Source organism: Antedon mediterranea, chromosome 7 (assembly GCF_964355755.1).
Source record: "Antedon mediterranea chromosome 7, ecAntMedi1.1, whole genome shotgun sequence".
NCBI lineage: Eukaryota > Metazoa > Echinodermata > Crinoidea > Comatulida > Antedonidae > Antedon > Antedon mediterranea.
In genome coordinates, this window is record NC_092676.1 from 4,339,358 (window position 1) to 4,472,739 (window position 133,382).

Genomic DNA, 133,382 nt, shown 5'->3' on the forward strand with positions numbered 1-133,382 from the left:
TAAATCCGTATCTAGTCATTGTCATTGTCATCTGGGGGTCACGATTAATAGTGAACTTACTGGGGATGACCATGTAAACTTAATTATTTCTCGTTCAAATCGAATGTTGGGTTTTATTACTAGTATTGCAGGAGGATCATCCCCTTCAGCTATTTTCTCACTCTATAAAGCTCTCATTGTCCCCATCCTTGAATATGGTGTCCCTGCGTGGTTGGGTGTCACGAAACCTAAAACCACGAAAGCTAAGACCCCCTAAGACCTAAGATCACGAAAGCTAAGACCCAAGACCTAAGATTACAAATATTTATCTTTCGCACCTGCCTTGTATTTTAACTCCCAACATTTATTCTGAATACCACACCTTAGAATTGGCACTTTTATGAAAAAGAATCACATAAAAAGTAACAAATACATTTTTAAATTGATGATTTTACAGACGTTTTTCTCGCACACAAACTGTTTGCGAATTTCGCATGACTAGCCTACAGTACAGTAGCAGTAGGCCTTCCACCATGTTCAATGTTTTTGTTTCTATGGAACGTCAAAAGAGCAAAAATTATATAGAGGGCTGAAAACTCTGTGGAGTCCATCTACAGTGTGGATGGAACAATGTAATATTAAAATTGTAATGATAATAATATAATCATGCAAGTACGAAGAAATAAATACTGGCAAATAAATTTTAATTTAAAAATCATGATTTGTTTTGTTTTTCTTTCTGTTTTTATACTTGTACTATTATTGTAGCTCTTTTGGCGCTCCATAGAAACAAAAACATTGAGCATGGGGGGAGCTCGAGGAGTTACAGTATACAAAGAAACATGTCTGTAAAATCATCAATTTAAAGGATTTATTATTTTTTTTTTATGTGTTTCTCCGTCTGAAAGTACTTATAAATCCTAATTTTAAAGTGTGGTATTCAGGATAAAGTTCGTCAACAAATTTGGAGTCAAAATACAAGAAAGGCAGGTGCGTAAGAAAAACATCCTCTGAACCAACACAATGGAGTAAATATATACCAACAAACAACCCGTCAAGTTTGTTTGTTGTAAAGAAAAAAATATACATTTACTCAACGGGCGAAAATAATGTGAGTTTATCTATGTTTTGCGGTAGTATTTAATTATATTTATGGTAATAAATGAAACCTACTGTGTTTAAAATTATGTATGGATAAACAAGTATTGTTTTTAAGCTGTAGTATATCTTAGAATTTGTAATCTTAGGTCTTGGGTCTTAGCTTTCGTGATCTTAGGTCTTAGGGGTCTTAGCTTTCGTGGTCTTAGGTTTTGTGACACCCCTGCGTGGTTGCCTCGAACCAAAAAACTTACGGAACGTATCGAGGCAGTCCAGCGAAGGGCTACTAGGCTTGTCCTTAAACAAACAAGAGGTGAAATGGAATACGAGGAACGTCTCACTAAGCTAAATTGACCAACAGTACTCTCTAATCGAAGAAATTATCTTCTGTTATCCTTTGTTTGTAAATCACTTATGGAACGGTTGATTGTAGTAGGCTAGTATTCGTCAATCTGTAGTTGTTAATGGCCGTCATCTTGATACACTTAAGTTCATTCATCACTATGCTCGAACCAATTGTCTTCATCATTCCGCTATTAACATATTCCCTAGGTTATGGGAAGAAATTCTTTAATTTTAGACAGTTTTCCAACATTTTTAAATTCACTTAAATCCCATGTTTTATATTGACTTTGTTGAATCGACTATAAAGTATTTTATCCTTTTATTTTATATTGACACTGTTGATTCGTCTATTTGTTATATAAATATTTTTATATAGTTTTTTATATATCATTGTTGTTACATTTGGGAGTAGGTACGGAACCTGAACTCTTATTATAGTGATTAGGTTCACTTTTAGGTTCCTGCCTACTCCCTTAGTTTCTGTGTTTTTGTATGTTTGTAACTGGTTTTTGGCAATAAATAATAATAATAATAATAATAATATTTCTTAATACATGGTCTGCTACTTGCTTAATACTACATTGTTTTACCTTGAAGGTGGTTGAGAGATTTCAAGATAAGTACATTGCCAGCAAATGCATTTTTTGGTTTAACTGCATTGACATTACTGTGAGTATTTTTTCATGTTATATACTTTATAATTATAATTGAATTACTTCATAACATTTTAATTTATGTTATAAGTAAATTTAATATAGTGCTGTAACAAATAATGTATAACATCTAATTCCTTGATATAAAGACTATTTTAACGTAACAAAGATTTCTGTATTTAAAAAATTGTATTTTATACAAACAAAATGTTTTCCTGTCCTCTTATGGAAATATTTGAGATGATTTAAGATGGTACCAGTACAGGGAAAGTAATTTCAATCTTCCCTAATGGTACATACCAATGCACTATATTGAATAAAAAGGACGCACAGACTTTTACGTGAGTATCCGTTATGAGGTGTCAATTTACAGGTGGTGTCCACAGAACGTTTTAACTGTATTATGGACCATATCTGAATAAGGCATAGGAAAAGTAAAGCGGACACAATTTCTTGGATATTTTAATTTCTTTTTGACTGCGTATTCTTTATTGTAGGAGGTTGGACAATAACCAAATAAGGAAATTGCCAGCAAATGTATTTAATGGTTTGACAGCGTTAACAGAACTGTGAGTATAATATCTTAACCAATTTATCCCAAATCACTACATTGTACAATAAACATGCATGTAGTTTATCATTTTATAATGTGATCTTGTAACAAAGTGTAATTGAATTTTAATGAGAGATGATGAACCTGGAACCACTGGTCAACTTGCCTGAAATCACACTTTTTACTATAAAAGGGTTAATATTCTCTAGCATAAAGGCTAACATTTACATGGTGGGCAAGTAAAGCTTAAAACTACTTAGCGTAGTGGTTTTGGTTGCCAACAAAGCTGTAAATGGAAATTGAACTTATAAAAACTTTAACCTGAACCAAAAATAAAAGGGGTAAATGCAGTGTTTATATTAAATAATTAGATAATTTGCAACTAACTTAATTAACTGCTCAAGCCCAAACTAGCAATACCATACTGTGCATTATTTATCATTTAAGGTGGATGGACGGTAACCAAATAAGTACATTGGAAGCCTATGCATTTGCCGGTTTGGAATCGTTGACGGAACTGTGAGTATTTTTCAATACATTCTAATTTCAAAAGAAATTGATTGTGGTTGTAGAAGCATTTTAATTATTCCAATTAATATTGAATGTCATATGGACTGCCCTAACAAACATTGAGTAAACACCAGTGTCAGTCAATGGAATTACAATGAACAACATGAATTATGTTGTGATCATTTTGATTCCAAGATATTTTTTGTCACAAAAAAAAGAATGAGATCTTACCATATACTGAATCAAACAAATTATATAAAAAAATTCTTTTAATTGTCACATAAATATTTAAATTCAATTTGACCAAAATATATATATATATATATATATATATATATATATATTAAGCAAAAAAAAATTTGTCTTTTTATAAAGTGAAAACATTATTTTTTTTCACTTTTTTTTCCTACAGAAGTGAATAACTTTATTAAAATTACAAAATGGCCTATTCAAAGACTGATATAGGGGACAATTACATCTTTAAACAAAACATATTTTTCAATAAACAAATATATAATTAATTGTCTATTTATTCATCTTTTAACAGGAACTTAGAGAACAACGCTATAACTATCATAGATGCTGAGGCATTCTCTTCTTTTGCTTCATCACTTTTAATTTTGTAAGTTAACATTATGTAATATATAATTTGCATGTTATTGCCTTCCTGAATGTCCACAACACATAATTACGATGACTTGGTTTGTATCAGGATCAGGGGGACATTCCCCTTTGACTGCCTCAGTTGAATTATTTTTAACAATATTGGTGCGTGTGATTTACCACTAAATTAAAAAATGTTCCCCATTCCATATATCATACAGTAGATGCACACCTGAGAACACATGACTCCGCTACATGCTTATATAATCAGAGCAATGTGTAACTATTAAGCAATAGTAGAATTATAGAAGAAAGGATAATTGTAAAGCTTGGCACTCTTGCCCCTACCGGCATAAATGTACAATTTAGATCTTTTAAACATTAATTTTGCCAGAGACATTCACATATTAACAAAATTCACACTTGAAGTTTTTGTCTTTGTTTAAATGTCCTGCTTTATAAGCAACCATTTCTGCTTTGTACCCCAAAGCTTTTGGAGGCGTGCATTTATAACTATGCCTTTTGTTTTGTTAACATCTTTGATTGGCTGATTTGTTTTATTATGTAATTTTGTGAGTTATATATGTTATCCTTTGTTACAATTCTCTTCGCTATGCCCGAAACATGTCGTAAAAATAAACTTATATTGAGGCAGTTTTAGCTTACTTGATCTTGATTTTTTTTCTATATCCTGCCTATATACAGCTCTTTGATTTATATTAAGCAATAGTGTTAGTTATCTTTACATGGTCATGTGACAAAACACCTTTCAAACTACTGAAGCTACCAAAAACTAAAACTCTGTCTACACTATCAAACTAGTTCAAGAACAAAATGTGTCATGTGCCCAAATATGGTAGTAATATGACATAATCGTGTCCACATGGGCACATCAAATTGTTTTCACATAAAGTTTGATAGTTTAGCTTTAACCTATTTTGTGTTGTTCACCCACACAAATCTAAATTATTATTCGCTCTGAATAGTATTATAATATTAATATGTACATCATATATTAAGTAATGAAGGAATTAAAAAGTGTGAAAACAAACTTATTGAGTTTGAATTTATTGGTTTTTTTTTAGAAACTTAAAAGGTAACAAGTTACAGGTTTACAGGGACAGGACCTTTCAACAATTGATAAGCTTAAACGAATTGTAAGTAATGATTTATTAAAATTTGGGCAACCCAAGTAACTCCCTTGTAAAAATAAATTAATTTATAAAAAAAAAATATTTTACTAATCCCAAAACCATCTGTGAAAGACGGTTACCACACTCACTAGTTATACAATCAACATGATGATTGTGGAAACTTACGATGATAAAGATCTGTCTTGTTTTTCAAAATTTAATTTTGCATGTTTTTTAAATTCACAAATGCGCCACTAAATTTGTGCTTAAGTCACATGAGCATTCTGTTAATCTAGTCGCAGTGCAGGACTGGAAAAGAAAAGGGAGATACATAAACTTGAATTAGTTGCGTGTGGGTATTTCAAGAATGCAGGTGGTTGACTAAAAAATGTGCACAAATTTCAAACCTTGAGAATGTTGGTTCTTGAGTATTTAAAAATTTCCCAAAATATAATAACATTTTCTTTTAAGATACAACAAAATAATAACTTGGCACTTATTATGTTGCTATATTTGATTCTTTTAGGTACTCGGAATACTCTAGTCTCTGTTGCCTCGTTGGCGCCATCGATGTCTGCGAGCCTTCAGATGCATTTGCATCGTGTGAAGACTTGCTAAAAAATGAACTTCTCCGTGTGTTGATGATGATTATCGGGTTATCTTCGGTTATTGGGAATGTTGTTGTTATCGTTTCACGAAAGTTTAAAAAAGATAATGATATTAACAATGTTAACAAAGTCCAAACTACACTTATCACCAACCTCGCCGTGTCTGACCTGCTGATGGCAGTCTACCTGATCATCATTGCCAGTGTGGATATACATTACAGAGGAAGATACGGAAAGGTTTCCAGAGTTTGGAGAAATAGTGTCCTTTGCAGTTTTGCAGGGGCTATTTCTACACTCTCTGGGCAATGTTCAGTGTTTACACTGATGCTGCTTAGTGTGGATCGAGCTATTAACATTGTTAATCCATTTAGTACGAAACGCCTCAATCGTACAAAATGTCGAATCATTATCAGCTTCGGATGGCTATTCTGGATTGTGCTGAGTTTTCTTCCAGTGACAGCCAATGAATTAAGCTTATCGTATTTTGGTGACAATTATTATGGAAAGGAAAGTGTGTGCCTTGCACTACCTTTAACCAGAAGTCGGTGGCCAGGTTGGGAGTATGCTGTTGCCATTTTTGTTGCCTTTAATGGCGTCGGCTTTTTTGTAATTGTACTTAGTTATCTGACAATTTTCTTGTCAGTGAAGAGATCGGGGGCCACTGTCAACAGAAGACAGCAGAGAAAAGAACAGTTAAAAATGGCGAGAAAACTAGGCCTGATAGTTTTCACTGATTTCTGTTGCTGGGCCCCGATTATAGTAATGGCAATTGGTTCCGAGACGGGTTGGATGACGATTCCTGATGAAATATATGTTTGGGCAGCGACATTCATCATACCCATCAACTCCTCAGTCAATCCGTATCTTTACACAATTGCTTATATGTTTAAGTGCAAAGTGCGTCAACCGGCACCTGTACAGATTCCACTTAATACATTGTAATTTGGCTATTTATTGAATTCAATCTTTGATCAGAGAGTTTCAATTAATTAACTCTCTGCTTTGATCTTGTTTTATTCACATTTTTATCTACTGTAGACCTGTAAACTTTTTACTAATATCATTTAAAATCATTTTCTTGTACAATTCATATTTTTGTTTGCGCTAAAAAAGAATTTATTTATGTCAAGATTGTAGAAAGTTAATGAATTCATCAATGTAGTTTGATAATTTTAATAAGATTTCAGTATATTTATATGCCCATTTAAATTATTCATCAATGTATTTTGGTAATTTTTTTTATAATTGTCAAGATTTTAGTATATAATTCATTCAATTTATTTTTAAGTTTTGCCATGATTATATTATATATTATTTGTAATTTCATTATTGATATGTGGATGTTTCATAGATTCAAACTAATTTATTCATTAATAGTTGTAAATTATTGTTAATTGGTAACTAGTTTGGTGAATAACGCGAGTTTTATCTAAACCATCTATGGTAATTTGGTTTTTATAAATATTTTTTGTCTGAAAAACTTTTAGTATCTTCTAAATACATAAGTCAATCTAGTCAAGTTTTAGTTTAAACAATGTTAGGAGTTAAGTACTCCATTAAACATGGTTAAAGTTGTCTAACATTGTTTGAAACATGAAAAGAAATCTGATTTTATCAATAAAGTAAAATTAAATAATATTTGTTGAATCCCAGTATTTCATTTTTGTTTGGGAATTTATAAATGCGACAGCCAATTCGTAAACTTCCATTGGTGACAATATGACCAACTTTTACTTTCAAAACTTTAAAATATTAATACTGGAAATGAATGTTTCATGAGGACTACTTCTAAAAGCAAAATTTATATGGCTACGACCTATGACAGACAATTTTGAAAGACTTGATTTGGTGTTTTATACAGATAAGAAAATGGCAGCCATTTTGAAGTATATTTTAACCCATCTTGGATTTTAAAAAGTTGATCAATTTATTTTTTAAACATCTCCAGTGATTTTCTTGCAAAATATATGTTTTAATGACTATAGTTGAACAAGCATTTGCCAAAATCGGATGCTTTAATACTGATATTTGGGTAAAATTGAGAGAAAACGGCTATATTAGTTATCTGCAAATTAGCAATTTTTCTTCCTTTTCTCCTTGATATATGGTTCAGATGGGTCTTACTGTTAGGAGCACAACAAAAATAAATTCTGTTCTAATTTTGTCTAGGTCAAACCGTAGTTTGACCGGACTAATGAAAGGTCTTTCACACCTTCTCCAGTCTGGTGTGGCAAATTAAACCATGTCTCAATGTTTCATTTTCACGACGAAAACGCGATCAGTGCGTAGTCGCATGTCTCGTGTAAACGAATCATGCATGGAAAGCAGCCAGCAGAACATGATGAAAAGGAATTACAATATTACATTATTATACTAACATTTTAAAATGAAAATTGTGTTTAAATAGAAAAATTAAGAATTAGTCACAAAGGTTAACAATTGAGGCTTAAACATTGTATACATATGCCAGTCCTCAGTTGCTGTTAAATCTATTGAGTTGATTGTTTTATACATATTAATTGCTGGTTTATTCCAACCCAGCACTGCCCACTGCATTCTCTGGCAACCTTTCTCTAAACCAATCTGAAAAAATAAGAATGTTGTTATATGAGTTAGAAATTATTTATATTATTATTTATTTATATTTTGCAGTCTGGCTTGCTCTATGTGTGTGTGTGTCAGACTGAGAATGAAACACAATAGATGATATAATGATTTGGATAAATATTTATTCTGAAAAGTCCCGTGAGCACGGATCACGGCAAAATAGAAAATATACCTATTGGGATAAGTGATTAAGTAGAAAATACTGGGATGCTACAAAAGCCAATGGATGCCACTGAAATGGCATCCAGCTGCCCAGCAAGTGAGGCGTGGTATCGGGACTTTTCAGAACAAAAAATGTGTTGAGCTATAATGCGCACAATAATGATTATAATGCGCCTACAAGTGTAGAGCGCGTAATTGCACTGGTGGTCTATTTGGTATAAAATACTTTAGAAAATAAAAGCTACGATGCAACTATAAGTGTAGAGCGCGCAATGACACTGGTGGTGTCTGTTATAAAATAATTCGGACAATAACACTATAATTCGCCTACAAACATAGAAGGCGTAATGACACTGGTGGGCTATTTGATATAAACTAGGTCAAGATAAAGTCATTAACAATATGAGAAAGCTGCTGTTGTGCTGACGCATAAAGATCTCCTGTGGCCTGACCCATGTCATTTGATTCTACGTCTACTATAATGAATGTGTGGTTTATTTATTACTCGCTTAAACAGTATGGGTAGGTCAGAAATGTGTATACCCTGTTTGCCTACAATAACCACATCAGTGTTAGGCTAGTCAATCTAGCAAAAAAAAAACAGCCCAAAGTGAAACAAATTGCAAACAGAGATTTTTCTTTTTTAAATGGTCATATATGATGAGGAGATCAAAATTTGAGCATCACACCTCTGTCACTCATTCCGATGATATGCAAATTAGCTTAAATATGCAAATTAGGGTGAAATTACAGGGTTACCATATCTCAAAAACTACTAGTCCGAGAGAGTTGATTTTTTCACTGATCTATTCACAATGTATATATTTATATTTACTCTAATGAAACATTTTACGAAAAAATGACCGGAAGTACAACATTTGACCTTCGACCCCATTTCTCAATGTTTGCATATACAATGTGACTAAAATGTCTGTAGAGACTTTATTTTGCCCTCAAATGACCCAGACATGGGTTCCTAATAGCCAGCATAGGATCTCTTTGTAATTCCCAAAATCACACCTTTGTCACACACCTCGAAAGTATGCAAATTAGTAGTACAATTTAAATAAAATATGCAAATAAGGGGAAAAAATTACAGTTGTCCTATATCTCGAAAACCACTAAATGCTAGAGAGCTGATTTTTTCACAGCAGTATTCAGAATGAACATATTTCTATTTGCTCCAATGAAACATTTTACAAAACATTGACCGGAAGTATGACATTTGACCCTCGACCCCATTTCTCAATATTGCATATAAATGAAACTAAAATGTCTGTAGAGACTTTGTTTTTCCCTCAAATGACTCCGATACAGGTTTCTAATAGCCAACATAGGACTGTTTAGTAGATCTCAAAATCACACCTGTATCACTCACCTCCAAAGTATGCAAATTATTAGTACAAGTTACATGAAATATGCAAATTAGAGGGTGAAATTAAAGGTTCCTATATATCGAAAACCACTAAGGCTAGAGAGTTGATTTTTTTCAATAACTTGTTCAGAATGTACATATTTATATTTACTCTAATGAAACATTTTACGAAAAAATGACCGGAAATACAACAATTGACCCTCGACCCCATTTATCAATGTTTGCATACATAATGCGACTAAAATTTCTGTAGAGACTTTGTTTTGGACTCAAATAACTCGGATACATGTTTCCTATAGTCAGCATTCGTGAGGTTAATTTCCCGATTGATCGAAATCAAAACGGTACTGGGTATGGTCTACTAGTTTTTCTGCTCCCAACCAGTACATCCATTCATAGAAGCTTTGATGAAGTAAGCCTACCTGGTGGTAACCATAGAACGGTTCCGAGATAACGACTATACTTCGGCTTTAGTCGACAGAAGTTTGAAAAAATTGTTAGAGATAGAGTATACGATGTTTGATTACGTACGTGTAGATGTGTGATTTGTTCTTTTTATTCAAATGATGTTATGTATTTAATAATATTCGTGAGGTTAATTTCCCGATTGATCGAAATCAAAACGGTACTGGGTATGGTCTACTAGTTTTTCTGTTCCCAACCAGTACATCCATTCATAGAAGCTTTGATGAAGTAAGCCTACCTGGTGGTAACCATAGAACGGTTCCGCGATAACGACTATACTTCGGCTTTAGTCGACAGAAGTTTGAAAAAATTGTTAGAGATAGAGTATACGATGTTTGATTACGTACGTGTAGATGTGTGATTTGTTCTTTTTATTCAAATGATGTTATGTATTACTTTTTTAAAGCAAAAATGTATAATTTTGGCAAAAAAATCAGCAAAATCTGTGATATGCAATATTTATTATGTTAATTAAGACAAGAAGCCATAATTATTTTTTTTTTACCCAATATATACTAGAAATAATGTGTAAACTACATGTGCTTGTGAAAAGGCAAACATAAGTTATTAACGATTACGTTTGGGTACTTGTAGCAGGGATTTAATAATGTTTAGTAAAATTGTGAAGTTGAGGGCGCTATTTATGTAAGATACAGGTACTCTATTTTCGGTTGTAACTCATTAAATACATAACCGTTTATGATGAAAATTGATTTATTTTATAGATAATTAAACCTTCTTTCTTATTAATTATTTAAAAGTTATGTTAGATAATAAATACCTATGAAAAATGTGCAAAAATCAACAAAAAAATTGAGCCTCATTTCTAAAGAACAATATCATACTCAAACTCAGAACATGGTGTAGTTGGGGAGCCAGAAAGGGGTTACCTGCAACCTCTAGCAAACTATGCCAACAATTTTTTTTGCTTCCTTATATCAAAACAATTTTTTGCTATTGGCCGAAAAAAATTGGGATGCTTGGTCAGTACAGGGGCCAAAATGTCAATATGGTCAAAGTTAAGACTGTGCGTAACTTGGTAAGTACTGGGTGTATTGGAATATTACGGGTCTGTGAGATCCAAGGAGGTGTCTCATGCTCGCCCCTAGCCCATGTTTGAGGGTAAATGAGTCCGCCAAACCGCTGAACTATGGCCTATAATTTCTTATTTTTGGCGGCAATGTTTCTGCCTTAGGCGTAGCCATAATGGTGGTCAATCAGTCAGAATATAATGTATGAATATATATTTCTGTAAATCAATTTTTAAGATACTTTATTAGCCTACTTATACCATGAACATTAAGTGTTAAAGTAAAATTTGTGACGAAAAACTATTGTCGGGTATAATTTAAAAAGTGAAAAAAGAATTAAACTTTAAGAACCTGAGCACAAGCGTGCGTTGCGACTGGCAATGATTTAGAAAAGGGTGTTATATTGTTTATTTATATTAATTATTCACGTTTTTCAGTTATTTTTTGACATAATTACCTCAGCAACCCTTCTCATCAAAATTCTTCCGTAACCTCTTTCTATAAAATTTAAGCAAAGAATAACATTGATATTTTCTTTTTTGGTGACATGCTATTGACTTTTTATTGAAATTTGGCTTATATTACCAGAAAGCATTTTTAAAATATTAAAACCATTTTTTTGGTTTTGGTTGGATTTCAACTAAGAATGTTCAGTTTCCGCAGAAAAAAATAATAATAACATAGTTAGAAATACACATCACTTTAATTTTAACTGATTGCAACCAATCAAAATCTTGGGATGCATTCACATACATTAAAGGTCAGTTAGAAGTAGGTCATAGGTCAGTTAGTAGGTCATTTACCTCTGAACTCTTTCATGATATATAGGTCTTCCATATAAACCACCTTTCCCTTCCAAGTACTGTATGTATAGAAGAAAACACTGTAACCAATTACTTCAAATATCTCTACTTCTGGTCTTTTATATTCCGCTACTATGCAAGACACAATGCTTCCTGGCTCAAATATATCCTTCTGTAGACCTGAAAAAAAACAAGAGTTTTAACAAGTTCAATAAACATCTCACAGGAAAGCTACATTTCAGAAAACAAGTGTGCAAGTGGGCGCTTATAGATAGATAGATAGATAAATCTGCGCCGTTGATACTAAATTGGATCTTCCTATGTTTACATTACAGCAGGGTCATACTATAAGTTGGTTCCAGTCCGTGCGTAAGACCCAGTAGTCATATGTAACCCGAGTTTCTAGCAAGAAACTAAAATTTCCAAGAAGTATTAAATAATCAAATCAAGGAAAACGCCTTATAAATTAAAATGTAGATTTATTCCTTTGACATCAACTTGTCAGAATTTACATAACCAATATTATTTATTCACAAGATAAAACATTAAAGTGTCCACAAAACTAAAAGTTTATATTAAAATTGAGTCTTCAGTTGAAACAATTCCGACTTGAAAGGTTCCACAGTAGAGTAAATGTTATCAACGAAATGTTCCGACCAATGGTGTAATAATTGCAATAATGATTCGTAAATTTCAAAAGTAGTGTTTTCTCATCTAAGAAAAGAGAAAATATATACATATACTATATAACTATAAAACAATTTAAATCAAATATCATTTGGTACATAATTAAAATACCACAATGTTTGCAAAATAACCTAGGCTATGATAGACAATTAAACAAAATAAAACATAATCCGTCAATACCGCCAGGTTCGATTAACACTGATTGGTATATGATTATTCACACTACTCATTAAAACATTAGTTACATTATATAGTTAGAGGTACTTCGTTTGGTAAGTATGCTAATACTTGATACCAATATAACTACATTGCAACTCAATGGATAATAGCAATAGCTATTCAAACGTGTGTCTATCAACATATTAACCTGACTATTATAAACTCAGGATGGTTAATGCAGCGCATCCATTCAATAAACTAAATTATAAACTAAAAGGTAATTAAAGGTATAAAAATAAATGTCGCATAAAGCGGAAATCAAAAATAAGTGTATAATACAATAGTCTCAATTCTACAATCACACTCCAATTGTCTCTAGGTCAATCAATACCAAGAGTGTACTGCCATCTAGTAAATGACCCACATTTACCAGAATCGTCCTGATACACTCATACAATTAAAAGTATTAGCAAAAGCAAGTTAATCACTTCAAGACCCTTTAACTTAAAACGGGAGAGAACAATGTGTGATTGCAGAACCTTACTTTACAGTAACATAAATTACCAAGCGCAATTGCAAATGGTATCACAAAAGTTATAAAATATAATCAAAAAGTTAAGTATCACATAACTAATCTAAAGCATTGAGCCAATGCAAACATAATGCATAAACCTAATCTTCATAAGCTTAAATCTCAAATTAAGTTATATTAACAAATTTGTTAAACATAAAATAATACAATTGATAGTTCTTACCTAAGAAAAGAGCCAAAATATGAAAAAGTGACTTCCTTTAAAGTTGTTAAAAATGTATAGATGTTTCTTGTGAGCAGGCACAAGTGGAAGTGAGGTATAATCATCAGAAATGAAGATAATCACCTTAGTTGCCTAGCAACTTGGCAAAACACATTCCTTACTTCCCAAACATTTGTCACTATGACCCACTTGGGGTAACCTTTGTTGCAATTAAGCTGCATTCTTTTCTACTGACCTATAAACTATATTTATATACAGTACATTGTAAAAACAGATACATTCAAATGAAAAAAATCAAACAGAAAGATATAAGAAAGATATAAATGGTAAAAATATATTCATAAAAATCATAGGGTTACAACCTCCCCTCTTGAACTCTGCGTTGTCCCTAACGCACTTAGAGAATTTGCCAGACCATAGAGACTGGTGGCTACTCTGCTATACCAGGTTGGATTTCCAAGATGATCATAGTTGAGTCTTCGAGGCACTTGACGGTTTCTGACTGGCCTGCTGTATTCCTCCGTTTCTACAGTGATGTCGTCACCTTGTTCTGTAACACTTTCTGGTTCATTGGTTGTTTGATCACCATCATCAGACTCGGACCTCGTTGTTGTGTTAGTATCACCACTAGCTGTGTCTGCAGTTTCTACAGGCACTTCAGTATTGTTTTCACACTGAACTTGCTCCTCTTGTCCACTACTAAAATCTGTGATTCTCTTTATAAGTGTTCTAGGCGTGTATTCAGAGGCATCCGTATTTGGAAATGTAGAAGATACTATTATAGGCCTACTTGGAGTTTCTTGTAGATACGGTGGTGTAAGTGAACCAGCTATGCTGCTATCCTCTATTTCAGAATTATCATTTTGTACAGGAGTAGCATTGAGAACATCAATGTGCTCAGTTTCACTGGCCTGATCATTTGCATTATCTACAGGAACTGATATAGTTACATCTACAACAGATTCATCATCTTCATCACTGGAACAAGAATTTTCATTCTCGGTTGTATTCTTTGTTTGTGATCGGGTTTTTGGTCTTCTAGCCTTTTCTGGAACTGGACTGGGTAGTCTCACTTCTGTGATGTAACCAACAGGAAGAATATGATCCCGATGCAAAGTTTTAGCTTGTTCATTACCTTTTTCTGGTTTAAGTCTGTAAACTGGAAGGTCTGCAAATTTCTCTATAATAATAAATGGTTCAGGTTTCCAACGGTCTGCAAGCTTATTCTTTCCTTTAAGTCCTAAGTTTCTGACTAGAACTCAGTCTCCTGGTTGCAGAACTGCATTAGCTATACGGACTTTCTTATCGTACCTCCTTTTGTTAGCATGCCCAGCCTTTTCTGACTCATTTCGTGCCATATCATAAGCTTTCTCAAGACCTTGACGAAGATCTTCCACATATTTGCTATGACTACGATTTTGGTTTCCATCAGGGTGCAAGTCGAAACAAATATCAACGGGCAAGCGAGCTTCCCTTCCAAACATAAGAAAGTAGGGTGAAAATCCGGTACTGTCATGCTTCGTGCAATTATATGCATGCACTAACGAGCTGACATGCTTACTCCAATTTACTTTCTTTTCATTTTCTAATGTTCCCAGCATGTTTAATAGTGTTCGGTTAAATCTCTCAGGTTGTGGATCTCCTTGTGGGTGATAAGGAGTGGTATGTGATTTGTGAATTCCTAATAGACCAGTGAGTTCTTTGATCACTTTACTTTCAAATTCTGGTCCTTGATCAGAGTGGAGCCTTTTTGGTAGCCCATAGTGTTGAAAGTATTGTTGCCATAATACCTTCGCAACTGTAAGTGCTGTTTGGTCCTTTGTCGGAAAAGCTTGGGCATACCTGGTGAAATGATCGGTCACTACCAGTATCGACTTCTTACCACTGCTATCTGGCTCAAGAGACAGAAAGTCCATACAGACCAACTCCATAGGTCCATTTGTTTTAATATTGTGTAGCGGTGCACTTTTTGAAGGCAAAGATTTACGTGCTAGGCAACGACCACAATGCTTGACCCACTCTACCACCTCTGTTGACATCTTCGGCCAATAGAATCTCTCTCTAACTAACGCTACTGTGCGTTCAGTGCCATGATGTCCTAAGTCATTATGGAGCATTGTCAAAGCCTTCACTCGGTAAGCCTTTGGTAAAAGGAGTTGTTCAATTTTACTACCGTCTTGAGGTCTGGTAATAGCGAGCTTTCGTTTTAGTACGGTAAACGTGCAGTACGGCCGGTTTAACCAACCGTGACCGTACTCATTTACTAGGTTCCCGTCATGTCTGTTTCTGTTTCGTTTTGTTCACGGGCGCGACGGGAACATGTGCGCGATGTATCAGGTACCATCATCAGTTGACTCGACTTTCAGCATCTTACAACATGGCGAACCTACATAGGGTACGAGATGCTCTTGTTGCTGCCTATATATCAGATGTTCTGGACGAGGAAGAATTCATTATGTTGTATAGTATGAATTCCCCAAGTAATCCTGATTTTCAGTATAAAAGTGATGAATATCAATTCAACTTGGATAAATTCAACGATGATGAATGCAACAGCTATTTCAGGTAAGCCGACCATCAGGCTAAATCAGGGTAGCACTTTATTTATCAATTTATAATCTACTACTAGGTAGGGCTAGATAACGTTAAGGCATTATAAAGCTTAAATACATTTAACATTGGTTACTAACAATTATACTTCCATATACCTTGAAGGTATTGCTTTCTTTTATGTATAGCCCTAGTAGGCTACTATACTATCTACAGAAGCTACTATTTAGTAATAAATGTTGATTAAATATTAAATTAATATATGATGCCCATAACATGTCCAGTATCATGTATGTTATCCATTATGAGATTTAAAATATACTGTGTATTATTATTTCCCTTAGATTCCAGAAAAATGATATCTACCGGCTGAAACATGCTTTGGGGGTGCCACCAACTGTAATTCTGGAGAATAAGTCGAAAATTGATGGAGATCTTATCAAGGACTATGGACGTTCAGTACCACAGCTTTACTTGGCGTTTAAGTGGATGACCAACTACATCTTCGACATCCATAGACATCGGATCTCATCCTTAGATCAGCCATGGTTATCCCCACAACATTTACAGGAATTTGCTGAGGCAACACACACAAAGGGTGCTGCTTTGAGGAACTGTTGGGGGTTCGTTGATGGAACCGTAAGGCCAATATGCCGACCAAATCAGCATCAACAAGTTATGTATAATGGTCACAAAAGAATCCATGCCATGAAATTCCAGTCAGTGACAGCTCCCAATGGCCTCATAGCTCACCTATATGGACCTGTGGAAGGGAGGAGACATGATGCATTTCTCCTTCGTGAATCGGGTCTGTTGACAGAGCTTGAGGCCAGATCACATGATCCACAGGGAAATGTATTGTGCGTGTATGGTGATCCTGCGTACCCATTGCGCCCACAATTGCAAGCACCTTTCCCGACGGTACGGATAACACCAGAACAAGTGGCCTTCAACGCGGCAATGTCCAAAGTCAGAATTAGCGTTGAATGGCTATTTGGTGACATTGTAAATATATTTAAATTTACAGACTATAAGAAGTCTCAGAAAGTGCAATTGAGTGCATGTGGCAAAATGTACATTGTTTCTGGAATACTTACAAATGCACATACATGTGTGTATAAGAACAATACATCTGCCTATTTTGAACTTGAACCGCCATCGCTGGAAGAATATTTTCAATGAATGTATTTTTTTTCTAAATTATTGTAAATAATTGTGATAGAAGTGATATTGAATTTATTAAAAATTGTATAAATTAAAAAGTAAATAACTGTTTCCATTTAAATTTAAGAAGTTATTCATATAAATATTTTTATTGTAACCATATACATTCATAAACATCTAACTGTAATACAAGAGAACCTTTAATAGATTAAAAGAAATAAAATGGTTCCAGTTTAAATAAAAATCCTGGAAAACTCTTAAACACTTAACTGTATATAACATACCAACACTAAAGATACACCTGCAATAGAACAAATATTTAGTGTATTTTTAAAATGTAAATTATTGTAATTGTGACTAAAGTGATAGCTGAATTACCGGTATTATGTTAAAACGTCGTAAGGTAAATAAATGTTTCTATTTATTGATATTGAAAAGCATGTATTAATTATATTTTGTTAATGCTCATTCATATAGAAACAAAACTTCTTTGATTTAAACTACATATTCTTTGGCATCAATGGTATTCAAAACATTCAAGATAATAATTAATAGATTGAAAGAAACAATGGTATAAGTATATATAAATAAAGGCATGCATTAATAAACACATAAATATATATAAAAACAACTATAGTAGAAAGTATATTGCAGAGATTAGCACAATAAAAAAATATATCAAGGATCTAGTTTTTCTTTTCCATGGACTTAAGAAATGCCATCATCAGTGTTTGCGTTTGCTGGTTTTGATGTTGCAAGAGTTGCTGTTGTTGAAGTATTTGCTGCTGCATTTGTTGTTGTTGTTGCAGTTGTTGCTGTTGGAAGGCCTCAAATCGTCTTTCCCTTCCTCTTTCTTCTGCCCTCCTTCTTCTGCCCTCCTTCGTTCTTCTTCCTCTTTTTTTTCTCTCCATCTCCTCCCTTCGAAGTTGCTGATCTATCTCCATTTTTTTTTGAATGATACCGATTGTGTCATTCCCACTATTCCTTCTTTTTGGTGTGTTACTTTCAACATCAAGCCTAAAAATAAATTTACAAAAATAAGAACTAAACTAAGGAAGAGGGGGATAAAAAACACTTTAATCTGCCTCTACATTTTACATAAATTTGGTATTACCTTTTCCGCGTTTCTCCAAATGTTTCACATGCACGTTTTCTCATTTCTGCACCATCAGCCTTTTTCTTCTCTTCATCTCCTCTTTCCTTTGGTAACATTTCTATATCCTCCTCTTCTTGGATGAATTCTTCAATACTTTCCCTTATTCGTAAGTACCTTGACAAAACATCAACTGAACGTCTTGTTCATGCTTTTGTTTCATCTCGTCTGGACTGTAATAACTCGCTTCTGTACGGCCTACCAACTTCTTATCTGTCTCCTCTTCAACGAATCCAAAATTCCGCCGCAAGACTTATCACTGGCACTAAACGACATGAACATATTTCTCCCGTTTTACGTGACTTACACTGGTTGCCTGTTGATCAGCGCATTCGTTTTAAAATCCTGTTGCTGACATATAAGGCCATCAACGGATGTGCTCCAGCCTACATATGTGACATCATTACTCCGTCAACCAACTCTTCGCTTCGTTCATCCAGCAGACTTCTTCTAAAACCTGGACCCCGTTCCAGAACTCGGTTTTACGGTGATCGTGCTTTCGCTGTCGCAGCCCCAAAACTCTGGAACACTCTACCACTCGAAATACGCTCATCAAAATCTGTTATCACATTTAAAACTAAACTCAAAACTCATCTCTTCAGAGAAGCATAATCGCACGCTACTACTTGCACTGATCTTGGAAAACACAGCGCTTTGAAACCTTTGTCTCTTGCGCTTTATAAATGTTATTTATTATTATTATTATTATTTGCTTTTCCTCATCTGTCTCCTCCACTGCAATTCCACTGGCTGCCTTTTCTTTGTTATTTTTTCCTTTCACCTTATCCATCAAATTAGATATGCGATCTCGCACTGCCCGCCTGTCAACTTTGTATTCACGGGCCTTCATTGCATCAGCAACAGCCTGCCATGCCTTTCCCCGCTCAGTTGTGCCCTTCTTGGACTGAAAAGGTCTAGCCAAGATTACTTCTCCTATTAGGATTTGATCCTTTTGGTTGTCCCAGATCATGCTGAAATAAATAATAAAATCACATAATTTATGATAGTGTTTTTTAATGTAATATTTTTCTCATCAATTCAGTGTAGGAGTTTTTAATCTAATGAAGTAATAAATGAAAATAAATAATATAGCTTGAATGAACTATCCACTTTATACAATTAATCATGCTAATATTGATTGACATTGATAACACATTTATTTCAGACTGAAAAAAGCATACTATTATATAATATTATATGTTTTATGCATACAAAAAAAAAGTTTACAATAATAATAATATATTAAAATAAATGTAAAAAAGTGAGCACTATTGAATTATCTAACTAACCGGTTTGTACTCTTTTTTGTCTTAATTTCTTCTGCCTGTTTTGAAAAAAAAAATTAATAAAAAATCAAGATAAAAATAATAAAATGTACACAAGCTTATCTACATATATCTTATATTGTATGACAATAAGATAAATACTTTAAGCTACATTGGCAGGGAGTTGTTATAAATCTAATAAAGTAAACAACTCCTTTGTTTTAAGCAAAGCAGGATTGAATTGAAGATAATTTGATTAGCTAGTTTTTATCAATATTATTGAACTTGTCATTTTCTGTCATCTTTTGAGTAGGGGGTCCTACGTATCTAGACCTCCTATTTGTGCAAGTTGTGTTTATTTGTAGGACCGTGTAGGGATAGCCTAAATGCCAGCAGCTAGGGTATCGCAGCTAGGCCCTAGGCTAGTTAGTTCGATTAGGCCACTGGTTTGCCCTCTATTATACTACTACTAGCCTAGGCTAGCTAGGGCTAGGCTAGGCTAGGCCCTAGGCCGAATCTCTAAGCCAATTTTTTTATTTTATATTTGGCATCACTGATCTAGAGCACTACATTAATGAACATTCATTTAATATGCTATAGCCTAGTCTATGTTTGATTACATAAAGCTAAAATAACGACTGATTAAACTGCTTTACCTTTGACGATACTGCTTCCATCGTGTCCTTCGTATTAAAATACACAGCTGAATGTTCGTTTCAGACAGGACGCTATTTCTTCTCACTACCGTTCTGAAATTTAGCGCTACGGCGAGTCTTAAATTTCTGCGCATGCGTAGATCACATTTCGGTTCAAATTACCGTACTGAACTACTTCCGTACTAAAACGAAAGCTCGCTAATAATACGGTACAGTACATTATCTTTCAATGTTAATTTGGCATATTCTCTGCAATAACGAGTAAGTTCCTTCGACGCGTTGTTTGTTATCTTTGGCTTCTGACCTGATTTTACCATTTCTTTCAGTTCCTTTAACACATAATCAGCATCCTGTGCTTCATTCCAGTTAATAACATCAGTGAGGGATGTTTCATTACTATACATCTCTGGAATACACTGACTACTACCACCAAGACAATATGCATAAGGTAGTGTGTCACTTGAATTGGTAACAGCTGAACGTATCCCATATACCGCATTTATGACTTCTTTAGGTGAGATTTCACTCACTCGCGTTTGTAGATTCTCTTTAATTCTCATCTGATCAACTTCATCTGCCGCATTAGCATCAGAAGCGAGAGGTCTGCGGGACAATGCATCCGCATCTTGATTAGTTCTACCAGGTTTATATTGAATGGAGAAGTCAAAGTTAGCTAACGCGGCCAACCATCGGTGACCTGTAGCATCCAATTTAGCTGAAGTAAGAACATATGTTAATGGATTACTGTCAGTCATTACCTTGGTACCTTTTGCATGGTACAAAAGATCCTTAAATTTATCAGTTACGGCCCATTTTAATGCCAGGAATTCAAGTTTATGTGCTGGGTAATTTCTCTCACTCTGGCTCACTGTCCGACTAGCATATGCTACAGGTTTAAATTTGTTGTCAACTTCCTGTAATAAAACTGCTCCAAGACCATCACGGCATGCATCGACATGAAGTTGGAATGGCTTGGTGAGATCAGCATATGCTAAAACAGGTGCAGATGATAATCTAGTCTTAAGTTGGTTAAAAGCCTGGTTACATAGATCAGTCCATTGATTTGAGAATGGTTCAGAAGACTTCTGTAACCCGTCATGACGTACTTTCTTTGACGTTCGACCACGCTTAGGTGAGAAGGCATATTTACTGGCTAATGAGTGAAGCGGAGCTGCAATTTTCGAGTATCCTTCAACAAATCGTCTATAATAACCTGTTAGGCCAAGGAAACTTCGTAAGTCCTTAGCATTCTTTGGTGTAGGCCACTCTTTAACGCTTGAAACCTTTTCAGGATCAGTCTGAATTCCCTCTTCGCTTACTATATGCCCAAGGTATGTTACAGATTTGCAAAAGAACTTGCACTTCTCTGGAGAAACCTTGAGGCCAAACTCTTTTAAGCGATCAAATACTTTGGTGAGACGATTTTCCATCTCCTCTACTGTCTTAGAAAATACGATAATGTCATCCATGTATACCAATGCTTCAATAAAATTCATGCCGGACATACAAGATTCCATTAATCTTTGAAAAGTAGACGGTGCACCTTTAATACCTTGAGGCATCCTTTCGAATTCATAAAAACCAATTGGGCAAGTGAAGGCGGTTTTCTCCTTGTCACTCTCGCGCATAGGAATTTGATAGAAACCGGACTTAAGATCAATTACAGAGAACCATTTGGAACCACTGAGACAGTCGACAGCATCTTGTATCAGGGGTACTACATACTGGTCTGGCACAGTCCTTGCATTCAACTTTCTGTAATCGACGCACATTCGTAAGGAGCCATTTTTCTTTCTGACCAAAACAATTGGTGAGGCATATCTGCTCTTTGATGGTTTGATAATTCCATTACTTAAAAGTTCGTGAATATGTGTTTGTAAGTCAACTAAGTCGCCTGGGGATACCCTTCGTGTCCTCTCTCGAAAAGGAGTAGTGTCGTTCAAGTTGACTTCATGCTCAGCATTAGAGGTCAATCCAAGGTCCCATTCATGTTTGGCAAAAACATCAGCCTTTTCCTGGAACCTGCTAAGCATTCGGCTTTTAACATCTACGGGCACTTCAGATCCCCATTCAAACGGTAACTTACTGATGTCATTTAATTGCTCTGGGATTTGAGAAGAATTAGTTGAACAAGGGTTAGTAATGCTGCTAGGGATAGTGGCTTCTGCTAGTATATTATTTTTATGTACATAAATATCTTTTGAACTGCTGTTTTTAACATCTATATTTACAGTGACACGTTTTCCTCTGGGTAATTTCTTAAGGCAAATGGTTGAATTTAAATGTGCATTGACTTTGTTATTTGTATCAATCAATACTGTGACTTCATTGGTTGGCTTTCTGACTACCGCTTTAACGCTCTTGGTGGTACCAGCAGCAATAAGCTCACTACCAGCTGACCGTATAATCATGGTTTTCTCTTGGTTATCAGCATTGCGATATATAGCTGCACAACGTGTATTAATGAAGAGTCTTCTCAGGTATTGGGAACCAGCCCTTTTCTTACATTCCTGACGGAGTTGATTGAACAATCCTGTGTTGGTACCAATAATTACTTCATGTGAATTTTCAGTGTCTGGAACGACTAAAACTAGAACTTCAAAATTCTTATTGGTGCCAGCAAAAGTTTGAGGGAAAGCAATTCTAACCTTGGTCCATCCGAGATATGGTATTTTGCCACCACCACCATGCCATAAGACTAAATCTGACAAAAGATGCAATGTCTTTGTAAGCTTCATAAAGACTGAATTATTAATTGTAGTGACTTGTGAACCACTATCCAAAAGGCAATTATGTTTTAACCCATCAATGAAACATTCTTCAGTCACACTCTCCCCCACCAGTCCATTGGGAATATCGGTAAAATTTGGAGCTAATCGTTCTTCTTTGACATCTGACTGCCCCCCTTCAAATGTCCGTTGGAGTTTCCCTGGTTGTGCAGATGGCTAATCAATTTCTCGTTAACTAATGCAGCATTTACTTCTTTGGCACAATTACGTTTAATATGGCCATTTTCGCCGCAGTTGTAGCAGAATTTAGGGAAGTCAGATGGTTGTCGTCGTCCCCTACCTTGCCATTGGGTCTTTTGTTGATGTGGTTTTGATTCTGGTTGAGATTGTTGACTTTGTTGCTGGGTATGAGTACTGCCTAGAGTCGATTGTTTTAACATTTTCTCAATTCTGCTCATTCGCTCAATCAAATCGTTATTTTGGACTGAATGAGATGCAGCCACTGCGTTGCGGCTTTGCCCTTTAGCCTTCATCTGTCTATTTGATGTTTCTTCCTCCCATCGTCTCACTTTTCCTAGTAGGGTAAGATATGTTGGTGGTGCTTCTTGTAATTCTCTTAAACGCAAGTCCACTAACAGCAATGGTTCGAAGATGTTGCCCCTTATGAACTGCTTCAGAATTGCGGCATTCATCCTGTCTTCTGATATACCTCCCTTTTGCAGAACATGTCGTAAAGAATCCTGCAGTCGTGTGAGGTAATGTGATGGCGTTTCCCCTGTCTTTTGCTCAATCGAAAAGAATTGGTGGAACAATTCTTCACCTGTAAGCGTTGAGCCATACACTACCTCCATAGCTTGGAGATAATCTTTTGCTGAAGCTGATGGGTTTTCTCGCCGGAGGTCATCAATAACATCCAACGCTGGAGAACGGAGTGCTTCACGTAGTCGCCTTTTCTTTTAAGCTTGTGAAACCTCTGTCTCCGATTCTTCAATAAGGGCCTTTGCCTGTGTCCTCCATACATGATATGGGTCTTCGTCTTTCCCTTTGTCAGTTCGGCCAGAGAATACTCTAAGTTTTCGGTAGTTTACTGACAGTCTAGCCACATTTAGCAATTCACTGTGATGAGTTGAATGACTTGGTTCGGGTGACGTGGAGGGAAGTAATGATGAAAACTCTTCTACCCGTTTGACTATAATCGTAAAATTAATCGTGTCATCTTCTTCAGAGATTTCAAATTCTTCTGGAATGTTCATATCTGCTGTTTTCAATGACAGTCTAGCTAATATGAAAGTTTTCTTGAAGTCATGTTTGTCGATTTCATCTCTTCGTTTTATCTCTTCGACTGGCAGAGCACCACACAACTTTCTATATAGCCTGTGAGTAGCCACTGTTGTTCTAGGCGCAGACAGTAAAATTGGGTAACCTACAAGATTAGCCCATTCTAAGGCATACTCTATTAATTTCGACATCTTGGCTCTTTTTAACTACTTAGAAATAAATAAAACCTACTTATCAGAATACTGTAATTACAAGACGTAAATAATGGTGATTAACCACACACACAATAGTAATAAAATATATATTACGTTTCCCGGACGAGCCCCCAATTTGTAACCCGAGTTTCTAGCAAGAAACTAAAATTTCCAAGAAGTATTAAATAATCAAATCAAGGAAAACGCCTTATAAATTAAAATGTAGATTTATTCCTTTGACATCAACTTGTCAGAATTTACATAACCAATATTATTTATTCACAAGATAAAACATTAAAGTGTCCACAAAACTAAAAGTTTATATTAAAATTGAGTCTTCAGTTGAAACAATTCCGACTTGAAAGGTTCCACAGTAGAGTAAATGTTATCAACGAAATGTTCCGACCAATGGTGTAATAATTGCAATAATGATTCGTAAATTTCAAAAGTAGTGTTTTCTCATCTAAGAAAAGAGAAAATATATACATATACTATATAACTATAAAACAATTTAAATCAAATATCATTTGGTACATAATTAAAATACCACAATGTTTGCAAAATAACCTAGGCTATGATAGACAATTAAACAAAATAAAACATAATCCGTCAATACCGCCAGGTTCGATTAACACTGATTGGTATATGATTATTCACACTACTCATTAAAACATTAGTTACATTATATAGTTAGAGGTACTTCGTTTGGTAAGTATGCTAATACTTGATACCAATATAACTACATTGCAACTCAATGGATAATAGCAATAGCTATTCAAACGTGTGTCTATCAACATATTAACCTGACTATTATAAACTCAGGATGGTTAATGCAGCGCATCCATTCAATAAACTAAATTATAAACTAAAAGGTAATTAAAGGTATAAAAATAAATGTCGCATAAAGCGGAAATCAAAAATAAGTGTATAATACAATAGTCTCAATTCTACAATCACACTCCAATTGTCTCTAGGTCAATCAATACCAAGAGTGTACTGCCATCTAGTAAATGACCCACATTTACCAGAATCGTCCTGATACACTCATACAATTAAAAGTATTAGCAAAAGCAAGTTAATCACTTCAAGACCCTTTAACTTAAAACGGGAGAGAACAATGTGTGATTGCAGAACCTTACTTTACAGTAACATAAATTACCAAGCGCAATTGCAAATGGTATCACAAAAGTTATAAAATATAATCAAAAAGTTAAGTATCACATAACTAATCTAAAGCATTGAGCCAATGCAAACATAATGCATAAACCTAATCTTCATAAGCTTAAATCTCAAATTAAGTTATATTAACAAATTTGTTAAACATAAAATAATACAATTGATAGTTCTTACCTAAGAAAAGAGCCAAAATATGAAAAAGTGACTTCCTTTAAAGTTGTTAAAAATGTATAGATGTTTCTTGTGAGCAGGCACAAGTGGAAGTGAGGTATAATCATCAGAAATGAAGATAATCACCTTAGTTGCCTAGCAACTTGGCAAAACACATTCCTTACTTCCCAAACATTTGTCACTATGACCCACTTGGGGTAACCTTTGTTGCAATTAAGCTGCATTCTTTTCTACTGACCTATAAACTATATTTATATACAGTACATTGTAAAAACAGATACATTCAAATGAAAAAAATCAAACAGAAAGATATAAGAAAGATATAAATGGTAAAAATATATTCATAAAAATCATAGGGTTACACATATAATGGTAGTTCATCCAGTGATCAAATTACAAGTTACTAGATGGTACGCGTACCATCTAGTTCGTGCCGCGCCCACAGAGATGGTTCTCGAATACATAGTAATTTCAGCGTAAAAAGACTGGCGATTTCAAATGTACGTACGGCAGGACTATAATACATTGTCGTTTACAGAAACAAATAAATAGACACAATGATTTATGTAGTCAACCAAAATTAGCACCTAGAAACTTGTCACAAAATGAGTCGAAATTGGTTATTTGGACTCATTTAAACAAACCCAATTTTGTTAAATTATTCTTTATATTTCTTTATTATCCAATCAGTAACGAAATATTTTTTTTATATAAGCCTATAAATAATATACCACTAAATAGAGTAAAACATTTCCGATTTAATACTTTATTAAAACTGTCACTGCCTCATGGTCGATTGAAATAGTAAAGTACATTTAAAGACCATTTTTGTAATTATTAATTAATACAAACGTTGAGAAACAACTGACAGTAATACAGTATATATTATTATGTGTTTATAGTCTAAAAGTAGGGGCTACCCACACTCACAGTGATGACGTTTATTAGTATATTTGTTTATATTATATCTAACAGTACCAACACACGTGTTGTTTTGATTCAAATGGCGATCAAAAGTGGTTAATACCTATTTGCAGTATTGTATAGCATTACAATCCATTTCTGTTTATTCTCCAAGGGTCTATAAATTTACAGTACCTACTTGTGTTAAACCATGGAGGTATGCAATAATTTGGAATGTTCCATTCATTGCAAATCAATACATTTCTATAAACGTATATTAAATCTATCAAAATAGTATTTTTTAAAGAAAATCGGCCTGTCTTCAACATTATGATGCTGTACTCGAGCTGTTCAATCGCTTTTCAGCCATTAAAAACAGTTATCGTAGGAGGAGATAGGAAAATGCGAAGCATCCTCGTATTATTGTATGCGGGTATTTTTCACGATGGACATGTATTAGACAGTGTATACCACGATTGGAAAACACCCCTATTTGGGGCAAATTTAATTATCTAACTAAATTTAATTAGTAAACAGGGTTACATCAGGTGGTTAAAATCAGTACTGAGATTCTAACCAACTTTATATACCATCGAGTAAACATTCTAGAAATAACGCGCGATTTAGCGAATTTTGCCCTTACGTAAATTTATATATAGATGAGCACTGAGTCTTAGTGGTCAAATTATTGTCCATGGGTTAGTTCCAGTGGTCAAATCAATGTGCAAGTAAATTGAACAAGTAAATCTCAGTAGAATATTGATTTTTATGGTAAATTCCTTCATGAAAAAAATATTAGAAAACTCTCCAGCTTAAAGATGTATTGTCCATTTGACTAATTCCAAAAATTTGTCGAAAAAAAAAATCATTTAACTGAAATACAGACATTTTTTGTTAAAAAAATAACTTTAACTTGTTGCTTTTGGCTTGAATTTTCGACTTAAAAGTGAATAACTTTAATATTACTTTGATATGGCTAATTTAAATTTAGAATATTTTGACCTTTATTTTTTTGTGTTTCAAGGGACAATACATCTTTAAATTGTGTACATGTAATAATGTTTAATCTGTAAATAAGCATACATTCTAAGTTTGGGATTTCTGCTGGCTTGAAATTTCCTAAATATGACCCCAATCTCCAACCCCCTGGGTCAAAACGCCCAGAGCCAAAATGGTCCTGGGATGAAATGTTTCTAATTCATTAACATACTACTATACTCCACAAAAAGTTGATTTTTAAGTTGTTGTGGCCAAGGATCGGTGATTCATTCTAGGCATCAAGTAATTTGAAAAAAAATATTGAGATTATGGTTTTAAAAAGTGCAAGATTTTAGTTCAGTGGCATGAGAGAGCTTGCAGTTGGGTAAAATTGAAAGCCTCACTAATCCATACTGGACATGTATGGGTAATTTGTGCTTTATTCTAGTAATGTTACAATAGTGTACCCTATTACCTACACCTACACTACTCCTTATTTTGTATATGTAGTGTGCAGTATACCTTCAATAGTGTTTTCTACTTGATCTTCTGAATTTTCAAACACTGCCAATTCCACAATCATCTTCATTATCGCAGCGCAATCCTCCGGTCTTGCATCTCGTATACAGAAGTTGTCATCTTCCATTTTCCTGCTACTGTACTACTGTACTTCTTTTTTATATATAGGATATCAGAATGTTTGTAAATGTTAACAATGCATGACAGCATTAGACATTGAATTTCATTATGTTATTTCCATAAACTCTTTAATACCTTACTTTATACTGTACAGCATCGCTCTATGCTCTTACAGGAAGATAAACTGAAACAATATTTATTTCGCTTACCTGCTAACTAACGAACTCCTGATTTTACAGAATAATGCAAAATATTTAATAACTAGATGAATGATGGGTTTATTTTGATGGATCTTTTATCTTTATAAAAGAAAACTAATAAAAATCTGGCCTACAGTAGCTGCTTTAAACCAACCAGAAATAGGTAAAAATCAGGAGGCGATAGAGAAATACTTACATTAACATTTTTACTAATATTAGCAGTCCTGTCCAAATAATGGTGCACATTGATGACGTTTAGTCCATACACAAATTCATCATTAGTGTGCCGCTGATGAAATATTTATTTTCCTCATTTTGACAATGCGGTATGGAAGAATATAGGATAACTACCAAAACCGCAAATGGAAGTCATCTAATATTATATGATGTTTGTCATGAAAAGTGAATCATGAAGTACTGCAGGTACTGTATTTTGGGATATATTTTTTTCTTTTTTGCTTCTGCTGCAGAATCCAATTTAAAAACATTCACCTGCTCGGCGGTAATGCTGAGTGACTGTGAAGTCTAATACTTACAGCAGCGATTTCAAGTTACGAGAGGTGACCGCTTATGGGAGGTTCTGAAGATATTGGGCCAAAATCACGTATTATGGCTATGCACAATATTTTTCGCCATTCTTAACGCAACAGGCCTCTTCCCAATATTCTCCAGCTAATTGTATTTTATTGTTTATGATCAGGTCGTTTATTATTATTTATGATTTTCAGACAAATTGGTCAGTCAAAAGCTGTGTAGTTTTCTCATCGCATCTAAAAAACACAGGAATGTTCTTCACAGAAATATATTTAAAACCGCTTCGAAATAAAGCTACTGTAATATAATAATTAATATATAAAGCACAAATGTATCAAAATTAATACCAATTTTTCTGATGGCCACTTACGGGAGGTAATTTACCATACAAAAATCTAATTTGTAGTAAAAAAAAAAAAAAAGTGGCCGACGCCGTGGCTGCTTAGGGGGGTATAGGCCTAGTCGCTTAATTACAGGAGGTATCAAATGCACTAATTAATTAGATACGAAGAATAAACAAGCTTTTGAAAGCCTCCAAGGAGGTTCAACTGGTCTGTAGGTGCAAAAGTATTAATGCCAAACTCAGTAAATTATTACTCTTTCTGCGTGTCATACATGGGTCATTCTTCAGTAAGTGTCTAAAATCGTGTCCCGATACTTTGGTGGGATAGAGACTGAAAATTCATCATTAAAAAATAAAAATTCTTGACTTAAATCATAATCAACATTATTGTAAATATAATTAATTACATAAAATAAAGATAATTACATTGATATTGTTAATTTTTATAAAAATGGTTCAGGCAACCCCCTAAAATCCTATGTCCCGATCGTACATCTTCAATTTTATGATCGCCGTATATATTTGATAACAGGACTTTTGTTATCGAAAATATTGTAAAAAGTTAGTTAATCATGATTTCATGCGATTATATTCTTCGAAATACATCTCTACATACATTAAATCTCAAACTTTAAAGTTTTTGTTTGGAAAAAGCTTGTCCCGCAGTTTTGTGTCATTTCCGTCACATTTAAATGTACCGTCTACAGTTTAATGAACGGCGGTGAAAAAAATTGACTGTGCGTTGTAAACATACGAAGATATTGAAATTAAACTAGCAGCACATCATTTTCAATAAAAGAGGAAAAAAACTAAAAAAACGAGGTTTTAGAAAAATTACAGCTGGCTGCGTACCTTTATTGAATGTCATATCCGAACGGTATAGAACTCATTAAATAATTATAATTTCTGTTTTTTTTCAACTGGAAGTACAAGTTATTCACGGTATCTAGAAGTATGCAATCCGTCTCCGCTGTCAGACATGCCTACGATGTGATCCTAGGTTGTCCAATGCTAAATACATCATCTCCGTCACGGTCAGCTCCGTCACATTTCCCAATGTTTCGTTGTGACGGCCCGTGACGGATATGACTTTTTGTTATTGCCAGGGCCTTTTTTTGTTGTACATTTTGTTTTGTATATCTTTATTATGTTATTACATTGTATATCTATGTGACTCTGGTCAATAAACATAATCAAATCATATCTTAAAGTCATCTCCGTCACATGATTTTTTAGGTTCGTCATATCCGTCACGGTTTCATCTCCGTCACATGGATATTTTATCCTTTTAAATCCTAAAATATTTAAATAATGAACGCAATTATGTGGTATATTGAAATATAAACAATATTCTTCTACTATGTCAATGGATAGTAATATTAGTTCAATTCAACAGAATTTTGTAAAACATCAGTGACAGTCATACTATTTTCTGAAAATTATTATTTTTTGGAATAGTAAATGGTTTTGAACGTATAACATCATACTTATAAATGTTAAAACAATCATTTTGTGATTAATAGAGACAAAAATAATATATAGTATCAAAGAATTAATAATGGAAATAATTTTATAATTCCTGAACCGTTATTTTTTCTATCTTTGTATATCCCATAAATGTGACGGAAATGACAGTAACATAGAACCATGTATTTATAAATACGAATAAAACACGAAATATATAATAAAGATTGCGCCAAACATACGCTTGCCATGTAATACATGTTCATTTATCTGAATAAACTTTTAAAATTTAAAAAATGCAAATTTTAAAATCGATTTTTTATAAACCTGAAATTAGACACTTACTGAAGAATGACCTACACACATTCAGTCACTTTCTCCTATCGGAAATATAAACCAGAAATGTATAGAGAGGGAAGCTGCAGGCCTACCTACTAGGCTGATATGGAAGCAAACACTTATGTACTTTTCTTTATGATATTTTATAAGTCAGAAGCCTTTACTTACTCTACTACTTTTATTTCCTTTGTGTAAAGGGTTCTTTGGTGGTGGGAAGGTGATGGTGGAAGTATACAGTTTGAATAAACTGCCACACTACTGCGCGTGTGTCACACGCAAAAGGAGAAGTCTTGATCAGGTGATCAGAACACTTGTCGTATCACGTGATATACTCCACAAACAACAATAAATTTCATCCACGATCTGTTTTTTTTTGGGAATTAAATATAAAAATGCTTTTGATGCTAGAAGATGAGCATAAGGACCATCTTAGCTTTCTAACCCAAGTTGAAATAGATGGTGTGTTAATAGTCTTCAGTTTTCTATTAGTATTAAAAACTGAACTCTCTAGCTAGCCTAATTAAAACTAGAATAGAAGGAAGATACAAACATAGCACTGCAGCCGGCCAGCCAGGGTCTCATTCATTGATTGGCTAAACTCTATTAAGCTGGGCTTACGAGACTAAATTATAGGCCTAGCTAGGTAGAGCTATATTTAGGACTTAGTACTGAAATTGAGTGTTGACAAAGTGCGAGGCAGCGAGGCACGCGAGGCAAGCCAAATATTTGTGCGAGGCATCATTTTATCATTTCCAAAAGTGCGAGGCAGGCGAGGCATATAGTTTACAATTTCAAAAAGGTGCGAGGCATATCTTAACGTGCTATTATTATGCTATATTATAGGCCTAATAATCAATCGATACAAGCGTATCTAAATAGATTCGTGTATACACTCATCATATTGTTTATTTTTATGTAACGATTGTTTTTTCATTCAAGTCATATCGTGTCAAATTTTACTTTTACGAAAGTGCCCAAACTACGGTTAAAAAATCTGAACTTTCGATAAACAATAATTGTTATAGCGACACACTCATCAAATGACTGCAATGTTTGTTGGCATTTCGAGCGTGTTCACTCACATGTCTCTCGAACATAGCAGAGTGAAAATAATATTTTGTCACACCCCTGCGCCTAGATCCGGTAGACTCGAGAGATGGAAAATCCCTCTTTACTATTTAGCAGGTAGCGGAATGATTCAGCTCTCAGCTCAGAGGATTGTGGTGCATTTCCCTCCTATAGCACGTGGTTTCAGCAGCAACGCACAGACTTCTCTCTGAGCGGCGTGCCAAAGACATTTTTGACATTCCATTCTCTAGGAACAACACGTGTACCTCTCTCGCAAAGGTGAACAGCGATTGCCAGGACATGTTCAATAACTGGCGGTGAATAAAAGGTAACTGATATGCCGATCCAATAACAGCATGCCGCAAAGAAAAAAATTGCGACAGAATTCTGGAGCGCGTGTGAAAAAAGACTTACGTCCGACAATTGTAATACTAGGCCTAAAATTAAACTTTAGCTAATATGCTTAGCCCTAACCTAGATAAGAGGCCTATGTAGAAAATAATTTAATCAATTTTGATAAAATAATAATTGGTGTAATATTTAATAATGATACACTATTCCTGTTTTAGTAAGCTAGGTATATTACGAACGATTTTTATTTATTGTTGTCCATGTACGTACTAATAAACCTGGCGCTAGTTTCCTTCGCTTGTATTTTTACTCCAAATTTGATAACTAACTTTATCGTGTGAATACCACACCTTAGAAGTATACCTCATGAGTACTTTAATGAAAGAATCACATAAAAAGTAACAAATAAATCCTTAAATCAATGATTTGACAGGCGTGTTTCTCGCACACTGTTCGCGAATTTCACTTATTCAATGTTCAATATTTTTGTTTCTATGGAGCGCCAAAAGAGCGACGATAATAGAGGACTAAAACTTAGTGGAATGCGTCAATTTCTCATGCATTTATTGGTGAAAAACACGTTTTATTTCAATATATTTGTTAATTTGTCAATAAAAATGTTGTAATATGTTACTGCTGATACTGTTCTGTTTTCAAAGAATAATAATCGATCCTAAATCAACATCACTACCTAGTCTAGACCTTGGACATCCTACTAAGGATATTATGATGAATTTTTCTATTTTATTCTTTAAAAGGTTAACGAAACCGTGTACATTATCAACAGTAACATTTTTCCTTACTGACAGTGACAAAATCTATTGAAATTGTACTTGATTTTCACCAAATAATGCGTTAAATATAAATGGATTCCACAGAGTTTTTAGCCCTCTAATTAATTTTGCTCTTTTGGCGTTCCATAGAAACCAAAATATTGAACATTGAGTGTGCGAAATGTGAGAAAAACAACGTCTGTAAAATCACCAATTTAATGGATTTATTGTTACTTTTATGTGATTTTTCTTCATTAAAGTAGGCCTACTAATTCTAAGCTGTGGTATTCAGGATAAAGCCTTGGTTAAAATACAAGGCAGGTGCAAAAGGAAACTAGCCTAGCCTAGCGGGCCTAGGCCTAGGCTACTTCAATTTCGGTGATTTCCTGCCTTGCAATTTTGAGAAATGATAAAATGATGCCTCGCATTTTTTGATGATGGTAAAACGATGCCTGCCTCGCATAAATTTCTGACTTGCCTCGCATGCCTTCCCTGCCTCGCGTGCCTCGCTGCCTCGCACTTTGTTACTACCCACTGAAATTGTAAGTTTTAAATCACTGCCTCTTTAATGTCACTAAAAGTAACTTGAGTACTAAATAAAAGGTAAGCATCAATCCCAGCCAGATACCATGCTTTTTTAAAACGAATTTACTTTTTCAGTGGTACAAAAGTTCTGCCAGATTGCTCTGGATTTTTATCAAGAATGGTTCAAATTCAAAACTGTACCAATCAGCTGCTCGTAAGTTGCCCTATCTACACTATCGAACTTTATTTTATGTAATGTGCCCATACTATATCACTACCATATTTGTCCACATCACACTTTGACAGTGTAGACAGAGCTTTATATAAATTCATGCATTTGATTAAAAGTGAAAATATTACTTTGTTTTATTACAGTACCTATTATGTATTATACTTCAAATATCTAATGTGTTTGCCTGAATGATGATATAAAAAAAATGAAATAATCTTTACTACAGAAAAACTATCAGTTGATGCTCTCACAGTTCAGAATGGAGTTCAGGGACTTATGTATTTACTGACAGAAAGTTCTAAATTAATGGTAAGTGTGTTAAGAGGTACAGTATTGTACCCCTTGGTGCCCCTCCCCACTTTAAACTCTTATATCTATCATTGTCGTAGAGGAACCTGTAAATTGAACATTTTCTATGTTAAGAATTGAAAGCTAACTTTTATGGCCGACTTCTGTCGTAAACGACAATGTCAACTAGTCTTGCATTGATCTGAATGTCCAGTGCCCACCTTAACCAGAGGAGAGGCATAAGCCAATATGTCTGAGGCAGATACTAGATGCAGGGGCTGCCATAAGAGTCGGCAGTGCTGATTTCAAATGCCTAATGAGTAATGGTACCCCAGCTCTATATACAGCACCCGGTATTCCCAGATGGTCTCCCATCCAAACTCTAACCGGGCCCAATGTTGCTTAACTTTGGTGATCTGACGAGAACCGGTGTTTCAACGTGGTAAGGCCGTATATCTATATAAGATAACTTGCCTATTACCATATTAACTTGCATTTAAGCCCTTAAAAAAAATATCTCTTACTATAAAAAAAAGCAATAACATCAATGAGATTTGTCTACGCTATCAAACTAGTTTGACCAAAAAGTGTGATGTGCCCAAATATGGAAGTCATATGACATCATCATGTCCATATATGGGCACATCACACTTTTTTGTCACATAAAGTTTAATAGTGTAGACAGAGCTTAAAAAATGGAAAGCTAAACAAACACTGACTTGCAGAAAACCATTGGCATAACCCATTTCATGTATGATCAAACTTACGTAATTTATGCCATAATTAATGTCATGCATGCACACGTTGAGGATAAGAAATAATGCTTCCTTAAAAAACATTTAATTAATGTTAAATTGTCATCTAATTATGTTGCTACAGTTGAATGCATGCTTTACAAATAAGTTTATATTTGTGAATAAAAATGTTCCATTCGTAACAGGTATCAGAAATCGACTTTCAAGACTCTATTCTAGTTCTGAAGAACTGAAAAAAGAATTGCTTCAGATGTACATGGAAAATCGGAAAGAAATCCGGGAAATCATGTCGGAAATGTCGATGGACTTTTCCCATTATCACGATTTGGAATGGAGATTGGATGTCGAGGTAGGTAATAAGAAAACAAAATGAAAATGTATTGTTTTTTTTCTGAATCTTTAGAATTAAAGAAATTGTATCGAGGTTCGAATATTTAACGAATTGTCTACATGATTAAAATACCAGTCGAGCGGTGTGATCACTCACCTACAGTAGTACTTAAATTTAAATTTAGTAAACGACACCAAAATACAAACAGCACACCTACAGCACCCCTGAACGTATTAAGGAGTGCAATTTGTAGCACATCTACAATTTTCATACTGTAAGACCAGGCCTGCACCTTACTCCACTTTATGTCTAATATCACAAACAGGCATATCCTCAGGTATAGTCTCAGTATTGACGTTTGGTCTGGATGTACTGTAGGCCTCTCTCTAGCCAGTTCAGATGAGTTTTTACAAAAAGAAATGCTTCATAATCAGTTTTTCCCTGAATTAGGGATTCCCTGGGTATAGTCCCCACCCCAAAGTGGGCCAAATTTCATTTTCTAGGGGATTGGGATTATATCATAGGATATACGGTAATTTTTATTAAATTAAAAACTCAAAACAAACTACATAAATATTGTTAATTAATAATTTTACATAGAGGGAAAGTTTTGATAACAAAACAATAATTGTAAAACATGATCCAAATTAAAAATGACATTTTGATATGGTTCCTTCATAACTGGTAATTGATATCAACAATGAAACAAGTCATGTAATATTAAGTGAGTCATATACAAATAGTTTGTTCACCTCGCATATCTTTCATACAAAATACAAATACATACAAGGCTTTGATCTAGGAATAAACCTTAAGCTTTGTCTACACTATCAAACTATTTTGATAAAAAAAAAGGTGTGATGTGCCCTAATATGGTACAGTAGTGATATGCCTAAATATAATTAGTGATACATCATCATCATGTCCATATACAGTACTGTATGGGCACATCACATTTTTTCTTTCACATAAAGTTTGATAGTGTAGACAGAGCTTTAAAAAGAATCTATAAATAAATTATGAAAATGACACACAAATTAACATACAAATTAATGTATAATAATAATGTATTCATGTAAAACCCTTGGTCGATGATTCAGATTATTTTTTAATTAAACTCAAAAAATATCTTAATAACATCTTTGTGGTCACAAAAAAAGAAAGGTTGTTATTATACTGTAGTAACAATTTCATTTATATTGCCAATGCAGGGAATAATTGTGTTATACTACATACAGTGATTATGACAACTGTATTTATATTGTACAGTATACTATACTTATTCATTGTTTTTTTATAATGTTAAAACTATGTTAATTGTGGATACTTTAATTAAATAAATAATTTTGAAAATCCATCATATCTACCTACATTTTATTTATAATTATTGATTTTATTATATATCTTAATAATATGTCTTTGTGTTATTATTTTTACGTGCTTTATATAGGATATGAAATGTCTACATATATCAGAAGATATGCTAAATACGTGAATCAGAAAGCGGTCTCCTACAGACAGGTCGCGTTTGATTTTTGTAGAGTGAAAAGAGGGTAAGTATAAAAATAATAAGACGGAAAAAAAAGTGGTGATTGTGACCATTAAATTTTCAGTGCAGTCAACTCTTTTAATACTGGGCTGTCCAAAAACTGGAAACTTTCCCAAAACCAGACTTTTGTTGAAAGAACCCATTTTCTTTGTTACCATTAAAAACAAATTTAAATTAGGCCTAATAATAATATTCTGGATTTATATACAGTAGCGCCTAATGTTGTGAAACCTCTATTAAGCGCTGAAAGTTATTACCCCAGTCATTTTTCTTTTTATCAAACGTGTATGGAAACATACTCCCATAATGCAGCTAGTAATCAGCGCAAAGTTGTGTTTTGATCTAACCGGTTTCCCATTTATACACCTTGGTGGAGAGAGGCAAACATAAGTATCTTGCTTAAGGATACAAGCAATGCGGCGAGAGTTGGATTCAAACTTCGATCTCGCGATCAGTATGAGAATGTCCAACACACTGCGTGACACGCCCTTGGAAACCTGACAAAATTAACTTGAAAACCATACATATTTGGTCAGCCTAAGGGTGTCCGGTATTGGGAGAGTTGACTGTACTACCATTTTCATTTTAACATGGCTCTGTTTAGTGCCATCATATCTTCTGAAGGAAAAAAAAAATGCTGTGAATTTGTGTAGAAAATGATCAAGTGATGAAATGGAATAGTTAATCAATGAGTGGATTGTAATGAAAGCAAATAGCAAGCTGAGCAGACACTTCATACGTATTCCTATCTTTAGACACAATGCGATGCTTATTTGTATGATATCTCAAGCTGTGAATAACTACGGTACTGCACAGTATCCTCTTCAGATTCCACTGTTGCAGCCAGGTTTATTTCTGTTTAATTCTCAAGATTTCTACTTACCATTTTTTTTATGTGTAGTTTTAAATTTAATGTTGTATTCAATTTTTATCATATTTGTTTTTATAGAAAAGAAGATGGATTGTTGAGGTCCATGCATACAGAAAAGGTACATGACTTTATATTTTAGTATACCATAAGGGATCATATCAACATTATGTTACTACGCGAGAAAGCTAAATCTAAAGCTACAGGTATTCCGCTGCAGTCCCTGGCAAAATTTGTTTACTGTACATGACTAATAAAATCAGTCTTTAAAAAATAAAATTGATGTAAATTGATAGCAAGCAATTAAACCTATTGAAATTAAGGTTTTGTTTCTGCTGCATAAAAATAACCCGTTTAAAAACGGTGTGAATAAATTAACCCAAATTTCTTGGACAATTTTTGGTAGCCGGTTAGATGGCAGCGCAAAATAACCGGTTAAAAACACCCATTCAATTCGGTGTTAGGATACATTTAACTGGTTATCACTGCGCAATTTTGAGCTGCAACACAAAATAACAGTTATTTGATTGAAAGCTGCTTACCATGAGTCAACTATACTGCAGTAACGTTTGAATTAACTGCCAGGACCAATTGCATTTTGGGTAATTCTAATGATTTTTGTCAACGACCACCCACTGATTTAAACGGTTATTTTGCAGTAAAAATTTAGCAGAAATGCAGTCAATATAAAAATTACATTTTAAATAAACGGTTTATTTAGCGCTATGCAGCAGAATCAGACCTAAAACCCCCTGGGATTATGCTAATGACAGGTGTTACTTTTTTGCAAACAGTGTTATTGAATTTACTAATTAAACATCGGCCTGCTACAAAATTACTAATCGGAAAACACAGTGCTGTATCTCCATATGACATTTGACCAGTATCATAGAAAAATTCTGTAATACAGTGTCCCATGAGTATCACATGTGCTGCCTATATCGTGGAAGGTTAGGTTAAACACATGTGATGTTGTATCACAGGAGTTTCTTTGATACTGGTCAAATTGTAGATATAGCATAATCGGCTATCAGAAAATGTAATATTTAACTGATTATGTTTTCAATAGAATTGAAATGAAATAAATCGTAATAAAGTTACTCGGTAATTGAAATTCATTCTGGTTTACCTTAGCCTTAAATACGATACTCAGATTTTTCTCACTAGGATGGTAATCCGTAACCTTAAGCCTTGCTAAAATAAGATTAATTTCACAGATTTATATGTTTGCTACGGCAATACACTACTGTATAATAAAACCATTGTAGACATTTATATAGAGGTCCATTAAATTTAGACATGGTTTTAGTATAGGTTTTGTCATTTAAATGCTGATTGGTCACTACAGGGTCATAGGTTAAGTGAATTGATGATAAAAAAAGAGTAACAGATTTTTTTTTGATTTTTTAGCTGTTGAAAACACTACCCATACTACAGGACCAGCTGGACTGTCTACTGGAGTTTGAGGTCTGTTCAAATATAATTTATTGTAATTTTCTTTTCTAAATTTTACATTATAGATGTATTATCTCCCGAAACATGAAAAAATAAAGATGAAAAAAATCAAACTATGAATAGGCCATTTTGTATAGTTTTAATAAAGATATTCACTTAAAAAATGTATTGTCCCCCAAAATCATGACAAAATAAAGATTTATAAAATCAAACTTTTAATAGGCCATTTGCTGTTTAAGAGAAAAAAATATTTCACTTTTTTTTTCACTAAATTAATTTTAACCAAAAACCATTGTATGACAGACAATTTAAGTACTTTTTGCTTTTAAATTACATTTGTTTCAGGTAAATAATTTTTTTTTCTGATCTAGTTTTTTGTCAAAGTGAATAACTGTTAGTGACATTAAAATGGCATATTCATCAAATTTTTTAAAATTTTTAAAATAGTCGTTTTAAGAGGACAATACTGTATTTTTATTTAAAGCAAACACCCTCCTTTCCTCCAGACAAGGCGATATTTCTGTAGATTAAGGTTTTATCAGAAATAGTTTTGATCCAATTTTGTGTCAAAGTAAAATAATAATGTGATAATTATACAAGATACAAGATAACTTTATTGTTTTTCTCATGGCAACTTAATATAAAAATAGATAAAATCAGTATTAAAATGTTACAACACAAAGTAAAATGCACAGTACTGTAAAATATGTACAGATAACGGATAAATGCTATCAGGTGTTCCCAGGTGTTCGAAAATACAATTATTTGTGTTTGTCATTATTACAGTATATTTAAATATGCATTGTGTTATGTAATAATGGCCTGTTTAATACAACATGATGGTAGCTACAGTGGTAGCCACTTTTTTTGTTACTCACTTTAAGTCTGAAATACTGTAGACCTTAACAATTCTAAAGCCTTGCGTACTACATTAAAGTTGTATCCTAGCAACAGGATATTTATGCATTATCAGTACTAAAAGTGTCTAATGCTCGTTTATTCATAATAAGTAATTTATTAAGGTTACACAGAATGTTGTTGACATTTGTATGAATGCTGTATGTCGAAATAGACAAACTGTATGGCGTTTTGATTATTTTACAACTTGTACTTTATTTATTAGAATCGTAAAAGTAAATAACATATTAAAATTGAATAGGCCTATAGCAAATGGTAATTCATGGAAAGAAAACAAAAATCTATATTGTGCCTAGCTTACCTGGATAAATCGAAAATTGCCCATGCCCTTCTAAAAGGAGAGCTATGATATGTATAGCGTGTTGATTATTTTATTGCTTGTACTTTATTTATTGGAATCGTAAAAGTAAATAACAGATTTAAATTGAATAGACTTATAGCGAAGGGTAATTATTAATTGAAAGAAAAACAACAATCTATATTGTGCCTAGCTTACCAGGATAAACCGAAAATTGCCCATGCCCTTCTCAATGGAGAGCTATGATCCATGAACATCCTTCTACAGTGCATTTTCATAATGATCATTGAAGATTTGAACCCAGTACTATAAGGCTGAAAGGCGAACATCTACACCAAGCATTTTGAATGCAAAAAGCAGAAGTACATCTGAGTGTACTGTAATTATTGGATCATACCGCTTTTACAGAGTCATGTGTTCTGTTAAGATCAGGCTAAGTGCTTAGAATATGTCAGGGTTTTCTTCGAATGTTCGCTTTAAAAAAGGGGTTTGAGTAATTCACACTCTTTGTGTATGAACATTACAAACATATAATGGTTTAATGCATCTAGATACATTTTAAAACTAAAGATGTACCCCCAAAAACATGAAAATTAAAGAATAATTTATTTAGACTTTAAATAAGTTGTTTTGTAGTCTTAATACATTTAATCACTTCTATAGGAAAAAAAAATGTTTTCACCTATAAAATGACAAAATAAATGGTTAAACTTAAATTCAACCAAAAACCCATTGGCTGGCAGCCAATTTGAATATTTTTTGCTTTAAATTGCATTTTTTCAGGTAAATAATTTTTTTTTTATTCCAATTTTTGATCAAAGTGGTTGACTATTATGAGACATCAAAATGGCATATTCAACCAAACATTTTTTTAAGAATTATTTTTTCAGGATAATATAATAATGTAACGTTTTTATCATTTTTGTTGTTGCAGGTAAACTCATCTCAACTTTCGAATGGCGTTATTACTGGTTGTTTCATGCTACTTTTTAAAGACTGTATTCGATTGTTTGCTTGTTATAACGATGGCATCATTAATCTTCTAGGTAAGACAACCCGAAAGATGAAAATAACAGAATTTAAATCCTAAGTGTCAACGCATTTTGTCTGTAAAACTTAAGAACATAACTATTATTCCGGTGAAATAGGTTTATTAATCTTACCTGGATTGATAAAAGAAAACATTAGTCTGAAATTCGAGAAAGATACTCCTAACAGCCATTTAATAATTTAAACAAAACAAGTAGAATTAACATATTTTTACATTTGTTTTGCAGAGAAATTTTTTGAAATGTGTAAAAAAGATTGTAAAGTTGCATTGGACCTATATCAGAAATTTCTCATCAGAATGGACAAAGTTTCCGAATTTCTAAAAGTAGCAGAGGTAAATAATTTTTTTTGTTTTGAAATTAATTTTTTTTTTCTCCAGAAAAGAAAAATTACAATAAAGAATTCACTAAAGATTTAGATATGTTATGCTTTTGGTACAATTATTTACTTTGTGTATTAATGCTCACATTGCATGGTAAATGAAATTCAGTTATAATAATTATTTGGTAGTTTCTAAGTTGAAAATGGAACATTGACCGTGTTCGTACGGCGATTGAAATACACGTTTATTTGGTTTTTACCCTTGGGGTAAAACCCATACGACGTTCGTACGAATAAACAAAGTACCGGTAAGCTGACACGAAACCAATTAAGATCGGAATTCTTAGTTCAAAAAGCGCCCTCTGCGTCGACCCATATCAATTGACATGGCGTGTTGACAAATTCAACCGGATATCATGTCGTTTCGCGCGCGAATCGTTCAATTATTTTTCAATCAACAACCAGACCTAGGCTATATAATAATACATCGAATACAATTTACTTTTTAACTAAATAATGATCGAAAATCCTGCTAACGTATGTTGTTTGTTGACGGCTTTTATACTAATGATGGACGATGTATTCCAACCTAGGCATAGTGGATTCAAATTTGGATGGCAAGACGATGATGATTACCTAGGCCTACTACAAAGGCTGCATACACACGGCCAAGAGCGGCTAGCCATGACGCTTGCGGCGTGTAGAGAAGCAATGCTTCAACAAGAAGCCGCTTCACTCCATTGAATATTAACCGTAATTTCACTGTTCAATTAAAATATGTACTGCTCCAACTAGTAAACACAAACGAAAAATAAAAATAGCGTGGTTACGGCAAAAAAGCCCTGATAAGAAATGGCCTCTGACCCGGTTGTTTACCACAATGAAATGACCAATCAGAAAGCTTATTTGAGGTCGCTTGATTAATTATACCCCGAGGCAGCGTGTAATTGGAATGGGATTGAAATGACCAGTAAAGTTGGTGGATTTTTCGTCCAGATGGTTTTCTAATTTTTTTATAGCCAGAGGCGTAAGTTAATTGCCACGCGCGACCTCACAGTTGGAAGTACACGGTAGTTTCAGCCCCGTCCGAACGGGCCCATTCTCTAGTTGACCTCACCTTAAAGATGTATTCTAAAAAACTAATTTTTAAAAATGTTTTTGTCGAATATGCCATTTTTATGTCACATATTAGTTATCCACTTTGACCAAAAATTGGATCACAAAAAATATTATTTACCGGAGAAAAACTGTAATTTATAGCAAAAAAATTGTGAAATTGGCTACCAGCCAATGGGTTTTTGGTTTATTTGATCATTTTATGAAGTGAAAACATAATTTTTTTCGTGTTTTTTTTTCCGGAATTGATTCATTTCGTTACAACTACAAAATGGCCTGTTCAAAATATGATTTTATTAATCTTTATTTTTTTATGTTTTTGGGGGATAAATACATCTTTAAACAATGTTTAATACTTTTAGATTTTTTGTTTTTTGTAGCAAGTGGGAATAGATAAAGGAGAAATTCCAGACTTAGCAAAAGTAAGTACTTCTCACAGTGTTTATAATTTCAAGTTTGTTTTAAGTGTTTTGTGCATTTTTGGTCTTCATTCTGTTAAACTGTCATTTAGTGTTTGTCTCATTTTTGGTTGTATTTTTCTTTTAACATTTTCCGTGCTAGAATTATCACTAATAAAATGTTAAAACAAAATGTCCAACAAATTTAAATTAAACAAACTAACATTTAACAAAATATTCTGATACTAGCTAGTAAAATTGTAAATTAAACAATTGCAAGTGCTTTGTTTACATTCTGCTTTCCTTGTTATTACTCAAAAGTCTTAAATTGTGACCTTTGACCTGTCCAGGGTCCAATTAAATAGCCTTCGGTTGTGTCAACCAATCATTTACCTTCATTTGTAACCAGTAATAATTAGATACACACTACAGTGATTATAGGAAAATCAATCGTCTTGGGTTCTTTCAGTTAAATTATATTAAGCCAGTGGAAGAATTTTATGTTTTTCACTATTAATTTCCATATTGCTTAGACTATTTTAGTATAACCTCTAAATAAGGACCATATTTTAGACTTGTGTTTTTAGAATATACATTTTTTAAAAGTTGTCCTTTTTTAAAAGGGCGTATTTTTTTATTTTTTTTACTATATTTAATGTGGGTGATCCATCCAGCAATTGCCTCATTAGGGACCCTCAGAGGTTTACAAGACAAACATATACACATAAACAAAGTCTTATTATAAGTCTTTGGGAGTGGAGTTGTAATTTTGTCCTTAGAAAAAATCCTGACATGTGACAGGACTTGAACCCAAGACTCTAGGAGTGGTAGCCAAGCATCATAACCACCAAGCCACAACTCCACTATTATTTCTTGCATATTGGACTGTTTATTATCTATAACAATTAGTAAAATACGAACCCATAACATACAAATCTCAAAACAAAAAACCCTACAGTATGTTGCAATGATATGATCACATACATTGATTGTTGTGGCTAGATAGATTTAATATAATGATAATAAATTCACCCCTATTAATTAATGGAATGGTCTAATTTTGAATAGTAAACATTGACTAAATCTGTTTTCCTATATTCCAATTAAAGAGATTAATTATCTATCTACAAGTTAATGTGTTGACATTTTCAATATTATGTTTTAAAATGCAAATGCAATGGGAGGCACTTTAGTAAAACCTAATTGCATTAGTGCATGTTATGTGAGGGCGTGTGGCGCAGAGTGTTGGACTACTGATCGTGAGACCGAGGTTCGAATCCAACTCTCACCGCATTGCTTGTAGGCAAGATACTTTACTTACGTTTGCGTCTCTCCACCCAGGTGTATAAATGGGTACCCGGTTTAGTTAGATCAAGATACAACTTCGCACTGATTACTAACTGCATTATGGGAGTATGTTTCCATACGTGTTTGATCCACAAAAAAATGACTGGGGGTAATAATGTTCAGCGTTTCACAACATTAGGCGCTATATAAATCCAGGATACTATTATTATGTGGTGAAAAAATAATGTTTCACTTCATAAACATGAACTTTAGTCATAGTAGAATATTGTACACCTACTGTTGTACAATACATTGGGGACCATGTCAAAGTTATTCTACTGTAGTTGCTGCAGTAAACCACATCTTGTTTACTTTTTAAACCTTATTTTTAGCAAGATTATTTATATTATACACACTGTTTATAGTAGTAACTGACGTTATAAACTTTTACTGTACATTACAACAAAGTACGATCAAATGTTATTGCAGTACACTCATTTTAGTTGCTGCAGTAACTGCAGTACAATAATTTTGACATGATCCCTTAATCAAATCTTAAAAAATACTAAGGATGTATTAAAAGATTTTATTGTTTGCTGGAGCCAAGGTTTAGCTTATACATCAAGATAACCACCTGTCTCTTCTAACAGTTAATTGGTAGATTTAGTTAATTGGTAGATTTAGTTAATTGGTAGATTTAGTTAATTAAGAAATTTGTATCAAGACACTTTCTTATATGTTTTTGTTTTTTTTTATGGTTGAAATTTATATTTCAATCATACCTGTAGTAAAGAAGTTGTCAGTGTTTGTTATTGTATTAAATAGATTAATTTACAAAATAAGTCGCAACTAAACTATTATCTGTTATATTTTGTTTAAATTTCATTCCAGTTTAGGCAACTTCCCATCAGTTTTGAAAATGTGAGTTTCTCTATTCCTAGCTTGCAATGCTCAAGACTTGACTAATGCATTGGCTGCCTTTATTATTATTTATATGTGGTTACTACATGAACCAGGGAAGAGTAAATATTTTATTATCATACTCTTCCCTGCTATAAACTCACTATAGAAATCGGGCATGGAAAGACTTTTGAGCAAAAACAAGGAATAATGACCATATATGGGCTGTAAAACCTTTTTTTTAATTCTTGAATCCCAGAGAATTTGGCAAAAAAACAAAGTTGCATATAATAACTTATTTATAATTTGATTTCTAAGATGTATAGTTCTCGCATACATTTTTTTGCATATTTCAGAAAAAAATATTTATTATAAGCAATTGTGAAAAATTTGTTTCAAAAACGTTTATTTATTTAGCACAGAAATTAAAATTTGTTTAAATTTTTTTATTTTTCAATCTCCTTATATTTCCAAATATCATTCACATTATTGGATATAATTGTTATTGATGGTCATGCCCTTATTTGGTCAGACCCATATGGTCAAATTAAGTACTTTTTGTAATTATTCCATACTGATTAGTGCCCTACGGTTTTGATGATTTTTATATTTTGTTGTCAGTAGTTTGCAACAGGAGTTCCCTTGTTTTTGAACAAAACTTTTCAATGTTTTTGTATGGTTGTACCAGGTAGAAAGGCATCAAAAATATTTTTCTTGTATAAATTCAGATTTTTTTTATCCATAGGTTAAACTTAAACATTCTTTTCTATGAGAAAGTAAAATTTTGTAAGAAATTAGAAATGTTTAAAAGGAATTTTTTCCTCCGTCTCCCTTCAAAGATAAATTATAATCTTAAGTTATTTAAATTTGTTTAAAAAAATTGTTTTAATAGTATTTACTATCAGTATTTGCAATTTTTGAGAGAGATAATTATTGCTGTAGCATTTACTCTTCAGGATCATCTTGGCATGATTACCATTATCATCTTTATTGTCATATTTATTACAATCATCATCATCATATTGATTATAATCGTATTGATCATCATCATATTGATCATCATATTGATTACAAATCATCATATTGCTTACAATCATCATCATATTGATTACAATCATCATATTGATTATAATCATATTGATCATCATCATATTGATTACCATCATATTGTTATTATCATCATATTCATCACATTGATCATCATCATATTCATCATCATATTCATCATCATATTCATCATCATCATCATCATATTCATCATCATCATCATATTCATCATCATCATATTCATCATCATCATCATGTTGATTACAATCATCATATTGATCATAATCATATTGATCATAATCATATTGATCATCATCATCATCATATTGATCATCATCATCATCATATTGATCATCATCTTGAATCATTATCATCATATCGTTATTATCATATTTTAAATATTAAATCATCATTGATTATTGTCTTCATTAAATAATCATATTTGTTATTAACATATTGATGATAATCGTGTTATTATCAGTTATATTGATTATTATCATCTTCATATTGATTATCATCATTATAATTATCATCATGATCAATCCTATTATCAATTCAAATCAATACAACCAGCAGTTTTGATTTATCATTTTAGCATACTGTACGTCAACAAATTTAGATTGACGTACAGTACACTACAATTAGTAGTAATGTTTCTTTCAGAGAATCAGGTTAACTTAAAAAATCATTCATGCATACTAATTGATGCAATGTAATCAACAAATCAGGTCTATTTAATTAGCTTCTTCCCCTATGACGTATTCCATTGATAAAATTTGACCTTTTTCCAATAGGCTCTCAGCTTAGAAAGTGGTTTGCAATGGCTGACCGATCTTCTACAGGTAGAGAATAATTTCTCATACAACTGTAAATGCACCATAGATAATTTATGTTAATAGTTACATGCAATATACTCAATATTTACGGCACAAAATATTAGTTTTAATAAAGTTTTTTTTTGTTGCGTTGTATCATATTTCCGTTTTTTTTAATACATGCAATTTCTTTGCGTTGTTTTAGTTAAATTAATTTAAATATCTTTGGCTTTTAGATTGCTTCTCTATCTGGTACAACCAAAACAAAACTATAATTCAAATCTTTATATTATATAACCTTTTTAACTGGTTGCCATGGTAAAATACTACTAATATACCAATTAACATAACTTTTAAAACGGTTTCATAAACTATTTTTAACTAACCCTTTTATTTAATTCGGTAATTATAATTATGTTTTAACTTTGTGTTTTACGATTTTTAACCTTTAACCTTTTGTCCTTACCCTCTTAAAAATTAAAATATGATTTGATCAAGTGGAAATTTGAAAAAATGACGGTCATTTCAAATGAAAAATACTTTTAAGAAAAATGTTGGGCTGTGTATTTTTTTCATTGTTGTCGTCATTGTTGCCACTAGCATTCATCATGTTTATAATAGTTCCATTGGTTTGTTTAAATCGGTCATCACCACAAAACATCATCTTTAATCAACAAGAATTAACTTATTTTTCAAAGAATTTCTGAATTATAATTTAGAATAGTATGCATGCACAATATAATTTCTGATTAACATTTTGAGATTTTATCAAAATGTGATTGTGTGTTTATTGGGATATTTTGGAATTTGTTAATAACATTTCTTTAATTTTATATGTGCATTTTTCATTTTTGTGAGTGTAAATTGTCTGAAGATTAGTTTAAAGGTCTGTCTACACTATGTGATGTACCCAGATATGATAGTGATACGACATGATCATGTCCATATATGGGCATGTGACATCATTTCGTTGTCACATACAGTTTGATAGTGTAGACAGAGCTTAAGGAATAATAATAGTAAAGATTCAGGATTGGGGTTTTTTGTTGGTTTTTTTAGGTAGATGTGGAAAAAACATAAATTAAGTGTGAATAATTAAACCAGATTAATCTGTGTTTTTAATATTGTGTATTTTTTATTAATTTGTTTTTAGAAATCAATTATAAGTCTTTATAAAATTACAAAGGCTCGTCAGATGGGCTCGTCAGATGGGCTCGTCAGATGGGTTGCTTTTCATACTAATTAGCAAGTCCGATATCTGCCAGTGCCATTTCAATGTTGTCACATATTCACCAACATGTTAACCAATCATTCTCTAACAATATTTACATTCTTAATTTAAAATATTATTTTATTTTCAGTTTTTTGATATTACAGTAGTTAATATTTATATTATTTTGCATGTATTTAGTTCTATACTTAGTAATATTACTAATTGCTATATATACAGTAATAGATTGATAATTGATGATAAACCAACCATAACTTCACATATTATAAGTTTAAAAGTTTATTTGTTAAAAGAAATCAATCCTTTACTTTGACTGGAGGACAAAATCATAAAAAGACAATAACTAGAGGCTATACAGTTGTGTACCTTTTAGCTGTTCATTGAGAACACTTGCGAAAAAATGTAATTCTCGGGCAGGACTTAACCCACAACTTTAAAATCACTAGCGTTCATACTGTACCTCTAGAATACCACCGAGCTATGGTTGGATTCAATCCCCAAGAAAGCAGCGGGTACTGCGTTTATGATTATTGTAATAACAATAATATAAATAATAATAATAATAATATAATAATAGTAGTATTTAATTACAATAATCATTATATTATAACAAAAGTAAAACTTGTACATTATTATAATTTATTAAGCATTTTTGGATTGTTTGACTTCAATTCATTTTAACTCCGAATACTAGAACAATCTGTGTGTATTTATAAAATCGTTATACCTCACAATAGTAAATAATGATTCATTACGAAGAAAATCACAATAACATTCAATTTTCAAATTAAATTTCAACAAAAATGCTTCAATTGCATTTAAATGAAAAATATTCTAAACACATGATTATGCAGATTTTATAATTATATTCGTAAAAGCTTTTTATATTGCGGGTAAAAATCTGTGTGTAATTAAAATATTGATTTTCATATTTTGTATTCTTAGGCTCCAAGCAGTCTTCTCGATGCGTTAAAACAACATGTTCAGTCTATGGAGTCTAGTAAAAAAACGCAATGGGTAAAGTAAGTAATGTTCTCTATTCTAAGCATACTCTGTAATTAATGATATAAATCAACCATTAGTTTTCAGTATTTGTTTTGACAGTATTAATTTAAATGAACAGTAAGCTTTGTAAAACGACATAAATTGGTATGTCATCATTAGCATCCACATGATGCGAATAGCAAACATACAGTAAATAAGGTTGTATGCTGGAGGCCAAGCTGATTATGGCACAGGCACAGTTTTGAGGCTCTTAATTGTCTTAAGCTCTGTCTACACTATCAAACTAGTTTGACAAAAAAAGTGTGATGTGTCCAAATATGGTAATGATATGCTCAAATATGGTGGTGATGTCCTTATATGGGCACATCACATGTTTTTGTCACATAAAGTTTGATAGTGTAGACAGAGCTTTATAAATTGAAATTGAATAAGGACTAAACATTAGGTTGGGATACAGTGTACAAATCTGGCTCTGCACTTAAAGATGGAAAGAATAGGAGTACCTCAGTGTTCTGGTTCATTTAAGATCCTGTCATTGTTACAAGATTTTTTTTTTGGAAGAGGGGGGTGGGGGGATGTAGACCCTATTTGAATATAGTGACAAGTATGTATAAAGTGTAAATCACCTATTAGAATAACTCACCCTAAGATAAAATGGCACCTTTGTCATAATGCAAAACAGACCTCCCAGTCTCTCAATAACCGCCAGACAAAATTTTCTCCTGTCTCATTTTAAAGACTACAAACCGATAGTACATACATTTACCTTTACGAGGTTAACTAAAGGCAAAACAATTTTTTGGTGATGCCATCAATTATGATTTAGTGTTTTGTATTAAGGGAGCGTGCCCAAATGTTTTTACTCCGTTAAACTTGTTGTAACGCAAATTTTACCGTAATATGCAAGCTAATTTAAATAGGGTTGGGCGTGTTCAGTGAGGCATATCAAGCCCTCCCTTTTACTAGCTACTATGCTGTTGTTATCACTCCATTGTTTAACGCGTAATTAACGGGAGACCGGACATGCTGTTCAGTGTTGCGTAACGATGATTCCAACGCGTTATTAACAGTCCTTGTTATGGTATGTTGCGTGAAATCCTATGATGACTCAAAATAACGGGTTATTAGCAGTCCGGTCATTGTTGTTACAACGCGTTGGAACAACGTATATAATTATATTTATTAAAATAATCATGTATAATACTATATCCTAGGCCTACCGTAAAATAAAAATATATATAGGCCTAGGCCTACACGGTAAAATAAAAATATATAGGTCTAAGCATACTATTTACGATCCGATTCATGGTATTTTTTAGGCTGGTACGTCGGGCGACACGTGTCTAAATTTCTAATAGCCGACTTTCACCTGAAAAAAATACGTATTTTTTATCCCTGGATGTAACATGATATTGACGCGAATACCGCACTACAGAGAGCTAGGCCATGAACGATTCGTTAAAAGTACACCGCCAGACAATCGCGTAGCTATTGTTTAGATTACATACTATAAACAATTAATAACAAAGAAAGCCTAGAAAGATAAGCTCCTCCTCTCGTTAAAATTGTTAAATAATTTATTGTTATTTGTATATTACATAAAACCTCAGTACTGTGGAATAATGCTACACTCTATATAGGCCTACTGTCATTCAATACTATCGTCCGTTAGCTCGGCGTTTAACGGACACAAACACTCAGTAACCTGTGGAATAATGCTATACTCTGTATGCTGTCATTCAATACTATCGTCCGTTAGATCGGCGTTTAACGGACACAAAAACTCAGTAGATTGTGGAATGATGCTACTCTATTGTAATTCAATACTGTACTATCGTCCGTTAGATCGGCGTTTAACGGACACAAAAACTCAGTAACCTGTGGAATGATGCTATACTCTATATGCTGTCATTCAATACTATCGTCCGTTAGCTCGGCGTTTAACGGACACAAAAACTCAGTAAATTGTGGAATGATGCTACTCTATTGTAATTCAATACTATCGTCCGCCGTTAGCTCGGCGTTTAACGGACACAAAAACTCAATACAGTATACCATGGAGCTATAAAATTGTATAGCTCCATGAGTATACTGTGGAATGATGCTATACTCTATATGCTGTCGGCGTTTAACGGACACAAAAACTTAGTAAACTGTAGAATGATACTACACTCTATATAATAGGCCTACTGTCATTTAATACTATCGTCCGTAAACTCGGCATTTAACGGACTCAAAAACTCAGTAAAACTGTGGAATATGATGCTATATAATACTGTCATTCAATACTATCGTCCGTTAGCTCGGCGTTTAACGGACTCAAAAACCCAGTATACTGGGGAATGATGGTATACTCTATATGCAGCTGTCATTCAACACTATCGTCCGTAAACTCGGCGTTTAACGGACACAAAAACTCAGTAAATTGTGGAATGATGCTATACTCTATCTGTCATTTATTACTATCGTCCGTTAGCTCGGCGTTTAACGGACACAAAAACTCAGTAATATAACCTGTGGAATGATGCTATACTCTATATTATGCTGTCATTTTAATACTATCGTCTGTTGGCTCGGCGTTTAACGGACACAAAAACTCAGTAAACTCCGGGAATGATGGGTATTCGAATGATGCATCTATATACTGTCATCTATCGTCCGTTAACTCGGCGTTTAACGGAACAACGCACTGAATAGTAAATTCGCGCTTGGTTGAGAGCAAGTAGGGGAATTCCCTTTTTTGCGACGCCTCCCTACTGCAAGAAGGCAATGGCACATTGTTTTTATATATTTATTTTATATATGTACTGTTAGTGTTTTGCCTATTACACCATTTAGGCCTAAATAGATACAATAATTGTTAATGTACACAGTTTTTTTTTGTATTTTGTAATAAACATGACACCCTTGCAGCAGCATCACGGAGGCTGCCAAAAACACCGTGGTGCGTGTGTACATCGCATCGCGGTGATAAAAAACCATGTGCTTGCTAATAACGTGACGTCATATCGCCCAAAGTTTCATCCTCTGTTTTTGGACACACTCGAGGTCAGCGATAGTTAAAGTAATAATTTATTTACGTAATACAATAATTGTTAATGTACACAGTTTTTTTAGTATTTTGTAATAAACATGACACCCTTGCAGCAGCATCACGGAAGCTGGCCAAAAACACTGTGGTGCGTGTTGTACATCGCTTCGCGGTGATAAAAAACCATGTGCTTGCTAATAACGTGACGTCATATCGCCCAAAGTTTCCTCCTCTGTTTTTGGACACACTTAACTCGCGCGGCAGCTACAGTCAGTAAATGTTTTAGCTCTAGATAGACGGCGACCGGTTTCTATATTGTTTGGTCCATACCATCGTCCATAAAGGCTATACATGCTGATACTATCGATACGACAGTCGGGGTTTTATCCGTGTTTACAATTTCGCCATTTTTTTTTTCGGTCAAGTGTACGGGGTAAAAAATAAAGAAGGAATTAACGTCAAGCATGCTAAACAAAAAATTAGTATATTATAGGAATGTTCTATAAGTTGAAAATGTTCAACAAAAATTGTGGAATTGTAGATGCTGATAATTTAATGTTGGGTAAGGTAGTTTTAACAGCATTTTTTTATTGCCGTCGAAATGACGGTTTACCACAACATCATTTGCAGTTTCAAGGCCCTTTCTACAGCAATTGCCGTCGATCTTCATATTATTATTAGATATTATTGTATTGAACTCTGTAATGTGTGGTGTGATATTGTCAGTACAGTACAAGGGTCCGTTAAATGAGCGTTTAACGAATATAAAAACGATCTGTTAGGTCGGCGGTTAACGGACGAAAACAACGGACGTTGTTCTTCCGTTGTACGCGTTAAATTCAATTTCATTGTACAGTATTAACCATGATACGCTCTGCTGAGTACAGACCGCCCAACTCATTAACGTTTTGCATATTATTAACGCATTTAAACGTCTATTAACGGAGTAAAAACATTTGGGCACGCTCCCTAAGTATCCCAATATTTTATTGTTCCAAGTTGGAACCTGTGTAGACCTTATTAGAATAGTTGCCCTTGTTTTACTAAAGCTCTGTCCACACTATCAAACTTTATATGGCAGGAAAATGTGATGTGCCCATATATGGACATGATGATGTAATATCACTACCAGATTTGGGCATGTCACTACCATATTTGGGCACGTCACACTTTTTTTGTCAAACTAGTTTGATAGTGTAGAGCTTAAAGTTCCATCGCAATGAATCCGTCTTGTTTTCTCGTAGGCCAGCCACTATTGCTACAGCAGTGAGTGCATTCACATCAAATCTAGCAAACATTGATCCTGAAGAAAAGAAGCAAGCTTTAGAAGAAGAACAATTAAGGCTTGCATCCATGAAGATGGTAAGAACATCACAAATGAGATGCGGTCATAAGCCCCATCCTGGACTTAAAATTCTAAGTTATGGTCATGGGTGTTAATTTACCAAAAAAACAACTTGTGTATAAGTTATTTTTTAAAAATGTTTTTTCAGGGGACAATCTTTAAATCTTTAGCACCTTGAGCACTTTTAGAGGATATGTGCGCTATATAAATTATTATTATTTATTATTAACATAATAAATGTTTGTATTCGTGAAATGGAGAGTATAATGAGAGTTAAATGACGGAATGGTCTATATGAACAAAAAATGAAAACAAAAATCATATAATTATTATTATGATATATTTTAATTAACATAATATTAACTATTATCCACAGCAAACCCATACATCTCCTCCAGTATCTGAGTTGAGTGCAGCACCAACAAGTAACAATCCGTTTACAAACACAGCGCCACCACAGGCTGTGACCTCTCCGTTTACAAACACATCAGCACCGCAGGCTGTGACCTCTCCGTTTACAAATACATCAGCGCCACCACAGGCTGTGACCGCTCCAGTCACCGCTCCTCCTAGTCAAGATTTATTTAGTGTTGCCACAACGAGTAAGTCTTTGAAATATATTAACATTTTCTGGTCCAGAAAAGTGAATGTGTGTAAATAAAAATGGCAGAAAGTTTAGAAGGCAATTCGTCTCAGTGAATAAGCATATGCTGATCCAAGGTGGGGGAGGGGGCCCTCTAAATTTTGCTAATTGTAATGAAAAAGATAGGATACTAATTTTAGTTCGGCACCTAAAATTTGCCATCTTTAGGCCCTGGGGTCTCCCTTTCCCCCTATTCCATAATCCTGGATCTGCCACTAGATAATATATCAACTTATAATATATTAATTATTGGCAATAAATAAGCGCTATTTTCTAAAATAAAGGGCCAGGAGATGGTTGTTTTTTGACTTCAATTATCAAAAACAAAACGAAAACAACATATGCGTCTACCATGTTTGTTCAGTACCCACAGTGTGTTATTCTATTCTAGGAAACTACAATGTGATTTTGACTTTCGGACAAAAAATCCCTTTCTTTTGTTGTTGACATTTTTTTTCCACAATCTTTTCCAAAACTTAAGGAGACAGAAAGAAATAAAATATGTTTACATTTCAATTTCATGCTCCAACCATTCTCATAGTGACATGCTTTAGTGGTGAACATGCTTGCTTACCAGAATCTGGGGTTCAAATCCTGGCACAGGTCCAGTACCAAAATAATTGTCATCTCAATCTTTAGTGCTTATGTTTTATTTTTCTGCTCAATCTTCTGCCAATTATCAAGTCAAATCTCATGGGCTCTTTCAAATGCTTTACATACGTCATGAATATCATACATAAAATCAGCCATTCATGTTTTAGATTCATCACAATCACAGCCGACGAGTAAACCGTCAGAAGATCTCATGGGCTTAACACCGAATCCAATGGCTGTCGTCCAGGCTACATTGCAGGCGCAGTCACAAATGATGCACCCTGGCATGCCGAGCGGCTCCCCTTGGAGCTCACCGAACGGTAAGACAAATCAGATCCGCGCTTGTAATCACATGATACTTGCATGATAATGCTTCGCTTTACATACACTCGCATTTATTCTTAAGCTCTGTCTACACTATTAAACTTGTATCACAAAAAAAGTGTGATGTGCTCGATTATGGTAGATATGACATCATCATGTCCATGTATGGGCACATAAAGTTTGATAGTGTAGACTGGCTTTAATCATTTACTTTGCTTTAATAATATTATTACAGAAAATTAGACGGGTTTGTGCCAAGCCCATCACGCTAAACTGTAGGTTAATAAATCCATTTCCAATACTCATCAACCATAAATATTCATATATTAACAGCATATATAAACAGATTTAAAAATGTCTATATATTCCTAAAGAATTTTATCAAACTGAATTCTGTGAGTAACGAAAACTAATCTAATGAGTATAGTTCATTCCAATTTCCAGTACGTTCATGCATCGAAAGTTTAATGACTGGTTTTTTGTGCCTAAATGCCTGTGTGCGTATAAAACAAAACCATAGTTTGTGTGCAGAACGGCCTTGTTTTGTTTTTTTCACCGGATATAATACTAGATTGAGCCAGCTTGAACAACCTAAACTAGATTGAACCAGCTTAAGTCAACCTAAACTAGATTGAACCAGCTTAAGCCAACCTAAACTAGATTGAACCATCTTAAGCCAACCTAAACTAGATTGAACCAGCTTAAGCCAACCTAAACTAGATTGAACCATCTTAAGCCAACCTAAACTAGATTGAACCAGCTTAAACCAACCTAAACTAGATTGAACCATCTTAAGCAAACCTAAACTAGATTGAACCAGCTTAAGCCAACCTAAACTAGATTGAACCATCTTAAGCCAACCTAAACTAGATTGAACCAGCTTAAGCCAACCTAAACTAGATTGAACCATCTTAAGCAAACCTAAACTAGATTGAACCAGCTTAAACCAACCTAAACTAGATTAAACCATCTTAAGACAACCTAAACTAGATTGAACCAGCTTAAGCCAACCTAAACTAGATTGAACCATCTTAAGCCAACCTAAACTAGATTGAACCCAGCTTAAACCAACCTAAACTAGATTGAACCATCTTAAGCAAACCTAAACTAGATTGAACCAGCTTAAGCCAACCTAAACTAGATTGAACCATCTTAAGCCAACCTAAACTAGATTGAACCAGCTTAAGCCAACCTAAACTAGATTGAACCATCTTAAGCAAACCTAAACTATATTGAACCAGCTTAAACCAACCTAAATTAGATTGAACCAGCTTAAGCCAACCTAAACTAGATTGAACCATCTTAAGCCAACCTAAACTAGATTGAACCAGCTTAAGCTAACCTAAACTAGATTGAACCATCTTAAGCAAACCTAAAGTAGATTGAACCAGCTTAAACCAACCTAAACTAGATTGAACCAGTTTAAGCCAACCTAAACTAGATTGAACCAAATATTGTCAGTTGTCAAAAATATTGCTAACTGGATGAAAGGAGTTGATAATTAGCAAATCAATTGTGATTGGCTACTGATTATATAACGTTTATGCAACTCCTCATTATTGTGTTTTACTATTACTGTATATTTTATTTTTCTTATTTTATTGTTACTGCAATGTATGAATACTATTTCATTTTTTAAAATACTGAAAATGTTTTTCATAGCTATACATTGTTATTAGTAATGTTTTCTTTTTCTCGTTCTCTTTATTCGGACACTTGTTTGGCTTTACACTTACACTTTGTCTTTACATGCTTCGCTTGTTTTGATTCTGTGGATAGTTGGTCGTGCTTTGAAAGTACCACGCCCTCGTTCGCCATTCGATGACAACGTGGGAAATAGCGCATCTGCTCCTGCCAGCATCGTTGATAGCTTTCTTGGCGGTGATAATACACAAAGTATAGCATACCTGTTTATTACTTTGCTCTTTCTTTTGTATTTTCAATCTTTCAATGTTTCGCACATTAAACGTATTTAAAGCACTTGTAATTTTTTTTTTTTTTACTTTATTGAATTAAATGTCCATATGTTAATGTTGTGATCAAAATTATAAGAAATGCAGTTATTTTGTTTCTTACATTGTCAGCATATAGTGTTTTGCTATATAAGGCCATATATATTTATAATTATGTTGACCAAATTTCAAAGTATATAGGTAATAATCTTGACCTAGATCCTTAATGATCTGAAGGTATGATTCCACACCTGTTATTTGAGATATTAGGTTTGTGTCCCACCCTAAAAACAACTTCTTTAGTGATCTCACAATGTAAATATGTATGATTATTTTTATAACTAAAAATAATTCAATTGTTAAAAGATGAAGCTAAATGGCCCTGTTAGATATGAGGCTTCTATTCTCTAGGCTTGGCACCAACCAACCCGTTTACTAACACAGCAAAACCCAGCATAGGATCGCCGTCACGTGGCTATGAACGCCACAGCTGGACTCCAAGCATCCTAGAACCAGAGGGTGGCTTAGAATCTGGCGGTAATGCCGTCGCTGATCTGGAAGCTTTCTTCAGTTCACCCTCCGTGTCCCCTAGCGGAACACCTACTCGCCAAACAAGATCTGGTACTTTTTTGACATCTGTCATGACCCATTCCTCCTGTGTTTGGATGTTGTTGTGACTCCTCCCTCTTGTGTTTGAATGTTTGTCATGACTCCTCCCTCTTGTGTTTGGATGTTTGTCATGACTCCTCTCTCTTGTGTTTGGATGTTTGTCATGACTCCTCCCTCTTGTGCTTGGATGTTTGTCGTGACTTCTCCCTCTTGTGTTTGGATGATGTATGCATTTGGAATGTACTGTGTCTGGAAGTTATTAACCACTACCATTTTCCATGGTTTTTTTTTCAATGTCTAAATTCTTGATATATCTTTTATTTTTTTCTCATTGTTTTGAATTTTCTCCACAGTACTATATTTCAAGTGGATGTACTGTAGTTATAAAATGAGTTGGACAGAATGATTGAAAGAGAATGTATTAATTTAAAAAGACAGCGGTTGAAGATAAATAAAATTTAAATATAATTGTTTGGATATCTTCAATATTCTGTACACAAAATGTCATGCAAATATTTTTTGATTTCTATGCACAACTTTATGGAGAACACCAATATTAGTGAGTTCTACTAGGCCCAATTTTAACTTCTCAAACCACCCAAACTGGATAGCTGAAAAGCCTAATTTCACCATAGGCACTCCAGAATTCCTCTGGATATCTGAACGTACTTTATTTTTTTCAAACCTAGCTTTAACTTATTGACAACCTAACCCCTACAATTCTCTACCTGCCTGGGACACACAGATCATGTTTTTTTTTTAATGAGGGTGATCCATCCATTTTGTCTAATAGAAGCACAATCATGCAAGGGGATCTGAAATAAATACAGACTCTTTTTTTAACACCTTACACAAAGTTTAGATATGAATATGTAGCATGGTGGTAATTGTCTATCAACTGTTCAAATGATAACCCATGTTAAGACTTTGTTGTATTTATTTACCATATTTTCCCTACAATTTCAGTTATTTATGTAAATATGTGTTTGTATAAATATACAGTATCTAATTTTAATCGAAAGTTTAATTATATTTTTTTTTTAATGAATTACTGTATACTTTAATATATTTTTATCCCGTACACACTGTATAATCATGAAAATATACATATTTTATTTATTAGATTATTATTATATATTTAAATAATGATTTAATTCCTCTTAAGCTCTGTCTATACTATCAAACTAGTTTGACAAAAAAAGTGTGATGTGCCCAAATATGGTAGTGATATGCTCAAATATGGTAGTGATATGACATCATCATGTCCATATATGGGCACATCATATTTTTTTGTCGCATAGTTTGATAGTGTAGACACAACTTAATGCTAATTAACAAAGGTGCTAATTTTTCACAGGCTGCTATACAATATTTAATAAGAAGAAATATTACTTTGTCATTATAATTTTCAGGCATGCTGCCACCAACTAACTCTCCTTCACCTTCAACCAATAGCCTCATCGATCCAGGCTTAACAGCTTATAGTGCTAGGCCAATTCAAACAGGTAATAAAGGTTGCACGCTGCAAATAGCTTTTAAAAGTCTAGCTTTTTTAACAATTTATCACTTTGTATTTAGACTAACATAACAATTTGGTACTAATCAATACTAATGTTTTATAAAGCCTAGTTTCTTTAAAGTCAATATGCTGCTGATAAAATGTTCCGTTGAATTTATCGACATATGCAGAACAGTATCATGATTTCTTAAGCGGGAAATTGAGTTTTTTTAAATCCACAAAATGGTCTCATCTTATTTTTCTCATCCCACCCCCTTCATCTCATCCCAAGAGATTTTTAATATATTTAATGAGGTTGATCCATCTAGCAATTGATGATCATTATACAATTCGGTTCATTTTGATAACCCCCTGTGTATAAATGCACGCATAAGTAAAAATGTGTGTAACGAACAAACTTCAAAATGTCTCTGTGAAAGATCCAACATATTTTTGTCTCCAACATCAGGATTTTAAAAATTACAATTTAAATTGATATTGACAAATTAACGGAAAATTTAGTCCTGCCAATGCCATGTGCCAGTGAACTTATTGATTTTAAGTAAAACAGGCTTAAGTTTCTATTTAAACTCAAATAATTCAAATCAAATTTAATAACAATAATACAGGTAGGTATTTGAGTTATCAAATCATTGCTTAGTTCAGAATTGTCTCATTGCTCTTAATTTGTAATATAGTTTGTAACAAATAATAATAGAAACACAAAATACATGAATCGACCATAATACGCATGACATGATGACCATTTGCCTGATGGCAAGGAACGGGAATGCGTTGATACATTTCGGCAGGTATTGTTATCTCCCAGAAATGTTAAGGACAGTGTTTAAATTCTGGTACCCTCTGGAATTTCCCCTGGCATGACAGTGTGCGTGACACCCAGGTACCTTGGAATTTCCCCTGGGATGACAGTTTGCGTGACACCCTGGTACCTTGGAATTTCCCATGGGATGACAGTGTGCGTGACTCCCTGGTACCTTGGAATTTCCCCTGGGATGACAGTGTGTGTGACACCCTGGTACCTTGGAATTTCCTTTGGGATGACAGTGTGCGTGACCCCTGGTACCTTGGAATTTCCCCTAGAATGACAGTGTGTGTGACACCCTGGTACCTTGGAATTTCCCCTAGAATGACAGTGTGCGTGACATCCTGGTACCTTGGAATTTCCCCTCGGATGACAGTGTGCGCGACACCTTGGTACCTTGGAATTTCCCCTGGGATGACAGTGTGCGCGACACCCATGGTACCTTGGAATTTCCTCTGGGATGACAGTGTGCGTGACACCCTGGTACCTTGGAATTTCCCCTGGGATAATAGTGTGCGTGACACCCTGGTACCTTGGAATTTCCTCTGGAATGACAGTGTGTGTGACACCCTGGTACCTTGAAATTTCCCCTGGGATGACAGTGTGCGTGACACCCTGGTACCTTGGAATTTCCCCTGGAATGACAGTGTGCAAGGCACCCTGGAATGCCCCTGGCATCACCCCTGGCATCTTGTGTTTCTACTATTTTTGTTATAATATAGAATGCTTAGGAATCTGTAGAACCAAACCCTCATGTCAATAACTGTATATATTAACATAATATTTTTATGTACAAAATAATTCCAAGAAAAAACATTTCTAAACGTCAACTTCCAATTAGTTATAATGAAATAACTACTGAAGTAAACACACAAAATTACTGCAGTAATCATTTCATTATAATTGATAAGAAATTAACCTACAAACCAGCATGAGTATCCAACATTTTTGAGATGACCTTTGACCCCAAGTAAGTGTCGTATGCTTGTTATTGTTTTGTATCACTGTGCATTTTTTCCTTCATTTTGCCATTCATTGTTAGGGGTCATGCAAACTCAAGTAGGGGCTAACTTTGATCAAGCCTTTGGTACGGCATCTACCAAAACGTCAGGTAGGTTCATGCAATGGGTATTAATACCCAAAGAAGGGGTGCAATCTAGAAGTAGTGGTACAATCTAGAATTAGGATACTAACTTGAAGAACGGATATAGCAAAGGGGAAAAGGTCATTCCGAAATTCTAGAAACAGATCGAAAGCCCTTTTGTTTCATAAGAGTTCATATTATTAATACCAATTTTTCATTCACTAACATTTTATTTTTTTAATTCAAGTTCAACTTTAAAATGAGATTTTTTTTTTTTTAAAGCAATTCAAAGAACGGGTCATTCTAAAGAAAAAAATTATTACTTAAACTAATGATGTTACTGTATTGCCAAACAAATGCATTTTACTTTAAAGGCCAAAGCTTGAGTAGCAAAAGCTGATTTATTTTGATCTTTTTTTGTCACATTTTATTGTTTATTTTATGTGTGACATGAGTGACAAATAAAGTATTTACACACATGTATCATTTCTTACATTGAATCCAATACAAATTTCAATTTCTGCCATGTTATCTTATTCAAATTCAAAATTTATTCACCTCCCTTTGGAGAAACATATAAAAAACTGTCCAATAAAACACATCAAAATGAAGATTCACACGAATCAAAAGATTAAAATGGTTAAATAAAGTGTAAAAATCATTGTGAAAATTTGATGAATTTTAGCAATTTTTAATAACATTTTTAGTTCATTTAGTGTTTATTGTGTATTGTGTGTACAATGTTAAAGATGTATTGTCCCTTTGACTAATTCCAAAAAAATAAAAAATAATAGATTTCGAAAAAAGGTGGGTCATTTTGAAGTATCATAATAATTATTAACTATCACCAAATATTTTTCGAAAAAAAAAAAAAATTTAACTGAAATACAGACGTTTTTTTGTTTAAAAAATTACTTTGACTTCCAGTCAAAGTTTTCAATCAAAACATATCCCATAATGAAACGCGCCTGTTTGGCTACTCTGTATGCATAATCATAAAACTTCCTCATGATCTGTGTGAAAATACCTTCTTAACCGTGACAAGTTGTAAACAATCCTAATTTAGCATATGCATAATGCGTACTCATGGTTTGAAATCTTTGTTTACTTTCGCTCGTGACGATTTTCCAGATGAAATGTAATCAAACTAATTTACCTGTTAATTACGTAAACTTGTTGTTTTTGGCTCAAATTTTCGACTTAAAGTGAATAACTTTAATATTAATTTGATATGGCCACTTTAAATTTAGAATATTTTGACCTTCATTTTTTTGTGTTTCAAGGGACAATACATCTTTAAGCATTCATGCGTTATTAATTTTCCAGGCATGCATAATCAATTTACATTAGAGAGATTATTTACATCTAATGTACTGCATTATTTGCTGCCCTCTCTTGTTTGATTACCCAAGTTAAGCCTGTGTGAGGGCAGTATAATTGTCAAAACCTTCTAACCATTTCAAGATCTTGTCTCGTGTTTAATTTCCCAGGCATGCAAAATCAATTTACGTTGTGTATTAGAGATAATAGTATATGATTATCTTTAATCCTCTATCTCAAATGTACTATGTATGTGCTGCCCTCTGTTGTTATTTTTTGCCTGTGAGCTTGCAGTATATTAAACTAGATATTAAAATGTATTATGAATATTATTACGAGCACTGTGTTATAATAAGTATAATGCTGTCTGAAAACTAATATAATAATTAACAAAATAAAAAATGAATTCATATTGATAAATTTCAGGCGGAGCTGAATTACTCGGAGAGGTTATGCAGCCAATGAACAAGAGAATAGAACCAACACCCCCCGCAGAAAATCTTGTTTCAAATGGAACAAGCAAGGATATTGATAGCACATTGGCACATCTAGCCACTAATCTAAATATGAAAGGAGGAACACCGAAAAAGTAATTATATATGACCTTTGACTCTTAATTTCAAATTCAGATATTTACACCTCTTAGAAATGTGTATACTCTACACTTATATTTGTTTTATTTCAACATTATTTTACGAGGGTGGTCCATCCAGCCGAAGCTGATCATTAGGGACCCTCACAAAAATACAATATGACAAGACATAAACATGTAACAATTCTCACTGATTGTAAACAATTAAATTAAAATTAGAATTTATAAAGATAAACAAAATCAAATAATGCACAATTTGCATAAATGTAAAATTAGTAATTAAATAAAATAAAATAATGTATTGTATTAATGTATATTTTAACTTCTCTTCCCAATCTTCTCCCACACCCCCTCCTCATCCTATCCAAGCAATCTCACTGTACTTTGTGTCTACAAGGACTTAATATTATATACTTCTCTTCCCCATCTTCTCCCACACCCCCTCCTCATCCTATCCAAGCAATCTCACTGTACTTTGTGTCTACAAGGACTTAATATTATAACTTCTCTTCCCCATCTTCTCCCACACCCCCTCCTCATCTTCTCCCACACCCCCTCCTCATCCTATCCAAGCAATCTCACTGTACTTTGTGTCTACAAGGACTTAATATTATATACTTCTCTTTCCCATCTTCTCCCACACCCCCTCCTCATCCTATCCAAGCAATCTCACTGTACTTTGTGTCTACAAGGACTTAATATTATATACTTCTCTTCCCCATCTTCTCCCACACCCCCTCCTCATCCTATCCAAGCAATCTCACGGTACTTTGTGTCTACAAGGACTTAATATTATAACTTCTCTTCCCCATCTTCTCCCACACCCCCTTCTCATCCTATCCAAGCAATCTCACTGTACTTTGTGTCTACAAGGACTTAATATTATAACTTCTCTTCCCCATCTTCTCCCACACCCCCTCCTCCCACACCCTCTCCTCATCCTATCCAAGCAATCTCACTTATGCTATATTTCTTTCTATCTATCTAATGTTAGTTTCATTATGATGCATGACTTATTTCATGGAAAACGTAAAGAATTACTAATAATGAATATTTTAGTGGTAATTGTTTCTCAACATTGATAAGAAATTGAGAATTGAGATTGACGATTAAATTTTGTACATACGGATTTAAATCTGATTGGTTATTTGGTTGTTGGACAAAATTGTAGACAGTTGATTGGTTGGCTTAATAATAGGCAGTTGATTGGCTGGTAGATTGAAACAAGTAAAAGATAGTTGATTGAAAGATGGACAAAATTTAAATAGACAATTGATTCGTTGACTAATGTGTAAAGAGCCAAATAGAGGACAAAACTTAAAAGAGAGTTTATTGGCTAGTTGATCAAAAAAGTTGTAGGTACTTCATTGGAAGATAGACGCATATTTGACAAAATTAAAGATGTTTGATTGGCTGGTTCATTGTAATCGTTCTATCTTTGTTCATGCAACATCTAGTATAACTATAAGAACATTATTTACTTTTGGAAAATATATTTTAGAAAAATAATATATAAAACAATAAAAACATCATCTAATTTATTGATATATATCATGAAATATATTGTCCTCCATAAAAAATATTTTTTTAACATTTTTGTATAGAATAGAATATGTAGAATATGCCATTTTAATGTCACATAATAGTCGGATTGAAACAACATTTATTTACCAGAAAAAAATGTAATTTAATGCCAAAAATAGTCAAATTTGCTGAATTTTTTGGTTGAATTTATTTTGTTATTTTACAAGTGAAAACATTTTTTCAGTTCTTTTTCCCAATGGAAGTAATTAACTTTATTAAAACTACAAATACAAAATAAATTCTTCAAAGTCTGATTTTATTAATCTTAATTTTTCATAATTTTGGGGGACAATAAATGTTTACTGATAATTTTCAGAGCCGATCACCAATGGACCAAAAACCCTTCCAAGAATATGAAGACAGGTGGCGCTAATTGGGCCCCACAACAGACGACGTCAACAACGACATGGCCACAAGGACAACAATATATGGTAAGATATAAATATAAGATCATATATTTTAGTATTACTGTTAAGCGTTTTACAGCATTTATGAAAGTCAATGTTCTAAAGATTGACGATTATGTTTTGTATCTGTACATACTGTATTGAATTGTTATTGGTTGATTGGTTGTCCGACAAAATCGTAAACAGTTGATTGGTTGACAAAATTACAGACAATTGATTGGCTGATTTGATTGAATCAAGTTATAGTTTCATAGTCACACTGCTGATTGGTTGACAAAAGTATGAAGAGCTAATTGTGTAACAAAGTTAACGACAGTTGATTGGCCGGTTGAAACACAAAATCATAGACTTTTGATTGGTTGATAACATTGTAGACAGTTGATTGGCTAAATAGACAAGGCAGTTAATTTTGAAACAAGTCAAAGAAAGTTGATTGTCTGGTTGATTGAAACAAGTCAAAGAAAGTTGATTGTCTGGTTGATTGAAACAAGTCAAAGAAAGTTGATTGGCTGGTTGATTGAAACAAGTCAAAGAAAGTTGATTGTCTGGTTGATTGAAACAAGTCAAAGAAAGTTGATTGGCTGGTTGATTGAAACAAGTCAAAGAAAGTTGATTGTCTGGTTGATTGAAACAAGTCAAAGAAAGTTGATTGGCTGGTTGATTGAAACAAGTCAAAGAAAGTTGATTGGCTGGTTGATTGAAACAAGTCAAAGAAAGTTGATTGTCTGGTTGATTGAAACAAGTCAAAGAAAGTTGATTGGCTGGTTGATTGAAACAAGTCAAAGAAAGTTGATTGGCTGGTTGATTGAAACAAGTCAAAGAAAGTTGATTGGCTGGTTGATTGAAACAAGTCAAAGAAAGTTGATTGGCTGGTTGATTGAAACAAGTCAAAGAAAGTTGATTGGCTGGTTGATTGAAACAAGTCAAAGAAAGTTGATTGTCTGGTTGATTGAAACAAGTCAAAGAAAGTTGATTGGCTGGTTGATTGAAACAAGTCAAAGAAAGTTGATTGTCTGGTTGATTGAAACAAGTCAAAGAAAGTTGATTGGCTGGTTGATTGAAACAAGTCAAAGAAAGTTGATTGGCTGGTTGATTGAAACAAGTCAAAGAAAGTTGATTGGCTGGTTGATTGAAACAAGTCAAAGAAAGTTGATTGGCTGGTTGATTGAAACAAGTCAAAGAAAGTTGATTGGCTGGTTGATTGAAACAAGTCAAAGAAAGTTGATTGGCTGGTTGATTGAAACAAGTCAAAGAAAGTTGATTGTCTGGTTGATTGAAACAAGTCAAAGAAAGTTGATTGTCTGGTTGATTGAAACAAGTCAAAGAAAGTTGATTGTCTGGTTGATTGAAACAAGTCAAAGAAAGTTGATTGTCTGGTATATTGAAACAAGTCAAAGAAAGTTGATTGGCTGGTTGATTGAAACAAGTCAAAGAAAGTTGATTGTCTGGTTGATTGAAACAAGTCAAAGAAAGTTGATTGTCTGGTTGATTGAAACAAGTCAAAGAAAGTTGATTGGCTGGTTGATTGAAACAAGTCAAAGAAAGTTGATTGTCTGGTATATTGAAACAAGTCAAAGAAAGTTGATTGGCTGGTTGATTGAAACAAGTCAAAGAAAGTTGATTGTCTGGTTGATTGAAACAAGTCAAAGAAAGTTGATTGTCTGGTTGATTGAAACAATTCAAAGAAAGTTGATTGTCTGGTTGATTGAAACAAGTCAAAGAAAGTTGATTGTCTGGTTGATTGAAACAAGTCAAAGAAAGTTGATTGGCTGGTTGATTGAAACAAGTCAAAGAAAGTTGATTGTCTGGTTGATTGAAACAAGTCAAAGAAAGTTGATTGTCTGGTTGATTGAAACAAGTCAAAGAAAGTTGATTGGCTGGTTGATTGAAACAAGTCAAAGAAAGTTGATTGTCTGGTTGATTGAAACAAGTCAAAGAAAGTTGATTGTCTGGTTGATTGAAACAAGTCAAAGAAAGTTGATTGGCTGGTTGATTGAAACAAGTCAAAGAAAGTTGATTGTCTGGTTGATTGAAACAAGTCAAAGAAAGTTGATTGTCTGGTTGATTGAAACAAGTCAAAGAAAGTTGATTGGCTGGTTGATTGAAACAAGTCAAAGAAAGTTGATTGTCTGGTTGATTGAAACAAGTCAAAGAAAGTTGATTGGCTGGTTGATTGAAACAAGTCAAAGAAAGTTGATTGGCTGTAATTATACACAGTCGACAATACATCATGTACTATTGAATTGTTAATATGTTTTTTCAAAATGTTGTTTTCTTCCTATTTTCAATGCTTATCACAGGAGGTACAGTAATATTATGGTTTGAAAACTAATTTACTCTTTAATCTAGTGTGTGACAATGTTTGTAGATAATTTGGGAGAATATAAATATAGGGGAGTCCTTTTATTATATAACCGCATCATCAGTAGGCCCATCATCAACATCTTTAGCTTTATTGTAATCATATCGTTAATGTCATCATCAGTATTGTCATCATCATCACCATCATTGTCACCATGATCATCATCATCGTCATCGTTATTGTCGTCGTCATCATCATCTCCTTCATCATCATCATCATCATCATCATCACCATTATCATCATCTTTATCATCATTATCATCACCATCATCTTTATCATCATCTTAATCATCTTCATCTTTTTCATCATCATCATATTCATCATCATTATCACCATCATCATTATCACCATCACCATCATCATCACCATCATCTTCATCAAATAACATCATCTGACATTGTTTTGCCATTAAAGTGGAGGTGCTCTAAAAAAATTTCACATTTTTATTTTATTCAGTTTATAATAAAGATTCTGTAAATCAGACTAGGCCTAGCCCTAAGCAACAGAGAGACGAATGGAGATTAACCTCACTTGATTGATATCTCTATGTGACTTGTTATGACACTATATACCATACAGTGCTTCATTTTGAAGCTAAGATTAGACTCAAAAAGTAATAACAAAAGGCAAGACAATAATAAGTGTTCGTTGGATCGGATCGGACGTGGATGGATGTCTATTATTATGAGCAGGGAGGAGACGGAAATGATACACGTGTAGTTAGCGCGTCTCGTCAGCTCGAGCGATCCGAGAGATAAAGAGACGTGACGTAACATAACTAGGTAACGTGACCTCAACTAAGGTCATTACCTAACTGCTGAAAAAAATATACAGCGATTTTTCGATATTTAAAAAAAAAAAATTTTTTTTCTGATTTCTCAGAAACTGCTTATTTTGATATGATTGTTTACGTTTGTACATACTAATATTAATATACTGAATTAAATAACAGAAGGAAAAGCCCTGAGTACACCTCCACTTTAATATCATCCTTACACCTAAAATGTCATGATTTCATTAATAACATCATCATCATCATCATCTAATATTATCACCAATATTGTCATTATTCTTGCAATATATTTCCATCATCTTATTAATATTGTCATTATGTTGTCATCATCCTTCCTATTATTTATGACATCATAATTCATTTAGAATCATTATCAATATTGTCAGTAGTAAACAGCATGGTTCATAGCCAATGTACTTTGTACCATTTTGTGTCAATAAGCATGTTACATCTGATGGTTTAAACTGTGTAAATATTGTAATTTTTACATTACACAATAATTAGAAATACTGTAAAAGTATTTTGTTCAGTGAAATTCTGAGTAGGATTTAATTATGAACATTATTGCCATATTTGGCTAATTACAAATACTATATATTATCATTTTTTGATAACCCGTATCGCCCTAATTATATAAAAACACTATACCATTTGAATAAACTTAGTATATCCCACAAGGCCCCACCACAGAAGAAAGCTGAAAACATTATTGTATTATATACAGTAGTCAAATACATGATTGCTAAACAAAAAAATAAATTATATATTATTTTTTAATTTGTAGCAACATACTAGAAACTTTTATGTACAACTTGCACCATTTATTTTTATTTATTTAATTTTATTTTTATTCAAATTATCACACAGGCACAAAAATAGAAAAACATAAAATAAACCATGGCATTAAACTTAGCACTAACAAATTATATTTTTGTATGTACAGTACTATAAACTCTTTACAACTGCATGTTTCAATATTATTATTTTTCTTTATGTTCTTCTTGTAATTTAGTATACCTTACATCTGTTATCCATCACTACATATAAACATATGTTAGTAAGTTAGTTATTTTTTGTAAAATTCTGCATGAGTTCCACTTACATGTAATCCTGTTTTATTTACCTTTGACATTCTTAAAGGAGGGAATCCAGTCTCAACCACCCAAGCCGGTAAGTAGACACACACATGGCCACTCTTCATACGGACCTCTTACTCATCTTCGGGTTTTGACAAATTATAATGTTTCGTTTTCGGCATGCATGATGTACGAGATTTATTAGTTTTGATAACGTCACGGTGAGAAATTCATATTAATGGAATCAGATAGAATAGAAAACATCACATCATCATCAATGTATTTACTGTAGTTTAATCATGACAACTGGTTGGGTATTGTAGTTGGTTTATAATTAATTCACTATACTGGCTTTGGTATAGCACTCTATCCAATAAAGTATAACATACTGGTAACATACTGAACTCCTATCTCATAAAGGGTAACATACTGAACTCCTATCTCATAATGGGTAACATACTGAACTCCTATCTAATAATGGGTAACATTAACCGCTTAAAATAATCTTTGTAACATCACCTATTTAGGAGATAATTTCCCATTAAAATGAACTAGAAGCGATATGTGTGCTAACATGAGGGCCGTATTAAGGGTAAACTTTTGTTTGGTCCTGGAGTTGTCATATTAATACAGGTTGTACTGTATGAACATTTAATATACTTTATAACAGTGTGATCAATGATTATTAATAACATTAACATGTTTCATAATGGTGTTGAATATAAATTTACAAAAAACATATTGATAACATTAGTTTTAGTCATCTTATAATATATTCTAATATCATTTATACAAAATACATAATATTTTAGACTATAATTATTTTAATATGTTTCATTTGTAATATGCTACCATTGAGATCAGTGCTACTAAATCAACAGACATTTAGTATATGTTATATATGTATGTGACCCCTTCATTCAGAGATGATGTCATGGTGACCTCTCCCCCCCCCCCATCCAAAAAAAACCCCTCTATTACTGAATAGTGTTCTATTCTCTATAGTTTAATGCAGGCTTTTTATTGGCTTACATATCAAATTAATAGCAGAAAATATTTTAAACCTTCATTACATTTACTAAATATATATTTCTTCCCGTCGTCTTGTGTGGTTAAGGACTGTAAACTGTAGGTCAAATCTACACAAAAATGCTTGTGTACACTTTAAAGAACTTAGTACATCTTTCGAGACGAGTAGGGGGTCACCCCGGTGTACTAGTTCACACTCAGCCACTGTGAGTAGGCTACCCAGTGTACTAGTACATCACAGCCACTGTGAGTAGGCTACTGGTCCCTCTAGGAGAACAGTCCTTGATTAAAGAGGTCACTTAGAGGTCACACAGTATAAAGAAGAAACAAAAACTGGTTTTAATAACAAAATGTTAAAAATCAAACAATATATCTGTATACCATATCTATACAACTGTTTATGGTTCTAGATTTGTATTTCCAGTACTTTGTTCTTGATGTTTCTATTAAAGAAACTAGACCTGCAATTTTTGACGTTTTCTAAAAATAATATATAACTATTATTTTTAAAAACATTAAACCAGGTCATTTCTTTTCTTAAATGTGCGTTCTACAGTTAATTGTGATAAAAAGAGAAAAACAATGCACTACCTATAAGTAGCTCGGGTCGTAAGTTCTCTTGTGTAGACGTGTAGGCCTAGCTTAGTTAGGCTTAGATTTGTAGGCCTAGCTGGTAAAGATCGGTAATGTACGAACATTGCTCGCTAGCTATAGCAGTCTGAGAATCTAATTTTCAAATTTACGTTGTTTTATTTTGATCAAATAAACTACTAGACTTTGTTTGAAATTTAAAGTTCAGATCTTGATGTGGCTTGCTTTGATTGCTATCACAGCAACGGATGTGTATCATATCGCTAAAAGCAACTATAAATAATTTATGCAGCTACCAGGAAAGTGTTTGTTAATTCATATTAATCAAAGTACTGCAATGAAGATACTGTTAGGATAATAATTATGAATTATGATATGTTAATTTAACAATGGAATAATTATAATAATTCAAAAGTTTTTATTCATTATTTATTATTATTATTATTATAGTTTGTCAATACCAATAACAAAACTAAATTAAACAATATTTATATTATTAAAATTCTTATTTTTACCAACCGACTTGTGTAAATGTAAAATGCAATTTAGGCTACAATTTTTTTGTACTGTATTTAAAGATGTGTTGTCCCTGAAAAATATGAAAAATAACGATTTAAAATATCAGACTTTTATTAGGCCATTTTACAAATTACAGTTTTAATGAAGTTATTCAATTCCATTTAAAACAAAACAAAAACAGACTATATTTTTAAAGATATCATTAAAAGGTTTTGTTGAATCAAATCTTCCAAACATTATTAAATCAACTTTAGAAAGTTTCATTACAAATGATAACGTGTCAGAAATCTTGTAGTTAGTTAGGAATGTAATGACATAATAGAGTAAAAAAAGCCTAAATAATAATCATAAAGTATAGGTTTAGGCCTAAAAGCTATTTCTACTAGGATGTAACGCAAGAATGTGAGTGAGTTGACCAATCACAAGCGACAGTTAGGATGATCCATCGCGTCGTGATTGGTCAAATTACATATGTTGTGCTCACGTCCTGCGTTCCATCCAAGTAGGAACCAAGTGTATGATATTAATATTAATAATAATTCAAAATTATTGTTCAATTTTGCATTAAGGGTTTTATTTTAGGATTTTAGCATATCACTTTTAAACCTTTTTGTATTTGCAACAATTTCTATTTTTTCCTTGTGTTTTTTAACTTCTAGTACATTGTATGGTATATTGTATCAACTGCACATATATTAGATTGTGTGTTTATTTTTGTGCTATAATTATGATTTTTTTTTTAATATAATTTATTTTTCTTTTTTTTTTTAATTTCTTTTCTAATGGTCTTTTAAGAATGTTTATAAGTGTTTAGTTGTCAAATATTTAAATTTCTTTGATGTGACAGGGATGGGTGGGTGAAAACATTCTAAAATAGTATTATTTGTGTGCCTCTCTTGTTGAGAAATGGATTCTTTGCAGCTGTGCAAACTACTTTAATTATTACCTCTATATAGTGCATGGAAGGGATGGACCTATTCTCATTCCTCAGCAATATCTGCACATATTGTGTATAAATAATAATAATCATTTTTTCAGTTATTGTGTGTGATCATATTAATTTTATATCGAATATAATAATTTGTTAAGCCTTGAAAATAATCCTTTTTTTTTACTGTACTTTTAATCTTTCTTTTGTAATATTGAATATAAATAAATTGATGTTAATATTAGTTCAAAGAAGTGATAACTATGATTTTAGTGAAATATTCAAGCATATTCAATTGCTTGTTTTTTACATTTTGTAGATGAAAATCCAGTACTGAATAAGATAAGGCAATATGATATAATGATAATATTACTAAAAATTATTTTTAAATTAATATTTTAATGTTTACTAAACCATTTAACATCATGTAAAATAAATTACAAGTCATCTACCACAAAAACTACTTTATATTCTACTAGTGCTTCTATTGTTACAATTACTTTCAGTTTGTTTTTTAAACAAAATTAGTTTACTAGTATTTGGTACGTTCCATTGTTGTTGCAGGGAGGTCAGCCAGCTGATTGGAGATCGGGAGCTTTTTCTGGACAGTTTGTGGCACCTAATCAACAAATGGTATGTCTCCTAAATAATGTCTAAATTCACAGTTTTGTAGATATAACAAAATAATAATAATTAATATATATCTTATTTCCTATATTCCTTTTGTCATGTAAACGTATTTGTACAATAAAGTTAAAATGATTCAAAAGCCTCCCTTCATTTGTTATTGAATAAAGTTTGACAATACCAATCAATTCAACATAACAAAATAGATCAATTTATACAAATAGTGTTCATGATTTTAAAGTTATGTTGACACAAATATTTGTCCTGCACTGCCCCGCATTGAGTGCATTACAATGATGTGGGAATTGTACTGTACGTGCCATTTTGTAGAAAGTTGCGGGACATTGCATGAAATACATACCCAAACATCAATATTTACGCCTGTATTTATATTCCTGAATTGTGCAATGATACGCACCATGGTTGCAGCCGTGCATGTTATTGTGGGAAATGACACGCATTTCACGACTAGTTCATGACATGTGGTATAATAATTTGTGCATACTTTACACTGTTTTTTTAGGTAATAGGTTGCCCATGTAGACCATGTGACCTAAGGTATGGTGTGTAAACTATTTGTGACAACATTAAATGGCACACACTGAATGCGGAACAGTGAGGACAAAAATGTGTGATAGTGTGAACGGGACATAAGTAATCATTATAATAAGTGTTGATTACTTCTTTATTTTAGGGAATGAGAACAGGTATGGCATACAATGCAGCAGGAGCACAGCAAATACATAGACCACCAACACAGCAAAATACAGATCCATTTGTAAGTACGGCAGTCAGCCACAGAGCGCTACATAAATAAGCGCCACAGTCCATTAAGCGCCGCAGTCCAGTAAGCGCTGCAGTCCAGTAAGCGCCACAGTCTAGTAAGCAGTCATGCCAGTAAGCGCCGCAGTCTAGTAAGTAGTCTAGTAAGTGACGCATTCCAGTAAGCGCCGCAGTCCAGTAAGCGCCGCAGTCCAGTAAGTGCCACAGTTCAGTAATCGCAACAGTCCAATAAGCGCCACAGTTCAGTAAGCGCAACAGTCCAGTACGCACCACACAAGTAAGCGCCACAGTCCACAAAGTGCCACCGTCCAGTAAATGCTGCAGTCTAGTAAGCCCCTCAGTCCAGTACGCACCACACAAGTAAGCGCCACAGTCCACAAAGTGCCACCGTCCAGTAAACGTCACAGTCTAGTAAGCTCCTCAGTCCAGTACGCACCACACAAGTAAGCGCCACAGTCCACAAAGTGCCACCGTCCAGTAAGCGCCACAGTTCAGTAATCGCAACAGTCCAATAAGCGCCACAGTTCAGTAAGCGCAACAGTCCTGTACGCACCACACAAGTAACCGCCACAGTCCACAAAGTGCCACCGTCCAGTAAATGCCGCAGTCTAGTAAGCGCCACAGTCCAGTAAGCGCCACAGTCTAGTAAGCGCCGCAGTCTAGTAAGCGCTACAGTCCAGTAAGCGCCACAGTCTAGTAAGCGCCACAGTCTAGTAAGCGCCGCAGTCTAGTAAGCGCCGCAGTCTAGTAAGCGCCGCAGTCTAGTAAGCGCTACAGTCCGGTAAGCGCCACAGTCTAGTAAGCACCACAGTCCACAAAGTGCCACAGTCTAATAAGCGCTGCAGTCCAGTATGTGCTGTTTAGAACAACAAGTTTTTTATTAAAATTGACAATTATTTACCAATTATTATATGCTGTAGATGCCTTTATTTGTATAAAATCTTTGATTCAATTTTGAGAAATAACGTTATTTCTACTATACTTTTTTTATATTTGCAGGGAAGTCTGTGAAGCTAACTGTGACAAATAAAGATATATATACACAAGTTAGCTCTTTTAAGAACTAAACATATTCATCTGAAAAAGAAGAAAATATAAAAATATTTAATCATAGCGACATTAAAAGTGTCAGAAATATCATAATTTACAGGATGTAGCAAACTGGTTTTTAGTTAATAATATTTGTTACCAATGAATTATAAACATTGTAATTGTCACCCAAAATCATTGTTTTCCTCACAAATTTTCAGAAGAGGAAATATATCTTGAAACAACATATATTAAATCATTTTATATGGATAGAGTTACAATTAATTTAATGTAAACAATTAAAATTGTAATTGAGTTGTTTAAATATCTGAGAGAAATCCTCCTGTTGTCGATCATGCTAGTAATTCTGTAGAAAGTGAGTTTATATTTTTTATCTGGAGATGTGAATTACATTGTATATTATATAATTTTGTTATATAAAATGTTGGTTTAGATCAACAAATTATCCGTGTGTTTATACTATGATGCTAACACGATAAATTGTGAAATGGAAATATGAATACATGTAACAAATATGTATTTAAAATTAAAGAGATACATACATTTGATAAATTTATATTTCATAACAAATGAAATAGTAGTTAAAATATCAAAGGGACAACCATAGGACCCAAGAAAGTGTCCCTTTAATTGTGGGTGTCCCTTGAATAGGGGTGTCCAAAAGGAGGGGGTTCAACTTTATGTAAATAAAATAAGGAATAGCCAATGTGTCTCATACAGTTGTTATTTTTTTGTTATGGTCATAGTATAAACACATTTTAGGAAATTTTCAGTTTTTTAAAGTAATTCCGAAAATCTTTATTTTATTTATTTCTGATTCTTCATATTTCTTGTTTAATTGCTGCCATTGTTTTTAAAACATGAACCAAATACTTTGCCACCTGCAATACTGACCACATGTGCTCAATATGACCCCAAGTGACCCCATATTAATTAGTAAATTCAGTAACTGATTCATAATTGTAGATTAATTAACAGTTTTTTGTAACGAGCAATAGATGGGTTACAAACAATTATTTGTTTATGAAACTTATATATAAATTTTTCCTTCGGTCCTATATTTTTATTTTTGTTATTATATGTTTTTGTTTATTATAATAATATATAATTATAAATGTATAATATTACTGTACTAAGACTATAAACATGTTTAGTATAATAGTATTGCATGCTATGTTGAACTCTATCCGTGTTTATATACAAGTATGTGTACCACTTATACAATAGACTATATGTTCAAACATTGTTGTAATGCCTTCATTTTTTATAGACATATGGCTTCTGATTTATCTGAATAAGACAATTGAGCAGAGGTGTTTTTATAGTCCTGGTTCGCGCTAGAAATTTGTATGGAGTCATGGTTCACGCTAGAGAGTTGTTATCGGGAGCAAACCAATCGTGTCAGTCTGTGTAAGAAATTGGTTCCCAAGCGATCTTGGTTCCCAAGTCGAAACACAAGGACGTAACGCAACATAAGTGATTTGACCAATCACAAGCGATGGATTATTCGAACTGTCGCCTGTCATTGGTTAACTCGCTTGCTGTGCACCTCTAGTGTGAACCAATAGTCGACTAAACAGAATCTGGTTATTATGATTGGAAACCGATTTTTATCAGCCCTAGTATGTATTGCAAATCAGGGTTACCGGTAAAATGACGTCAGTAATTTTGTGCGTGTGAACAGGGGATTTGATTTATGCCTGTGATTGGTGACCGTGTGTAAACAGAGCCTGGCAGTGGCATACTCATTTGGCATACAAGTATGTTTAGCATAAATTTACATTAAAGTGCGCAATATGTATTGCGACAACTGTGTTATTCACTCACTCTTTTCTCTATCAAAGTTAAATATAATCTTACAGATTGACTTGTCATTATATTAGATATCGCCCTGAGACCTATCAAAGTTATATCGGAGTTATAATCGGATATCTCGTAAGCGGTCCCAGTGTGGTCGCTTACGGGAGGTTCAACTGTATAGGCCTCATATTGTTATTGTCCAATTTTTTTAACGAATATTACATTTTGTTTGACAAAATTTGGCAATTAAACATTTTAGGTAGGCCTCTTTGGAAGGAAAAAAGCGATAATATAATAGTACTATATGCACATAATATTAAGTTATCATTGTATTATGGAGTCATATTAATCAAATATGTCAACAAACAAAAAAAATTGAAATTAAAAAATTAAATTATGCCATAATATTGTTATATATAAAAAATTCCATCTACTATAGTATAGAAATTTTCGAAAAATTGACATGCAATAAATGTCGACCCATTTCGACATTGCAGTGACATGCGCAGAATCGTATACGATTTCGACCTTTTTCTGTTTTTAGAAAAAGTCTGGAAAGTATGGAAATATACATGCATTTATAGAAATATTAGAGCATATTAAATGAAATTAAAAAACGCCATGTTTTGGGTGATTTTTTTGGTTACTATGACTCTAAGATGATGATAACGCAACATATGCGCATATATAGTAATATTATTGCATAATTATTGAATTTTAAAGAGTCGATATTTTGGCTATTTTTGAAAAAAATCCCTGTACTATAGTACACGGACATTTTCAAAAAATGACAAAATTTCGACGCTTTTATTTGTTGACATACCTAAATGAAATTCTTTCAAGATACCTACAGTTAATATGACTCTATAAAGTTGTGCATATTATGGCAATATTATTGCATAATAATTTAATTTTAAATAATCGATGTTTTGGCCATTTTTGAAAAAAGCCCTGTTTTCGAAAAATTACCAAATTTCGACCCTTTTATTTGTTGACATAACTAGTTACTATGACTCTATAAGATGATGATAACGCAATATATGTGCATATATGGCAATAGTATGGCATAATAATTGAATTTTAAATAGTCGATATTTTGGCCTTTTTTGAAAAAAATCCCTGTACTAGTACAGGAATTTTTTAAGAAAATGGCAAAATTTCGACCCTTTTATTTTTCGACAAAAGTGTGTATTATGGCTCTATAATTTTTTTTTTCTCTCTTTGGTTTGGTGTGTGCCTCTCTTCATATACATATACATAAGTAAATAAGGGTTAGTACACTACCAGTGTCTAACTAATACTCCTGTTATATTCCCAATATTCATTTTCTCATTTAGAATGTTCAATTCTTGCAAACATTTTTAAACAATTACGTTACCTTCAATTATTAGAATATTGTTATGTGTTATGATATGGACTTTGTTCTGAAATAAAAGTGAATTGAATTGAATTTCATTTAGCCTTTGTTCTAAAAAACCTTAGATAATAATCAATAGTACAATAGTCAATTCACATTCATTACTGTTTATCTTAAATCTATATGTAATTGCTTATTCGAACAAAACAATTAAATATTAATATCAACTACTAACCAAAGTAATACACCTGGTGAACTGATTTATCTAAATTATTTAAAACTCTTTTGCAACAATACTAAAAGAAACAATATTATGTCAAACGTTGAGATGACTTTGGGAGATAAAGTTTACTACGCACATCACGGTACTGAATTGCGTAAGAAGATGTTTGTCTTTAAAGTGGTAATAATATTGGTGGAGTTATCGTTTTCTAGTTGTGCTGATGTTGGTTCAAATGCCGGTATGATTCGTTCTTTTAATATTTATCATTTGTAATAGATATTATAATATAGTAGGGTGATTATAATAATTGATGACCTTTTCAGAATTTGTGGCAGGTCTAACCATCCTTATTTTACAACATTTATTATTCTATGATGTTTTATTGAAATGAAATGAAAATATCTTTTACCTTTATGATATACTGTGATCAAATTCTTTAGTTAATGTTTACCTTTTAATGAACAAATAGTAACATTTGAATTTCAAGGGTATTTCTCATTTGTTCAAGAACTATATTGTTCATCGTCACCTTTCGATGTATCCACACACTTAAGGCCGGTTCCCACTGAGCACTACACGCGCGTCAAGCGTCAAAACAAAGAAGCTTGAAAAAGTTGTCCGTTTTGGGGAGCAACAACTGAAAAGTTAACATATACTATACCGCATTTCTAAGCTGTTTGCGAGCTGTACAGTCTTAAGAACATTTCATAAATTTGCCAAAACACATTAAAGCATTTTGTAGTTCCAAGAATATATAACATTTTATCACTATTGTTACTGGTGCAAAATATTTCCCATAGATCTAACTCATTATGCTAAATTAAACAAAACACGTCTCAATTTCCCCGCATCATCATCATCATTTCGTCGTCGGTCGTCGCAATCCGTCGCAGAGACAGTACATTACATTTTCTGTGTAGGTCTAGGCCTATATGGTTACAAGAGAATCGGAGACAATGGCTATATGAAGCTAATTAACATATTATTCAGGTGTAAGCAAACATAACACCCTCTTTTCGTTAAAGTAGTACAATTAAAATTTTCCTTTAGTGTCAAATTTTTACTTTAATAAATCATCACAATAAAACACATTCTACTTTAAATTACCATCTGTATTATTGCAAAATGTTCATTTATATTCAACTTTTCTGGTTTCCTCAAATACTCGACCAGGATCTTGTCTCTACAGAGTGCAGTGCTTCCTCTCGCTGCAAACTTGTAAGAGGGTGTGTTCCAAAGTACTAGTTTTGGGGATTGTAACTTCTTGAGTAGATTCGGCATATTTTTGTCGCCGCCGAACATACAGCTTTCATTTTCATTGCGTTAGTATCACATACGATTGTTACGTCACACTTTATAATATTTGACTGGTTTTGATTGCCGGACATCGCTTCCATTTTGTATGCGTATTATCACATACGATTGTTACGTCATACTTTATAAGATTTGACTGGTTTTGATCGCCGGACATCGCTTCCATTTTGTATGCGTATTATCACATACGATTGTTACGTCACACTTTATAAGATTTGAATGGTTTTGATCGCCGGACATCACTTCCATTCTGTATGCGTATTATCACAAACGATTGCTACGTCACACTTTATAAGATTTGAATGGTTTTGATCGCCGGACATCGCTTCCATTTTGTATGCTTATTATCACATACGATTGTTACGTCACATTTTATAAGATTTGACTGGTTTTGATCGCCAGACATGACTTCAATTTTGTATGCGTATTATCACATACGATTGCTACGTCACACTTTATAAGATTTGACTGGTTTTAATCGCCGGACATCACTTCCATTGTGTATGCGTATTATCACATACGATTGTTACGTCACACGTTATAAGATTTGACTGGTTTTAATCGCCGGACATCGCTTCCATTTTGTATGCGTATTATCACTTACGATTGTTACGTCACACTTTATAAGATTTGACTGGTTTTAATCGCCGAACATCGCTTCAATTTTGTATGCGTATTATCACATACGATTGTTACGTCACACTTTATAAGATTTGAATGGTTTTGATCGCCGGACATCACTTCAATTTTGTATGCGTATTATCACATACGATTGTTACGTCACACTTTATAAGATTTGACTGGTTTTGATCGCCGGACATCGCTTCCATTTTGTATGCGTATTATCACATACGATTGTTACGTCACACTTTATAAGATTTGAATGGTTTTGATCGCCGGACATCACTTCCATTCTGTATGCGTATTATCACAAACGATTGCTACGTCACACTTTATAAGATTTGAATGGTTTTGATCGCCGGACATCGCTTCCATTTTGTATGCTTATTATCACATACGATTGTTACGTCACATTTTATAAGATTTGACTGGTTTTAATCGCCGGACATCGCTTCCATTTTGTATGCGTATTATCACTTACGATTGTTACGTCACACTTTATAAGATTTGACTGGTTTTAATCGCCGAATATCGCTTCAATTTTGTATGCGTATTATCACATACGATTGTTACGTTACACTTTATAAGATTTGAATGGTTTTGATCGCCGGACATCACTTCAATTTTGTATGCGTATTATCACATACGATGGTTACGTCACACTTTATAAGATTTGACTGGTTTTAATCGCTGGACATCGCTTCAATTTTGTATGCGTATTATCACATACGATGGTTACGTCACACTTTATAAGATTTGACTGGTTTTAATCGCTGGACATCACTTCAATTTTGTATGCGTATTATCACATACGATGGTTACGTCACACTTTATAAGATTTGACTGGTTTTAATCGCCGGACATCGCTTCAATTTTGTATGCGTATTATCTCATACGATTGTTACGTCACACTTTATAAGATTTGACTGGTTTTAATCGCCGGACATCGCGTCCATTTTGTATGCGTATTATCACATACGATTGTTACGTCACACTTTATAAGATTTGACTGATTTTAATCGCCGGACATCGCCTCCATTTTGTATGCGTATTATCACATACGATTGTTACGTCACACTTTATAAGATTTGACTAGTTTTGATCGCCGGACATCACTTCCATTTTGTATGCGTATCATCACATACGATTGTTACGTCACACTTTATAATATTTGACTGGTTTTGATCGCCGGACATCGCTTCCATTTTGTATGCGTATTATCACATACGATTGTTACGTCACACAATATAAGATTTGACTGGTTTTAATCGCTGGACATCGCCTCCATTTTGAGTGCGTATTATCACATACGATTGCTACGTCACATTTTATAAGATTTGACTGGTCTTGATCGCCGGACATCGCTTCAATTTTGTATGCGTATTATCACATACGATTGCTACGTCACACTTTATAAGATATGACTGGTTTTAATCGCCGGACATCGCTTCCATTTTGTATGCGTATTATCACACACGATTGTTACGTCACACTTTATAAGATTTGACTGGTTTTGAACACCGGACATCACTTCCATTCTGTATGCGTATTATCACATACGATTGTTACGTCACACTTTATAAGATTTGACTGGTTTTAATCGCCGGACATCGCTTCAATTTTGTATGCGTATTATCACATACGATTGTTACGTCACACTTTATAAGATCTGACTGGTTTTAATCGCCGGACATCGCTTCAATTTTGTATGCGTATTATCACATACGATTGTTACGTCACACTTTATAATATTTGAATGGTTTTGATCGCCGGACATCACTTCAATTTTGTATGCGTATTATCACATACTATTGTTACGTCACACTTTATAAGATTTGACTGGTTTTAATCGCCGGACATCGCTTCAATTTTGTATGCGTATTATCACATACGATTGTTACGTCACACTTTATAAGATTTGACTGGTTTTAATCGCCGGACATCGCTTCCATTTTGTATGCGTATTATCACATACGATTGTTACGTCACACTTTATAAGATTTGACTGGTTTTGATCGCCGGACATAACTTCAATTTTGTATGCGTATTATCACATACTATTGTTACGTCACACTTTATAAGATTTGACTGGTTTTAATCGCCGGACATCGCTTCAATTTTGTATGCGTATTATCACATACGATTGTTACGTCACACTTTATAAGATTTGACTGGTTTTAATCGCCGGACATCGCGTCCATTTTGTATGCGTATTATCACATACGATTGTTACGTCACACTTTATAAGATTTGACTGATTTTAATCGCCGGACATCGCCTCCATTTTGTATACGTATTATCACATACGATTGTTACGTCACACTTTATAAGATTTGACTAGTTTTGATCGCCGGACATCACTTCCATTTTGTATGCGTATCATTACATACGATTGTTACGTCACACTTTATAATATTTGACTGGTTTTGATCGCCGGACATCGCTTCCATTTTGTATGCGTATTATCACATACGATTGTTACGTCACACAATATAAGATTTGACTGGTTTTAATCGCTGGACATCGCCTCCATTTTGAGTGCGTATTATCACATACGATTGCTACGTCACATTTTATAAGATTTGACTGGTCTTGATCGCCGGACATCGCTTCAATTTTGTATGCGTATTATCACATACGATTGCTACGTCACACTTTATAAGATATGACTGGTTTTAATCGCCGGACATCGCTTCCATTTTGTATGCGTATTATCACACACGATTGTTACGTCACACTTTATAAGATTTGACTGGTTTTGATCGCCGGACATCGCTTCCATTTTGTATGCGTATTATCACATACGATTGTTACGTCACACTTTATAAGATTTGACTGGTTTTAATCGCCGGACATCGCTTCAATTTTGTATGCGTATTATCACATACGATTGTTACGTCACACTTTATAAGATTTGAATGGTTTTGATCGCCGGACATCACTTCAATTTTGTATGCGTATTATTATCACATACGATTGTTACGTCACACTTTATAAGATTTGACTGGTTTTAATCGCCGGACATCACTTCAATTTTGGATGCGTATTATCATATACGATTGTTACGTCACACTTTATAATATTTGACTGGTTTTGATCACCGGAAATCACTTCCATTGTGTATGCGTATTATCACATACGATTGCTACGTCACACTTTATAAGATTTGACTGGTTTTAATCGCCGGACATCACTTCAATGTTGCATGCGTATTATCACATACGATTGTTACGTCACACTTTATAAGATTTGACTGGTTTTGATCGCCGGACATCACTTCAATTTTGTATGCGTATTATCACATACGATTGTTACGTCACACTTTAAAAGATTTGACTGGTTTTAATCGCCGGACATCGCTTCAATTTTGTATGCGTATTATCACATACGATTGTTACGTCACACTTTATAATATTTGACTGGTTTTGATCACCGGACATCACTTCCATTGTGTATGCGTATTATCACATACGATTGCTACGTCACACTTTATAAGATTTGACTGGTTTTAATCGCCGGACATCACTTCAATGTTGCATGCGTATTATCACATACGATTGTTACGTCACACTTTATAAGATTTGACTGGTTTTGATCGCCGGACATCGCTTCCATTTTGTATGCGTATTATCACAAACGATTGCTACGTCACACTTTATAAGATTTGAATGGTTTTGATCGCCGGACATCGCTTCCCTTTTGTATGCTTATTATCACATACGATTGTTACGTCACATTTTATAAGATTTGACTGGTTTTGATCGCCGGACATGACTTCAATTTTGTATGCGTATTATCACATACGATTGCTACGTCACACTTTATAAGATTTGACTGGTTTTAATCGCCGGACATCACTTCCATTGTGTATGCGTATTATCACATACGATTGTTACGTCACACGTTATAAGATTTGACTGGTTTTAATCGCCGGACATCGCTTCCATTTTGTATGCGTATTATCACTTACGATTGTTACGTCACACTTTATAAGATTTGACTGGTTTTAATTGCCGAACATCGCTTCAATTTTGTATGCGTATTATCACATACGATTGTTACGTCACACTTTATAAGATTTGAATGGTTTTGATCGCCGGACATCACTTCAATTTTGTATGCGTATTATCACATACGATTGTTACGTCACACTTTATAAGATTTGACTGGTTTTAATCGCCGGACATCGCTTCCATTTTGTATGCGTATTACCACATACAATTGTTACGTCACACTTTATAAGATTAGGCTGGTTTTAATCGCCAGACGTCACTTCCATTTTGTATGCGTATTATCACATACGATTGTTACGTCACACTTTATAAGATTAGGCTGGCTTTAATCGCCGGACATCACTTCCATTTTGTATGCGTATTATCACATACGATTGTTACGTCACACTTTATAAGATTAGGCTGGTTTTAATCACCGGACATCGCTTCAATTTTGTATGCGTATTATCACATACGATTGTTACGTCACACTTTATAAGATCTGACTGGTTTTAATCGCCGGACATCGCTTCAATTTTGTATGCGTATTATCACATACGATTGTTACGTCACACTTTAAAATATTTGAATGGTTTTGATCGCCGGACATCACTTCAATTTTGTATGCGTATTATCACATACTATTGTTACGTCACACTTTATAAGATTTGACTGGTTTTAATCGCCGGACATCGCTTCAATTTTGTATGCGTATTATCACATACGATTGTTACGTCACACTTTATTAGATTTGACTGGTTTTAATCGCCGGACATCGCTTCCATTTTGTATGCGTATTATCACATACGATTGTTACGTCACACTTTATAAGATTTGACTGGTTTTGATCGCCGGACATCACTTCAATTTTGTATGCGTATTATCACATACTATTGTTACGTCACACTTTATAAGATTTGACTGGTTTTAATCGCCGGACATCGCTTCAATTTTGTATGCGTATTATCACATACGATTGTTACGTCACACTTTATAAGATTTGACTGGTTTTAATCGCCGGACATCGCGTCCATTTTGTATGCGTATTATCACATACGATTGTTACGTCACACTTTATAAGAATTGACTGATTTTAATCGCCGGACATCGACTCCATTTTGTATGCGTATTATCACATACGATTGTTACGTCACACTTTATAAGATTTGACTGGTTTTAATCGCCGGATATCACTTCCATTCTGTATGCGTATTATCACATACGATTGTTACGTCACACTTTATAAGATTTGACTGGTTTTAATCGCCGGACATCGCTTCAATTTTGTATGCGTATTATCACATACGATTGTTACGTCACACTTTATAAGATCTGACTGGTTTTAATCGCCGGACATCGCTTCAATTTTGTATGCGTATTATCACATACGATTGTTACGTCACACTTTAAAATATTTTAATGGTTTTGATCGCCGGACATCACTTCAATTTTGTATGCGTATTATCACATACTATTGTTACGTCACACTTTATAAGATTTGACTGGTTTTAATCGCCGGACATCGCTTCAATTTTGTATGCGTATTATCACATACGATTGTTACGTCACACTTTATTAGATTTGACTGGTTTTAATCGCCGGACATCGCTTCCATTTTGTATGCGTATTATCACATACGATTGTTACGTCACACTTTATAAGATTTGACTGGTTTTGATCGCCGGACATCACTTCAATTTTGTATGCGTTTTATCACATACTATTGTTACGTCACACTTTATAAGATTTGACTGGTTTTAATCGCCGGACATCGCTTCAATTTTGTATGCGTATTATCACATACGATTGTTACGTCACACTTTATAAGATTTGACTGGTTTTAATCGCCGGACATCGCGTCCATTTTGTATGCGTATTATCACATACGATTGTTACGTCACACTTTATAAGAATTGACTGATTTTAATCGCCGGACATCGACTCCATTTTGTATGCGTATTATCACATACGATTGTTACGTCACACTTTATAAGATTTGACTAGTTTTGATCGCCGGACATCACTTCCATTTTGTATGCTTATCATCACATACGATTGTTACGTCACACTTTATAATATTTGACTGGTTTTGATCGCCGGACATCGCTTCCATTTTGTATGCGTATTATCACATACGATTGTTACGTCACACATTATAAGATTTGACTGGTTTTAATCGCCGGACATCGCCTCCATTTTGTATGCGTATTATCACATACGATTGCTACGTCACATTTTATAAGATTTGACTGGTCTTGATCGCCGGACATCGCTTCAATTTTGTATGCGTATTATCACATACGATTGCTACGTCACACTTTATAAGATATGACTGGTTTTAATCGCCGGACATCACTTCCATTGTGTATGCGTATTATCACATACGATTGTTACGTCACACTTTATAAGATTTGACTGGTTTTAATCGCCGGACATCACTTCCATTTTGTGTTCGTATTATCACATACGATTGTTACGTCACACTTTATAAGATTTGAATGGTTTTGATCGCCGGACATCACTTCCATTCTGTATGCGTATTATCACAAACGATTGCTACGTCACACTTTATAAGATTTGAATGGTTTTGATCGCCGGACATCGCTTCCATTTTGTATGCGTATTATCACATACGATTGTTACGTCACACTTTATAAGATTTGACTGGTTTTGATCGCCGGACATCACTTCAATTTTGTATGCGTATTATCACATACGATTGCTACGTCCACTTTATAAGATTTGACTGGTTTTAATCGCCGGACATCACTTCCATTGTGTATGCGTATTATCACATACGATTGTTACGTCACACTTTATAAGATTTGACTGGTTTTAATCGCCGGACATCGCTTCCATTTTGTATGCGTATTATCACATACGATTGTTACGTCACACTTTATAAGATTTGACTGGTTTTAATCGCCGGACATCGCTTCAATTTTGTATGCGTATTATCACATACGATTGTTACGTCACACTTTATAAGATTTGAAATGGTTTTGATCGCCGGACATCACTTCAATTTTGTATGCGTATTATCACATACGATTGTTACGTCACACTTTATAAGATTTGACTGGTTTTAATCGCCGGACATCACTTCAATTTTCTATGCGTATTATCATATACCATTGTTACGTCACACTTTATAAGATTTGACTGGTTTTGATCACCGGACATCACTTCCATTGTGTATGCGTATTATCACATACGATTGCTACGTCACACTTTATAAGATTTGACTGGTTTTAATCGCCGGACATCACTTCAATGTTGCATGCGTATTATCACATACGATTGTTATGTCACACTTTATAAGATTTGACTGGTTTTGATCGCCGGACATAGCTTCAATTTTGTATGCGTATTATCACATACGATTGTTACGTCACACTTTAAAAGATTTGACTGGTTTTAATCGCCGGACATCGCTTCAATTTTGTATGCGTATTATCACATACGATTGTTACGTCACACTTTATAAGATTTGACTGGTTTTAATCGCCGGACATCACTTCCATTCTGTATGCGTATTATCACATACGATTGTTACGTCACACTTTATAAGATCTGACTGGTTTTAATCGCCGGACATCGCTTCAATTTTGTATGCGTATTATCACATACGATTGTTACCTTCACACTTTATAAGATTTGACTGGTTTTGAACACCGGACATCACTTCCATTTTGTATGCGTATTATCACATACGATTGTTACGTCACACTTTATAAGATTTGACTGGTTTTGATCACCGGACATCACTTCCATTTTGTATGCGTATTATCACATATGATTGTTACGTCACACTTTATAAGTTTTGACTGGTTTTGATCGCCGGACATCACTTCAATTTTGTATGCGTATTATCACATACTATTGTTACGTCACACTTTATAAGATTTGACTGGTTTTAATCGCCGGACATCGCTTCAATTTTGTATGCGTATTATCACATACGATTGTTACGTCACACTTTATAAGATTTGACTGGTTTTAATCGCCGGACATCGCTTCCATTTTGTATGCGTATTATCACATACGATTGTTACGTCACACTTTATAAGATTTGACTGATTTTAATCGCCGGACATCGCCTCCATTTTGTATGCGTATTATCACATACAATTGTTACGTCACACTTTATAAGATTTGACTAGTTTTGATCGCCGGACATCACTTCCATTTTGTATGCGTATCATCACATACGATTGTTACGTCACACTTTATAATATTCGACTGGTTTTGATCGCCGGACATCGCTTCCATTTTGTATGCGTATTATCACATACGATTGTTACGTCACACATTATAAGATTTGACTGGTTTTAATCGCCGGACATCGCCTCCATTTTGTATGCCTATTATAACATACGATTGCTACGTCTCATTTTATAAGGTTTGACTGGTCTTGATCGCCGGACATCGCTTCAATTTTGTATGCGTATTATCACATACGATTGCTACGTCACACTTTATAAGATATGACTGGTTTTAATCGCCGGACATCGCTTCCATTTTGTATGCGTATTATCACACATGATTGTTACGTCACACTTTATAAGATTTGACTGGTTTTGATCGCCGGACATCACTTCAATTTTGTATGCGTATTATCACATACGATTGTTACGTCACACTTTAAAAGATTTGACTGGTTTTAATCGCCGGACATCGCTTCAATTTTGTATGCGTATTATCACATACGATTGTTACGTCACACTTTATAAGATTTGACTGGTTTTAATCGCCGGACATCACTTCCATTCTGTATGCGTATTATCACATACGATTGTTACGTCACACTTTATAAGATCTGACTGGTTTTAATCGCCGGACATCGCTTCAATTTTGTATGCGTATTATCACATACGATTGCTACGTCACACTTTATAAGATATGACTGGTTTTAATCGCCGGACATCGCTTCCATTTTGTATGCGTATTATCACACACGATTGTTACGTCACACTTTATAAGATTTGACTGGTTTTGATCGCCGGAAAATGTCTTTTTTTTTCATATTTTCGTTCATTGCCACCATTCACACTTTGTATCCATGTCCCAATTATATTACTCATTAAATGTTAAAATAAAAACGTTAAGAAATTTCAAGTTGCTTCTCATCTTATAAAATACTAGGCAGTTTGTCACAGTTGGAAAACAGAACCAGTTATTTTTTTATTTAGTTGCAATCTCAAAATCATAATTTGGTTAAGAAATTTATTATCCATTTACACATTTTCATTCATCATTTCATTTTATATCTGTTCATTTTATATCTGTTCATTTTATATCTGTTCATTTTATATCTGTTCATTTTATATCTGTTCATTTTATATCTGTTCATTTTATATCTGTTCATTTTATATCTGTTCATTTTATATCTGTTCATTTTATATCTGTTCATTTTATATCTGTTCATTTTATATCTGTTCATTTTATATCTGTTCATTTTATATCTGTTCATTTTATATCTGTTCATTTTATATCTGTTCATTTTATATCTGTTCATTTTATATCTGTTCATTTTATATCTGTTTATTTTAGTTCATTCAATTTTTACAAAACAGTAGACATAAATGTTAAAAGGTACCAGAAAATAATAAATAATAATGAAGATAATGTTATTTAGTGATGAAAGCTTAAAATGTTAAAAATGTTTCTATGGGCAGATATTATCTCATATTAAGATATACCTCATCATTTAAATATCCTTTATATTGAACAGGTTTTAAATTTAGGAATAAACTGTTTAATAGCAGTAATTAATGATACTATATTAGGTACCCTTACAATGGACGGGCGCCATCTTATGATTATTTTAAGGTTCGGGAATCAAAAAGATAGTACAGTAATATAATGTAATGTCCTGAGATACTTGTGTCAGATTTACATCAGCTATTCAAATAGACTTAACAAGAGTATAGCTTCACAGTGAGAGATATATCAATATAAAGAACTGATTTTAACTTGTACATTTGTTTCATTTAGTAAACATTAGACTTGTGAATGGCAACAATTTCTATGAGGGGCGAGTTGAAGTTTACGATGGCACAGAATGGGGTACAATATGTGATAATGGCTGGGACATCAACGACGCTCAAGTTGTATGTCGACAATTAAGACTAGGACCAGCTATCCAAGCTCCAGGGCAAGCTCATTTTGGTCAAGGGACTGGTCCGATTATGCTTGATGATGTTCAATGTTCAGGAACTGAGACATCTATCACAGACTGTCCTAATAATGGAATGAGGGTACACAATTGTGAACATTCTGAGGATGCTAGTGTTATTTGTGGTAGGTAAAGTAGTAACTGTAAAAAGGATTAACACAGAAAACAACAACACTGTAAGGCCAAGACAACTTTTTTAACTAGGAAATGTTTATCCCAGTTGAAAAGGAAAATCAATTTTGTTTTGTTCATAAGCTAATCTTTTTAATATTTTTGTTTATTTCCACCATTTAAATTTTTATTCACGTCCCAGTTATATTCATTAAATGTTAAAATAAAAACGTCAAGAAATTTCAAGTTGCTACTCATTTTATAAAATAATGGGCAGTTTGTCGGAGTTGGAAAACAGAACCAGTTGTAATTTTTATTTGGTTGCAATCTCAAAATCATATTTGTATGCGTATTATCACATACGATTGTTATGTCGCACTTTATAAGATTTATAGATGACAAATTTCGTTTTTGTAAAAGCACAAGTTAACGGAGTACTTACTCGAACGTTTCGATCTCTATCAGAGATCCTTCTCAACTGACTGCGGAGTGTTAATGCAGCTTGGTCATTCTTGACGTCATCTGTTGATGACGTTGTACGCCTCCGGTTGTAGGTTGGAGGTTGTGCGGGGCTCGGCCAGGTGATGTGTCTATCAAATCATTGTACAAATGCGAGAGTTCGTGGGCTCCAGTGTCCCGGTTCATGGTCTTCTCTTTATTTCTCCTTATATGTAATGATTCTCTAATCTGTCTGTCTTTGCGTTTAGGCTCTTTGGTTAAGATGGTAGCCTCCCAGTTCGGTACATGATTGTGTTTTATGACATGTTCTGTAATGGCAGATTTGTGTATGATCGAAGATGTGGATGTTCTGGAGGCCCTAGTCATTACTCCCCCCGTGTTTGTTGTAACATCTTTTTTGTGATCATTAATTCGTGTTTGTAATGCCCTCCCTGTTTCCCCAATGTAAACTTGTGGACAGTTGCGGCAGGTGACTTCGTAGATTACTCCACATGTATCCATCTTCTCGATTTTATCTTTTGGGTGGACGAGGCTATTCTTGATTTTATTTTGGGGTAGGAAATAGGTTCCGACATTGTGATAGGAGAGAGTGCGTCGTATTCTTTCTGCCATTCCTTTATAAGATTTGACTGGTTTTAATCGCCGGACATCACTTCAATTTTGTATGCGTATTATCACATAGGATTGTTACGTCACACTTTATAAGATTAGGCTGGTTTTAATCGCCGGACATCGCTTCCATTTTGTATGCGTATTACCACATACAATTGTTACGTCACACTTTATAAGATTAGGCTGGTTTTAATCGCCAGACGTCACTTCCATTTTGTATGCGTATTATCACATACGATTGTTACGTCACACTTTATAAGATTAGGCTGATTTTAATCGCCAGACGTCACTTCCATTTTGTATGCGTATTATCACATACGATTGTTACGTCACACTTTATAAGATTAGGCTGGTTTTAATCGACGGACATCGCTTCCATTTTGTATGCGTATTATCACATACGATTGTTACGTCGCACTTTATAAGATTTGACTGGTTTTGATCGCCGGACATCACTTCCATTTTGTATGCGTATTATCACATACGATTGTTACGTCACACTTTATAAGATTTGACTGGTTTTAATCGCCGGACATCGCTTCCATTTTCGTTGCTTATTATTACTAACCCTTGATACGTCACACTTTGTAATATTTGGCTGGTTTTGATCGCCGGACATCGCTTCCATTTTGTATGCGTATTATCACATACGATTGTCTTTATAAGATTTGGCTGGTTCTGATCGCCGGACATCACTTCCATTTCCGTTGCATAGTATCACATACGATTGTTACGTAGCACTTTATAAGATTAGGTAGGTTTTAATCGCCGGACATCGCTTCCATTTTCGTTGCATAGTATACATACGATTGTTACGTCACACTTTATAAGATTTGGCAGGTTTTGATAGGCGGACATCGCCTCCATTTTCGTTGCATAGTATCACATACGATTGTTACGTATAGCACTTTATAAGATTAGGTAGGTTTTGATCGCCAGTCATCGCTTCCATTTCCGTTGCATAGTATCACATACGATTGTTACGTCACACTTTATAAGATTAGGTAGGTTTTGATCGCCGGACATCACTTCCATTTTCGTTGCATAGTATACACACGATTGTTATGTCGCACTTTATAAGATTTGACTGGTTTTAATCGCCGGATATCACTTCCATTTTGTATACGTATTATCACATACGATTGTTACGTCACATTTTATAAGATTCGGTAGGTTTTGATCGGCGAACATCACTTCCATTTTCGTTGCATAGTATCACATATGATTTTTACGTCACACTTTATAAGATTTGGCTGGTTTTGATCGTCGGACATCGCTTCCATTTTGTATGCGTATTATCACATACGACTGTTACGTCACACTTTATAAGATTTGACTGGTTTTGATCGCCGGACATCCCTTACATTCTGTATGCATATGATCACATACGATTGTTACGTAACACTAAGATTCGGCAGGTTTTGATCTCTGCGCATCACTTTCATTTTCGTTGCATAGTATCACATACGATTACTATTTTATCTAATTGTCGCATTTGATAATTTAAAGATTATAAGCAGTAATTACTATAATTAAGTAATAATAATTTAATTTTAGGCTTCAGTAAACATTTTCCGCAAACTATATATTTACTTATTTGTAGGGCAGAATATTATTACCCCTCACTTTAAGAATACCGTGCAAAAGTACTACTACTACTGCACCACTACCACCCCTACCACCACTACTACTAACATTCAGTAGGATTAATAGCAGTATACATTTAAATAAAGAAATGTTTTAAACTATATTGTAATTGTTGTTATGCAGACATTAGACTTGTGGATGGCAGCAATATTTATGAGGGGCGAGTTGAAGTTTACGATGGTACAGAATGGGGTACAATATGTGATGATGACTGGGACAATACACACACACAATACAAACTTCGAATTCAAATTCATTTATTGCAACTGAGTAAACATTGTTGAACTTACAAAAGTACTGGTAAAACATTAATAAATATGAAAAATACAAATTCACATACATGAAAAATACATCAACATATTTACAAAGGCAAAAGTAAATTATATAGTAATCTAATAGTTATTTTTTATTTATTTATTTTGGTTCAAGTTCCGGTACATTTATTTATCATAATTTAATATATATTATACAGTAATAAAGTACAGGAGGAGTGTTATTTATCTAATTGTCATTATTTGATAATTTAAAGATGATAACAGTAATTAATATAATTAATTAATATTACATTTATAAAGAAACTTGTACATTTTTTTAATTTTAATAGTAAACATTAGACTTGTGGATGGCAGCAATATTTATGATGGGCGAGTTGAAGTTTACGATGGTACAGAATGGGGTACAATATGTGATGATGACTGGGACATTAACAACGCTCAGGTTGTATGTCAACAATTAAGACTAGGACAAGCTATCCAAGCTCCAGGGCAAGCTCATTTTGGTCAAGGGACTGGTCCGATTATGCTTGATAATGTTCGGTGTTCAGGAAATGAGACATCCATCACAGACTGTCCTAATAGAGGAATGAGGGTACACGATTGTGGACATTCTGAGGATGCTAGTGTTGTTTGTGGTAGGTAAAGTAGAAACTGTATAAAAAGGATCACTAAATACAGACAACAACAATACTCTAAGGCCAACACACTTTTTAAACTACTGGGGCGGATCCAGAGGGGGGGTCCACGGGGTCCGGACCCCCCCCTAAATTTTAAGGGTGCCCTTTTTTTAGAGGTTCAATATTGTATTCGTGTGACATATTTGTGTGTATATTAGTATGCACAGAGTAGGCTACACTAACCCCAAAAATAAAAACAGAAATTTATCACAATGAGCGCGATGTTAAAGTTACGGCGGCCGATCAAAGAGCATCGTGAGAGGTGGTGACGCGTGATGATCTCTACTTAAACTTCTAAAAATAGATCGTTTCACATACTACAGAGGGCGCATGTAAACTTTTTACGATTCAACTCCGCGTACGTTACCATGCGCGCTATGTCATTGACGCGATTATTTGTCCATTGGTAAACACATTTTTATGTATTATTATTCTGAAAATAATTGAACTGTAAACATAATTCTTTTGAGTATTTGTTTATTTACATATCATTCCATCAGATCAACTATTTTTTATTTCCATTACATCCAACCAAACATGTAAAAAATGTAGTTAAAATATCGTACTATCTAGCGCGTACGACCATACGCGGTAGATTGTTTACTCAAAAATCATCGAACGGTCCTTACATTATTCAGGGAGTTGTAAAATCAACTCCCTGCACTAGTCAACCTTGTTTTTGTAGTTGAGCCTCTCATGACCTGAGATTTTTTTGTCTTCCTACGCCAAGATAATATAGTTCTACAAGCCATGTGCTTTTTTCTCTGAGAAATATTTATTATAAGTGCCAAAAAAATCGATATGAAGCCTTTATTATTCAAATCTTTTAAAGAAAAATCACACATACCATAAAGAAGGTTCATTTATTTCATTTTTTAAACAATATTTGTGAAAATTACGTGAGGCTCAACTACAAAACCACCATTTTGTGATATAATGTCATCGTAAGCCAATCAAAGCTGAGCTTTCCCGCGAACGCTTCCCGCGTTCGGCAGAACTCACGGTTGAATGATTTTGGATTCTGGCTATTTGATTGGTGGACGCGAATCACCCACAGCGGAATGTTTTCTCTCTCTCGCGTGTACCAAGAAGTCACGTGATCTCTCTGTACTGAACGGTACGACACAAATTTAGAGCAATGAATTTGTACGAATTCCGTTAAATAAACAACTCTATATATTTTATAAACATTTAATAACATATTTTATTGATATTTCCAATGTTGATATATAAAAGAAATTACTATAAAACGTAATTATATGTAATTATTTTAGCGAAAAATGGCGCAATTTGTTTACAACTTTCGTGGCTAAAAACGATCATTTTCGGCAATGTTTTAGACCCTATATTTCGAAAACTACAACAAGTCAGATTTTCGTAATTCTTTCTTTATTGGAATATTGAAACAAAATACCAACAGATAATGTTTAAATTGGTTGAAAAATAACAACTTTTAATTTTGCATCGTTATCCCTGCTAATAAAGTGTCATTTCCGGCGAACTAGAAAGGTGCCATTTATCATGGATTTTGCGTGCGAGAGTGCCATTTCCGGCCATCTAAGTGTGTTCTGTAACAAAATTCGCTTCGCCACAACCCCCACCATGGGGGGGCTGTGGCTCAAATACTCAATGTCTGATGTGCCCTTTTTATCGCTGGACCCCCCCTCTTAAAAATGTCTGGATCCGCCCCAGAACTAGGAAATGTCAATCTGTTTATCTCAGTTTAAAAGGAAAATGTTTTTTTTTCATATTTTTGTTCATTGCCACCATTCACACTTTGTGTCCTTTGTATCCTTACTTTGTGAGTGGTCGAGCGGTTAAGACAGTCGAACCGTAATTACGTAGCCATAACATCGGCAGGGGTTCGAGGCTCACTCACTCCATGGTTGTGGTGGTAGAACGAGTCTTCTCGGATAAGGTCTATAAACCGTAGGTACAGTGTACACATCTAGCTCGTGTGCACTTTAAATAACCTAGTACATCTTTCGAGACGAGTAGGGGATTACCCCGGTGTATTAGTACATCACAGCCACTGATCACCAACTGGGCCCTCTGGGAGACCAGTCTTTGACTGAAGAGGTTACCCAGTATAAATATATATTTCAATCAATCAATCAATCCACGTCCCAGTTATATTACTCATTAAATGTTAAATAAAAACGTTCAGCAATTTCAAGCTGTTTCTCATCTTATAAAATAATGGGCAGTTTGTCAGAGTTGGAAAACAGAACCAGTTTATTTTTTATTTGGTTGCAATCTTAAAATCATAATTTGTTTAAGAAATGTATTATCCATTTACACATATTCATTCATCATTTAATTTTATATCTGTTTATTTCAGTTCATTTAATTTTTACAAAACAGTAGACATAAATGTAAAAAGGTACCAGAAAATAATAAACTAATAATGAAGATAATGTTATTTAGTGATGAAAGCTTAAATGTTAAAAATATTTCTAAGGGCAGATATTATCTCATATTAAGATATACCTCATCGTTTAATCATCCTCTATTGAACAGGTTTTAAATTTAGGAATAAACTGTTTAATAGCAGTAATCAATAATACTATATTAGGTACCCTTACAATGGACGGGCGCCATCTTATGATTATTTTAAGGTTCAGGAATCAAAAACATATTACAGTAATATAATGTAATGTCTTGAGATACTTGTGTCAGATTTACATCAGCTATTCAAATAGACTTAACGAGAGTATAGCTTCACAGTGAGAGATATATCAATATAAAGAACTGATTTTAACTTGTACATTTGTTTCATTTAGTAAACATTAGACTTGTGAATGGCAGCAATATCTATGAGGGACGAGTTGAAGTTTACGATGGCACAGAATGGGGTACAATATGTGATAATGTCTGGGACATCAACGACGCTCAAGTTGTATGTCGACAATTAAGACTAGGACCAGCTATCCAAGCTCCAAGACAAGCTTATTTTGGTCAAGGGACTGGTCCGATTATGCTTGATGATGTTCAGTGTTCAGGAACTGAGACATCCATCACAGACTGTCCTAATAGAGGAATGAGGGTACACTATTGTGGACATTATGAGGATGCCAGTGTTATTTGTCAATGTAAGGAAAATTTGACACTAAATACAAACTTCAGTACTAACAGACGATATTACAATACACTATTGACTAAGAGGGAGTGTTTTGTTTTATAAATTATATAAAAATAAGTTCTATTTTCAATAGTTTTATCCATTTAGAGAAAAAAGAGGTTAAAGCTACATTTGGCGTCATTTATTCTCCTTATATAATATTCCATTGTTTAACACGACGAAATGAACAATACCATTAAATTAAACAGTGTAATAATGAAGCTTAAATATAATATGTTTTTATTTCACCTGTATCGAATTATAAGAATTTATGTTCATCTTTAAAATACTCATTGTTATCACACACCACCAGTATTCATCATTATCGTAGTGTTCTACTATGTAAGATAGAAATAAAGTACTTGGTAATGTTGTTGTTTTACATGAATTACTGAATTGTATTATTTACTGCTTGTGTTTTTTTTAAACAAAATCATTATAGTAGGATGCCCAACATATTGCACCTGTAATGTCCAGAAGTGTAACACAGCAGATTGTTATAATAACACTAGATGTACTCAATGGAATGCAAATATACATACAGAGCTTGTTGAGTACAATGTGTATGATCCAATAACAAGATTGTAAGTAGAACATTTTTTGTCGATATTTTGAAATCTAACTAAATTTATGTCATACTGTAAGCAAAATCTACAATGTATATTTCTTTGATAATAGGTCCATGCTATTTATACAGCAGGATCATGATAATATTGAACAAAGGGGGAGTGGGTGGATTTTGTTAATGTGGAACTACTGGTCACCTTGTGGCGGTCTACAGTATATTTAGGTCGTTTCAATCAGTTTACAGGCTCATCATTAATCTGGTCAATTTTCGTATACGACATTTTACGTAAGAATGTGATAGTAGACTAAAAATAACATTTTTTATTTTAACATAGTATATTGTGACATCACTAAAGTACATACAATAGAGTACATGCAGTATAACTATTGTATAATGTACAGGAATGTAGACATTTCAACATTTGAGGTGACAGAAAAACTAAAACAATTTAAAAACAGCTTGGATATTGTGATTTACTTACACTGTTCATTCTGGGATTTGAGCTATAACCAAATTAAGTACATGTTGGTTAAACAATGATAATGGTTTAATATTATATTGATTTCACAATTTGTGATCTTATAAAAATAACTTTAAAAATCAAGTTTTTTGTTCATCCACCATGTAATGACCTTTATTTTTTTTATATATAATAATTCAAAATCAATTTTTATTGTAAATATCACAATATAAATATAATTATATTTATATATATCATCATTACAAATGTTACTAAGTAATTAAAATTTGTTTATGTATTAATTTTGTCTTATGAGAAAAAATGTTTCAAAATATAAATATATATTTTATATTTTGACATTAAAATGTTTATGCAATACAGTGAATGCATTGTTGGATCAATTGTAATATTGGACTAATATGTTATACATTATGACTATTTACAGTAAAAAGAATTTTAAAATCAACATTTTTTAATTTATCAAATTATTCCAAATAATTTTAAAATAAACATTTTTAAAATGTATCCACCATGATTGAACTATTTATTTTGGTAAGATCTAACAATTGAAACTAAATCTGTATTACATATAGATAATACATTTATTATATGGTTGCTAACGAACAATTTGAAATTGGTGTAGAAATTTTGTTTTAATAAAATAAGTTATCAAAATAAATTTACCACATTTTTATTTTAACATAGTATATTTTGACATCACTAAAGTACATACAATATAGTACATGCAATATAACTACTGTATAATGTAGCCTACAGGAATGTAGACATTTCAACATTTGAGGTGACAGAAAAACTAAAATAATTTAAAAACAGCTTGGATATTGTGATTTACTTATACTGTGCATTCTTTTTACTTTTAAGGGATTTGAGCGGTAACCAATTAAGTACATTACCAGCCAATGCATTTGCTGGTTTGACAGCATTGGAAACACTGTAAGTGTATTGCTTATGTTTGCTTACTTTTACTAATTTGGTTTTAATTTAGAAATTAAATTACAAATTATTTTACATTGTTGGTTTTCAAATTCAAAATTAATCTGAAATTTTAAAATTTCACAATATAAATATTATTATAATTATTGTTATGCTAAATAATTAGTATTTGTTTATGTAGTGATTTTGTTTTATGAGAATAAAAATCATCACAATATAAATATATATTATATATTTTTACATCATTAAAATGTTGATACAATACGGTGCATGTATTGTAGGTTCAATTGTAATAATGGACTTATATGTACCTTATGATTTCATGATTATTTACAATAACACCAATTTAAAAAGCAACAATTTTTTAATTTTTTCACCATGATTGAACTATTTATTTTTGTAAGACATAACAATTGAAACTGAATCTGTATTACATATAGATAATACATTTATTATATGGTTGCTATCAAACAATTTGAATTTGTTGACATTTTGTTTTCAGAAAATATGTTAATCAAATAAATTTACAACATTTTTATTTTAACATAGTATATTTTGACATCACTAAAGTACATACAATAGAGTACATGCAGTATAACTACTGTATAATGTACAGGAATGTAGACATTTCAACATTTGAGGTGACAGAAAAAACTAAAATAATTTAAAAACAGCTTGGATATTGTGATTTACTTATACTGTGCATTCTTTTTACTTTTAAGGGATTTGAGCGGTAACCAATTAAGTACATTACCAGCCAATGCATTTGCTGGTTTGACAGCATTGGAAACACTGTAAGTGTATTGCTTATGTTTGCTTACTTTTACTAATTTGGTTTTAATTTAGAAATTAAATTACAAATTATTTTACATTGTTGGTTTTCAAATTCAAAATTAATCTGAAATTTTAAAATTTCACAATATAAATATTATTATAATTATTGTTATGCTAAATAATTAGTATTTGTTTATGTAGTGATTTTGTTTTATGAGAATAAAAATCATCACAATATAAATATATATTATATATTTTTACATCATTAAAATGTTGATACAATACGGTGCATGTATTGTAGGTTCAATTGTAATAATGGACTTATATGTACCTTATGATTTCATGATTATTTACAATAACACCAATTTAAAAAGCAACAATTTTTTAATTTTTTCACCATGATTGAACTATTTATTTTTGTAAGACATAACAATTGAAACTGAATCTGTATTACATATAGATAATACATTTATTATATGGTTGCTATCAAACAATTTGAATTTGTTGACATTTTGTTTTCAGAAAATATGTTAATCAAATAAATTTACAACATTTTTATTTTAACATAGTATATTTTGACATCACTAAAGTACATACAATAGAGTACATGCAGTATAACTACTGTATAATGTACAGGAATGTAGACATTTCAACATTTGAGGTGACAGAAAAAATAAAATAATTTAAAAACAGCTTGGATATTGTGATTTACTTATACTGTGCATTCTTTTTACTTTTAAGGTCTTTGTACAGTAACCAAATAAGTACATTACAAGCCAATGCATTTGCTGGTTTGACAGCATTGGAATACCTGTAAGTGTATTGCTTATGTTTGCTTACTTTTAACAATTTGGTTTAAATTTAGAAATTAAATTATAAATTATTTTACATTGTTGGTTAAACAATGATAATGGATTAATATTATTCTATAATTTCACAATTTGTGACCTTATAAAAAATATCTTTATAAATCACTAGTTTTAGTTCATCCACCATGAATGAACTTTATTTTTGTGTAATACATAATAATTTTAAAAATAATATTAATTGTAAAATTTCACAATATAAATATCATTAGAATGATTGTTATACTAAATAATTAGTATTTGTTTATGTAGTGATTTTGTTTTATGATAATACAAATTATTAAAATATAAATATATATTTTATATTTTGACATCATTAAAATGTTGATACAATACAATGCATGTATTGTAGGATCAATTGTAATAATGGACTAATAATATGCATCAACATTTTTAAAATGTATCCACCATGATTGAACTATTTATTTGTGTAAGATACTAAATATGTATTACATATTAGATAATACATTTATTGCATGGTTGCTAACAAACAATTTGAATTTGCTGTAAACATTTCCTTTTGTGAAAATAAGTCATTTAAATATATTTACCACATTTTTATTTTAACATAGTATATTTTGTACATCACTAAAGTACATACAATAGAGTACATGCAGTATAACTACTGTATAATGTACAGGAATGTAGACATTTCAACATTTGAGGTGACAGAAAAACTAAAATAATTTAAAAACAGCTTGGATATTGTGATTTACTTATACTGTGCATTCTTTTTACTTTTAAGGGATTTGAGAGAAAACAAAATAAGTACATTACCAGCCAATGTATTTGCTGGTTTGACAGCATTGAAATACCTGTAAGTATATTGCTTATGTTTGCAAACTTTTATCAATTTGGTTTTAATTTAGAAATTAAATTATAAATTATTTTATATTGTTGGTTAAACAATGATAATGGAATAATGGATTATATGTTAAAATAAAAATGTGATATATTTTAATAACTTATTTTGTTAAAATAAAATTTCTACAACAAATTAAAAATTGTTTGATAGCAACCATATAATAAATGTATTATCTATATATAATACAGATTCAGTTTCTATTGTTATATCTTACAAAAATAAATAGTTCAATCATGGCGGATAAATTTAAACAATGATAATGGATTAAAATTATTCTATAATTTCACAATTTGTGATCTTATAAAAAATATCTTAAAAATCACTAGTTTTTAGTTCATCCACCATGAATGAACTTTATTTTTGTGTAATACATAATAATTTTAAAAATAATATTAATTGTAAAATTTCACAATATAAATATCATTATAATGATTGTTATACTAAATAATTAGTATTTGTTTATGTAGTGATTTTGTTTTATGAGAATAAAAATTATTAAAATATAAATATATATTTTATATTTTGACATCAGTAAAATGTTGATACAATACAATGCATGTATTGTAGGATCAATTGTAATAATGGATTAATAATATGTATCAACATTTTTAAAATGTATCCACCATGATTGAACTATTTATTTTTGTAAGATATAACAAAAATGAATATTTATTACATATTAGATAATACATTTATTATATGGTTGCTAACAAACAATTTGAATTTATTGTAGACATTTTATTTTAATGAAATAAGTTATTAAAATATACATTTTTACTTTAACATAGTATATTTTGACATCCTAAAGTACATACAATAGAGTACATGCAGTATAACTACTGTATAATGTACAGGAATGTAGACATTTCAACATTTGAGGTGACAGAAAAATTAAAATAATTTTAAAACAGCTTGGATATTGTGATTTACTTATACTGTGCATTCTTTTTACTTTTAAGGTCTTTGTACAGTAACCAAATAAGTACATTACCAGCCAATGTATTTGCTGATTTGACAGCATTGAAAACACTGTAAGTGTATTGCTTATGTTTGCTTACTTTTACCAATTTGGTTTTAATTTAGAAAATTAAATGAAAAATTGTTTTACATTGTTGGTTAAACAATGATAATGGATTAATATTATTATATAATTTCACAATTTGTGATCTTATAAAAAAACTTTAAAAATCAATCGTTTTTTGCTCATCCAACATTAACAAACTTTATTTTTTTGAATAATATTATAATAATTCAAAATACATTTTTATTGTAACTGTCACAATATAAATATTATTATAACAAATGTTACTAAATAATTAGTATTTGTTTATTTAGTGATTTTGTTTTAAGAGAATAAAAATTATTAAAATATAAATATATATTTTATATTTTGACATTAAAATATTGATACAATACAGTGCATGTATTGTAGGTTCGATTGTAATAAGGGAGTAATAATATGTACTTTATGATTTCATGATTATTTATAGTAAAAATAATTTTAAAGTGAACATTTTAAAAATGTATTCACCATGATTGAACTATTTATTTTTGTAAGATCTAACAATTGAAACTGAATCTGTATTACATATAGATAACACATTTATTATATGGTTGCTATCAAACAATTTGAATTTGTTGTAGACATTATATTTTAATAAAATATACATTAAAATATACATTTTTATTTTAACATAATATATTTTGACATAACTAAAGTACATACAATAGAGTACATGCAGTATAACTACTGTATAATGTACAGGAATGTAGACATTTCAACATTTGAGGTGACAGAAAAACTAAAATAATTTAAAAACAGCTTGGATATTGTGATTTACTTATACTGTGCATTTTTTTACTTTTAAGGTCTTTGTACGATAACCAAATAAGTACATTACAAGCCAATGCATTTGCTGGTTTGACAGCATTGGAAACACTGTAAGTGTATTGCTTATGTTTAATTTTTTGCTCATCCAACATTAACAAATTTTATTTTTTTGAATAATATGTAATTCAAAATAAATTTTTATTGTAACTGTCACAAATATAAATATTATTATAACTAATGTTACTAAATAATTAGTATTTGTTTATGTAGTGATTTTGTTTTATGAGAATAAAAATCATCAAAATATAAATATATATTATATAGTTTTACATCATTAAAATGTTGATACAATACATTGCATGTATTGTAGGATAAATTGTAATAATGGACTAATAATATGTACCTTATGATTCCATGATTATTTACAATAAAACCAATTTAAAAATCAACAATTTTTTAATTTTTTCACCATGATTGAACTATTTATTTTTGTAAGACAAAACAATTGAAACTGAATCTGTATTACATATTAGATAATACATTAATTATATGGTTGTTAACAAACAATTTGAATTTGTTGTAGACATTTTATTTTTAATAAAATAAGTTATTAAAAATATATCACATTTTTACTTTAACATAGTATATTTTGACATAACTAAAGTACATACAATATAGTACATGCAATATAACTACTGTATAATGTACAGGAATGTAGACATTTCAACATTTGAGGTGACAGAAACACTAAAATAATTTAAGAACAGCTTTGATATTGTGATTTACTTATACTGTGCATTCTTTTTACTTTTAAGGTATTTGAGCAGTAACCAAATAAGTACATTACCAGCCAATGCATTTGCTGGTTTGGCAGCATTGAGAACACTGTAAGTGTATTGCTTATGTTTGCTTACTTTTACCAATTTGGTTTTAATTTAGAAATTAAATTACAAATTAATTTGAATTGTTGATTAAGCAATTATAATGGATTAATATTATTACATAATTGCACAATTTGTGATCGTATAAAAAATATCTTTATAAATCACAAGTTTTTAGTTCATCCACCATGAAAGAACTTTATTTTTGTGTAATACATAATAATTCTGAATTAATCTTAAATGTAAAATTTCACAATATAAATATCATTATAATGATTGTTATACTAATTAATTAGTATTTGTTTATGTAGTGATTTTGTTTTATGATAATAAAAATTATTAAAATATAAATATATATTTTATATTTTGACATCATTAAAATATTGATACAATACAATGTATGTATTGTAGGATCAATTGTAATAATTGACTAATAATATGTACCTTATGATTTCATGATTATTCACAGTAAAACAAATTTAAAAAGCAACAATTTTGTAATTTATCCACCATGATTGAATTATTTATTTTTGTAAGATCTAACAATTGAAACTGAATCTGAATTACATATAGATAATACATTTATTATATGGTTGCTATCAAACAATTTGAATTTGTTGACATTTTGTTTTCAGAAAATATGTTAATCAAATAAATTTACAACATTTTTATTTTAACATAGTATATGTTGACATAACTAAAGTACATACAATAGAGTACATGCAGTATAAATACTGTATAATGTACAGAAATGTAGACATTTCAACATTTGAGGTGACAGAAAAACTAAAATAATTTAAAAACAGCTTGGATATTGTGATTTACTAATACTGTGCATTCCTTTTACTTTTAAGGGAATTGGACAATAACCAAATAAGTACATTACCAGCCAATGCATTTGCTGGTTTGACAGCATTGGAAACACTGTAAGTATATTGCTTATGTTTGCTTACTTTTATCAATTTGATTTTAATTTAGAAATTAAATTATAAATTATTTTAAATTGTTGGTTAAGCAATTATAATGGATTAATATTATTACATAATTTCACAATTTGTGATTGTATAAAAAAATATCTTTATAAATCACTAGTTTTTAGTTCATCCACCATGAATGAACTTTATTTTTGTGTAATACATAATAATTAAAAATTAATCTTAAATGTAAAATTTCACAATATAAATACCATTATGATTGTTATACTAAATAATTAGTACATGTTTATGTAGTGATTCTGTTTATGAAAATAAAAATTATTAAAATATAAATGTATATTTTATATTTTGACATTATTAAAATATTGATACAATACAATGCATGCATAGTAGGATCAATTGTAATAATGGACTAATAATATGTACCTTATGATTTCATGATTATTCACAGTAAAACAAATTTAAAAAGCAACAATTTTGTAATTTATCCACCATGATTGAATTATTTATTTTTGTAAGATCTAACAATTGAAACTGAATCTGAATTACATATAGATAATACATTTATTATATGGTTGCTATCAAACAATTTGAATTTGTTGACATTTTGTTTTCAGAAAATATGTTAATCAAATAAATTTACAACATTTTTATTTTAACATAGTATATTTTGACATAACTAAAGTACATACAATAGAGTACATGCAGTATAACTACTGTATAATGTACAGGAATGTAGACATTTCAACATTTGAGGTGACAGAAAAACTAAAATAATTCAAAAACAGCTTGGATATTGTGATTTACTTATACTGTGCATTCTTTTTACTTTTAAGGTATTTGTACAATAACCAAATAAGTACATTACAAGCCAATGCATTTGCTGGTTTGGCAGCATTGGAAACACTGTAAGTGTATTGCTTATGTTTGCTTACTTTTAACAATTTGGTTTTAATTTAAAAATTAAATTACAAATCATTTTGAATTGTTGATTAAGCAATTATAATTGATTAATATTATTACATAATTGCACAATTTGTGATCGTATAAAAAATATCTTTATAAATCACAAGTTTTTAGTTCATCCACCATGAATGAACTTTATTTTTGTGTAATACATAATAATTCTGAATTAATCTTAAATGTAAAATTTCACAATATAAATATCATTATAATGATTGTTATACTAATTAATTAGTATTTGTTTATGTAGTGATTTTGTTTTATGATAATAAAAATTATTAAAATATAAATATATATTTTATATTTTTACATCATTAAAATGTTGATACAATACATTGCATGTATTGTAGGATCAATTGTAATAATGGACTAATAATATGTACCTTATGATTCCATGATTATTTACAGTAAAAACCAATTTTAAAATCAACATTTTTAAAATGTATCCACCATGATTGAACTATTTATTTTTGTAAGATCTAACAATTGAAACTGAATCTGAATTACATATAGATAATACATTTATTATATGGTTGCTATCAAACAATTTGAATTTGTTGACATTTTGTTTTCAGAAAATATGTTAATCAAATAAATTTACAACATTTTTATTTTAACATAGTATATTTTGACATAACTAAAGTACATACAATAGAGTACATGCAGTATAACTACTGTATAATGTACAGGAATGCAGACATTTCAACATTTGAGGTGACAGAAAAACCAAAATAATTTAAAAACAGCTTGGATATTGTGATTTACTTATACTGTGCATTCTTTTTACTTTTAAGGGATTTGGAAAATAACCAAATAAGTACATTACCAGCCAATGTATTTGCTGGTTTGACAGCATTGGAATACCTGTAAGTGTATTGCTTATGTTTGCTTACTTTTAACAATTTGGTTTTAATTTCGAAATTAAATTACAAATTATTTTACATTGTTGGTTAAGAAATGATAATGGATTAATATTATTATATAATTTCACAATTTGTGATCTTATAAAAAAACTTAAAAAAGCAATAGTTTTTTGCTCATCCAACATGAACAAACTTTATTTTTTGGAATAATATTATAATAATTCAAAATACATTTTTATTGTAAATGTCACAAATATAAATATTATTATAACAAATGTTAATAAATAATTAGTATTTGTTTATTTAGTGATTTTGTTTTATGATAATAAAAATTAATAAAATATAAATATATATTTTGACATTAAATATTGATACAATACAGTGCATGTATTGTAGGATCAATTGTAATAATGGACTAATAATATGTACTTTATGATTTCATGATTATTTACAGTAAAACCAATTTTAAAATCAACATTTTTAAAATGTATCCACCATGATTGAACTATTTATTTTTTTTAAGATATAACAATTGATACTGAATCTGTATTACATATTAGATAATACATTTACTATATTGTTGCTAACAAACAATTGAATTTTGTGTAGAAAATTTGTTTTAAGAAAATAAGTTATTTGAATATATTTACCACATTTGTATTTTAACATAGTATATTTTGACATCACTAAAGTACATACAATAGAGTACATGCAGTATAACTACTGTATAATGTACAGGAATGTAGACATTTCAACATTTGAGGAGACAGAAAAACTAAAATAATTTAAAAACAGCTTGGATATTGTGATTTACTTATACTGTGCATTCTTTTTACTTTTAAGGTTTTTGTACAGTAACCAAATAAGTACATTACAAGCCAATGCATTTGCTGGTTTGACAGCATTGGAAACACTGTAAGTGTATTGCTTATGTTTGCTTACTTTTACAATTTGGTTTTAATTTAGAAATTAAATATAAAATTATTTTACATTGTTGGTTAAGCAATGATAATGGATTATTATTGTTACATAATTGTACACTTTGTGACCTAATAAAAATATCTTTATAAATCACTAGTTTTTAGTTCATCCACCATGAATGAACTTTATTTTGGTGTAATACATAATAATTCAAAATTAATATTAATTGTAAAATTGTACAATATAAATATCATTATAATGATTGTTATGCTAAATAATTAGTATTTATGTTGTAATTTTGTCTTATTAGAAAAAAATCATCAAAATATAAATACATATTATATATTTTGACATTATTAAAATATTGATACAAACAGTGCTTGCATTAATATTATTATATAATTTCACAATTTGTGATCTTGTAAAACATATCTTAAAAATCACTAGTTTTTTGCTCATCCACCATGAATGAACTTTTTATAATATATAATTCAAAAATAATTGTTATTGTAAATATCACAATATAAATATCATTATAACAAATGTTACTAAATAATTAATATTTGTTTATGTTGTAAGTTTGTCTTAATTATAAGAAAAAAATTATTGAAATATAAATATATATTGTGATCATCTTTTAAAAAATCAATAGTTTTTAGTTCATCCACCGTGAATGAACTTTATTTTTGTGTAATACATAATAATTAAAAATAATAATAATAATTCAAAATCAATCACTATATAAATATCATTATAATAATTACTATTTGTTTATGTAGTGATTTTGTTTTATGAGAATAAAAATTATTAAATATATATTTTATATTTTGACATTAAAATGTTGATACAATACAGTGCATGTATTGTAGGTTCAATTGTAAAAATGGAGTAATAATATGTACTTTATGATTCAATGATTATTTACAGTAAAACCAATTTAAAAAGCAACAATTTTGTAATGTATCCACCATGATTGAACTATTTATTTGTGTAAGATACTAAATATGTATTACATATTAGATAATACATTTATTGCATGGTTGCTAACAAACAATTTGAATTTGGTGTAAAAATTTTCTTTTGTGAAAATAAGTAATTTAAATATATTTACCACATTTTTATTTTAACATAGTATATTTTGACATCACTAAAGTACATACAATAGAGTACATGCAGTATAACTACTGTATAATGTACAGGAATGTAGACATTTCAACATTTGAGGTGACAGAAAAAATAAATAATTTAAAAACAGCTTGGATATTGTAATTTACTTATACTGTGCATTCCTTTTACTTTTAAGGTCTTTGAGCTATAACCAAATAAGTACATTACAAGCCAATGCATTTGCTGGTTTGACAGCATTGAAAAGACTGTAAGTGTATTGCTTATGTTTGCTTACTTTTACCTATTTTGTTTTATTTTGTTTTTTAAATTACGGATTCGGATTCTAACATTATTGACCTTTGACCTTGATTTATCATATCTTAGCAACCACTAATCTGAGAGACACACAATATGGCTCAAACTGTTCAGAAACTACATATTTATATTTAGTCTAATGGCATGTTTTTGCAAAAAATGGCCGATTCTAACATTATTGACCTTTGAACTTTGCACTACATAAAATCGCATAACTTTGAAAATATTGTACATATGAAATTATTTTTAGTGTCAAATTATTCAAAACATACATGTTTCTATAGAGTCCAATGACACATTATGTCCAATAATGACCTATTGTATGGTTATTAACATTTGAACTATATTTGAAAAGGATTTTTAAACCCGGAATCTTCTTCATGTAGGCATTCATTAGAACATGTGATTTGGCACTACTTGTTTAGAATATGGTGGTAATTTAAAGTGCATGTAACCAGTTGATTTAAATTAAATTTAAAAACTGAAAATATTCACTTAAAAAAAAATATTAGACTATATATACATACATTATAGGTTTGGATTATTAATACATTTTTAATTAGGTCTTACATCTTACTCAGGAGAAAGTTGGTGTTGACACTATTAACAGAGCCAACAAAAATGTATTTTTTTTTATGATATATTGTACATACTTTAAATAGGCCATGCCATTTTGCAGGTTTATTAACGTTTTTTTCAAGTTAGTAATTTATTTTATTATCAAATTAAATTGCCATTAAATGGCATATTCAAAAAAACAAATTTCTAAAGATTATTTAGTTTATATTTTGCTAAGGATAGCATCACTCTTGAGGGCATTCTTTTAGGTTGAAACATAGTCTTATTAAGAAGGCATTTTCTACTAATAGACGCATTGTTGACAACTGGAATTTTAAAAGATCGATATTAATGCAACATATTTAGTTTAGTTTAATTAATTGGCTATCGAGACTCATAATTAGGCTGACCACCACTTGCAATATTTTCGCCGTATACAGTAAAAACCTCAGTTTCTTATGGAATTTATTTATTTATTTCAATAACCATATACAGTACGACTACTAGTGGTGTATAGTTTTTAAGCTTTTATAACTTGTTTTTGTACTTTTTTTACGTGAATGTATTGTGTATGTACTATGTTTCTATGTGGTTTAATTTTTACCATTTTTTAACCATCAATTTTAATGCTTTTAATATAAATATCTTGTAATTCAGCTTCAGCTGCGAAGACGATAAGAAATAAAACTTGTAGGCAGTTTGTGGATGAATGCAATAGTTTATGCTTATAAATTTAATGTACCATGGCCTACTTTAAACTAAACATAATAAGTCAACGTTGCAACTCTTACATTTTAGAGTGCCAAATCACATGTTCTAATGGATGTCCACATGAAGAAGATTCCGGGTTTAAAGACTTTTCAAATATAGTTCAAATGTTAATAACCATACAATAGGCCATTATTGGACATAATGTGTCATTGGACTCTATAGAAACATGTATGTTCTGAACAATTTGACACTAAAAATAATTTCATATGTACAATATTTTCAAAGTTATGCGATTTTATGTAGTGCAAAGTTCAAAGGTCAATAATGTTAGAATCGGCCATTTTTTGCAAAAACGTGCCATTAGACTAAATATAAATATGTAGTTTTTGAACAGTTTGAGCCATATTGTGTGTCTCTCAGATTAGTGGTTGCTAAGATATGATAAATCAAGGTCAAAGGTCAATAATGTTAGAATCCGCCATTTTTTGCAAAAACATGCCATTAGACTGGATATAAATGTGTAGTTTCTGAACAATTTAAGCCCTAATTTGTATTTCTCCAATTAGGGGTTGCTGAGATATGATAAATCAAGGTCAAAGGTCAATAATGTTAGAAATAGCACTTCCATTCATTTTTGGACAAACTTTTTCATTAAAGTGAATATAAAAACATATATTCTAACGATTTTGACACCATAATTAAGTATCTGTGACTAGCGGTTTCCAAGATACAGAGTACGTTATTAAAAATGGCGGCCATTTTTAATTATGCAAATTAGGCTACTTCCTTTTGTCGAAAAATGTCCTAACGTTGATAAATGTGTTCAGTAGGGTCTAAAGAACACATTTCATCAAAAAAACCTTTTCTTGCAATTTGTGTGAGTTAAAAGTCTAAATCCCATTGACTAGTATTGTAGGATCAATTGTATTAATGGACTAATAATATGTACTTTATGATTTCATGATTATTTACAGTAAAACCAATTTTAAAATCAACATTTTTAAAATGTATCCACCATGATTGAACTATTTATTTTTTAAATAACAATTTAAACTGAATCTGTATTATATATTAAATAATACATTTATTTTATGGTTGCTATGTGTAATACATAATAATTCTGAATTAATCTTAAATGTAAAATTTCACAATATAAATATCATTATAATGATTGTTATACTAAATAATTACTATTTGTTTATGTAGTGATTTTGTTTTATGAGAATTAAAATTATTAAAATATAAATATATATTTTATATTTTGACATTAAAATATTGATACAATACAGTGCATGTATTGTAGGTTCAATTGTAATAATGGAGTAATAATATGTACTTTATGATTTCATGATTATTTACAGTAAAACACATTTTAAAATAAACATTTTTTTAATTTATCCACCATGATTGAACTATTTATTTTTTTAAGATATAACAATTGAACTGAATCTGTATTACATATAGATAATACATTTATTATATGGTTGCTATCAAACAATTTTTAATTTGTTGTAGAAATTTTATTTTAACAAAATAAGTTATTAAAATATATCACATTTTTATTTTAACTTAGTATATTTTGACATCACTAAAGTACATACAATAGAGTACATGCAGTATAACTACTGTATAATGTACAGGAATGTAGACATTTCAACATTTGAGGTGACAGAAAAAATAAAATAATTTAAAAACAGCTTGGATATTATAATTTACTTATACTGTGCATTCTTTTTACTTTTAAGGTATTTGAGATATAACCAAATAAGTACATTACAAGCCAATGTATTTGCTGGTTTGACAGCATTGAAATACCTGTAAGTATATTGCTTATGTTTGCTTACTTTTACCAATTTGGTTTTAAATTAGAAATTAAATGAAAAATTGTTTACATTGTTGGTTAAACAATGATAATGGATTAATATTATTATATAATTTCACAATTTGTGATCTTATAAAAAAACTTTAAAAATCAATAGTTTTTTTGCTCATCCAACATTAACAAACTTTATTTTTTTGAATAATATTATAATAATTCAAAATACATTTTTATTGTAACTGTCACAATATAATTATTATTATAACAAATGTTACTAAATAATTAGTATTTGTTTATTTAGTGATTTTGTTTTATGAGAATAAAAATGATTGAAATATAAATATATATTTTATATTTTGACATTAAAATATTGATACAATACAGTGCATGTATTGTAGGTTTGATTGTAATAAGGGAGTAATAATATGTACTTTATGATTTCATGATTATTTATAGTAAAAATAATTTTAAAGTGAACATTTTAAAAAGTATTCACCATGATTGAACTATTTATTTTTGTAAGATCTAACAATTGAAACTGAATCTGTATTACATATAGATAATACATTTATTATGGTTGCTATCAAACAATTTTTAATTTGTTGTAGAAATTTTATTTTAATAAAATATACATTAAAATATATCACATTTGTATTTTAACATAGTATATTTTGACATAACTAAAGTACATACAATAGAGTACATGCAGTATAACTACTGTATAATGTACAGGAATGTAGACATTTCAACATTTGAGGTGACAGAAAAAATAAAATAATTTAAAAACAGCTTGGATATTGTAATTTACTTATACTGTGCATTCTTTTTACTTTTAAGGTATTTGAGATATAACCAAATAAGTACATTACAAGCCAATGTATTTGCTGGTTTGACAGCATTGGAAACACTATAAGTGTATTGCTTATGTTTGCTTACTTTTACCAATTTGGTTTTAATTTAGAAAATTAAATGAAAAATTGTTTTACATTGTTGGTTAAACAATGATAATGGATTAATATTATTATATAATTTCACAATTTGTGATCTTATAAAAAAACTTTAAAAATCAATAGTTTTTTTGCTCATCCAACATTAACAAACTTTATTTTTTTGAATAATATTATAATAATTCAAAATACATTTTTATTGTAACTGTCACAATATAAATATTATTATAACAAATGTTACTAAATAATAAATATTTGTTTATTTAGTGATTTTGTTTTATGATAATAAAAATTAATAAAATATAAATATATATTTAGGCATTAAATATTGATACAATACAGTGCATGTATTGTAGGATCAATTGTATTAATGGACTAATAATATGTACTTTATGATTTCATGATTATTTACAGTAAAACCAATTTTAAAATCAACATTTTTAAAATGTATCCACCATGATTGAACTATTTATTTTTTTTAATAACAATTTAAACTGAATCTGTATTATATATTAAATAATACATTTATTTTATGGTTGCTATGTGTAATACATAATAATTCTGAATTAATCTTAAATGTAAAATTTCACAATATAAATATCATTATAATGATTGTTATACTAAATAATTATTATTTGTTTATGTAGTGATTTTGTTTTATGAGAATAAAAATTATTAAAATATAAATATATATTTTATATTTTGACATTAAAATATTGATACAATACAATGTATGTATTGTAGGATCAATTGTAATAATGGACTAATAATATGTACCTTATGATTTCATGATTATTCACAGTAAAACACATTTAAAAAGCAACAGTTTTTTTAATTTATCCCCCATGATTGAACTATTTATTTTTGTAAGATATAACAATAGAAACTGAATCTGTATTATATATTAGATAATACATTTATTATATGGTTGCTAACAAATAATTTTTAATTTGTTGTAGAAATTTTATTTAAACAAAATAAGTTATTAAAATATATCACATTTTTATTTTAACATAGTATATTTTGCCATCACTAAAGTACATACAATAGAGTACATGCAGTATAACTACTGTATAATGTACAGGAATATAGACATTTCAACATTTGAGGTGACAGAAAAACTAAAATAATTTAAAAACAGCTTGGATATTGTGATTTACTTATACTGTGCATTCTTTTTACTTTTAAGGTATTTGAGCGATAACCAAATAAGTACATTACCAGCCAATACATTTGCTGGTTTGACAGCATTGGAAACACTGTAAGTATATGGCTTATGTTTGCTTACTTTTACCAATTTGGTTTTAATTTAGAAATTAAATTACAAATTAATTTGAATTGTTGATTAAGCAATTATAATGGATTAATATTATTACATAATTGCACAATTTGTGATCTTATAAAAAAACTTTAAAAATCAATAGTTTTTTGCTCATCCAACATTAACAAACTTTATTTTTTTGAATAATATTATAATAATTCAAAATACATTTTTATTGTAACTGTCACAATATAAATATTATTATAACAAATGTTACTAAATAATTAGTATTTGTTTATTTAGTGATTTTGTTTTAAGAGAATAAAAATTATTGAAATATAAATATATATATTTTATATTTTGACATTAAAATATTGATACAATACAGTGCATGTATTGTAGGTTCGATTGTAGTAAGGGAGTAATAATATGTACTTTATGATTTCATGATTATTTATAGTAAAAATTAATTTTAAAGTGAACATTTTAAAAATGTATTCACCATGATTGAACTATTTATTTTTGTAAGATCTAACAATTGAAACTGAATCTGTATTACATATTGGATAACACATTTATTATATATTAAAAATTATTGAAATATAAATATATATTTTATATTTTGACATTTGACATTGCTTATGTTTGCTTACTTTTACCAATTTGGTTTTAATTTAGAAAATTAAAATTATTAAAATATAAATATATATTTTATATTTTGACATTAAAATATTGATACAATACAGTGCATGTATTGTAGGTTCAATTGTAATAATGGAGTAATAATATGTACTTTATGATTTCATGATTATTTACAGTAAAACACATTTTAAAATAAACATTTTTTAAATTTATCCACCATGATTGAACTATTTATTTTTTTAAGATATAACAATTGAACTTTTACCAATTTGGTTTTAATTTAGAAATTAAATTACAAATTATTTTACATTGTTGGTTAAGAAATGATAATGGATTAATATTATTATATAATTTCACAATTTGTGATCTTATAAAAAAACTTTAAAAATCAATAGTTTTTTGCTCATCCAACATTAACAAACTTTATTTTTTTGAATATTATTATAATAATTCAAAATACATTTTTATTGTAACTGTCACAATATAAATATTATTATAACAAATGTTACTAAATAATAAATATTTGTTTATTTAGTGATTTTGTTTATGATAATAAAAATTAATAAAATATAAATATATATTTTGGCATTAAATATTGATACAATACAGTGCATGTATTATAGGATCAATTGTATTAATGGACTAATAATATGTACTTTATGATTTCATGATTATTTACAGTAAAACCAATTTTAAAATCAACATTTTTAAAATGTATCCACCATGATTGAACTATTTATTTTTTTAAATAACAATTTAAACTGAATTTGTATTATATATTAAATAATACATTTATTTTATGGTTGCTATGTGTACATAATAATTCTGAATTAATCTTAAATGTAAAATCTTGTAAAAACAAACTTAAAAAATCACTAGTTTTTTGCTCATCCACCATGAATGAACTTTTTATAATATATAATATTTCAAAATGATTTTTTATTGTAAATGTCACAATATAAATATATTTTTGTAAATCAACAATTTCAGCCGTCGGGCTGCATGTTTTTTATTATATAAACCTGAATAAATAAATAAATAAATTATTACAATTGATCCTACAATACATGCACTGTATTGTATAAACATTTTAATGTCAAAATATAAAATATGTAATCACTACATAACAAATACTAATTATTTAGTATAACAATCATTATAATGATATTTATTGTGAAATTTTACAATTAATATTATTTTTTAAATTATTATGTATTACACAAAAATAAATTTCATTCATGGTGGATGAATTAAAAACTAGTGATTTATAAAGATATTTTTTATAAGATCACAAAGTGTAAAATTATGTAAATTATGTAATAATATTAATCCATTATCATTATACAGTAGTTGTACTGCATGTACTCTATTGTATGTACTAGTGATGTCACAATATACTATGGGTAAATAAAAATGTATATTTTAATAACTTATTTTATCAAAATAAAATGTCTACAAAAAATTAAAATGTTTTGATAGCAACCATATAATAAATGTATTATCTATATGTAATACAGATTCAGTTTCAATTGCTATGTCTTACAAAAATAAATAGTTCAATCATGGTGGATAAATTTAAAAATTGTTGATTTTAAAATTAGTTTTACTGTAAATAATCATGAAATCATAAGGTACATATTATTAGTCCATTATTACAATTGATCCTACAATGCATTCAATGTATTGTATCAATATTTTAATGACAAAATATAAAATATATATTTATATTTTAATAATTTTTATTCTCATAAAAAAATCACTACATAAACAAAATACTAATTATTTAGTAACATTTGTTATAATGGTATATATATATATGGAAACACAAATATTTAAAAAAATACCAAAATTTATACAAAACATTAACAAATTTGAAAAATTCAGTTAAAAAAATAAAATTATGTTAAAAAAATTACATAATTTATATACAAAATGCTTAGGCCTATATATGTAAATATTTATAACATAGCCATCTTCAGCGTGATCAGTTTAGGTACTGTTTAAATTAAGGATTCTACTTATAGTAAGGGCAGGCGAGGTCTTAAGACGGTTAGTTCTACAAACAGGTATATTATTTAGGGGTTTATGGACTAATATGTACTTTATGATTCCATGATTATTTACAGTAATTTTGTTTTAAGAAAATAAGAAATAAGTTATGAAAATATATTTACAAAAGTATATTTTGACATACTAAAGTATACAATAGATGGATTACATGCAGTATAATGTATTTACTGTACTACAATTTAGTTTTAATTAAAAAGGTAAATTAGAAATTGTATTTTACATTGTAGAACAATTATAACAAAATATTTAATATATAATTTCATTATTATGTGATTATAAGTTTAAACCCCACCTCACCAAAAAAATATATATACGTATATGATAATATAATAAATCAAAAATCAATTTTCAGTTGTTATTTTACAATATAAATATCATTTAAAATATCATTTAAGTTAATTTTACTACATTTAGTATTTGTTTACTTTAACCAGAAAACAAACAAAAATAAAAGGGATAAATGCAGTGTTTATATTACCGTAAATCAATAGATAATTGGCAACTAACTTAATTAACTGCTCAAGCCCAAACTAGCAAGACCATAATGTGCATTATTTATCATATACTGTGTATTTTTTATCATTTAAGGTGGTTGGATGGTAACCAAATACACACATTGGAAGCCTATGCATTTGCCGGTTTGGAATCATTGACAGGACTGTGAGTATTTTTTCAATACTTTTACAAACTTCCTTATTTTTAAAAGAAACTTTATTTATTGTTGTTTTAGAACTATTCTAATTATTCCAGTTGATACTGTATGTCATGGACTGCCATAACATTGCTGTAACACAGATGTCAATCAACAATAGATTTACAACTAACAATATGACTTATATTATTATTTATAATTACTAGAGGGTGAGCTCGCTTCGCTCGCTCCCCCTCTAGGAAGTGTAGACGATGGTTCTCGGAATGATAATGTTCTCCTTATACATTTTCTGTCGGTTACCATTATTGAAAATGCTTGACATTCGTAAAACTAAACTACTTTGTTTCACAGTGTTTTAGATGATTAATAACATTTTAAAGTATAGTTTTTATTGTTTGGTAGGGCCCTTTGGGGAGGCGGAGGTCATTTGAGGGAGGTGCTTATTCGAGGGATATATGTTAAATTTTTTAGTTCTAATAATATGGTAACATTTATAATCAAATGAAATCCTCTCATAGATATGAAAAGTGGTAAAAAAGAATAACAAATGCTTGGTAAATTGCAGATAACAGTGCGGTGAATTCTACTACAAATAGTATAATTGTGTTATTATAAATATGTGGATGGACGTTTATTAGATAGTTGGGTTGTGGGGGGGGGGGGGGGTTATTATTCAAAGTGATGTTTTATTGGAGAGGCGTTTATTCAAATGAATACCATCCTAATAATTATTAATACATTATTTAATTTAATCATCTTTTGAAACTAACTGCCGTGACAGAGTGGGCCCAAGAAAGAAGACATTACGGCTTGCAACATGGGCAGACATCTCGGTCCTAACGGGACACAGGAAGATAGCCTACAGTTATTCCTGCAAGCTTACTCAATAAAACTCAGGGATTTCACTCGAAAAATGTCTTATCAAATCTCCCTATGTAATTTTATAATACTATTCCCCACAATATATTCTGATTCTTTATGGCGTATATTTAATTTGATCTTTATTAATTTGCAGTATAATTCTTATTATTTAACTACTGTACCTTCACACACGTGTGGTATGTTTTAAAATAAACAAAAAACTGAAATGGCTATGATTAATGGCCAATTTTTTTTTCGTCTTCCAAAGGGACACTGTATTGATTGATGGAAAGTGCCTGTTTCCAGTCACCTTTAGGGTCAAATCTATTATTTTAACTGCTCCCTTGTGTATAAAAGAGAGAAAATATTTGAAACTAAGGTGAACTTATCTTAAACCCGGAAATTACTTTGACCGGAAGAATTGAAATTGAGAGGAAAATCCAATGTTGAAATCATAAATGTTGTTAAAAAACTCTTTATAATATCTTCCTAAGATATAAATATGGAACAATAGCGTCGGCGTGCACACTAACGTTATCAAATCAACGTTTCGCGGTACATCTCGGATAGATAAGGTAGGTATCCAAGGCGGAGATTTGTACCGAAGTTTTTGCATTGTGCTCGCCTATGTCAGAATTAACCATAATTTATATATAGATTATACATGACAATTTGATTCAAAGATCTCTTTTGTCACAATTTTTTTTTTTAATAAAAATTTACCATATTACTGTATCAAACAACTTAGATACTGATCGAATTTCTGTTATGAGTATACAGTACTTGCCTTTACGACGCCTGAGGGAATAGACACTTGTGGAACAGAGATTGGAATGTTCCATTCATCGCAAATCAATACATTTGTATAAACGTATATTAAATCTATCAAAATAATACTTTTTAAAGAAAATCGGCCTGTCTTCAACATTATGATGCTGTACTCGAGCTGTTCAGCCGGTTTTCAGCGATTAAAAACAATTATCGTAGGAGGAGATAGGAAAATGCGAAGCATCCTCGCATTATTGTATGCGGGTATTTTTCAAGATGGACATGCATTAGACAGTGTATACCACGATCGGAAAACACCCCTATTTGGAGCAAATCGTTGAACCTAAATTCGTTTTAATCGTCAATAACTAATTATCGAACTCAATTTAATTAGTAAACAGGGTTACATCAGGTGGTTAAAATCAGTATCGAAAGTACGAACCAACTTTATATACCATCGAGTAAACATTCTAGAAATAACGCGCGATTTACCGAATAAATCAAATATCAATTTTCAGTTGTTATTTTACAATATAAATATCATTTAAAATATCATTTAAGTTAATTTTACTACATTTAGTATTTGTTTACTTTAACCAGAAAACAAACAAAAATAAAAGGGATAAATGCAGTGTTTATATTACCGTAAATGAATAGATAATTGGCAACTAACTTAATTAACTGCTCAAGCCCAAACTAGCAAGACCATAATGTGCATTATTTATCATATACTGTGTATTTTTTATCATTTAAGGTGGTTTGATTTTAACCAAATACACACATTGGAAGCCTATGCATTTGCCGGTTTGGAATCATTGACAGGACTGTGAGTATTTTTTCAATACTTTTACAAACTTCCTTATTTTTAAAAGAAACTTTATTTATTGTTGTTTTAGAACTATTCTAATTATTCCAGTTGATACTGTATGTCATGGACTGCCATAACATTGCTGTAACACAGATGTCAATCAACAATAGATTTACAACTAACAATATGACTTATATTATTATTTATAATTACTAGAGGGTGAGCTCGCTTCGCTCGCTCCCCCTCTAGGAAGTGTAGACGATGGTTCTCGGAATGATAATGTTCTCCTTATACATTTTCTGTCGGTTACCATTATTGAAAATGCTTGACATTCGTAAAACTAAACTACTTTGTTTCACAGTGTTTTAGATGATTAATAACATTTTAAAGTATAGTTTTTATTGTTTGGTAGGGCCCTTTGGGGAGGCGGAGGTCATTTGAGGGAGGTGCTTATTCGAGGGATATATGTTAAATTTTTTAGTTCTAATAATATGGTAACATTTATAATCAAATGAAATCCTCTCATAGATATGAAAAGTGGTAAAAAAGAATAACAAATGCTTGGTAAATTGCAGATAACAGTGCGGTGAATTCTACTACAAATAGTATAATTGTGTTATTATAAATATGTGGATGGACGTTTATTAGATAGTTGGGTTGTGGGGGGGGGGGGGGGTTATTATTCAAAGTGATGTTTTATTGGAGAGGCGTTTATTCAAATGAATACCATCCTAATAATTATTAATACATTATTTAATTTAATCATCTTTTGAAACTAACTGCCGTGACAGAGTGGGCCCAAGAAAGAAGACATTACGGCTTGCAACATGGGCAGACATCTCGGTCCTAACGGGACACAGGAAGATAGCCTACAGTTATTCCTGCAAGCTTACTCAATAAAACTCAGGGATTTCACTCGAAAAATGTCTTATCAAATCTCCCTATGTAATTTTATAATACTATTCCCCACAATATATTCTGATTCTTTATGGCGTATATTTAATTTGATCTTTATTAATTTGCAGTATAATTCTTATTATTTAACTACTGTACCTTCACACACGTGTGGTATGTTTTAAAATAAACAAAAAACTGAAATGGCTATGATTAATGGCCAATTTTTTTTTCGTCTTCCAAAGGGACACTGTATTGATTGATGGAAAGTGCCTGTTTCCAGTCACCTTTAGGGTCAAATCTATTATTTTAACTGCTCCCTTGTGTATAAAAGAGAGAAAATATTTGAAACTAAGGTGAACTTATCTTAAACCCGGAAATTACTTTGACCGGAAGAATTGAAATTGAGAGGAAAATCCAGTGTTGAAATCATAAATGTTGTTAAAAAACTCTTTATAATATCTTCCTAAGATATAAATATGGAACAATAGCGTCGGCGTGCACACTAACGTTATCAAATCAACGTTTCGCGGTACATCTCGGATAGATAAGGTAGGTATCCAAGGCGGAGATTTGTACCGAAGTTTTTGCATTGTGCTCGCCTATGTCAGAATTAACCATAATTTATATATAGATTATACATGACAATTTGATTCAAAGATCTCTTTTGTCACAATTTTTTTTTTTAATAAAAATTTACCATATTACTGTATCAAACAACTTAGATACTGATCGAATTTCTGTTATGAGTATACAGTACTTGCCTTTACGACGCCTGAGGGAATAGACACTTGTGGAACAGAGATTGGAATGTTCCATTCATCGCAAATCAATACATTTGTATAAACGTATATTAAATCTATCAAAATAATACTTTTTAAAGAAAATCGGCCTGTCTTCAACATTATGATGCTGTACTCGAGCTGTTCAGCCGGTTTTCAGCGATTAAAAACAATTATCGTAGGAGGAGATAGGAAAATGCGAAGCATCCTCGCATTATTGTATGCGGGTATTTTTCAAGATGGACATGCATTAGACAGTGTATACCACGATCGGAAAACACCCCTATTTGGAGCAAATCGTTGAACCTAAATTCGTTTTAATCGTCAATAACTAATTATCGAACTCAATTTAATTAGTAAACAGGGTTACATCAGGTGGTTAAAATCAGTATCGAAAGTACGAACCAACTTTATATACCATCGAGTAAACATTCTAGAAATAACGCGCGATTTACCGAATAAATCAAATATCAATTTTCAGTTGTTATTTTACAATATAAATATCATTTAAAATATCATTTAAGTTAATTTTACTACATTTAGTATTTGTTTACTTTAACCAGAAAACAAACAAAAATAAAAGGGATAAATGCAGTGTTTATATTACCGTAAATGAATAGATAATTGGCAACTAACTTAATTAACTGCTCAAGCCCAAACTAGCAAGACCATAATGTGCATTATTTATCATATACTGTGTATTTTTTATCATTTAAGGTGGTTTGATTTTAACCAAATACACACATTGGAAGCCTATGCATTTGCCGGTTTGGAATCATTGACAGAACTGTGAGTATTTTTTCAATACTTTTACAAACTTCCTTATTTTTAAAAGAAACTTTATTTATTGTTGTTTTAGAACTATTCTAATTATTCCAGTTGATACTGTATGTCATGGACTGCCCTAATATTGCTGTAAACACCGGTGCCAATCAATTTACATCTAACAACATGAATTATATTATTGTTTATATACATGAAAATTTGATTCAAAGATCTCTTTTGTCAATACATTTTTTTAATGAAAATTTACAATCATACTGTATCAAACAACTGAGTGTTGACAAAGTGCGAGGCAGCGAGGCACGCGAGGCAAGCGCGGCATGCGCGGCATGCCAAATATTTGTGCGAGGCATCATTTTATCATTTCCAAAAGTGCGAGGCATATAGTTTACAATTTCAAAAAGGTGCGAGGCATATCTTAACGTGCTATTATGCTATATTATAGGCCTAATAATCAATCGATACAAGCGTATCTAAATAGATTCGTGTATACACTCATCATGTTGTTTATTTTTATGTAACGATTGTTTTTTCATTCAAGTCATATCGTGTCAAATTTTACTTTTACAAAAGTGCCCAAACTACGGTTAAAAAATCTGAACGACAGTCTTCAACTTTCGATAAACAATAATTGTTATAGCAACACACTCATCAAATGACTGCAATGTTTGTTGGCATTTCGAGCGTGTTCACTCACATGTCTCTCGAACATAGCAGAGTGAAAATAATATTTTGTCACACCCCTGCGCCTAGATCCGGTAGACCCGAGAGATGGAAAATCCCTCTTTACTATTTAGCAGGTAGCGGAATGATTCAGCCCTCAGCTCAGAGGATTGTGGTGCATTCCCCTCCTATAGCACGTGGTTTCAGCAGCAACGCACAGACTTCTCTCTGAGCGGCGTGCCAAAGACATTTTTGACATTCCATTCTCTAGGAACAACACGTGTACCTCTCTCGCAAATAAGGTGAACAGCGATTGCCAGGACAAGTTCAATAACTGGCGGTGAATAAAAGGTAACTGATATGCCGATCCAATAACATGCCGCAAAGAAAAAAATTGCGACAGAATTCTGGAGCGCGTGTGAAAAAAGACTTACGTCCGACAATTGTAATACTAGGCCTAAAATTAAACTTTAGCTAATATGCTTAGCCCTAACCTAGATAAAGGCCTATGTAGAAAATAATTTAATCAATTTTGATAAAATAATAATTGGTGTAATATTTAATAATGATACACTATTCCTGTTTTAGTAAGCTAGGTATATTACGAACGATTTTTATTTATTGTTGTCCATGTACGTACTAATAAACCTGGCGCTAGTTTCCTTCGCTTGTATGTTTACTCCAAATTTGATAACTAACTTTATCGTGTGAATACCACACCTTAGAAGTATACCTCATGAGTACTTTAATGAAAGAATCACATAAAAAGTAACAAATAAATCCTTAAATTAATGATTTTACAGGCGTGTTTCTCGCACACTGTTCGCGAATTTCACTTATTCAATGTTCAATATTTTTGTTTCTATGGAGCGCCAAAAGAGCAACGATAATAGAGGACTAAAACTCAGTGGAATGCGTCAATTTCTCATGCATTTATTGGTGAAAAACACGTTTTATTTCAATATATTTGTTAATTTGTCAATAAAAATGTTGTAATATGTTACTGCTGATACTGTTCTGTTTTCAAAGAATAATAATCGATCCTAAATCAACATCACTACCTAGTCTAGACCTAGGACATCCTACTAAGGATATTATGATGAATTTTTCTATTTTATTCTTTAAAAGGTTAACGAAACCGTGTACATTATCAACAGTAACATTTTTCCTTACTGACAGTGACAAAATCTATTGAAATTGTACTTGATTTTCACCAAATAATGCGTTAAATATAAATGGATTCCACAGAGTTTTTAGCCCTCTAATTAATTTTGCTCTTTTGGCGTTCCATAGAAACCAAAATATTGAACATTGAGTGTGCGAAATGCGAGAAAAACAACGTCTGTAAAATCACCAATTTAATGGATTTATTGTTACTTTTATGTGATTTTTCTTCATTAAAGTATGCCTAATTCTAAGCTGTGGTATTCAGGATAAAGCCTTGGTTAAATTACAAGGCAGGTGCAAAAGGAAACTAGCCTAGCGGGCCTAGGCCTAGGCTACTTCAATTTCGGTGATTTCCTGCCTTGCAATTTTGAGAAATGATAAAATGATGCCTCGCATTTTTTGATGATGGTAAAACGATGCCTCGCATAAATTTCTGACTTGCCTCGCATGCCTTCTCTGCCTCGCGTGCCTCGCTGCCTCGCACTTTGTTACTACCCATGTAGAATTAACAATAACAGATTATTATGTATTACCATAAAACTTTGAAAAGAAGGCAATTGCTGTTTCTTTTTTTAGGATTCTTGGGTGGGCTTCTTTTCGAGATATGCTAAATTTTGAGATGGGCTTCTTTTTGTGCCGCTCCTTTAGGAGCAGCACAAAACAAGCAAGCATTAGGAAACAGTTACCATTCGGAAGGTTACAGTTTGCTAGGGCTGAAAAAATGGGTATTTGGAAACCCGGACTGGGAATGGGGGCAAACCCCAAAATTATATAAGATGTAGAACTCAATAGATAATTTGCAATTAACTTACCTGCTCAAGCCTAAGCTAGCAAGACTATTATACTGTGCATTATTCATCATTTAAGGCGGTTGGAAGGTAACCAAATACACACATTGGAAGCCAATGCATTTTCTGGTTTGGAATCATTGACAGAACTGTGAGTATTTTTTCAATACTTTTACAAACTTTATAATTTCAAAATAAACTATATTTATTGTTATTCCAGTTGATACTGTATGTCATGGACTTCCCTAACATTGCTGTAACACTGGTGCCAATCAATTGAATAACAACATGAATTATATTATTGTTTATATACATGATTATTTTATTCAAAGATCTCTTTTGTCACAATTTTTTTTTTAATGAAAATAATTACTATAACACTGTATCAAACAACTTGGATACTGTATATGATTTTCCTTACTGTGAATTATTTTTCTGTATCAAACAACTATGATATAATAATTTTACTTACTATGAAATATGTTATTTTGAAGGCGTTTGAATGGTCACAAAATCAGTACATTGCCAGCTAATGCATTTAACGGTTCGACAGCATTGACAACACTGTAAGTGTTTTCTCTTGTTCATAATACTTTTATATCTTTAATTAAAGTAGAACCCCTATAATAATGGGACACCTTCAAAACCAAAATTGTCCCCATAATAGAGGTTTTTGTTGAAATAAAAACCAAACTTTTAGCAACCAATGTTTCACCAATAAAAATTGTCAAGCCTGAGAAAGTATGTTTATTTTTACGATATTCATTTTTGATCTTGTAGCAAAATTTAATTCAATTTTAATGAGAGATGATGAACCTGGAGCAAGTGGTTGACTGAAATTAAACTTTTGTACTATAAAAGGGTTACTATCTATATATAAATTTACGTAAGGGCAAAATTCGGTAAATCACGCGTTATTTCTAGAATGTTTACTCGATGGTATATAAAGTTGGTTAGAATCTCGGTACTGATTTTAACCACCTGATGTAACCCTGTTTACTAATTAAATTGAGTTAGATAATTAGTTATTGACAATTAAAACGAATTTAGGTTCAACGATTTGCCCCAAATAGGGGTGTTTTTCGATCGTGGTATACACTGTCTAATGGATGTCCGTCTTGAAAAATACCCACAGACAATAATACGAGGATGCTTCGCATTTTCCTATCTCCTCCTACGATAATTGTTTTTAATGGCTGAAAACCGGTTGAACAGCTCGAGTACAGCATCATAATGTTGAAGACAGGCCGCTTTTCTTTAAAAAATACTATTTTGATAGATTTAATATACGTTTATACAAATGTATTGATTTGCGATGAATGGAACATTCCAATCTCTGTTCCACAAGTGTCTATTCCCTCAGGCGTCGTAAAGGCAAGTACTGTATACTCATAACAGAAATTTGATCCATTTTTTTTTTAATCTGTGCTGCAGAGGTTGGATATAATTTTTTTTAAACGGATAATGAGCTAGCGTTTTCAGTCGCAGTATATTATGTAAACATCTTTATTATTGCATTTAAACCACCCACATCATCACCCCTCCCTCACTGGCATGAGTAGCGTTGTAAAGCCAGTACAGGATAGGCCTACGGTGCATCACATCCCCTAAACGCAGAACAACTTTGGTGGGTAGGGTAAGAACCAACTTAAGTATGAATTGGCTCTAAGAAACAATTGAAAACCATTAGGCCTACTAATTAAGTTGAGTTAGATAATTTAATATTTATTGACGATTAAATCGAATTTATGATTTTCCTCGAATAGAGGTGGTTTTCACAAATTGTTTTACATTATATAAACATACACGTCGTAGTGATGTATCGTTACATGTACTGTAGCCTACTATTTCAATCGACTAGGACGGTGATAGTTTCAACAAAGTATTACATAGCAATGTTTTACTGTGTTTAGTGGTATATTATTTGTAAAACATGAAAACAATTAATATTTCGTTACTAAATGGATAAAGAATATATTTAATATATTTAAAAATTTTTCCTCTTTGCACCCATCCTCTTCCCCATCCCTCACCCCTAATGTTACATACAAAACACAAATTAAGTTTGTTTAAATTTGACTTAAACAATTGGTCTCATTTTGTGACAAGTTTCTCTTTCGGAAGTAATTCTCAGGGTGCTAATTTTAGTTGAGTACATAAATCATTGTCTATTTATTCGTTCCTGTAAACGACATGTATTATTGTAGGCCTACGTACATTTGAAATCGCCAGTTTTTTAACGCTGCAATTATTATGTATTCGAAAACCATCTGTGGGCACGACCTAGATGGTACGCGAGCGAAGCGAGCGTACCATCTAGTTCTTTAAAATAAAGGAAAACATTTACAGGGTGGGCAAGTAAAACTTAAAAGTGGTTTTGGTGGCCAACAAAGCTGTAATTTAAAACTTTACCCTGAAAAAAAGTGTATTACATGCAATTTTCTAACAGTATGCAAAATTTAAGGTAATTATCCTGTAGAGTAATTGTTTTAACTTCATTTAATAATTAATATTTTATTACATTTAAAACTCCCAACAATGGGCTTTGATGTCCCCTTAGGGAGGCCTTTCAGGAGGTCCAGTTTGCCTTAATATAATTTTCACTATTTCTATCAAAATTATATTCACTGTCATAAAGTATTTAGGTAACCGGTTACAGGATTATAAATACATGAAAAACCCCCTTATTGTCAAAAATTGTCTGTGCCTATGAGAGGTGTGTTTGTGTTTGGATGTTCTGCTAAATAGGAAAATCATTCAGGCCTTAATACTAGTGTCTTAATGGGATGTGTCTGGGAGTTTCATACCATACTGTATTACCATATTAGAAAAAAAAAAAAAACCTTCTTGAATATTGTAATTTTATTATACTGTTCATTCTTTTTCCTTTGTAGGAGATTGGATGGTAACCAAATCAGTACATTGCCAGCCCTTGCATTTAATGGTTTGTCAGCTTTGACAGACCTGTGAGTTTTTTCATACCATTTGCTACATTTACTAATTTATGTTATTTCACTAAATTAAATCATGCATGTAGAATTAACAATAACAGATTATTATGTATTACCATAAAACCTTGAAAAGAAGGCAATTGCTGCCTCTTTTTTTAGGATTCTTGGGTGGGCTTCTATTTGAGATATGCTAAATTTTGAGATGGGCTTTTTTTTTGTGCCGCTCCTTTAGAAGCAGCACAAAACAAGCAAGCATTAGGAAACAGTTACCATTCGGAAGGTTATAGTTTGCTAGGACTGAAAAATGGGTATTTGACAACTCGGGCTGGGAATGGGGGAAAACTCCAAAATTATATCAGATGTAGAACTCAATAGATAATTTGCAATTAACTTACCTGGACTATTATACTGTGCATTATTTATTATTTAAGGCGGTTGGAAGGTAACCAAATACATACATTGGAAGCCTATGCATTTGCCAGTTTGGAATCATTTGGAGTTTCTTTTCAATACTCCCTAATTGTGGTTATTATAATTATTCCAGTTAATATGATATATGATAATCAGTCCTAAGTCACGGAAGATTCAATTGAAACCTATTATTACAATTAATGGCAAAAGCTTAGAATATTTTGACTCAACCACATATCTTGGTCATGTTATCTCCTTGGATTTATGTGATGATTTCGATATAAAGCGGCAATACAGATCTTTGTGTATCCGAGCCAACTCATTGGTAAGAAAATTTAGCATGTGTTCTGTCGATGTGAAATGTGTTGTATTTAGAACATATTGTGTAAATATGTATTGTGCTACATAATGGTGCAACTATAATCAAGGTACCTTGCGATCTCTTAAGGTATGCTACAATAATAGGTTAAGAATGTTGCTACAAAGGCCTCGACATTGCAGTGCCAGCCTTATGTTTACGGACATTAGAATTCCTTCTTTCTATGAATTGTTTAGAAAATCAATATATGGCCTGATGGGTAGACTAAATGCATGCGAAAATGTTTTAGTCTCAACGATTATAAGCAATGTCTTAGTTAAGTCGAAGATGCTCTCCAGGTGGAATGTCATCCTGAGATGAGTAGTAGTAATTAGTCTTGTTTATTTTATTTCATTTATATGTACTTTTTACTTTCTATGGACCAGAGATTCCGAAATAAAAGATTGAATGAATGAATGAATGAATACTGAATGTCATATAGACTGCCCAAACAAACATTGAGTAAACACCAGTGTCAGTCAATGAAATTCGAATGAACAACATTAATTATAATTGATTAATTGATTCAAAGATATTTTTTTTCAATAAAAAAGAATGAAATTTTATCCTAATACTGAATCAAACAAATTATATGATTTTAATTACTATAAATTATTTTATTTGTGGTGTATGGTGTAGTCAGCTCCAGATACACTTTTCTTTCATCATTACCTCTACTGTATATTAACTACTGTAGTTTCAAGCAGGAATGCTAGTTACTCTCAGTATAACATTTTAAATCGTAATCTAGTAATCGTAGTCTTAAAGATACATTGTCCGCATATTTAAAAAAAAAGGTCACAAAAGTCACATAAATATTTAAATTCACTTTGACCAAAAATGTGATTATTTACAGTAAAAAGAAATTTCAAATAATTTTAACATCAACATTTTTAAAATGTATACACCTTGACTGAACTATTTATTTTTGTAAAATATAACAATTGAAACTGAATAACATATTAGATAATACATTTATTATATGGTTGCTAACAAACAATTTGAATTTGTTGTAGAATTTTGTTTTTAGAAAATAAGTTATTAAAGTTATTTACCAAATTGTTATTTTTTATTGTATATTTTGACATCACTAAAGTATACAATAGATGGATTACATGCAGTATAATGTATTTACTGTACTACAATTTAATTTTAATTAAAAAGTTAAATTAAAAATTGTATTTTACATTGTAGAACAATTATAACAAAATATTTAATATATAATTATATTATTATGTGATTATAAGTTTAAACCCCCACCCTCCTCCCACCAAAAAAAACAACTGGTTTTTAATGAATTTACCATGACTTTTAAAAATTTTTCGTATAATAATATAATAAATCAAAATAAAATATAATTTAAGTGAGATTTATTTAATACATTTAGTATTTGTTTATGTAGTATAGGTTATATAGAGATTTTGTTTGAGTTATCAAAATATAAATAATTTTTTTAATATTAACAATTACTTTGTATTTCTCTTACTTTTAAGGATATTGCACATCGGGCAAGTCACTGATTACAGGTATTTTTTTCATAGTTACTCTTATGAATTTCTTTTGATTAATAATTAATTAGTTCAATGTATGTACAGCAAAAATGAATGCAAAAATGCTACACAGTTTTAATCTTTGCCATTTAATTATTATCATTCCGTTCAGGGTTAAGTGACACTAGGCCTACTATCACTACAGTTTGCTGTTAAAAAATAGAAGATATTTTGTCATGACTTGCAACATGCCTATAAAAAAAATGGCTACAACAAACAGAATTTACCCTTTAAAAGATCCATTCAGTTGGTAATACAAATAAAATATAATTATATTTTTATTTACTGTTACAATCTACGGTACTGTTATATTTTATTTTGTAACATAATTTAGTTTAAACAGTGGGCTATGAGAACAACATTTCTATTTTTATACCTTAGATATTGAATATGAATGAGTAAATGAATGTGAACAAAACAGGGCTATCAAACTAAAGTTAATTGACAAACATCTCATATTTCTTGTCTTGCTGCTTAAACCTTTTCTTTTAAAATCAAAACTAAACTAAACATTATTTACATATTTATTGTTTCGTTTATTTCTACTTTTTAAATTCATTTTTTATTTATGATTATTTTATTTTATGTGGTTTTCATAAAATGAAGCATCATTCAGTACCTGTTTCATTTATTGAGTTGCAGGCTGCACTGCAGCAGTGGAATCAGGAATAAAAAAAAGTGGGGGGTATGTGGGTTTACAAAAATAACTGAATTTTGATGTATCTGTGTTGTCCACCTATATCACTAGAGTGTTATCCCGTTGAAAACAAAGAAAAGTACCTTTCACAACCAGACAAAAAAAAACACAATATTGAATTCAATTTTGTGATAATTACCCAGTCGGAGAATTAGAATTCTTAGATCTAATCTTTAATGGTAACTAATGGTTTTAAATTATAGTTTATAGTAGTATACATAGTTTTGAATACTGCAATTTTTTTTTACTGAACTTTATTTTTTTTAGGCCTAACCTGGTGGAATCTAATCAAATACGTACACTAGAAGCCAACGCATTTAATGGGTTGACATCACTGCCAGAACTGTGAGTATTTTTTGGGTAGGAATTTCTACAAAATTTCTAAAAATTTCAAATAAAACTAAATTTTAGAAACTTTTTTTTCCAAACTAAAACCAACAGAAAAACATGGCACAAAATGGTATAATCATTATATTATAATAACGACGCAAAACTACAATTACAATCCTGTTGGTGCAGTACCCGCTGCTTACTTGGGCTCGAATCTAACCACTAGCCATCAGCGCAAGCTCGGTGGTCTAGAGGTATGAACGCCAGGCTAGTGATCTGGAGGTCGTGGGCTCGAGTCCCACCCGAGAACTACTTGCGAATTTTTTCGCAAGTATTCTCAAATGTACTTAGTATAAAGTACAAATTACGTCAGAGTAGGGCAAAACATCTAATTTATTATGTAATACATAATATCTCAAAACATGAAATGTATTTAATGGTCTGCTACTTGGTTTACTACATTGTTTTTCCTTGAAAAGGTGGTTGAGAGATTTCAATATAAGTACATTACCAGCAAATGCATTTTTAGGTTTGACAACATTGACATTGCTGTGAGTATTTTTTCATGCTATATACTTATAATAATGATTGAATTACTTCATAAAAAATGATGTATAGCGTCTAATTCTCCGATATAAAGGCTATTTTAAAGAAAAGTAACATAGATTTCAGTATTTAAAAATTGTTTTTAGAAAATAAAAAGTTTTTAGAAGTTATCTATACAAATAAAATGTTTTTCCTGTCTTCTTATGGAAATGTTTGAGATGATTTAAGATGGTACCAGGGAAAGTAATTCCACTCTTCCCTAATG

The 133,382-nt window shown here is 31.8% G+C and overlaps 6 protein-coding genes, 2 long non-coding RNA genes and 1 pseudogene across 8 annotated transcripts in view; 6 read left to right on the forward strand and 3 right to left on the reverse strand.

Annotated features, from left to right (window-relative positions):
* Positions 1 to 6,424, forward strand: part of LOC140054960 (uncharacterized) — a 22,870-nt gene extending 16,446 nt beyond the window's left edge. The window contains exons 10-15 of the mRNA XM_072100102.1: positions 2,020 to 2,091; positions 2,573 to 2,644; positions 3,076 to 3,147; positions 3,686 to 3,760; positions 4,827 to 4,898; positions 5,401 to 6,424. Coding sequence (XP_071956203.1) covers positions 2,020 to 2,091; positions 2,573 to 2,644; positions 3,076 to 3,147; positions 3,686 to 3,760; positions 4,827 to 4,898; positions 5,401 to 6,424 — 1,387 coding nt within the window. The remainder of the gene's footprint in view (positions 1 to 2,019; positions 2,092 to 2,572; positions 2,645 to 3,075; positions 3,148 to 3,685; positions 3,761 to 4,826; positions 4,899 to 5,400) is intronic.
* A 9,479-nt stretch (positions 6,425 to 15,903) lies between these two features.
* Positions 15,904 to 17,299, forward strand: LOC140054102 (uncharacterized). The gene is made up of 2 exons (XM_072098971.1): positions 15,904 to 16,091; positions 16,421 to 17,299. The coding sequence occupies exons 1-2, from the start codon at positions 15,904 to 15,906 to the stop codon at positions 17,256 to 17,258; spliced, it is 1,026 nt and encodes a 341-aa protein (XP_071955072.1). The 3' UTR covers positions 17,259 to 17,299.
* Positions 17,300 to 17,818: 519 nt separating this feature from the next.
* Positions 17,819 to 20,335, reverse strand: LOC140054961 (uncharacterized). Its single transcript, XM_072100103.1, has 5 exons — positions 20,315 to 20,335; positions 19,683 to 19,717; positions 19,107 to 19,364; positions 18,355 to 18,510; positions 17,819 to 18,257 (listed from the first exon to the last, which is right to left on the reverse strand). Exons 1-5 carry the CDS (start codon positions 20,333 to 20,335, stop codon positions 17,927 to 17,929), a joined length of 801 nt encoding a protein of 266 aa, XP_071956204.1. The 3' UTR covers positions 17,819 to 17,926.
* Positions 20,336 to 23,047: 2,712 nt separating this feature from the next.
* On the reverse strand, positions 23,048 to 26,211 carry LOC140054103 (paraneoplastic antigen Ma3 homolog). Its single transcript, XM_072098973.1, has 2 exons — positions 25,866 to 26,211; positions 23,048 to 24,978 (listed from the first exon to the last, which is right to left on the reverse strand). Exon 2 carries the CDS (start codon positions 23,892 to 23,894, stop codon positions 23,187 to 23,189), a length of 708 nt encoding a protein of 235 aa, XP_071955074.1. The 5' UTR covers positions 23,895 to 24,978; positions 25,866 to 26,211; the 3' UTR covers positions 23,048 to 23,186.
* A 5,396-nt stretch (positions 26,212 to 31,607) lies between these two features.
* LOC140054101 (phosphatidylinositol-binding clathrin assembly protein-like) lies at positions 31,608 to 76,396 on the forward strand. Its single transcript, XM_072098970.1, has 24 exons — positions 31,608 to 31,721; positions 34,115 to 34,193; positions 34,438 to 34,520; positions 35,440 to 35,603; positions 37,036 to 37,138; positions 38,084 to 38,123; positions 39,413 to 39,469; positions 41,608 to 41,719; positions 41,951 to 42,057; positions 43,541 to 43,582; positions 47,587 to 47,634; positions 49,784 to 49,860; positions 54,119 to 54,236; positions 54,596 to 54,821; positions 55,624 to 55,776; positions 57,560 to 57,676; positions 59,754 to 59,846; positions 61,708 to 61,776; positions 63,496 to 63,658; positions 65,562 to 65,676; positions 69,948 to 69,977; positions 73,515 to 73,583; positions 74,272 to 74,355; positions 75,360 to 76,396. The coding sequence occupies exons 4-24, from the start codon at positions 35,585 to 35,587 to the stop codon at positions 75,369 to 75,371; spliced, it is 1,854 nt and encodes a 617-aa protein (XP_071955071.1). The 5' UTR covers positions 31,608 to 31,721; positions 34,115 to 34,193; positions 34,438 to 34,520; positions 35,440 to 35,584; the 3' UTR covers positions 75,372 to 76,396.
* Positions 34,838 to 34,955, reverse strand: LOC140055788 (5S ribosomal RNA; annotated as a pseudogene).
* Positions 76,397 to 90,302: 13,906 nt separating the features above from the next.
* LOC140054962 (scavenger receptor cysteine-rich domain-containing protein DMBT1-like) lies at positions 90,303 to 97,905 on the forward strand. Its single transcript, XM_072100105.1, has 6 exons — positions 90,303 to 90,312; positions 90,715 to 91,020; positions 93,848 to 93,994; positions 94,329 to 94,634; positions 97,460 to 97,768; positions 97,892 to 97,905. The coding sequence occupies exons 1-6, from the start codon at positions 90,303 to 90,305 to the stop codon at positions 97,903 to 97,905; spliced, it is 1,092 nt and encodes a 363-aa protein (XP_071956206.1).
* Positions 97,906 to 98,366: 461 nt separating this feature from the next.
* Positions 98,367 to 100,565, forward strand: LOC140054818 (uncharacterized). Its single transcript, XR_011846576.1, has 3 exons — positions 98,367 to 98,381; positions 99,708 to 99,779; positions 100,502 to 100,565. It is a non-coding gene; the product is annotated as an uncharacterized lncRNA (long non-coding RNA).
* LOC140054817 (uncharacterized) lies at positions 100,555 to 102,223 on the forward strand. The gene is made up of 3 exons (XR_011846575.1): positions 100,555 to 100,573; positions 101,295 to 101,366; positions 102,165 to 102,223. It is a non-coding gene; the product is annotated as an uncharacterized lncRNA (long non-coding RNA).
* The last annotated feature ends 31,159 nt before the right edge of the window (positions 102,224 to 133,382 follow it).

Coding starts and splice junctions, on each gene's coding strand:
- LOC140054102 (XM_072098971.1), top strand. CDS start 15,904: ATGGCGAACCTACATAGGGTACGAGATGCTCTTGTTGCTGCCTATATA. Junction 16,092..16,420: donor GAATGCAACAGCTATTTCAG/GTAAGCCGACCA, acceptor TATTTCCCTTAG/ATTCCAGAAAAATGATATCT.
- LOC140054961 (XM_072100103.1), bottom strand. CDS start 20,335: ATGGAAGCAGTATCGTCAAAG. Junction 19,718..20,314: donor TGGAAGCAGTATCGTCAAAG/GTAAAGCAGTTT, acceptor TTTTCAAAACAG/GCAGAAGAAATTAAGACAAA. Junction 19,365..19,682: donor ACAAAAAAGAGTACAAACCG/GTTAGTTAGATA, acceptor TATTTATTTCAG/CATGATCTGGGACAACCAAA.
- LOC140054103 (XM_072098973.1), bottom strand. CDS start 23,894: ATGGAGGTAGTGTATGGCTCAACGCTTACAGGTGAAGAATTGTTCCAC.
- LOC140054101 (XM_072098970.1), top strand. Junction 38,124..39,412: donor GGTCCATGCATACAGAAAAG/GTACATGACTTT, acceptor TTGATTTTTTAG/CTGTTGAAAACACTACCCAT. Junction 61,777..63,495: donor GGCATCTACCAAAACGTCAG/GTAGGTTCATGC, acceptor GATAAATTTCAG/GCGGAGCTGAATTACTCGGA.
- LOC140054962 (XM_072100105.1), top strand. Junction 93,995..94,328: donor AATTCATTTATTGCAACTGA/GTAAACATTGTT, acceptor TAATTTTAATAG/TAAACATTAGACTTGTGGAT. Junction 94,635..97,459: donor GGATGCTAGTGTTGTTTGTG/GTAGGTAAAGTA, acceptor TGTTTCATTTAG/TAAACATTAGACTTGTGAAT.